Here is a 144,179-nt window from a genome sequence, read left to right on the forward strand (position 1 = left end):
ACAATCATCCATTTTTTCGGGCTCACAAGGTATGATATATAACCCCTTAACTCAAAATCCGTAATGAAAAAGCGCGATTTCGCATACACAATTTTTCTCCCAAAATCTGAGATTATAAAATAATCCTAGATAATAACGATACTTATTGACATACAACCCTGTGTTTTCTGCGTTATCGATAATTATTATTACGCATGTAAGGAGAAACATAAAAATAAAAACTAAATGAAATGAATGCCGGCAAAGAAAATAGGTCTGTAAACATAATTCTAATAAAATTTTGGTAAATATTATTAATTAGGGATTCATTTTACAGAAAAAAACGAATGTCCATAAACGTTTTGTCTTTTTATTATTTATTATAAATATCATTTTTGCAATCTCAGTAAATGTCGCAACGGATTTCCTCCAACTGTTTATTATTAGCAGTCAATTGCGCAATTAAATTAGCTACTCCTTCTCCTTGTCTTTTCTTCATATCGTTAATAATTAAACAAACCAAAAACACCGAAATATTCCACCAAAATAATTTCCATGAATTAACAACAGTATTGACAGCTGATTGTCAATTTTGCAGGTAATCTGCCATATGTGAACGGGTAGATTAATTTGGTGCATTTATAGGTGTTTAATGCATATGTGAACGTATTATAACTCGCTCAAAACACATTAATTAATTTCTTAAAATAATTGGTCTTAGGTGGTCTTGTTGAAGCATAGTGAAGAGTAGAGTCCAATTAATTTCAAATAAACTAAAAAGAAAATACTTTGATTTTTTGTTTATAATAAAAATACATTATCTATTTTATTTAACAGTATTAATGATAACCAGCACAATTTATGAATTATATTTTTTCTTCTATCCTTAAATTATATCGTCTGATTACTAAACTATTTCTAGTATATTAAATTATTTGCTATTTTATATTTTTTATGGTACTATATAAACTACAAGAATTGCATGTAATTCTACTTATTATCTGCTTCATACTTATTTTAATTTCAGGGTACAAGTATTTCAAACTCTGAACCCTTTTCAGCTTACTAAATAAGAATTCTACTAAAATGACGCCCATGAAATTTTATAATAATAATAACTATAGAACATTGACAATAATATTTCTTTCAGAAATCAAATTATTAATCTTTTTACATGTTATATAAAGAATATAAGTAGATTTTCATGTCGAAATTAGGAAACTTTGACCCAATGTACAGAACAGTGATATCTGGGCGCATTTCTGGTCTAATCAAATAATCAAAATTTGTTTTGTTGTGTTGTGTAATTATACACAATTTTTTTTTATTGTGTTTAGCACTACTGTGTATATTTACATATAATTTTTAAACAAGTCATGGAAAAATACCGTTTTTTAATTTATCCTTTAATTTTGAGAAAATGAGAACATTTTTAATAAGTATGTACATATATATGTACCTATGTATGTATAAATAGAGCGAGACTGTTTGGTGCGGTTTATGGACCGGCGGCATCAATGGGCCGTATTTTTTGCAAAATGAGGCCGGTCAGGCAGTTACTGTGAATAGTGTTCGCTATCGTGAGATGATAACGAACTTTTTATGGCCCGTATTGGAAGATATGGATGTGGACGATATGTGGTTTCAACAGGACGGTGCCACTTGTCACACAGCTAACGAAACAATGGCTCTTTTGCGCGAAAAATTTGATGGCCGAATAGTCTCACGTCGCGGCGATGTCAATTGACCGCCAAGATCATATGATTTGACAGCGTTGGACTTCTTTCTTTGAGGTTATTTGAAAGAAAAGGTGTATGTCGATAAGCCAGCAACAATTAAAGAGCTAAAGGATGGGATAATTCGGCGTAGAACCTTAAATATGCCTCAGCGTCATCGAAAATTTGGACCATCGGATGAGGTGTGCCGCGGTGGCCATTTGACCGATATTTTTTTCCATACGTAATTGAGCCATACCAATATTATCATAATAAAGAGAAATGACAATAATTTCCTAAAAAATTGTATTTTATTCAAAATCAACACCGGCTCTTGAAACTTAACCACCCTTTACATGACTGACTCTAAAATCACATGAAACTTTTTCAAGTGTTGCCAAACGCATCGTTGCAACATTTACAAAATATTGTGGACTCAATGTGCGAAACCGTAATAGAATTAGACAATTTTATAAAAGAATAGTAATGCATTGTAAATGAGCGCATGGGGAGTCTGGCTGACAATAATTGTAAATTTTGAAATTACCGGTTTGCAATTTTATACTTTATTCGTTATTTTATATATAAATAATTTATACGGCATGTTCTCAATATTTCACGTGCATAAATTCAGAGAGCCAAAATAGGAATAACACAGTTTGAAAACAGAATATTAAATAACCCATTAGTTTTATTTTTTAGTTCATAAATGTGTATGGCGGTTGCCGTAGCCGAATGGGTTGGTGCGTGGCTACCATTCGGGAGTGCGTAGGTTCGAATCTCCATGCATGAAACATCAAAATGAAGAAAAAGTTTTTTCTAATAGCGGTCGCCTCTCGGCAGGCCAAACACCTAACAAAAGTGTACTTGCCATTTATTTTTTATTTTATTTTAAAATAAAATCAAGGAATGTAAAAAATTTCGTACAGTTTGACTCCTGTAATGGCATCTCTTTTAAATTTTGTATCGATAACTACAGCGGAAGTTTTGGCATCTTCTTAGTACAACTATTATTTTCACTTCGAGTAAGAATTTCCACTTCATATGAATAATGTAAGCAACGAAATGCGCAAATCAAACACTTATTTTTGAAATTTTTTCAACTTTGACAACATTTTTACGATATTATCCGATATTGAGAATTGTTTTTAGTATACTATTATTATAGTAAATTTAATAATATAGTCAATTTTGCGTCGAATAACCTATATTTTATTGTACTATAATTGGATGAAAATTCAAAGAGTTGTGTGAATTTTAAGATTTTATATTTTTTTAATAATTTTGTACGTATAGCTGACGCTAAATGGGAATAAGGGCGCGTTTCGAAGCATGAAAATGATAACAAGTGTCATTATAAACACATAATATTTATTGGAGTATAGATATACAGTACAGTGCAGCACTGTACGGTATGGTACGGTGAGGTACGGTGCAGTACACAACGGAACTGGTTCCAAACTTAAAAATGCATTGGAAACGGCTCTTTGGAATTTAGTATGGTACGGTACAGTATAGTACGGTACACTATGGTACAGTACAGTGTAGTTCAGTATAGCGAATAAACCGAAGATAAAAGAAAATTGATTGATTTCTTTTTCAATACAAATATGAAAAAACTCCCAAGAGTACCTATGTAAGTTCACACTGTACACTGATTAACAAAAGAAGTTCGTTATTATAATTTAACCTCAGTCATAGTGAAAACACAGAAGGCAGTGGACAAATTTTCAACCAAATTTTCTTTTTATTATTCGAAAAATTATTTGAAATACGAGTCTAATTTTTTAACTGGTGATTACTAACCAAAATATCTACACGTGGTTGTAAAGTTTGTTTTTACTACTGTACCAAAAAACAGCAAAGTATTCAAGTGCATAATGACCCTCACGGGCCACAAACTTGGGGATAACAGGTTTGCCCTCTTATCTCCTACTAATCGTGCAAAACGAAAAAAAACTCAACCAAAAAACTTTTCCGAAGAGTTCCCAGAACTTCTATTAACAAAAAAAGACGATCCCAAATTTGTGGTAATTAAAACTATAGACTCAGAAAAAACTTTCTCAAGCTACTCAATTTTTGCCGTTCACAAAGCCTTGCTTATTATATGCAAAGATATAAATAAAATCATACAAAAACCTGATACTTCTACTTAAAAATCAGATTATTGCAAAAAAATTCTTGGACACGAAAATCTTACCTGGAATATGTGACATCACCGTCAGCTACGACGAAAACCTTAATAGTGTGAAGGGAACAGTATACGCACCTTTCTTGCGCAATGCATCCGAAGACGAGATCGTAGAGGGACTAAAAGAGTACAACGTGACTAATGTATACAAGTTTCAACGTGTAGTCCAAGGGAAATTACAGTACACTGGTGTTGTATTATTAACCTTCGATAGCTATACTCTTCCAGACAAAATTAATATAGCATGGATTAACGCATCTGTACGCCCTTATTATCCCAGTCCAATGAGGTGCAAAAGCTGCCAGAAGCTCGATCATACTCAGAAGCATTGTCGCAACACTCCATCATGTGTCTCATGCAACCTTCCTCCCCATGTCCCGGAAGCCTGTATAAGAACATTTTGCGCCAACTGCGCAGGCCAACACGTGGCATCGTCAAACCTATGCCCGAGATACCAGCAAGCTAAGGAAATAATAAAAATTAAAACACAAGAAAAATGCACAATGCGCGACGCTTATGAAATATAGTAATCACGGCATCCTATTCAACCCGTCACTATGTCTTTTGCCAATACGGTAAAATCAACTAAACCAACCACCATAGAAAGAAAACTCACCTCAAACATTTCAATAAAAAAAAAAAAGTAATACAAATAATCTAAACCAAAAGAGTTCAACAAACAATAACTCAACAGGAAAAACAAAAATAACAGAAACAATCACCAACAATAATTTAATACTAAAAACTTCTAAAGGCAATAACTATTCTTCGGACAATGAAAAAACCAGCACATCAGCAGATTTGATAAACGGTACTATGCGTACTCACTCTACCAACAACACCAACAGCGATACTGTAATCGACAGCACAATGGAAATAGAATCTCTCCCACAACAACAAACAACCATTGATATCAGCTATGTAAATACTATGGATATTGAAACTCTCAACAGCGAACAACACCTCAGTTCTCCGGAGCCTCAATGCCATCATTCAGCCACAGTACAAACTTTAAACGTCAAAGTTTTATTAGTTTGCTTCAATTTGTGAAAAAGAAATGTGCGATAATCGCAATAAGTTTTGTTTCATATGTGGCTTGTTGGTGGATCAAAAGCATCGTTTGAAGTTACAGAATAATAAAGCTCTGGTTGATGGCAACAACGATTTCTTTAAGCTTACATATACTACTTCTGATCGCTGATATGAACCGGAATTTGCTTGCACTGAGTGTTCATTGAAATTCAAGAGATATATGTAAATCAAAACGTTGCCCGAAAAGTCGAATTTCCTTATATTCTCCGATGATACGGCATCATCAGCCTTATCATAAACCAGATGACTGTTATTTTTGTAAAACGAACGTATGCGGTCATCATTATAAAACTCGAAAGCACATAAAGTATGCTGATGTTGCAACTGTTAAGAAACCCGTAGTCTTGGACGATATGATTGACTCAACTGCAGGTCATGAATTGAAGGAAGTTCAACTCATTGCTGATGATGATCAAATTGATAACAATGAACGTGATGATGAAGAGTCCTTTCCGTCTGGTTCTAAGTCTTCAGAACGACAAATTGTATCAAATTCAGATTTTCAGGATCTTTCTCGTAATTTACTTCTATCGATTTAAACAATGGAATTTAGTTGATGACGACTTCAGAATTACGTATTCCCGGAAAGATGATTATCGAATTTCTTACAGAGAAGTGTTCAAGGTAATACTCGAGAGATGAATCAAGGAGAGCGAGTTGTGAAAGAACTTCTCGTCGCTTATAAAGGATCTGGCCGGAACATTAGCACAGACAGATTTTTTACAACGTTACCTCTGGCTAAAAGTCTTCTTTCTTGGAACCTTACTTTCGTTGGTACATTGAAAAAAAAAAAACGCGTCTAAAGTCGGTAACGTTACCTCTCCCAGCGCTCGAACGCAAAGAATAGAGTCGTCACGGTTGACGATCTATAATATAAGAAATACTTAAATTTACGTTCTAAAAATATTTTGACATACATATTCTTAAAGAATTAATATATATTAAAATTTTATGAAAAAAAAAAATTTTTTTTTCGAAATTTTACAATTATCTTTCCCCTTAAAATAAGGAGAACACGAGCAATTTATTACAAAGATAATAAACTGCAATTGTCAAAATCATATTACTGTCAACAAAAATTCCGACTATACATTTTTCCAGTCTCATCGGCTGCATGGTTTATGCAGACGTCCAAATTCTCGATTATTTTTCATCTCACTTAAAAACCATAGGTAATGGTCATTCCCAAATTAAAGATGGTACGCTCAATTTTCCCCACGTTATTGAAACCTCAACCTACCGAGACATTGATGGACGAGATACTACCTACAGAAATCTTATATATTCTAACTTACAATACAAGGCCAAACAAGCTATGTTGTAAATCGTCGAACCTATCCGCAAATCCCAGAATAAAAATATCTTAAGATGTCTTCAGGTACGATAGGAACGTGATAGTGTTTTTCTGTGCCTCAATTCGGAGCCATCACCGAAATTAATTCAAATTATCTATGCGGAGGAAAAAAGTCTGTTACAGACGGCACGTTTGCGAAGGAGAAGGACTGCATCCCGGGCGCATAATCCAATGTTTGGGTCCAAAATATGAAGTTGGTTTAATAATTACCTAAACTTTTGAAAGATAACTCCATAAAGTTATCCAGGGATTACCATCCGATAAGACTTATTGGTCTGCTGGGGTCAAAACTGGAGTTACAAACTAATCCTACCTATATTTAATGGGTATGAAACTCGCGTGTTATGAACATGAAACGCAGACAGCGTAACAGACGTCTCAAAACTCCTTTTACTCGAGGTACTCGGTGAGCTACGCTTAAATAACATCGTTGAAATTCAGCTACTGCAAGTAGAAACGGATGAGAAATCAGCAGAATCCGCTACTCGTGACAGCCAGCCCCAACGAAGCCACCGTACAATTCTCGACAACTGAAACAAGAATTTTTCAAGTAAGTTTTTCAGGCGCTTGAGGACAATCATTTTAAGGTGAGAGGATTTAACGTAGCTAACATCCAAAACTCCTAAAATTCTTTCTCACGCTAATGCACTGAAATTGCTGACTACAAGTCTAGACACCCGACATCCCCAACCAAGGCCAAGGCATCTCACCTGCAAGTTCAACGTGACAGCGCGGCCTTTTCAGGCAAAGAATTAAGTAAAACAGAAAATTATAATAAGTCCTAACTTGAAATTTAATAAAACAACACGCTTGCTATCGTAATAAAATATTTTTTTTAATAAACTTAACTTCAGTTGGTTTAACTTATCTATATGACGATTTAATAAAACTCATCCATACTTTTTACACGTATTGCTCATAACCTCATTTAGAGCACTTTTTATTAATTAAGACTAAATTTCCGTCCGTCCGTCCGTCTGATGTTACAAGCTATAAACTCTCATTATCTGTGAGTTTATTTCAACAATACGAATGCAGGCAAGGATGATAGATTACAAGGTTTGGCTATACGAATCAAAATTGCAGGAGCAACTTCGGCTGCCTCGACATCGGGGATTCGGGAGAAGAACTCCAATCACTCGTAGTTCAGACGACAACGAGAGTAATATGATTAAAGGCTGCGTTGATTTTTTTCTTGTATGATCAGTATGTCAGTAAATTAGCTGATTCCTTCAAAATCGCTGAGAGCCAGTTAACAGTCTGATGTTGACCACACCTTCCTTACTTGTTTATTTTATTTTTTTTACAGGAGCGATTATGAGTGGGAGCTCAGAAAAGCCTTTAAGATGGGTAATATAACCCATATCACAAGGCGAAAAAAAAACAAAGAAAAACTCAAATTTAATTTAAATTTAGTAAATTAGAATAATTATTTATGTAGTACAAAAATTTGCACTTTAATATGGTAATAAATAAATAATTGGCGCGTACACTTCTGTTAGGTGTTTGGCCGAGCTCCTCCTCCTATTTGTGGTGTGCGTCTTGATGTTGTTCCACAAATGGAGGGACCTACAGTTTCAAGCCGACTCCGAACGGCAGATATTTTTATGAGGAGCTTTTTCATGGCAGAAAAACACTCGGAGGTTTGCCATTGCCTGCCGAGGGGCGACCGCTATTAGAAAAATGTTTTTTTATTAATTTTGCTTTCACCGAGATTCGAACCGACGTCTCTCTGTGAATTCCGAATGGTAATCACGCACCAACCCATTCGGCTACGGCGGCCGCCCACTTTAATATGGTAACGTGCTTTTAAAATCAAAAATGTGCCTTTTACTTTAGTAATGTCATTTAAAATGGATTTCTATATTTTTTATCAGAAACTAAATTTTGAGTCTCACTAATTGCTTAGTAGTGAAATTTTCCTCTTATGGATTACACCCATTCATTGTGCGGTTGAATTCTTTTCCACTATTACTATTTAAGTATGGTGATGAGAATTTTCCCAATATTTTCGGTAGTGTGCGGGGTTGGCCATTAAGATTTAATGTATATCATATTTTTTAAGTAATTGTCAAGAATGGTTCTCATTCACAATATTAAATAAAACAAATAACAGTTTACAAAGATGTCTTTTTACCAAAGTATGATTTAATTTTCAACTACCATTAGAGATATTTTTTCATCTATCGCTTTCTTAGAACATAATTAAATGACTATTTTTGACTATTCTGAAAAGAAATTTCACAAAAAAAAAAAAAGCAAATGGAAAATATTTGGCAAGTCGATGTTGCATGAGCGATTGAGTAGCTATAATATATTATATTTTAGCTTTTACAAAAACAAAACAAAAAATTAGAAGACAGAGATTTGTTACCGGAACAAGTGTAAAACATTTGCACAGTAGTGTTATTCAACCATTAAAACTTCTTAAATGTAGCCTTTTCTTGCAAGCCATCATAAATTAGTTGAACCTGAGGTTATTCCTGTTCGTACGATTATAATTATTGTCACTTGAATAATTAATGTTAAGAATTTTATATTTTTTTTTTATTAAATGGCTTTTGTAACGTTTGCTGTACATATTTAGCTCTTTTGTTTTTGTAGCACCTCACTCGCGACCACTTTCGATAGGATGGATCGGTCGATAGTGGAATGGTTAAAAAAATCCGAAGGTGTAGCCAACTTCAGTTTGATAACCGGCTCTAAGCGATTTTGGAGAAATTTACCAATTTGCTGACATAACAGGGCACGTGGCGGCGGTTTATTTACGACAAAACTGAGATTGTATTGTGTTGTTGTTGTCATATTTCGCATAATTTCGTACAGCTTCGTATAACTTTAGAGAACTTCAGTTTGACTACGCTTCGCATACAACTATATATAGAAGTCAGTATTTCTTAAAAAAACAATCATATTGTACTTAAAATTTTCTTACATTAATTAATATAATTATATGCTTTTTATGCAAATCTGTAAAAATATTGCTATTACTATAACTGAATTTGAAATGTCATTTAACAAAAGTTTCAGGAAAATATAAATTCAAGAGACTGCTAATTTTTCATGTCTGGTTACCGACACATTCAACAGATTTGTATCTGGCAGTTTAAAATTTATGGAAAGTTGTGCACAAGCAGACCTTAAGAATACGTTGTGCTGCCGAGCCCCCTATGACGTGGGAGCCGAAGTTTCTCCCATAATTTTGCTTTGAATGATCAAACCTTGTAATCTATCATATTTGGCTCTGTGACAGCTACAGCAGTTATTAAATATAAAGGTTAACAAAATACTAAGGAAAATAAAAAAAAAGTTGTTCATGTTCATGGTCCTACAATTATTATTATTATTACATATATATTTAATTTGCTTTCACCCTAGGCCTTCTAATCAGTGTAATATTTTATATTGTTCTAAGAAATAATAATAATTATACTAATTTGCTACAAGCCAATTTACTTTACAAAGCAAAAATTAAAATTAAAAAATATCCAACTTCGGTTTTTAGTAGTAGTAGTTTGAGGTATTTTTTTGCCAGAAGTTAAGTAGAACATCTACAACTTTCTAAAATTAGTTCGATTTCGCTGAAGAACCATATACAAATTATTAAAGTCCATTCCCAAACGGTGGGTCTGTGAAAATTATATTTTGCTAAATTTATGATACATTCGGTTATTATAAACGTCCAACAAAGCCCGGAATAAGACAGTTAACGAAAATTTTTAGCCAAATGGCTCGGCACAAAAAATAAAATCACCAATACACGTTTTTCGCGTTCGTTCACTTGAAAATATCTTTTCTGCTAGGGAAAGAACTGAAGAAGATAAAATATGCTAACATAGTTTTTCGGCTAGCATTAATGGTATGGATTAAAGTGGTGCACAAATGACTTGCTTATTACAAAGCAACAAGTCACACATTGCATGTGACACTGTTTGTGAAGACAAAAAGCAATGTAGGCACACAACTTGAACAGCAACGAAGAAAAACTGTCTTCAACAAGCAATACTACTTCGGCTCTATCGACAGTGCACGAATTGCACGACGCTGCTTATATGCTTGCATGGCAATGGTAGAAAAACAGTCTCATACAAGCTTTGCCGAAAGACATCAAGTACAATGTGTGAATTGGTGTCATATATATGTATGTACGTAGCGTATATTAGCAGGCAAAGTGTAAGTTACATTCAAATATTAATCAGAATTTAATTTTTATTCTACAAAACCATCATACCAAACATTAACTGCCTATTTGATTTTAAAATATCAGGAATTCATGTAAGTAAATAATCCACATTTGACACAATTCACTTGTTTGAATTGAATTGTTTTTCATTGCCTTTCAGTGTCATTGCTTTTCTTGCTATCTTGCCGAAATATGTGTGTTGTGATAATGCTGAGAGAGAAGCAAGTCATACAAAAGCATGATTTGGTTTTCTCTCTAGCTGCTATTGCCTGTTACTGTTAGTTGAGAACAAAACACTGCATTGTTGTGTGAATTTAGCAAATGACTTGAAAGCACATATATGTCGACTTGTGCACCACTTTAGTATGGATATTGGCGATGTGTGGTTCCAAAAAAAAAAAAACGGTGCGATGTGCCACACAATGAGCGAAACAATTAATTTAGCGCAAACGAAGTATGTGAGTAAACCAATTACAATTTAAATATTTCGCTCGAAATTGCCGAGTAGGGCCCCAATTATACCTAAATGTCACCGAAAATTTTACAAATAGAATCGACATCTGTAAACGTGAGGGCGGCGTACATTTGAGAAATATCAATTATCATTAATTGTAGGCCCTCTACTAACTATGTCAATGAATGAATTCCAAGGCGAAAGATGACACTAGACCAACGAAAAGGTTTTGTTTATTAGAATGCACCCACAAAACAAACAAAAAAATCAGAAAAGATAACTAAAAGAACGAACAAGCTTGAATAGCCGACATACAACGATGGTGAGAATGGAACGGCTTTTCGTTATTTCGGTTTATGCCGACATGTAAACGGTCAAATAAAAAAAAAAAATAAAAATAGAAAAACAAATCAGCTGAACTACTAATACCATCTTTAATAGATTCGCCTTGAAAAGTTCCCATTTGAAATCTGCTTTTCGGAATTTAATTGTTGATTTTAGATTATTTTGTTTTGGCGTGCAATTAAAGGTCGATGGCAACGACAATTAAACATTTATATCTAATTTTTTATAAATTTAATAAACAAATAAGTAATAAAAAATAAATACTTCGACCTTTAGCAGGATAATGTATGTACTATACATACATCGAAAATTGGGCCAGTGTTGGAAAATTCTAGTGTTTTGAAATATATTTCTTTAGTTAAAAGACAAATTTAATTTAATGCTACAATAGCTGAATAAGAATAGACCTCAAGGAGATAAATTGTTGTTGACTTTTCAAACTATTAATTGAAGTTTTAATACAATGTATTTAATATTGAATTTATATTATGCAATACAAACTTTTCCTAGGAAAGTATAATAGAAAGTAGCTACAAAAACTTAAATAAGTGCTTTAAATACAGGCGAACTAGCAATAAACTAGCCTTAGGCTAATATCATAATACGGCTTTAAACGAACTTAAAACCTATTAATAAATTTATTGCTTAACTAATTCAGTCAGACACACGTACACATGCATACACTCCCGAACTGATCTTTCACTATCATACCATTTTATGTGTTTACAAAATATGTTGTCGGTTCGTTCGATGATTGTTGTCTAAAAACTGATCTGTACTGTAGCACGATGATGATGTTTTAGGGAATGCTGCTGAGGTGATAGTCCTTGGTCCATTTAAATCCGCGTCATAAATAAGTTCTGTAATCAAGCAATAGACGTTATAATTTGATTCTTAGACCCATAATCGGCGATTCTGTAACATTAAAACAAGAAAAACAAGCAGTTATAAACAAGCAGAAAAGATATAACTATAAATAATTATAGTAAGATTGAAATATCATAAACATTATAAAGAGCGCTCAGTATCGTAAAATCATATTATACACATATGTACATATACGTAACGTATAACTAATAGACACGCCAAAATCAAAATCATATATTGAATAATGAAGCTGGTTTAAATTTGTAGGTTGCGGAGTTCTTTCAAACAAGTTTTATTATAATATTTTTGCACAATAGATCTCTTTTGGTCGTAGTGCGCAATAGCCTAATTATAATATTCGTAAAACAGCTTAAAATATTGCATTTAAAACTTCAAAAATATTTATTTTAATTTTACACAAATCTTCTGTGCATATCCACTCTAATACCCAATGTCTAATACCAAGGCAGAAGTGGCAAACAGCTCGAACTCTCTTGTAGCTAACTATAATGTAAAAAAACGGTAGACGAAGAAATTAACTCTTTGAGATACTTTTGGAACAATTGAAACGCATTTGCATAAATACGAGGGGGGTTCAATAAGTACCCGTGTAAGAAATGAAGACACCATTAAAATTTTTTTTTTTCATAATAGTCCCCTTTTAGAAAGATACACTTCTCATAACGCTCCGGCCCCTCCAAAAATAGGATTCGTGGAACTCCCAAAATATGCCGCTGTCTCGGCGATGACTTCCTCGTTTGAACTAAATTTTTTTCCCGTGAACCATTTCTTCGTGTTACGGAAGTAGAAAAAGTCACAGGGAGCAGATCGGGTGAATACGGGGGTGCAGCAGTAAATCATAATGCAATTCATACAGTTTGGCGGTGACAGCTCCGGACGAATGTGCTGGTACCTTATCGTGGTGAAACAGCTCCTTCTTTTTCGCCAAATGCGGCCGTGTCTCCTTCAATCTGTTATGAAAACGGTTCAATAAATCACTGTAGGATTGTCCAGGTGGCCGCCGTAGTCGAATGGGTTGGTGCGTGACTACCATTCGGAATTCACAGAGAGAACGTAGGTTCGAATCTCGGTGAAACTCCAAAATTAACCCATTCGATCCCATTGTACTCGCTTGAGTACGGAAAAAGCATCTTTTTCGAAACGACGTCAAAAGCCAACGCTTACAAATTTTTAAATGTACTCGCCACTGTATAATACAGAGCAATGTTGAAAAGGAATACACATGTTTCTCCTTCTTTTTTTTTTTGAGTCCCGTTATCCGTTATTCACTTGTCTTTGCGTGCACCTTTGCTATTTTTCTTCTTTTCATGGTTTAGTTTGCAATTAGCTCTCTGTTTGACAAAATCTAAGTTATCACGGAAAAAGTTCAGTGTTGAAATACTCATAATACATATAATTTGTATACTTTATAACAAAAATACGAAAAAAGTTGTGGAAAAGTGCATTTCGGTAGGTTTAAATTCTAGTGTACTCGCATGGGTACAGTGGGAACATTAATATATATTTTGTGTGCATATTTCATGTAGATTTGGTAATGGATGTAAAAAAAATTTTACGGGATTTTACTTCGACTTCGCTATTATACCGCCAAATACCCACTGGGACACAGATGAGGAGGACATTGAAGAGGATAATATATTGCGTGATGATATTCCATGGGATGTTCCGGGCGAAGTTGACTTATTTTTGAGCAGTGACAGTGACAGTCATGTCTTTACGTCATATGACCTTCTTAGAATTTTAAAAGAACAAGGATTTAAGGCTACTGGGACTGTTCGTGAACGGCGGTCCAAAAAATGTCCTCTGAAAACGAACAAAGAAGTACAAAAGAAGCAACGGTCTCCCCGTTTGATTTTATGTAAGTTTATCATAATGATTTATTTGAATAGTTGTTTTGTATCAAATTTTGTAGGTGTTCTGACTCAGGAATACTTTTTGTGAAGTGGAATGACAATAGCGTTGTGACAGTGGGAACAAACTTTGATAGAATTGAACCTTTACATACCGTCAAACGATGGTCAAGACAAGAGAGGCGCAAGGTGAATGCCCATCAGCCGAAGTTGATAGCGGAATACAACTCAGGAATGGGAGGAGTTGACCTCCACGACCAAGCTTTGAATACTTACTATATAAAGTTTAGAGGAAAGAAATGGTGGTGGCCTTTTTTCACCTCAATGATAAGCTCGTGCGTAGCAAACGCATGGAAGCTTTATAAAATGGCAAGTAAGAGTCAATGCGACTTGTTGCAATACCAACGTGAAATTGTGCGATTTTATTTACGCAATTATAATATCCGGGACATATCTTCAAAACGATCGACAACGGCATCAATAGCTGGTTCCTCATATAACCATTTTCCCAAAAGGATATCGAATCAGCTGAGGTGCAGGGAGTGTCACCAAAGAATTCGATGGATTTGCGAGTTATGCAATGTAGCCCTTTGCGTGGAGAGAGAATGTTTTAAAAACTTCCATACTGTTAACCGAACTAATAGCCAAGGGAGTCTTTGAAAGTGTCTTTTTATTTAATACTCCATATTTGCATATACAGGCAATGTATATACATATTATCCCATTGTACTCGATTGGGTACAGCCCAAAAAATGCATTTCTTTGATTTTTTTTCGTGTTTTTCTTTTTTAAGGAGCTTAATTACACTATTTCAATAAACGTTTTATAAACGCATTTAAAAAAAATTGTTTTATATAAGGTTGGGATTTAATGGGTTAAGAAAAACATTTTTCTAATAGCAGTCGCCCCTCAGCAGGCATATTGGCAAACCTTCGAGTGTATTTCTGCCATGAAAAAACTCGTCATAAAAATATCTACCGTTCGGAGTCGGCTTGAAATTGTAGGTCCCTCCATTTGTGGAACAACATCAAGACGCACGCCACAAATAGGAGGAGGAGCTCGGCCAAGCACCCAAAAAAGGTGTAAGCGCCAATTATATATATATAATAGGACTATGAATAAGTTCGTGCGTTTTTTTCGAAATTTGAAACTTTATTGACGTAAAATGGTTACAAATTTAATATTCAAAGTATTGCCCATCGCTTACTACTACTTTTTCCCATCTTTCTGGCAATTCACGGATTCCCTTTGTGAAAAATTCGGTCGGTTTTGCCGCAATCCACGAATCGATCCATTTTTTGACTTCATCGTAATTACGGAAGTGCTGGTCAGCCAGGCCATGTTGCATCGATCGGAAGAGATAGTAATCGGATGGCGCAAGGTCTGGACTATACGGCGGGTGGGGTAGGACATCCCATTTGAGCGTTTCTAAGTATGTTTTGACCACTTGTGCAACATGTGGCCGAGCATTGTCATGTTGCAAAATAACTTTGTCGTGTCTATCGGCGTATTGCGGCCGTTTTTCTCGCAGTGCTCGGCTCAAACGCATCAATTGTCGTCGGTAGACATCCCCCGTAATCGTTTCATTCGGTTTCAGTAGCTCATAATACACAACACCCAGCTGGTCCCACCAGATACACAGCATAACCTTCAGGCCATGAATATTCTGCGCCGACGTCGATGTTGAAGCATGGCCAGGGTATCCATACGTTGCCCGACGTTTTGGATTGTCGTAATGGACCCACTTTTCATCGCCAGTCACAATTCGATGCAAAAAACCCTTTCTTTTGTGCCGTTGAAGCAGTTGTTCGCATGCCATAAAACGGCGTTCAACGTCTCTTGGCTTCAATTCATACGGCACCCAATGGCCTACCTTTCAGATCAATCCCATGGCTTTTAAACGTTTGGAAATGGTTGATTGATCAACTCCCAAAGTTTTTGCAACCTCTTCTTGCGTTTGAGCCGGATCTTGATCGAGCAATTCCTCCAATTCGGTATCCATGAACTTTGGCGGCGCACCCTCGCGTTCTTCGTCTTCCAAGCCAAAATCACCACTTTTAAAGCGTGCAAACCACTTCTGGCACGTTCGCTCAGCTAGAGCATGCTCACCATAAACTTCCACCAAGATACGATGACTTTCGGCTGCTTTTTTCTTCATATTAAAATAATGAAGAAGAATTCCCCGCAAAAACACATTATTTGGCCCGAAATTCGACATTTTCAAGTGTGGTAAAAATATTGTTGTTTACGCTTCAAATAAAAAACTTATACTGACGTTTGTGCCTTACGACAGGAGCTCTCCAATGAATGTTTGGAAATGTGGATCGATGGAATAATAATCAAGTTACGCCATCTGTTGTAAAACCGCACGAACTTATTCATCGTCCTATTATATATATATATTGTCTAGTGATCGGTCTTTCCTTTTTCTACAAAATCCATGAGGATGACGCCGTTCGCATCCTAAAAAATCGTCGCCATGACCTTTCCAGCCGATGTGACTGTCTTCGCTTTCTTTGGAGCAGATCCACCGGGAGAAATCCATTGTTTTAATTATTGCTTAGATTCTGGTGTGTAATGATCAATCCAGGTTTCATCAACGGTGAGAACTCGACGTAAAAATTCCTTCGGATTAGCTTAAATTGAGCAAAAAAAAAAAACAAACAATCGCGGCACTCATCGGGCCGACAATTATTTCATCGCCAACTTATCATGTAAAATATTAATTGCCCTTCCGGTCGACACATTTATGACCTCCGTTACTTCGCGCACTTTCGTTCGTCGATCAGCGATACTCAAAACGTGGGCTTTGTGAATGATTTCCTCGGTAACTACGTCTGCCGGGCGTCCTGGTCGCACCTCATCAAAAACGGATGTTCGCCCATGTTTAAATTCGTTGAACCAATGTCTAACTGTGGTCTTAGATGGCAAAGCGTCTTCATAGAGCGCATCCAACTTTGCTTTTATTTCCTCGCTATTTTTTCCCATCCAAAAACAAAAAGCGAATTACCGAACGATACTGCTCTTTTTCCATCTTAACGAAAATCAGGAAACACGTCTTATTCGAATATTCCCTAAATCCAAACTAACCTATGAATCAGTCTGAAATTTGTTTTGCCGTCGTTTGATAGATGGCAGCACACGATACTCACACGAACTTATAGTGATCATCATTTTCTACAATGGCTTCACATCTTCGATTTTTGCGTTGTATCAATTTGAGCGTAAGTTATGGAGGTAATCGGCTCCAAAATATCTGCTTGGCGTAGATATTTCTTAAGTTTTGTCTAAACATTTTCAATACAGTTGGCATCAGGCAACTGTGAAGGCTAGGCCAACATTTTCATCCCATTTTGCTGTTCCTATTCAACAAACCTTCGGCTTCTATGCTTGGAATCGTTGTCTTCTTGTGAAATCCAAGGTTAGCTGGATCTTCCAAACATCTTCGCAGCTGACGGTAATAATGCTTTTTGGTTAATTTTATTCATCACAACTGCAATTAAATTGGAGGTAAACACAAATAAACGACAAAATCCTTTTTCGGAGAAGCAGTTTCAACCAAGAACCTTAACTCGATGCTAATAGTTCGTTGAAGTTGTCAATTATCAACGTCCACCAGGATCGACCTAGGCAACTATTCGCTCAAAAGAAAGGTTCATCCGTGAATATTACGTTTGCCCAATTCCGTTCTCAATTTGTCTTAGCCCATGCAAGCCTTTTTTCTATGTATGATAATGAGAACAGCGTTTTTTTACTGTGATCTCGAATTTGAGGTCTTCTGCACGTGAATGTTCTCGAATCGGGACTTTCGATAAACAGGGAAGTTGTCAACGTTTTTAATTTCGGTATATTTTTGTATACATGTATTTATGAACGTTTTCGATTTTTTCAAATATTTTTGTGCAGATGCAAAAGACATTTTTGGACCTTTATTATTTATGTAAGTACATAGGAACACTTCTTCAAATCATTTTTCATTTGTAAAACCAATATAGTTTTGTAAAAATTTCTCACGAAACTAACAAATTGCACAACGCAAATATTGCGAAAAGGACAGGCCTATTTAGCAGTATGTAAATTGTTTTTATGACAGAACTCTAAGTTTTAATTTTGCCGGTCATTCTTCCATTAGACAGACTGTACGTATGGACAGAAAGGAGTACTTCATATAGGAAGCCATACATCCAAATAAATTGAAAGAAATGTTTCATGAAACAGTTTTAGCCCAAAGTTTTTGCGTGCTTGTTTCTTATTTAATTATTTGATTCTAAAACACATCCGGTGCTTATGAAAAATAATTAATTCAATGTTTTCTTCTAAATTTATATGAAGAAACCACAAGAACTTTCGTTCTTTTTTTGCTGCATGTCCACTCAAGGGCTACGACGCCAGTGCTAACTCAGATTAGTGTCATTCGAAACTTTCCCGTAAACGCAACCAAACAAAAATTAGTGAGAAGTACGCGAAGCGTTTTAAGACGGTATTTTTATGTACGCATTCGAAAGGGCCGAAATTATCTTACGCGGCTGCAAAAGTAATTAAAAAATCAAAAAAGTTTGTTCTGGTGTGGAATCAGCGGTATAAGGTGTACAAAAATGTTGAAGACTTTTCTAAGCGCGGCTTGAAGCGAGTGACGAAAAAAAGGAGTGACAAAGTAGGATAAAGTGATCGTTCAACTTTTTAAGCGGGACCCTTCTTTGTGACTACGCCAAGCACGATCTGCTCTTGCTAAAAAAGAAATAGATGCGAGTGTCAACACCATGGAACGTCGACCGAAGGAGGCGAAAATATCCTACCGTCCCACATCATCAAAACCACTGCTCTCCGAAAAGCACATTGAGAAACAAAAAAATGGCGTCACAGTATTGGACTGACCTTCCCAGACCCCAGACGCCAACCCCATTGAAAATGTGTGGGGAACTATAAAAACGCATCTTGCCGGAAGGCCAGTCCATGATTTAAAGCAACTCGTGCGTCAAGTTCGCAAAATCTAGTCCTGCTTGTCGACGAGCTAGTTCAAAGCATGAAGAAGATGCCAGGCTATACTCGACAACGATGAAAACTACACGGCTTATTGAATAATTGCGACTCGTAGTTTTGTACACACTTTCATGTAAAAAAATTTTGAATATATATATTTTATACTTCATGAATAATCGCGGTTCCTTTTTTCTGACACAGACTGTATCTGTGAATATATGTGACAAAATAAGGCGATCTTTTATTTTTTTGAAAAATTTTAAAATGCCACTAGCTTAGTTACGTACTATGTTACATTTAAAATTACAGAAAAATCGCTTAGAATGAAGACGAGAAATTGTAAGATAACACGGTGCCACAAAATAAAAAAAAATCGAAAGAACTCTTCAGGTAATATAGTGCACGTTTAAGACCAGTACAACACAAAACTGTGTTTAGAAAATTCAAACCACCCTCAATTTTTTTATTTATTGTTAAAAAACCGATTTATGGTGTTTTTGATGAAGTAAAAATACATAACTAACCCATTTTTCGACCGATTTTTTATTTCATTGGGAAGGGGAGTGTGTGTGGTTATGAATCTATATAATTCTAAGACTGAATGATTGACGTTCAACGAAAATTTTAATAACAAGCTCTGATTTGTGCAATTTTTCCACGTTTTTTTTCAATGTGATGCAATTTTTTGGCCACTATTCTCCAACGGGCACCACAAATATATACATATTTTTAAACTCCAATAAAATGGGCTCAAAATAAGCTATTTTTCATCCTCCTACATTGAAAACTGTAAAAGTTACGATTTTTTTTTTTTAAGTTTTTTTCCACATTTTTAAAAATCCAGCTGAACCGAGACTGCGAGAGAATACCGCATGGCCGATAGTGCTTTACTGCTCATTGTGGCTAATTTTGAAAGATAGCAATAAGTTTACATAACTATGAATACATCTAACATATCAAAACTCATTATAACCCAAGCTTACCTAATCCAAACTGACCAACCGAAGCTTGCATAACACAGCAGAACCGTTTGCAATTTGCTGGTAAGCATGTACCATTTAATAAAGTGAAAAATCATCACTCTTGAATGATAAAGACCTATTAAAACTTAGCATTCTAACCTAACCTTATTTAAATTAACCTAATGTACACACAAACGTAAGACAATGAAATTAAGTGTGTTTCAGTGCCGAACGAAAATATGTAAATAAATTCACACAGCTTGTAAATCTAGCCTATACAAACCAAACAAAAGATAACCTAACCTAAACTAATAGAGCCTTACCCTGGCAACGGCTTCTTGAAGGCTAAGCGTTCGGGGCGCATTCGGCGAGCATTCGGGACGTTTGCAGAGACTTCTCAGATACACCGACAACATCTCGTTAAACTAGCAATAATTGGAAAAATTGACTGGAGTTTTTAAGTTTTGTGTTGAAAAATCAGTGGTGATTTTTGCTTAGGATGAAAAATAGAAGATATACAGATACAGGGTGGCTGATGAAAGCCGCCACCAAAAAAAAATTGAATAACTTTTTTTTTTTTAAGTTATCTGTTCCATTTTTGTTTTAATTTGCAGATTGATCTTTAACATTTATTAAAATGGATAACTGGGACACGCAAACAAGAATTTGGATAGTCCGCCGCTATCACGCACTGGAGTCCGTAGTTTTGGTACACAGAGAGTACAGGCGGATGTTTGGCGGCGATCCCCCGAGCAGATGGACCATAATGAGACTGGTGAATAATTTTGCTGAGCAAGGAACAGTCGCAAGAAGGCCTTATCATCGAAACCCACCAGTTCGGACGGAGAAAACGATCGCTGCTGTAGCTGCAGCTATACAAAGCAATCCAAGGGTTTCAACAAGAAGCTTATCTGCTCAACTTGGTGTCAGCCGACAGTCTTTGCAACCAATAATGCACAAAGATTTAGACTTATTTCCCTACAAAATTCAAATGGTTCACAAACTGAATGCAGCAGACTTGCCGATTCGCTTGGAATTTTGCCAGAAGATCCTGCAAATGGTGGAAGAAGACCAAAACATGTTAAACTGCCTTTTCATGTCTGATGACGCCCATTTCGATTTAAACGGCAATGTGAACAAACAAAATTGTCGAATATGGAGTACTTCTAACCCACAGATACTCCACGAGACGGAATTGCATCCTCTTCGCGTGACAGTGTGGTGTGCGGCTTCTTCACGCTGTATTGTCGGGCCTTATTTTTTTGAAGAAAATGGTCACACCGTTACGGTTACTGGAGACCGTTATTTGAAAATGCTGAAAGAATTTTTCTATCCAGAACTACGCCGAAAGAGAATTCCTTTCAACTCTGTGTGGTTTCAACAAGATGGGGCAACGTCTCACATAGTCCAGACTGTTCTGACAGAGTTGCGACGAAAATTTCCCAATAAACTGGAAACCAGGTCGCCTGACCTTACTGCACCTGACTTTTTCTTGTGGGGTTTATGTAAACAAGAAGTTTATAAAACAAAGCCAACAAATTTGGATGAACTAAAACAATCCATTCGGGCAACAATTGCGGCTATTCCTGTCGCAACTCTCAAAGCAGCAATGAACAACTTTTTACTAAGATGCCGCACTTGTGTCAACGAGCATGGGGCATACACTAAAAAAAAAGTTATTTGAGTTTCTTAATGTAGCAAAATTCATCAGCCACCCTGTAGAAGGACTAACATTTACTTCAACAAAACTGGAAGATTGGAAATCGGATAAAATGCAGACGAGCTACGAATTTTTAAGTGTCGGAAAACACCCAAAATCGGTTTTTTTTTAACAATAAATAAAACATTTAAGGGTGTTAAAAATTTTTTCAACACGGTTCCGCGTCGTTCTCGGCTAGATCTATAGTGCTCATCATGTCACTTCAAAAGTTCTGATTCACTGTAGCACCGTGTAATTGATGCAATGTGAGTATACAATCCACCAGCGACGTAGCAGGAAATGCGTTACTCAATACTTTACACCGGACACTCCATCGCTTAAACCTATTTGTAAGTGGTATCAAAGATTCCGAACTGCACATTTTTCTGTGAAGGATGAGCCTCGAGAAAGATTGAAAAAATCGTCGACCGACGAGATAAATGTGGCCTTGGTGAAGTGAAAAATTGGAGCCCATGGTATGGAGCCCGAAAGGAGCAAATCCACCTGTGAAAGCTAGCAAACATTTTTGCTGATAATCCGTTAGATTCTTCTCATACAGTAACTGCCAAATATACTGAAAACTGCTGACCGAAAGAGTTCAAAAATTTACTTGGAAATAGGAAAAACGAGGAACTGCACCGCTTCTATTTACACCAATGTGGAGAACTGTTTTCAACAGTAGATTTACAGATTAAATAAATTTATTGAAATTAATGGTTATTTTGTGGAGAAAATAAAAAATAATGAAGATTTAAAAAAGGACATAAAAAAATTTATATATATATATATACACCCATTTTGGCCGAACTCCTTCTCCTATTTGTGGCCTCTGTCTTGATGTTGTTCCACAAATGGAGGGACCTACAGAAAAAGGTAGAAATACACTTGGAGGTTTGCCATTGCCTGCCGAGGGGCGACCGCTATTAGAATATATTAAAAAATTTACCCTTTTTAAAATTCAATTTACCGAATTGTGTTAGTCCCTAAATATATTAATTATTTGGAATTATAAAAATTCGTAAATTTAAGAAAAAACAAGCCATTAAAAATGGTTGTAATAAGAGCCGGATCTGGGAAAATTTCAGTGGCTATCTTCACCGACAGCTTGAGACTAAATAACAGGACTACCTGACTAATAAATATGCAAAGCCCGAAGGTACGTAAAAGTAGATCTATCGATTCTTTTTAGAAATGACGCCAAATGCAATTACGCTTTTCAAAGCAACTCCTCTGAATGATTTTTTATACAGGATTCGTGATTAATAACCACAACTCTCCACCAAGGCTCTGTATGCGTTACCATTTCCAACAACGTACTTGTGCGAAACAAGATTCCCAACCTATGCCGCTACAAAAAATAAAATAACGCAATAGACGGGGATCCAGCCTGACATCAACAAGTTGATGCAAAATAAAAAGCAATTCCATACATTCCGCAAGATTCATATGTCAAATTTAACTAATATGTGAAATATAAAGCTCTATTCCATAACGAAATAAAAAAGTAGTTCTCAATATAGCTCCTTCTTCTGGTTCTCTATAAGGTAAATGGTATTTCAAAAGGCGCGCTTAGATGCTGTTTTAAAATAAAACATGGATGGGATTATTTCAAGTTTCGTTATTTTTAAGTACTAAGCCACTATATCACTTTACTCCTGTAAAAAATTAATCGAATCTGGGGATCATCATCTACATCTATAAGACTATAGATCATATACAAAGAATTGCCGGTCGTTGTATTTGTGGAGCCCTTAGAACTACACAGATGCATTATGTTAAACCTAAAGCAAGTAGGTGCCAAATAGCTCTTAGATTAAGGGAATTAAACTCAACTCATTTAGAACGACCCATAACGGTCATTGGAGCATATTAGAGAAAGTCGCCTGAATTTATTGTAAAACAGACTTTTGTAGCACCGAGAACATTAATTTAAATAAATCCTTTGCCCCAATATTTCCTTTGAACAGATGAAGGTACAGCCCAAACTATTGAATTGGCCCCCAGCCACTTGTAAATTACTTATAGAGAGAGAAACTATTAAAATAGTAAATTCAAAATGGCAAAACCTAATAACACGTGAATTAAGCAAATTGACATGACCAAAATTCAGCAGTGGTCGTTCAAATTACCCGCTAAAATTCAACAAAGAGGATACAAGAACTTTGATAGGCGTATTAACCGGTCATTGTCTAATAGGTAACCATGCTAGAAGGCTAGGAGTTCCAGGTCATAAGGACCCATCACTTCCCTTTCTGAAAACGGAACTATATGAGGGACTAGCTCTGGAAACGCTATCGATATGGGACCATTCAACCTCGTACAAAGCTGCCAAAAGTATACTAAGGACTTGGAATAGAAAAACTGCAAACTTTATTTTATCACTGTCTAGGAAAATATTGGCTGGAGTACTGGCGGGACACTGTCTCACCCCACATCACGCAGCCAAAATGGGATTAGTGCAAAGCGATGCGTGAAACACATGCAATGGGGCGAATACTAGGGCCACTTTGGAGCACCTACTTTGCCACTGCCCTGTCCTTTGTGGGACTTGACAAATGTGCCTAGGATCAACATATTTTTCATCCTTGAAGGATATTGCTGACAAAAGGCTGAATAAAACTCCCCAAGACGTGCATTATGAATTATATTATATAAAATGATATCTTCGACTCCAAAATACATAGCACAGGCAACACAATGGACCCTAGAGGTTTAAGTGAGATAGCCAGCACTATCTAACCTAACATAACTTATCATAACGGATCTACCTACCTACCTACGGCTCTTAACAATTATATGTGCCCGCAAGGGCATCTCTCACAAGGAGGTGACGGGCACGACCACCCCGCGGACCCTAGTCAAGATGTCCCTCGTTTCAGCGACTTTGTAAGAGTTAGCTAAAAAGTTAGGAGACAAAATCCAGCACATGTCTGTTCCCATATAGGGCGGTGTGTTCGTCAGTGTCTGTTCGCCATGTTAGGTGCGACTGTATGTAAAAAGCATGACCGGTATGCAACGGAGCGCACTAGGAGCCACTGAATAGGTCGTTATGACTTTCCACCTGCGACCTCAAAGGGGTGATGTGAGTTCGTTCTGCCGATGTGTTAGCTCCGGTGTATATCAGTAACCAGCCGCCTTGGACCCTGGTCAGGAAGTGTTCGTTGGGCGAAAGAGTAGTAGCTTTCGTTGAGAAAGAGGAGGGATGTTTTTAGTGGAATCACCACACACCTAGTAGCGACGGTTACAACGGTTAGGGCATTTTTAACCCAACCTCACCACAAAAACAAAAAAAAAAAAACAATTATATATGAAAAATAACATTATTTAGCAACATGGGCACATCTACAGTCAAGTCCACCAAACATTCAATTCATGAATACCTCATTGTTGAAAACGTCGAGATAGCGCTGTTGGTTGTTCAGCGGCACTTTCCGCTACAGCGCCAATATTCTTGATAGAACGTCCATTTTTTGATTTGTGACTCCTGTTCTATCATCGATAGAACCAGTTTCTTGAAGTTTTTTCACCAACCTTTGAATTGTCGACTCATTGAGACGATTATTTCCACCAATATATTACGAATTTTGCGTAAAGTTTTTCTTAAAGATCGACCATTTTTATAAAAAGTTACAATAGGTTTAACGCGTTGTTCTATCGTATTAAGTTGTACATCTGCCTACATGACAAACGTCGAAGATGATATAAAAAAGGTACCGTCTCGAAATTATTCACTACTTACATCTAGGCGTCACTTTTGAAATACCCTTTATCTCTTAAATTGAACTTTTCGATATTTTGAACATCGATAATTTAATAAGGTGAATGGCAAAACCAATCTACAATTGTGATAGTTAGAAGTTAAATTTCATTTAAAGTTTTAACCAAATTATGTAACTAATGAACATGAAAAAATTAAATAAACAATAAGGGAAATATAAATAGGAATGAAATAAATGCATTAAATAAAAAACACACAACTTTTGTAATCCATAATGCTATTCTGATAAAAATGTATTAACGTAAATTCAATTGGAATTTTTAAAGAGGTTACTACAGAAACTGCAAACATTTTCTCAGACATAACTTGAAATTGATTTCGATAGATCATACATAACATGATACATTTAGGAAGTTCACAAGTCGTGACATTTATCGTATTTCTTCTGTTGTGATATAGTACAGGGTAGGCCATTTAAAGCGGGCCCATCTGGCAACCCTATAACTTTTGACAGGAACGTCAGATCGACTAATGACATAGCGCGTTGGAAGCGTCAGTCCAAGACAATTTTTACCATGGAGCAGTACACTCCAAAAGAACGCGCTGAAATAATTCAGCTTTACATCCAAAATAACTTCTCAATTGTGAAAACTCAACGTGCGTTTAAAAAAAAAAATAAAGTTAAAAGTGCGCCATCCAAAAGCACTTTACAGCGTTTATACGCAAAATTTATTAACCACGGTAGTCTCAGCAATACCAGCCACGCATCCAGACAACGTACACGACGTTCTGCTGAAAATATCGAGGCTGTACGAGCCAGTGTTGAGGAGGCTCCGCGAACATCGAGTTATCGTCGTTCTCAGGAATTAGGCATCGCCAGGACAACACTCAGGCGCATAATTCGCATCGATTTGAAAATGTTTCCGTACAAAATTCAAATTCACGCGCTACAATCGATTTTTTGAAGCCATTGTTCCCTGGAAGGTTGATTTCGAAAAATGGTGATTTTCCGTGGCCACCGAGATCACCAGATTTGACGCCACCGGGCTTTTATTTGTGGGGTTATCTGAAATCCAAGGTATACATCAACAAGCCAAGGACTCTAACTCAACTTAAAAACAATATCCGACGCGAAATCGCCGCCATACCGGCCGAAATATTGGCCAAAACGATGGAAAACGCCGAAAAAAGGACACATTTGGCCATCAAGGCCAGAGGCAAACATTTGAAGGATATCATTTTCAAAAACTAGCTGGAACAAATCTCCTTGAATCAAAATAAATGATTTTTCATATCAACACAAAAAAAATGTTTTTTTCAATGTTTTTTTTCAGAAACAAATGGGCCCGCTTTAAATGGCCTACCCTGTATTAGGACTGCTGTAAAGTGACACGTGTGCGCACCTTGTACTACTTCATGCACTGTTCCTAAAAAACATCCTTTCAAAGTTGTATTTTGGTATTAAAATTTTACTTGTGAAACAAAAAGAACACTTTCACAAATATCCTAATGCAAGGCGGCGCAAAATTAATCATCCAATTTTATTTTTGATCAAATTTTTTACCAAACACAAAAGACTTATTTTGTGAGATGAAAATCCTTATTTTGACCTTTACGCGCTCCATTGCTTGTCTGTTCGTATACTGCAGCTGTTCACCATTGGCAAAAATTATAAATCTTCCGATAGAGAGAATGATTTTGCGCCACCTTGTACAATACAACAAATAGCACGACTTGTGAACAATAAAGGAGGTAGTTGCATTGCAATTTTTCGGTTGTCATATTAATCACCTGATATTAGTTGTGTTTTTTATACAATAGTTTGTAATTATTATACCGTTAGTAAACAAACATAAATGGTTTTTGTTCAAATTTGTGGATTTCTACAAACTCGCAGATTTTATAACAAAATAAAAACAAAAAACGGTAACATGAGCAACTTTCGCGCCCTGTACCTTGCACCCGAAGTATTCATTTAATAGTGAGTTTGAAACCAAAATCTTGATATTCACTGTTTATGAATTTCTACTCTGAGAAATATTCCTGGTGAACACTAAACGTCAGCTTTCTACTACGTCCAACCATGACGGTACTTTCAATCGAAACTTATTTACAAACAAAATATAAATACAAGCTGTTTTGTCTTTATCTGCCTCTCTTTGCTAATGATTGCAAATTTTGCGTTTTTTTATATTCTCCTCTCTGCGAGAGTATTCTGGCTTGCACTCTAGATTTTTATTGCTGGCTGATGTTAGCCAATTTTTTTTACCAATCAAACATATTTGAAAATATTAGTTCTGATATTTAAAGCTACCATATTTGCCTATTTGCCATCAAAAATAGTTCGGCTTTCTTTTGTGAAAATTTTGCCTTTTAATTGAAAATTTGAAAGGGATTAAGAGGCTGCTAATTTATCTAAGTATTTACTCCGCTCTTTAAAAATATACTGAATTCTGTCGCATAATAATCAAAAGTTTTTAATTTACCATTCTTAATGTCCATAATGAAAATGTCGGGTATTCAGAAACAAATAAATGATTTGAAGTCGAAAAATTTACTGATAATATTCTTAAAGAGAAGAACGAAACTCCTTTTATAAGCAAAATAGCAGACTCGGGTATATACGTTTCGTCGTAGCCAAATGAATTGGTGCGTGACTACCATTCGGAATTAGCAGAGAAAGTAAGTACGAGTCTTCGTGAAACACCAAAAAGAAGAAAAAGTTTTTTCTAATAACGGTCGCCCCCCGGTAGGCAATGGCAAACCTCCGAATGTATTTCTGTCATGTAGAAGCTCCTAAACAAAAAACCATTTGCCGTTCGGAGTCGGCTTAAAACTGTAGGTCCATCCATTTGTAAAAACAACATCAAGAAGCACGCCACAAAGAGGAGGAGGAGCTCGGTCAAACACCCAAAAAAATGGTGTAAGCATTTTATATATTTATTGAACCAGTACGAACGACGACGATGTACAGCGCACGATTACTTTATGCTGTTGCATACAACCGTTTTGTGAACAAGGTTAAATACCCTTGGGCACCCGAGTATAAAAAGTAGAAATGGAAATATCTTCTACATATACATACGTTGGGATATTCGCCCTTTATTGGGTCTCTGGTAGAGCTTATCTGCCACTTTATGCTGTTTTACAAATATACGGGCCTATAGTTTTAAGACGCCTGCGAACGGAAAATAGCTTTTATGGCTAGATTATTATGGTAGAAATGCTATCTGAGATTTGTCAGTGCATTCCGATGTTAGAATACTAGAAAATGGCTCTTTTATAATCTGGGATTTCGTGTCTCTACGCACGAAACGAATGATATTCACAAATAAATCCTATGGCGGCCGCAGAAATATTGACGTGATTCTCTATTTTTCAACCCTTTAATTCAAATTATGAAAATTATTAATATACTCTCACAATACTTTGTTCTTCTTCTTCAATTCTTTTAGATTTGGAAAAAAAAAGATACTTCGAAATCCTATACTCAATACGAGGCAGCTCATATGCGGCGCGCCGCTACTGAAATAGCCATACCTCAAAGACTCTCCATTATTATATTTTTTTTTAAACAATTATGAAATGTGAAGGAATAATAATAATAATATGCTCCTTAATATCTAAAAAAATTACCCAAAAAACTAAATTTTAAATAAAAAAAATGTCTGATGGTTTTTAGACAAAATTTTAAAATTTGTTACATTATATAGGGTGGTTCAATAGGTGCGCTTCAACTTTTTTCCGATAGGAAGGGCGAACGACGCAATATTTTTTATTTTTCGCTTGTCATTTGTAAACTTCATTAGTATACATTTCATCATGGAACGCTACACACTTGAGCAACGATTGCAAATCGTGCAAATTTTTTATGAAAATAATCGTTCTGTTGCTGCTACTTTAAGAGCATTACGGCCATTTTACGGTCCATTTAAAAAGCCGTCCCGTTTTGGGGTTATGTGAAGTCATTGGTCTACAGTAACAAGCCGGCGACGATTTGTGAGCTCAGAGCCAATATTGAACGCGAAATTGCTGGAATTTCGGCCGATTTATGCAAAAGAGTGGTCGAAAATTGGGTTCAACGACTGGACTTCGTAAACCGTGCACGCGGTGGTCATGCAAAAGAAATCGAATTTCATAATATACTTAAATGTATATGTTCAAACTCGATAATAAAAAAAAAAATTAGTTAAAAAAGTCAAACCGTTTGTGTTTTATTCAAAAAAGTTCAAAAGTTGAAGCGCTCTTACTGAAATACCCTATATTATATTGAACTGCGTATTTTAAGCAATAATGTCTGTGATTCCTATTGAAATCCATTTGACAGTTTCGGACTTATTAAATTTTGAAAGATCACTACACTCATGTTCTTACATGGCGTGGCTCAGGCCATTTTGAAAAACTATGAGGTTTCAAAGTATCTCACACATTACTATTATTTCACAAAGATACAAAAAATTGAAACACTACTTGCTTTTTTCTTATTTTTTTAATGAAAATTGGCTGCCTCTCACCAGACTCTCAAATCTAAAAATACAAACACAATGTTCATATTATATAATATAATGCATTTGCAGTTTCTGTAGGTCTTCGATTTTTTGTGAGCTAAAGTGAAATTTTTATCAAATGTAATAGCAATACATACATTTAAATTTTTTTGTTTAAAGTAATTGAAAATAAATAAAAAAGAAGTCAAATGAGCTACTGTGAATAGCATACATAATTTTTAGAGGTGTATTAGGTAGACGAACCGCGTTTCGCGAACAAAGCGGTAAGCAACCGAATACATAATAGTGTTAGATAGCACGTGTTGTGTGTTCTTTACCTATAAATTGATGAAGCTGATGTAGACCTTGACCAAGCAACTAACAAAGCCTCACCTCTACTGCGGTCTTTTTGCCTTTGCAGCAAAATTTTTTCACTATCATCAGGAAACAGTGAATTTTTAATAGTTATGAATAGTAGCCTGCAAGTAAAGTAGGTAGAAAAAATTTAATAACACCAGTTGCGTTAATAATGATTAGAGTAACTTACCGCGGTAAAACGGCCACCAATGCTGATATGAGTATCACGAGCCAATGTATCGTAGAGCCAAAACAACGAAATATCACCCAATAAGTAGAAGGTAATCCAAAGCAGTTAACACATGTTGAGTTGTAAATAATAGAGAAAGCGTAGAATGAACCAAGACTTATGATAATAGAGAGCGCATGTAATATGGTCTGCAATTGGTAACGTGTGTACTTCGAAATTGTTTCAATTTAAATTATATATCTTAATATACCCATGATCTTATTTCCAGTGCACCATGAACTAAATTCGTATATAAACAGGAAGCCGTTATCGTTGCCCCAAACTCCCAAATTCCAATATCCGATTCGGCATATGCACACAAAGCCATGAAAAATATCACTAAGCTTTGGTATAGTGCGTCTAAAAGTACTATCCAGAAGTCATGTGGTTTATAGGCTAGACCCAATCGACTCTTTTGAAATGATTTGAAAATTGAATTGAATTTAACTGCATTGAACGAATGTTTTAATTGAGAACTTACATGTTTGTACAAATAACAATTTCGTAATAGAAAATCTTCAGGCACACGTTTGTCATAGACGCCAATGGCAAGGGGCGGCAAAGATGTAAATATTAAATTATACAACATCAAATACATTTGATCCATCATAACAGAACCAGAAAAGCCGCAGTACAGTTGGTACCAAAATATTAAGAACACAAACGCCTTGAAAGAGTGTAAGACATTTCAAGCGTAAGAAAATGATAAAAGCGAAATTCCTAAAATATTTACAGCATTTTTGTAAAAGAAATAAAGAATCATGCGTGACAAGCGATCGTAACACCAGTAACCGTGTGTTAACAATAAGGGCTCCAAATAACGAAAGCGCGACAATGTGAAATCCGCTGCCATTACTGCCTGCATACCCTCCTGACCGGAGATACCAACGCCTACATCAGCCATCTACATAAAGAAGTCGAAAATTTCAATTAGTCCTGTTTAGAGTAGTTAAATTCACATTAGATACCTGTATCATTGAGACGTCATTTGCGCCATCACCGATTGCTAAAGTACAGAGACGTAACTCTTCTTTTACTACTTTCACCAGATAGGCTTTCTGTAGAGGCGTCGAGCGGCAACATAAAACAGATGCGCAACTGTTTGCTAGTCTCAGGAAGGGTCTAATAAGTTTTGAACTGAAAAATAAAATAAAAAGCATTTTAAACTCCTAATCTGAAAAATTATGTAGAAGGTCACAATTTTTTCTCAAATGATCATTATATTATATTACGATATGCGCTTTTTAAGAGATTTTTTGAAATGCTTCCTAAAAGCTCATAAAAGGCTATGCAAGCAAGAAAACAAAGCAAACAAACACAAAAATAAAATAAAATAAAATAAATAAAAATATATTATATAATACATTAAATACTTGGCGCTTATACGCTTTACTGGGTGTTCGATCGAGCTCCTCCTCCAATTTGTGGTGTGCGAATTGATGCGTTTTGCCAAATGGAGGGGTAGATGGTTTTTTATGAGGAGCTTTTCATGGTAGAAATACTCTCGGAGGTTTGCCATTGCCTGCCGAGAAGCGACCACTATTTTTGTATTTTTCTATTATTTGATATTTTGTTCCCGGGGTTTCGTACCTGTGCACCTCCGAATGGTAGTCGCGCACCAATCCATTCGGCTACGATGACCTGCATATTAACCCAGTATAAATTCTTCTTCTAGCAGAATGAGCTGGTGCGTGACTACCAATCGGTAGCGTCTGGGTTCGAAAGCCAATGTGAGCACGAAACACCAAAATTATAAAAAATATTTTTCTAATAACCGTCGCCAATTGGCAGGCAATGGCAAGACTCCGAAGGTATTTCCATCAAGAAAAAGATCTTCATAAAAAACCATCTGCCGTTGGTAGGCGGCGTAAGTCCTTTCATTTTGTAGAACAACATCAAGACACATACCACAAAATGGAGGAGGAGCTTTGTTATTTTATGTTAAAGCATGGATTTTTGAAGATTGTGATTGGTAAAAAGGTTTCAAATTTCAATAAACTTTTTGGACTTTCAAGCCAGTAGAAAGAGCGGGTGTATGTAGACTTTTCTAGATAACTGTATTTCTACTCATTTTCTCTAGGGCACCTTTATTTATTATGTTTTGATGTTGTTTACTTATTTTTATGAAAATGCTTCAATATCAGAAAATTTGGATTTGGATTTCAGTAAAATAATATAGTGTTACTAAACGGTGACCCTGTTTATAATACAGACGAAGGAACTCCAAATGCTGGTCAGCCGTTTCTAAGCTGCGCAGCGCCCATATGGGCGGAAGGAACTAGTAGAACATAGTGAACGTAGCACATACCTCTCATACCGCACTAAGGACTGTGACGAGATACCTTCTGCTGTCGCCTGAACACCACATTCATAGTGAGGCGTGGGTTATCCTTTAAAACAAGGGTAACACCACCAAGCGATACCAGCTGAAAAGGTATCGCAGTCTGCTGACATCCAAACCTATATTAAATAACCAACTGGACCTGAGTGAATACAGAGAGACGTTAAAGATTTTTCACCGAGAGCTGATTACCCCCCTTAAAAGCTCTGCACGCGGTAATCGGTATCCAACCTCAACTCATTGCAGACAAAGAGCTTCAACTTCCTCGGAATATCCGAACAATTACTTTCTGGATATCCTATTTATCCAGAATTGCTCATCTAACACCCCTCTTTTTTCGGTCCCAACCTCGTCAAAACTGTTCGTTTCCTGGGTCTACCGTTAGGTGATATCAACGACAATGACCGCTTTAAGCAGTATTTTGTAAGTTGCCACAGCAACAATGCATGATGCACTAAAGACATCTACCGGAAAACACTCAGAAGTTCACATAATATAATTAGCAAAATATGTAATAGAAATATTTTAGTACCAAAATAGTTTTTTTTCCTTTTTTTTTAACGGTACCATTTTCCGAACCATTTTACATTTTTTTTAATAGGGAACTGCTTAACTGAACTTTAAATTGTGTTACAAATCAGTAACTAACTAAACAATACGACCAATGGGACCGTTCCCACGACAGTCGATTTTACTTTACCGGAACGACCTGGATTATATCCGACCAAGGACTGTACTCCAGCATGTATGGGGAATGTTTATGCTGCTACAACAAAAATAAACAATTGAGAACTTATAACAGTCGCGTTTAAGTTGCCGAAAGATGTCACACCGTCAAAATTCCCTAAGAGCTTATGGAAATTTTTCACGCTATTATCGTAACAAACCATCAATTAAAAAATATAGTGAATTCCCTAATTTTTAGTTTTACCCATCCTTATAAATGATCTTTTAATAAGAGGAATTTACCGCAAATCCAGGATAAATGTAAGTGTTTTGCCGTCAACAACCAGAGCTCGTGGTTTCAATCGAGTATCATACGATGACTTGCTGTTGTCCAGCTCGGCTAAGTAGAAATTAATTGCACTTTCGGCAGCATCACGAGAACGGGCCGTCAGGCTGCATATAATGATTGAAATATGTACACACAAATTATTTTTACATCCTAGATAATTTCGGAAATGTTTCCATAGGAAGCGGAAAAAATTCTATACATACCGTATTAATTCCATCTGTTGCGTGAACAATTTTGCCGAATAAGCAACGTTTATTGCTGTTTCCGGCTTATCACCAGTTAGCACCCACAGCGATATTCCAGCTGAAAGCATAGAAGCTATCGTTTCCGGAACGCCATCTTGCAAACGATCCTCAATGCCTGTAGCACCTAACAAGGTCAGATTAGACTCTAGCTTGGCAAACGAATCTCGGATACGTCGTTCTCTATTCTCCAATGACATTTCAATTTCTTGATGTCGTGCCCACCATTCGGTGTACTCTGAGGGATTGAGTATACGCTTTGCCATCACCAATATGCGCAAGCCTTCTCGCGCGTAACGATCCAATTGTTGTTGCGCCTTTTCTCGCATTAGACCTAATGTAAAATTACAAGATTATAATATATGTATGCTCTTTGTTGTATTAAAATTCAAATACCTTCCGGAGTGTTTGGCGGGCATGGCACTAAAACAGGCATAATAGAGCTGTCGGCGCCCTTTGCATAAAGTATAATTTCTTGTGTTCCAGTGCGCCGCACAACGATTGACATGCACTTGCGACTCGAATCGAAGGGTAAAATCTTTAGCACCTCATACTCCACCATACCTGAGTTTGGAATGCTTACTAATATGTGATTCGGGCTCCGGTTGACCAAGCAACAGTCGTAGCTGTAAGCAGCATTCACCAGCGCAAGCTCATCTGGACTTTCGGCTTCATACAATGGTCTTCCATCGGCTGTTTTGAATGTTTGTCGACTCTTTGCTTGACTAATAAATAATTTTTATTGAAAACCACTTATACATAAACTTAAAGTTAATTTTATTTTGACTTACTTTATCTTGTTGGAAAATTTTTTTGCTTGTGCTTTTACATTTAGAAAAGAGGTAAGACTTGTTATTTTTGAATTGATTACAGCTTTCGCTCGGCCCGTTGGTGATATGCTATTTGAGAATGACTTAATTTTCATTGGAGGTGAATCAGAAGTAGGCGTAGTCTCTGCGGAGCTGCTTATTGGTGACAAAGATGGTATATGTATTTGTGTTGGCAAAACATAACCGACGTTCGGAGGCGGCGATGGCGTTACGGAACGTGATTCGGCTAATCGTGTGTAACGATCAGCCGGTACAGCAAGTGCTAAATTATTATTCGCTATCGATGATGAAGATGAATCTGTTTGAGTTATGTTTTGGAGGGGAATATGATTGTCTTTTCCACCTAAACAGATTTAATTGTATAAACAGCAAAACTAAAAAAGCATAAACACCTACCTTTCGAATCACTATTGCTTGCATCTTGAACTTCAATTATGCCACTAGCATTCATCAAATCATGATGCGGTGTAGCACTTACAATCACCGTATTGCAAATTGCCAACACCAAAAGAAACTCTTGAAGCCGCTGCGCATTCGGTGATAAATACTGACCCGAGTTTATTACTTCTAGCATATCACTAATTAGTGTGGAATTAGTTATAAGCGGTGGTGCAGGTGATCCTGGCTTTGAATGTAATTGTTCCAGCTCAGAAGGTGGATGATTATAGTCTATGCCATTGACAACACATCGTCGAAACAGCATTTTATTTTCAGTCAGTGTTCCTGTCTTATCTGAAAAAATATGCTGTACTTGTCCCAATTCTTCTGTGATATTCATCGCGCGGCATTCGGTTTTTTTGTTTGTATCCTGATCATACAAATCGATGTTGTTGTGTATGTGATAGACTTGAAGGATTTTGCATAGTTCAATTGTGACATACAACGACAATGGAATCATCACCTGCAATATGATAATGTACGTCCAGAAAGTCAAAAGACCTTCGTAGCTGGGATTAACGTCAAAAGGTAGATATGGTACAGGGAAATGTTCAAAAGAGCTCAACCACATTTTGCAACCAACGGCACCAATAATGCACAATATCAACAAAATTATCACACACCTGAAAGAATGGAAGAGGAGGAAAAAAGTGTAGATTACTGTAATATCGTTAAAAAATGTGGAAATAACATAAACCTTGTCATTAGACGTGGATAACCATTTCATTCAAATTTAGTTTTCATATTTGATTATTTATTTCATTGCTCACATAATTTCATTACACCGTGTTTCATTTTCAATAAAAAAATGTACTGAAAAATATGCGTGCATCTTTTAATTATAGCCGAATTAAATTAGACTTCAAATGATAAGATGGACCCCCATGCCACGTACTAAATGTGGCATCTATTTTACAGCCCATTGATCAATAGCAATAAACGCGATAAACAATTAAATAAAGAGTGATACCATGGACAAATATATATATATATATATATGTATATAATACATATGCCATTATTTAGTCTGGTCAGGGACAGCCAAGCTGTTCTAAAGGCCTTGAAAACCGTTTGCACTTCTTCAAAAATAGTCCAGGAATCTAAGTTCCATGAACTCCGTTTCAAGGTGGAATGAGTTTGAACTTGTATGAGTACCATGACACTGTGATGTTCACCTGGCCGATGAATTGCTAAACTCCAGTTCTTTGGAGAATCCAATTGGACTGGACCCAGTTTTAGGGCCAAGTATAGCGGGTATAGTCGGGTAAATCAAGTATTTCATTAATGCAGCACATGAGAACCGCTGGTGTAATATGTACACCTGCAAAATAACCGAATTTTTCTAAAAAATATTTGTAGGGTAGTAGCTACGAGCCCTGATAATACGGATTATGTACCACAATCCATGTCACATTAGGCATAATCGATAATCCACTGTTTACATCTTGTTTAGTGGATGAGGATAGTACAGAACATTTTATCCGCCGCTGACCGGGCAATATTGCCAGAGCACTTAGCAAATTTAAGCGGTCCACATTTCAATTCCATGACATTTTTTGGCCACCATTTCTGTGTTAATTAGGATTGATATCTATTTTTAGAAATGGACATGTTTCTTCACAATAAATGTTGTTACTCTGGTTAAGCTTCATTCTTCAAGCTACAAGCCAAAAATAAACTTTTTTAAGTAGTCTTGAAGTTTTTATAGATTTTAGAGTCGCAATTAGTGCATAGCATAGTTGTACCGCCAGAAAACATTGATATCGTTAGAATGGTATTAGTTGGAAAGTTAATAGTATATATTGTCTACAATATACTCTACTACTTGCAATATGCGCCCAAAGCCGGCGCTATAGCAACTAATATTAATATAATAACAGGCCCCAGCACTCTCCCTTGGTTACACTCTGATTTTCTTTTCAGCAAAAAGCTATAGTGGCCCCGTAGTCGAGTATGTTTAAACTTGACTGCAATTCGGGTTGTCCCGGGTTCGATGCTTATTGTGACATTCCGTGTGGCGGAATAAAACTTTAGTCCCTTTACTTGTGCATAAAAATCACAAAAAAAAACATGCAGTTTAGCGCAAAAAACGAAGAGCTGACCTTCAGTTATTTTAACATAAATTGATAGCCTAATTTTGGTAATAGCAATAATAATAGGGTTAAATATCCCCTAAAAATATTCCACAATGGCTTGAACCCATTTACTGCAATTAAAATGCAATTCAGAAAGTGTGCATCCGTCAGCAGCTGGTTTGTATAAAATTTGATGTACATAAATATATTTTAGTACGTAATATAATAAAAATATTTACGGTCGGGTTCACACATTTTTAATCCTGGAATCCACTGATTATCTTCGTATTAATAAATGCCAATTAACGGCAGATGGTTTTTATGAGAGGCTTTTTCATGGCAGACATATAGTCGAAGTTTTACAACGTCCCTAGTGTGGAGATCACCATTACATAAAAAAGTTTTCTGTAATTTGGTGCTGTATGCCCACAGTGGGCTTCGAATCCCTACGCACATTTGAAAACTGACTAAAATCATACGAGCATTTTAAATAGACTAAAATTACCATATAACATCAATATTCATCTGTTGTTCGACTTGAGAGCGCTTGTAACGTGGGCCACTGTTGTTCAGCATTGATTTCGTTTCGTGGCCCGCATATACCACTATGCCTTCAACGAAATCAGTATTCTGAAAATAAATCATTTTAGTTATAACTCCATTTGTACAAATATCAATTATCCAAATTAACCTTCAGACGGCTTTCTCTAAGCAGCAAATTTTCCGTGGCAATGGGTATACGCTCTCCAGATGGATGTATTAAGGCCCCATGGAATCTGTAAAGTTTTGTTGTGGGCGCATCAGCTTCGACTCGACTCACAAATTTACTAGGCGTGAATATTGTCTGTTTATCTGTAAAACCACGCACAACCTAAGAAAGAAATATTTAGCTATGTTGTATGAAAATAAATTCAAACTGATTCACTTCTCTTCGTTTAAGATTCGTTTCACCATCTAAATCACAAGTGTCAATATAACAGGCACCGTGTGAGTCGCTTGTCCGTAGAAGCAGTATGTCTGCTGGTACGGTTTCATTGTTAGATAAATGTACTAGGTCGCCAACATGAACATCTTGCCACTTAATCTTTTTGTAGCGCTCCGTTTCACTAGAATGAAATTATAGATAAATAGTTAATAATAGTGTTAATTAAATATTCTATTATTATCTTAAAAATATATGTATACAATATAAGGACATTCCGATTTTCATGCATATGAGAAGTAGTGCCACCCGGTGTTAACTGTGCTAAAGTGGTGAAATTCTCTTTTCAGATTAGTGGCACCATATCCGAATACAAGTCTGGAGCTCAAAAGAGCAAAGACGTTCCCAACATGAAAAAAATTAGATAAAATGCCAAAAAGCAGACATTTACTTGGATGAACTTATCTGAATAAAAAAAATCATTATAATCACATAAGTATCACCTCACATTTTCGCTAGAAAATGAAAAACGCTATCAGCAGATTGCAAATAATTTTAAAATCATACTATCTGTATTCAAGATGTTTCAAAATCATCAAAAAATCTTAACAAAAGGTTTGAAACTTTTCCCGCAAATTTAGATATTTCTCAATAAAAAATAAGAAAATGCAAGGTGAAGTCCAAAATAAACAAGACTGACTGTCATCGGTACAAAAATGAGTTTCAAAGAATGAGCTAATATCAAATTTTGTTTTAAAATCGTTAACGTAAAACTGTTACCGAAACATTTAAATTGATGAAAAAAGTTTATGGCGATGATTGTCTATCGCGTGCCAGAGTTTATGAATGATTTACACGTTTCAGAGATGGTTGTGAGGATATAAATGACAATGAACACACGGGTCGCCAAAAATCAGTAATCACCGAAATCGAAATCTCAATCGAAATTGTTCGTAAATTTATCAAAAGTTAACCGAAATCATCGTTGAAATTCATGGAATCGGAGTTGAATATCTCCAAAACATCGAATTATCGCATTTTAATTGATCATTTGGGCTTACGAGAGGTCTGTGCACGTTTCATTCCGCACAAGTTGACTGAGGACCAAAAATTGCTCAATGCAATTTTCTTGGCGTTTAGAAGCGTTTGTTGCATCGCATTCGTCGAATTAGCTCTAATTAGCGCGAAGGAGGAAGCTGGCGCTCATTGCATGGGAATGCACCATCTCATCGATCCACTCTTGTGACTGATTTTTTGACTAGAAATCGCATTTTGACCATCAATCACTCACCGTATTCGCCTTATATGGCTCCCTGTGACTTCTACCTATTCGGAAAATTGCGTTTCGCCATGAAAGGAAAACGTTTTGCGCCCGTAGAGGCCATTCAAATTGCTTGTACCGACATCCTGAAGGACATTCCGGTCAATGGCCTGAAACACCCTTTCGAAAAGCTTTTAGATCGCGCAAAACAGTGTATCGAATCCAAAGGCGAGTATTATGAATAAATAAACTCGAAGTTATCAGAATGAAGCTCCGGTCGTTTCTACTTTATCTCAGCCTTGTTTATTTTAGACTTCGCCATGTATGTTAAAGTAAATTTTCATACTCAAAGATATTATTTTGTAGTTTTATACTGCTACAATTGCAGCCGTGACCACGTGAAATTATTTATTACCTACTTATAAATACGTGGCCAATCTTGAGCAAACAACTCGAGAGGTTTTTGGAAAGCCACGTAAAAGGAGCTTTGAGTTTTCTGTGTAAGGCTTTATAAGGAGGAATAGCTCGAACTTTTCGGATCCTTCAATTCATTCTAAATTAGATTAAGCAGTATTCATTTGGAAGCCTTATTATCAATTCTCTATTGGTAAAATTGGACGTGTGCAAAAAAATTTTTCCCGCTAAAATTTTCTGATCCCGTCTCTTCCTATAAGTCTCGATTATTCTAATTAATCTTAAACCACTAGAAAGTAGAAGAACGAATAAATGTTATAAAAAGTTCTTAAATTCCAATAAATATAATTTCTGCATTAAATATCAGTATTTAAAAAGTTACTAGAATCTTTCAAAATGGCAACAAGAATGATGTGCGTAACTATAGACCAATTTCAAAGCTGTCCACTAGTTCCAAATATTCGAAACTATTATTAAAGAAAAATTATACTTTGCTCGAAATGTCAATTTTTTTCCAGCCAGCATGGTTTTGTAACAGGTATTCCACTGTTCCCAACCTAGCTGTTTTCAGTGAATATTGTATTCTATATATTTTCGTGTGACTTCATGTTGATCGCATCTACACTGATTTCTCTAAGGCCTATGGCACTGTGTCACATAGAATTATATTGTGCAAACTGGGTTTTCTTGGCTTTCACTCGATTTTCCTTTTATGGTTAAAATATTATCTAAGTGGAAGGAATTGTCTTGTTGCATTAAGGGGGAATCGTCTGCCCTATTCATTGCTACTTCTGGCGTACCTCAAGATAGTATTCTGATGTAGTAGATGCTTTTTATTTGCCAGGCACCTATTATATGCAGATGTCTTAAAAATCCAGACATCGTAATGAACTCGCTTCTCTCATCAGTGTCTTGAAACTGTAGGTCCCTCCATTTGTGGAACAATATCAAGACGCACGTCACAAATAGGAGAAGGAACTCGGCCAAACACCCAAAAAGGGTGTACGCACCAAATATATATATATATATTTATATATATTAAGCGATATAATCAAAGCGAATTTATTGTTCTTGTTATAAACACTTTGGTTTTCAGTTATTGGGAGTATTGAAGAAACATGCATGGCAGTGTCAGTCGTAACAACATAACACGATGAAGAAAATACAAAGCTGGTGCCATCCACAAACCGCTACTTTGTTCTTGGCAAATTTGACATTTGAGTGACGTCAGGAAAACAAACAAACATTTGTGTGCAAAGTTACTTGTTTGTGAGTCACTTAATGGATATTTTAATGTTTAGATTTAAAAAAAAAAATAATAAAAAGGTGCCGCGTATTAAACTGTGAAAGCGCAAATGATAATAAAGCCCCCAAATGCAGTTTTTTCCTTGGTTTCACTCACGATGTATTCTATCATTATTGGCTTTCCACTTACAGCAATTGATTAATCATGTATTCTATCATTATTGGCAGCATTCGAGTTAGATGGAGAAGAGGATGCGAGAACTGGTGCTGGCATATATGAAGAGAGCAGTCGGTTCTACAATACTGAAACGACATGGATTAATATTCGGCCAAGGACTGTTAAAACATTTATGGAGAATAATTATCCTGTTAAAACAACAAGAGGATGATGAGAGAGCTGTCTCAGCAGAGTTAAGAGAAAGTGAAAGCGATTGAAAATAACGCATATTCTCTTGTATATCATATACATTTATACGCACATTATTACGGAAGTCTGACTGCATTCTTTACATTATAAATGACAGCAGCAATATCGAAATCAACCAATTTGCTAGGCACTACCCGAAGTTCTTTTTTGAGAAGAATTTGTTTATCACTTTGCAGAGTTAATAAGAAAGTACATATAAGCATGTTCTCCTTCAAGAGTAAAAATTGCATCAAAAATTTACTCGAAAACTGCCTACTTCAACTCTGCAGAAATGCAATGTCAGCTAGTAACAGATAAGCACACACTAAATAAAAAGTAGAAGGACTAAAGTCAACTTTTGACAACAGGTACAAGGGATTGTAAAAAGCATGTAAATGACGTATCAAATGACTATCGCACGAATTTCAAGTTGTAGATAAGCAGGGTCTTTCAAGCTGAGTTAATATCTATAAAGGAGGCTACGTTGTGGATTAGAAACTCGTCTACTACAGCACAACCGATCATTATCTACTGTGACAGTCAAGCTGCCGTAAAATCTCTACATTGTAATAATACTCATTCCAAAGTAACAATTGAATTCCGAGCTATTCTTAATAAGCTAGCTAAGCGTTGTTTGGGTTCCTGGACACAGAGACACTCCTATAATTTTTCAAGAATAAAGTAAATCTACTCGAAATGTACCTTACAATAAGGAAGATAGTTTCATTTTGAAATTTTTGCTATAAACTGAATTAATTGACGTTCATTTTTATTTTTTAGGGGAGTTTGTGGATTTATAATACTATAAAAGAAAGACATTACAAAAAAATATTTCATTATCTATAGTGTTATATCATCCTCTAGTAGTCAGTCTAACGGTAGAAAAGAAATAATTTATAGCCAATAAAAGCTCTATGGGAAGCATAATCTTCTTTGTGATAACGCGGCCCATTTTTATCGCATATGGGGTACCGTTGAGACGACAAAATTTCAAACCCCCTTATTTTGCAACTGCCTTTTAAGTTTTCGCAATCTCTAAATATGAATGCACGTCGTACTAAATAAAGATAAACGTAAATACATTCCTTAAGTGCATTAAACAATGTAATATTTGACTTAGCATCCGGTTATATAAGTATCATATTTAATTTTAGAATACTGATTTTTTTTTTAAATTTTTTAAAATAAATTTTGCTTGAAACCCAAGCACTTGTTTACTTTTGTCAAAGAATATGGTAGCTTAATTTCAAAAGAAAAAGTCAAAAGTATAGTTTATGGCAAATTTAGGCAAAGACGGGCCAAGAAGAAGAAGTTAAACTATCTTTAAATTATTTTATCATATACCGTACATAATTGCAATCGATTACAATAAAAAATTCAGAAAATCACCACATAAAATGCTCAAAACATTTGTTTCATTTCCCAAAGGCTGCTTAGCATTTTATATATGCACACATAAATAAATTATAAAATATGCACACAGGAGTAAGAATGTGACCAAAGAATCTGGCGGGTTTTTAATATAATACGCGCACAGGAAATCTATTAAAATTATTCACTGGTCGTATTCGAGTATTCGAAACTGATTAGGTTCCTTGTAGCCGTGAACACTGTATCATCCATTTGTAGGGGAAAGATATTTCAAAAGAATTCGGCGGTAAAATTGCAAAAAGCTGATAAAAACTACATAACCAAACTTGGAAGCATCGATTTCATCCGCAACTATTTCATATGCGCTTATTGCCTCATACAATTTGTGAACGTACAAAAATTTCATAGCTAAAAATCAAACCCTTATTTTCATGCTACAAACCCAATATATTAGGTGAAAAAAGTTCTGATTGTTTTCAGCTTGGTGCTTTTGTTGAGCCATATCCCACGAAATTTCTAAAGAACAAACAAAAATTATGTGTGTTCTGGTCACTGTGGCGCATCTCGCGGTTCATACCGACATAGGTTGAATCAAGTATGATCGTTGAAAAATTCCTTCGAATCCTTGATTGATCCAACTGCTAATTTTCTAGTAAATACTTTTAAGCTAATCTCGACTTCAGTGTGTTGAAAACATCGTATAAAATCGAATATACCATTTATTTTCTAATGACTCTGTAGTTTCCAATCGATTGAATAAACAACAAATCCTGTGTTTAATTCAGTGATTAAGTTCTATTGTTGAGGTTTTGGCGGCCACAGGTTTTAAACTATGTGAATTTTCCCGTCCTTTTCAGCTGCATACGTAAGGTATATTCGATTATAATTAATTATTAATGCGACAAGTATAATAAATTATACATATAATAACAGAAATGGTCAATGTGCAGATGTAACACTGCCGATAATATTCAAATAAATATGAATTAAAAAAGTAGGCAAGGCTAAATTCCGCGAAGGTTGGTAACATTTAATTTGGACTGGGTATTAACATGAAGGACGGGCAGAAATTCCTCCCTAACATTTAAAGAGTGAGACTGGGTTTTATCCAATCTCAATCATTTTTATGTGGGATCTAAATGAGTTGGGGACGAGTTTTATTAAATCGATATCGACATACTAGTAATGGCAAGGGCGTGGAAGCGCCAAATTTTTAAATTCTTTCTTTCATCCCTTTTTTTTCTTTTTTTGGGATATCTTAATTGACGCGATAATGAACGAGTTTAACGAGCGCGCCCGTCATTTATTTCTCGCACTAATCGGCGCCAGTTGGAGATACCAAGTGAAGCAAAGTCATTATCCACCTGAAGAGGAGGCCTTCCTCTTCCTCTGCTACTCCTTTCAGAGCTGGAACATTTGTATCCACTTTTCCTAAATTTGAGAAATTTTGATTTATTTACAACAGATCTTGCGTTTTCCTCTTTTTAAAAAATGACCATTATAGTGGAAGCTTCATTGAAATATATTGCATATACAGGGTGAACGATATGAAGTGTTACCTATTCAAAACACTATAACTTTTTTGTGTGAAATTAGTTTTTATTGATTTCAAAGAAAAAATTGTTCAAAAATGATTACAATTTTAACATATATTCACTTTAGCTCGATATGTCCACCTTGTGCCTTGACTATAGCCTTCAAAAAATGAGTTGCATGCTGCATGAATGTGATCTTGAGGTATTTTGGCCCATTCTCGTATAATCGCTTTTTTCAGCGCATACGTACTGGCATATTTTTTAGTTCCCACCTTGCTCTCCAAAATGGACCAAATGGAATAGTCTATCGGATTTGTGTCTGGCGAATTCGAAAGCCATTGTGTGGACGAAATGAAGTGTGGAACATTCTTGGTTCACACGAGCTTTATGAGACGGTGCCGAGTCCTGTTGGAACGTCCATGGTCTACGACCGAAATGTTTGCGTGTCCACGGCTCTAAAGCAGCTTCTAAAACATTTTCCCGATAATAACTCGCATTCACTTTGACACCAGGCTCGATAAAAACGATTGGAGAGCGTCCATCAGCGGTGACTGCGATGGGAAATTGCTTCGAGTGGTCATTCGTTGGCTCAAATTCTCGTATGAGCGTTCGGTCAAGTAAACACGATCGTTTTGAGTGTTTATGAACTGCTCAATTGGGAATTTTTTTCATCAGAAAACACAATGTTAGGAAATTCGCAACGTTCGTGCAAGCGCAACAACTCCTTTGCTCTTTCGCGCCGTACTTTTTTTTTGCTGGGGTGAAAGATCGTGTGCTTTTTGAAACTTGTAAGCCTTAACCTTGAGCTCATTTTTCCATATGCCTCGAATGCTGTCTTGCGATATTTTCAGTTCTTTCGCCATTTTTCTTCCACTTCGACGTGGATTTCGTTCAAGTCGAGCCTTCACTTTCCGAACCATTTCTGGCGTTGTTGCGGTTTTTTTGTTTCACCTCCGCTTTGCAATGCTACCAGTATCATTGTATTTTATAGTGCGATACACAAACATTTTCTTCACTTTGAGGTGACTGAGCTCACGAACAATGGCTGGTTGTGATTTACGCAATACCTTCTGCTCAAATATGAACGAGACGTTATCATAAAACGGTCTGCGGATGACATATGGCAAAAATAAATTTTTTGTTTTTTGGTAGGACTGTTATAAGCTTACATGGCAAATTTCAGCGTGATATGTCACATAGTTTGTTTTCTGTGCTACTCTAAACAAGTCCAGCTCGAGTGTGACTTGTTTACAGTAGCACAGAAAACAAACTATGTGACATATCACGCTGAAATTTGCCATGTAAGCTTATAACAGTCCTACCAAAAAACAAAAAATTTATTTTTGCCATATGTCATCCGCAGACCGTTTTATTGATACCGTCTCGTTCATATTTGAGCAAAAGGTATAACGCAATCACACTATTACGTTTGAATTTCATCACAGAAAAAAAAATTCAACAAAACTGAGACGCAAATGCTTTTGATGGCTTATAAACAATATATTGAACTGTCATTAGAACAATTTTGACGTTGATGTCATGAGCTGTTTTATAGATACAAGCAGTGTGAAGTTGTTCACCCTGTATAATTTTTTCCTAAGTTATCATGGGCACGCACAGACGTGTAGTCATGGCTAAATCGACTCTTCTTATCATTCTGAGCATTTTGGTATTGGGTATGGGAATAAGTTTCCCTGAAACAACATCTTTTTTGCGGCTTAATTTTTTCTAAACGCAGTTTTGTTAGGTCGAAAATAGTCTTCAAATCTGAACAAGATAGTATTTTAACAACTGCAACAGCAATTATTTACAAATCTACATTATTACACCTACTTGTTATCTGCTGAATTTAGGATATGGGATCACTGCCTTATAATTTTCCCTTACACTTTTAACTGAGCTCTACTTTCTTCATCCATTTAACTTGAATCCGAACGAAAATATATTTTTGTACAAAAATCGCAACTAAGAACTAATGTCACACTTGTCCCTTCTTTTAATTTATCGATCAATTGTCGAATTCGTCTCAACACGTTAAACCAATACCGAATGTGATGTCGGCGGCGATGTCGATAACACCAACCATACTAGGGTGAACGAGATTGATATCATAATGGACAAAGATACTTTAATCACAGATTTATTTGGTAACAAGAATCATAACATCGGTATAAGACTAAATAAATTAAGATGACAAAATCATGCAATAACCCAAGAATGTCTTAAAATCGTAAATGGAGGCGCGTTCTATGTAAAGTAAAGAAAATGTATGTATATCGCTTTTACTTCGTAATGCAATGACTTGAACAAGTATCTACACTCTAAGAATGGTAGAAAAAAGCACGTAAACCCTCTTGTTTACAATTACTTGGCTCATCAAACGTATTCACTTTGGTCAATAAATCTCAAGGCCGTAATAAAAGGTAAATAAACACTGTCGTTACCCGCCCCTGTGCTAAAATAATCAGTACACGAACAAAAGTTTTAGTATCAATTAAAATGAGTGATTCAAAATGCAAATTATTGACTTATTCTAAAGCAAACCAATGACTCCTTGTCAATTTTATGTTGACGATTAAGTTGCTTATATTTACACAAATGCTTGCCAACTTATTAAAGAACTGTACCTACAGTATTTTAGTTGTCGAAGGTATTTTAAAATCGATTGAGGAATTTTTTATAAAAAAAAACTGCAGTCAGATTAAAAAATGTATGTATGGATATGTATGTATATAGATCTTTCTAAAAAAATATATTGTGGACCTTAAACGAAGGAGGTTGTACTCACCAAAACTGCTCCAGACCAGACAATTTTAATACATTTTCTTTATTATATACCTCTTCATCTACAAATTTCTCATTTTCGATTAAAAGCTTGTGCATTTTTGTATGTTATGTACTGATTTCTCAAAAGCGTTCTATAAAGTCAGTTATTCCATTTTTTTATTCATAGTTTTTATTAAAAACTAGCAAGTTCGTGTTTTCATTCAATACTTTTTATCTTGGAACCCTCATCATCGCAAATGTATATTCATTATCGACAACATGTACTCCAACGCTTTCATAGAGACGCCGGAGCTGCCCAAGACAGTATTTTAGGCCCCTTGCTATCAGTTATTTTTATCAATGACATATCGACTTGTTTTAGTAACTACGATACTAACCATCTATTCTCTATTCGAATTCAAGACCTTTTCACACATTTTAAACTCATTAGACACCATTAAGATCCAAACTGATCTGGATAATGCCTCAGCTTGCTGTCGAACCAATGGTTTACAGTTAAATCTAAGCAAGTGTTTTCACTTATCCACTTCATATTGTATCCACTCTTAACGAGATAGCTGACTTAGATGTAGTTTTTGTCAATATTTCATACTCATCTAAGTTACACCATTGCTAATATTTTCAGTGCTCGCTTTTACTCCTATTCAAAGTAGAAGCATTATTCTTTCGCTGAACTTTTTTTTTTGACAATATTAAGGGTTTCAATCAGAGGTTTTATTTTGATATTCAAAAAAAATGCTATTTTTAATATAAATGATTCGATGTTTATTTCATTATAAAGAGGAAGGTATGCCGTTAATAGAGGAAAATAACATCATGCAAATGACCACCACGACCTGTAAGGGTCGCAATATCCTTTTCATGAAATTTTCCGTAACCGAATTGCAAAGTGGCTGCCCTATGTCCTCGATAGCCTCACGAATTCCATCCTTGATGGCTGTTGGCGTAGACCTTCTCTTTCACGTGGCCCCAAAGAGAAAAGTCACAAGGTGTTAAATCACAAGATCTCGGTGGGCAATTGTGGTCACCTCTTCGAGAGATAACACGGTCCGGAAACTTTTACCGTAAAAGATCAAAGGTTTCGTTGCTTGTGTGGCACGTAGCGCCGTCTTGTTGAAAATAAACATTGTCCAGATCAATACCAGCCCTTTATATATTTAAATAACACCTGTTATTGGAAAACCCTATATTTGATTCATCATACCTCTTCCTTTCCATATTCCAAACAGTACCCACCGTCATGTTGATATTTTTTACAGAGCGGGTCCGAACTTTCTTTCTAATACTCCTATTTCTAGAGCCTTGAATAAATTTAATATTCTTTCGAATTCTGTTGCCATAGATTTTTCTATGCTTAAGTCTGAATTTAAAATGAAGAATGATTTTATCAAACATTGGGAAGGCAGGGAGTTCACACGGCACTTGGATGAACTCAAGACATAGCAAGTTAAACTGTTTATCCTTCTCTTCAGAGGCCTTACGAACTAACTCTGCTGGATACCATAAATTGCGAATTGGATTCTATGCGAATGTGCAGCTCTTACAAGACGCAGGCTCGTACATCTAGGTGGTGCGATTCTAAATCCATTAGTGATTTGGAACAAAAACCGTGAAGATTCGATCAAATTTATCAAAAGTCTCCAATTATAATTATAAGCCTGCGTTCAATAATGCAATACTAAAAGGCAAAATTTAGTAACATCACATAAAAAAGAAAACCATTAATTTTGATTTATTATTTTATATTTTTTGTCTATCCTGTAATATTTGATGTATGTGTTATTTACTTATTTTACTTAGCACTCTAAGCCGAAGATACATGCAATATATAAAATCAATTTTTGGCTGGTGTCCTGCTTGCGCATTTACTTAATTTCAACCACCTTCTCTTTATACGAATACAAAAATAATGGAATTTATAACCAACATTCTCATTGATAATACATATGTACATATATTGAAATGCCAGAACCCTAATAGCTGGTAAATCGAAATTCTATTATTTATAAAACTGTGACACTCGTATGTGAACGCACATTGGTAAATTGGATATGGAAGTAGTTTACCTAATACAATTCGAATAGCCGCCATGCATAAAGGTAAGATCAGACATGGCAAGAAAAGAGCTTTTTCACTTTAATGTAAAAAAAGTTTACGTTTTCGTATCAACGCTCGAAAAGTAGTGTAATAAGAAAGTTCGAAGATCAATTTCGAAACAGAAATCTACATTTTCTTTCTTTTTAACTTTTCCTTGACATTTTAGTGTTGTGTAATAAAAAATATTTTTATGGAGATTGCGGTCAAAATTATTCAAGTGGTGCCGATTGAATTAACATAGATTATTATCAAAATATTGTCTAAAATATCTAAGCATATGCAATATCAATAGAAATACATACATACATATCTCTCTACAGCCAAACATTGAATTTATGTGGATAGTCCCTTTTTCTTGATTTTTCCGCTGGATTTCACGTAGACACCAAAGCTGGGACCATGCTCGGTCTTGGAGACATCCATGAAAATGCGAAAACAGTGTTTGCCAGGCGCATTTCCAGAGTTTGACCACAATTGAGCCTCTGGCAGCACTGTATCTCTTTTCAAGTATGATACAACTCCTCATGACCTTTTATTTAGTTACCATTTACTTTTATTGTTGTTGTTTTTGTTTCAGTAAGGTAGCAGCATTACTGATTCCTTGATTATATCCAGGAAATTGCAATTTTTTCTAATAGCGGTCGCCCCTCGGCAGGCAATGGCAAACCTCCTAGTGCATTTCTGCCATGAAAATACTCCTCATAAAAACCATATTTATTCGAGGAAATAGAGTGTAACCGCTAATTTCTATTATTATTATAATAATTTCGCGCTCTTTTTTTTCAAAATGCCACAATTATTGATGTAGATAATTCATCCTATTCCAAAATATGTGCTAACTTAATAATGGTAATAAATAACGAAACGTCCAAACCCACAGATACAACTTAACTTCAAAAGCCAAAAAGTTATTCCAGAGAGACAACTTGCTTACTGAGAGCACATGCCATGACTTGTCTGACAGCACCTTAAGACAGATATGAGCTGGAACTGGTTACAATAGCCGTTTACACTGCACAATTAACTTGTCGCACGCAATGGCAAAAGCCACGCGTCCTTGTTAGTAATGACTCACAATATGTTGGAAAAAGAGACGCACAGTAAATAACCATATTTATTTTCCCTTAATTATTAAAGCATTTATTTTGTAATTTTATATGAACTAAGGCGAATAGTGTCCTTGAGCGTAACTTATCGACTCTTAGCCCAAGTATATGGACTTGCATGTTACTACGGGCGTACAAAATAAAACAGATATGTGCGTTTTTTTTTCTTTTAGTACTCTCAAAGTAAGGTGGGGGCCGTAGCAGAATGGAGTTCTGTGTAGACTAACGTCCGAGTTCGAAACTCACTCTGGGCATAAAACAAAAAACAAACCATCTGCCGTTTGAAGGCTGCATGCAATTATTTTCTCGATTATTTTTGTGTGAAGTAGAGGAAAATCATCAGAAAGGAAAATCAAGCACAAATGGGCACCGGCAAAGAAGAGTCGTAAGAATATTTTTAATAAAATAATTAATATATATTTTGCAATTTCTACCAACTGTGCCCAACTGTGTCATTAAATGAATTACTTAGTTTATTCTCCTTTCTTCTATGAAATTAATAACATTCATCCAAACTCGGTATCAAAGAAACAAAACGTAACCGAACTTGAAATCCAACTGTCAAGGGTGTATTTAATCTGTGGGAGAGTGTACAGTCTAAATGCTTTATGGATAAACCAGCTTCCATTGAGGCATTGGAAGCCAACATTACTAAAATTATTCAAGAGATACCGACCGAACATTTGAAAGGGTTTATCTTTGAAAAATAAATTCCATGAATGGTTCTACACAAAAATAATAAAGATTGCCCAATCAATTTGAATTTTCGTTGTTTCATTTCAATTTTAAATCCGATACCTCTAAATTAACCACTGCTTATATATGGCAGCCGCCGTAGCCGAATGGGTTGGTGCGTGATTAGCATTCGGAATTCACAGAGAGAACGTTGGTTCGAATCTCGGTGAAACACCAAAATTAAGAAAAACATATTCTAATAGCAGTCTTCCCTCGGCAGGCAATGGCAAACCTCCGAGTGTATTTCTGCCATGAAAAAGCTTCTCACAAAAAATAGCTGCCGTTCGGAGTCGGCTTGAAACTGTAGGTCCCTCCATTTTGTGGAACAACATCAAGACGCATACCACAAATAGGAGGAGGAGCTCGGCCAAACACCCAAAAAGGGGTGTACGCGCCAATTATATATATATGTATATATATATATGAGCCTACGCTTGCATGCTGTGACGACAGTATTCGTGTTGATTCTGAGCTTGTCCAAGCCTTTACTAAGCTTCCTTTATTCATCGGTATTTCGACGGAGAAAAATTAATTTTCATTCGAAATTTCAATATCGGCGGCCTCAGTGTCAACGTGTGCTTCAGTTTTTGGTTCAACGCTATACCTTCTGTTTGCATCTGACATTCCCATGAGTAGAAATGTGTTAAATTCAACAGAGGCGTCAAAAGTCTTTCACTACGACTTAAAGCTTATGGAGGAAACCTCTTAAAATAGCAAGATGGCTGTGTGTGAAACATGGAAAATGCTGAACTACCAGGGCGCATATCTTTTTCACCGTGCTATCATCGTCGGTCGCTATAGAAAAAACTGTTTGCATCAAATCCGTCAAAACCACACGAATCGAGTATACAATATTGGCAAGTGTGGTTAAAAGGCGTTAAAAGGGTCGCTAATGTTGACACGACTGCTGAATTCAGCTTAAATCCCGAATTGATAAAAAAGGCATTTGCTTTGGGTGTCCAATCGTCTGTTTTGATTGCCACATACTCCATACATTCCAAGGCAGACTGAAGTTGGCATTTTAAAGACTCCCTTCCATGGGAAGTGACACATCTCGGAGGTAAGTTTTGGATGGTAAATTAATTTCAGGGATCCATTTTTTGCATCAATGCTCGAAAAGTGTATCATTTACAATACTGCGCATTGCATGTTTGTCTATTTACATCACTAGTCTACTGTACATCACGAGTTAAAAATGCATCCAACTTCGTTGATGCAGGAATTTTCATATGTTTGAAATGTAATAGAGCTGAGCTGCTGATCGAAGCGGTTATAGACGCGTTTGACTTTGTGTGAAGCTGAAGAAAAACATTTTTATTCCATGAATCCTTCCATTGTGATTTAAATGGTTCCAGTTTCCTAACAAATTATGTTTTGCAGTGACATTAAATAAAGCTCATGTTTAACCACTTATTGAATTTTATTTAATTGACCAATCTTTTCATTCGATGGGAACATCGAAACAACATTCAAAATGTTCCAAAAAATTATTGTTTTATTATAATTACTTAATTATAGTAATATCATTAGTTTTTTATTTATAACGTTTATTGATAAACCTGTGTGAAAAAAGGTGCGGATTGCTGGTATAGTATAAACGAAACTGACAATTTTTAAAAATTATGTGAAAATATAATATTATCATACCCCGGTTACATATACATGAACTCATTACGTGAGTATATTCAATGAATGAGTATATTCATGAAAGAGCTAATATATACTATATTCATTTTTTTTCAAAAACTAGCTTAAAAGTCATATGCCAAATGTACATACTTATTTGGAGCCATCGACTTATATTTGCCTCGTACCATAAGGTGAACATTATCAGCAACCCGTTTCATTCCTTTCAATTCTCGTTGAAGAATATTCAACTGTTTCGAAAAAAATGACAGTTTTAAGAGCATTTACTGCCATATAATCGTCATACACTTTGCTTGATGCAGAGCCCCTGGGATCATGAAACTGAAGCCGCTTTTGGACCAACTTCCTAGCTACAAGAGTGACAGTTGTAGTATTTCTTTGTAGTCTTCTCTTGAATGATTTCCGTCGTTTAGGACATTTTGGATGTACTATAGGTAACCATTTTCACTTGTTTTTCTTCTAGACTATGGTGCGGTATCAAGAGATATACCGATGATATTGCCCCGTAGATCAAATCGATAAACTTCCTAAATAATAAGTTAAACCATCTATTCATCATTCAGACAAAAAAAAACAGCTGCGAAACACTATTAGATCTAGTTCTAGCCAGATGGAAAGCAGATCTCAACGGCAAAAGGAAAAATATTGCGATTTACAAAGGGTGATGCCGACTCTCGATAGGGAGATTTTATCAGATAAATTGTTGTAATACGGAGTATCCGGTCAGAGCTTTGAGGGTACCGAAACTATTTGGGCAAAAGATGTCAATGAACTAAACACTTTGGTGTTTATTATTTAAATCAACAACACGGAAAATGTTTTACAGTATTCGAAAATAGGCTTATTTCCAGATATGTAGCAGTCGACAACGAGGATGAGTTTTTTAAAAAGCTTTCGGTACGGCTTTCGAATCGTGGAGCAAAACCGTATCGTATTAACAATTCGGTGGGCTAGAGTATCATCCTTCTTGCGAACTGGTGCAATAGTGTTCCTTAGAATAAATGCATAATGAAGCATATGAATACATTCATATACACTCGTATACATTAGTTTATGGTTTATTTACTGTTTATTTATTATTTAATTTTTTTATAAAAATTCTCAAAATTAATAATAAGAAATTGCGCATAATAAGAGGAATAGCAGCAAACCAATTATTTTATTTGGGATAAATCATATATATATACCTGTATTATATTACCATGGTAAAAAGAATTCAGAGTCGTTTGGAAATCCTCCACGGTGAAAAACAAAATTGTGAGAGTAACTTCGGCTGTCACATCATCTAGGAGACGGCAGCAAAATTCTACCCGCTCACTTCACACGTACTCACATACTCGCCCAATCAACTTAGACGACAATGGAGCAACATGAGCGCAGACTGTGTTGGTTCACCAACAGAATCTTAGTTTTTTCTAAGAAAACCACTGGCCACTGATTCTTTCAAATTCCCTGAGAGCCGGTTAACGGTCTGATCTTAACCACACCTCTATAAATCTTTTCACCATGCCAGCGAAACACGCTTGGTTTGATCTTCGTTTGTGGCGCGCTAATCAATTGAATAAAACTCACCGTCTTCCTATCTCCCCCTCCTCACTTCATTGACTTCTTTACCTAAATACATTGTCAAATCGAGCAGCAATGTGAGAACTGTAAATATGGATGATAGATTGCATAAGGATGATAGATTACCAGGTTTGCTGGTATGGTGAAAAAAAAATGTAGAGGGGAACTTTGGATTCTTCACAAAATTTAGCTTGTGGTACTGACATACGATAAAAACCATACAACCATACCATTGGTTTGTTTACGAGTACGGTGAATACAAATATGAAAAGCAGCAAAATGGCGCGCGAATGCTGCTGCGTGGTTAGCCAATTGTGAAAAGTTGTGTTTTAAATTAAAGAGTTAATTAGAATACCTGGTTTGGTCGACAGCTGTGGTGAGAAAAGTAATTGAGCGAGTAACTTCTGCTGTCGCGTCACCGAGTACCCGGCAGCAGAATTGTGTCCGTTCATTTCAAGCAAACCACTGTCATGACTCTGGTTATGTCAGCCAATTAGTTGATAAAAATCTTTTCACCATGGACTCTAAAAATCTCTTTTAAAGTAAAACGTAAAAATTCAGATTCTTTCCGGTATGTGAAAAATGATATCATTTAAATGTCTACCATGAGCACGGTTGCAGGCTGTCATACGAGAACTAATAATTATTTTTAAAGACTCGCTCTCATCGCATTGAAATCTGCAATCCGAATGTTATGTTTCAGCTCTGTAATCGTTGTTGGCATATTCAAATAGGCTTTACTTAAAAAAAAAAACCCAATTGGATCTGCCAGTCCTTTTCTATCCTCGATAGAACTTGTTTCTTACGAGTTTTGCGATATGTTGTTATTAAAAATCGACCATTTTCATAATAAGTTTCAATAATTTTAAATTAAAATTGTGCATCTGTCTACTTGGCAAATTCAAAGAAGATATAAAAAAAGAAGTCATCTATGAATTATTCAATACTAATTTCTGAGAGTCGTAAAAACAAAATATTAAAAAAATAAACGAAAAATTGTTTTGAAATATGTGTATATACTTATATATATTAAACATTGACAAAAAACATGGACACTTATTTCACGTACAAAAATTTGAATAACATACATATGTAGGTACTTGGACAAAATTTCAATTTTTTCACTCGTCAAGTTTTACACTATATGTTTATGGAAACATTTAAAAAGCATTAAATATACTCGTTTCATAGTTTCTTCAAAATTCTGTACTTGATCTGATTACTTCATATTATTTACAGAGACTTTATGTAAATACTTATTGAAACGAATTTCTTCGGTGGATTGTTTCTGTGGTTGACCAATCTTCGTAAATCATAATTCTTCGCAAAAATTCCGAATAGAGCGTAACACCTACCTCCATCCTAAACCTTCCGAGATTCAAAACTTTATATGTTATTTTTGAAACTGGCAAGATTTTATTACATTTACCTCAAAATTAACTTAAGTTTTCTCCCTGGGATATCAATTCACTTTATTTGAAAGTTACATTGTTGGATGCTAACTGCTAACTACCTTTCACAAGGTGAGAGGTTTTATTCGAATAGGGCTTGAAATTAAGAATTATTCTCTTATCTCCCAGCGCGAGCTTTTTATATCTCATCATACCTATACTAAGTATCGGCATACTTAATTTTAGAAAGATTGTTAAGCGTAATTACATATATTAAAATGTATATTCATTAATACTCTATGAGTTGAGACGACATTTAATTAATTATTCCCATACATCTTTAACATTGTGTTACACTGTGCAATGAAAGATTTAACCTCGAAAATAAAACAACGGTTTTACTATAAGAAAAAACAAGACGAAGCATTCGCAAAACTTATTTAAACGTGTACAAATAGGCAAATTCCGCCTGATATGAATTTGACAAAATAGAGAAACAATGAGAGTTCAAAGAAACGAACTTGAGTAGTCCAAATTCGTAATGAAAATATGACATTGACAACAACGCGATAATACTCGAAGGTACGTACATACACATGCATATGTAGATTATCACGAACACAGCTTACAATGATAGCTCAAAACCGGTTATAACGAACCATTTTATTTCAAACTAGTACCCGAGTACCAAGCTAGTATACAAACTAACAGGCGATTTTAGGCAAACAATAAGAAAGTGAATTATTCACACTTCACACGACCAGACAGCAATGAGGTCAGAAATTGCAATTGAAATTTGATAGACATTAACACCGGTAACGACTGATACAGCACGCGGCAGCAACATATAAGAAACAATGAATTAGAATAACTCCGCTTATTCAATGACTTTCAATTATTATTGTCACATTTGCGCTACTAATGATGGTGCAAAACGTTTAACAAACCGTGAGGAAGCGTTGAATACAATTACATATATTGATATGCGTATAGAAAAAAATAAATGTACATACACATAGCAGAAAAAGTCTGCGTTCACCTATGCAAATATTCTTTGGATTAGAAAAAGTTCAAAACAATAAATATTTCAGAAATTTCTTTTAATGAGTTTTATTTAGTTCACTTAAACGTAACTATCACACATATTTCGCTACCAATAACAAAATCAAATTTAAAATGAGATCACATAAAATTAAAAAGGCCATTCAAACTAAACGGAAAAAGTTTGCGTTCACTTCAATAATAATAAAATAAAAGGCTTAAGATCATAGAAATGTTTTAAAATTAATAGCTAGTTGGATATCCACGCCTTTTTATGACTTCTAGAAGGCGTATTTTCATTGATCCAACTAGTTTGGCTATTATTTCTGGACTTATGGCTTCCCATTCCTCTTTAAGCGCGTTCTTAAGCATTTCCTTGCTAGTTATTGTACGCTCTCGTATTTTTTTTTTTCTAGAACGTCCCATAAGTGCTCAATGGGGTTAAGGTCAAGTGATTGTGGGGGTGTGCGAAGTTGTTTTGGAACATTATACAACAACCACAACCTAACAATCTCTGCTGTGTGTTTCGGGTCGTTGTCCTGTTGGAAAACAAATCTTTCACCGAGCCCCGGTTTGATTGCACTTTCTCTCAAATTCGTTTTTAAAATATCGAGATAATCATGTCTGTTCATTATCGACTCAATAAACTGTATATTTCCAACGCCCGAACTAGCCATACACCCCCATATCATGGCACCTCCTCCCCCATGCTTTACCGTAGGTACCAGATTTTGCTTTCCAAGTGCCGTTCCGTTTTTCCTCCAAATAATTTTACGACCTTTTATCCCGAAAATGCAAAACTTGCTCTCATCTGAAAAAATCACACTATTCCAAAACTCAGGTGGTTTGTTTACGTATTCCTTGGCGAAAGCCATCCGCTTAAGTCGATTTACTCGCGATATGAAGGGGTTTTTTTGGGCCACTCTGCCGTGAAATCCGATTCTTTTTAGAATTTTTCTTACTGTATCTGGATGTACTTTCTTTTGGTATTCTACTTCTATGTCTTTTGAAATTTGGCTTGCTGTTAGTCGTAGATTAGACTTCACAAGAATAGTTATGTTGCGTTCTTCTCTTTCCGTCAGTTTTTTTGGACGCCCAGAACGAGGCTTAGACTCCAAACAATTCGTTTGCTTGAAGTTGTTTATCACTCTTTGGACCGAGGAGTATTGCCTCCCAACAATTTTCGGGATTTCCCGATAGCTCTTACTATTTTGCCACAAACTTACAATGATTTGCCTTTCATCAATATCTATTTCTTTTCGCCTTTGGTCCATAGTAACAAAAAATGTATTTCTAATATAATATCAATTTTCCCCTTTTTAGATTTGTTCTTAACCGCGTCAACTACATGAATGATTTAAAATTAAATTTAACGTAATTGCCATGCAAATAATCGTCACTATTCGAAATGAACGCACACTTTTTCTGCTCAGCCTATTTAAGTAACTGTACTACAATCCCGTTATCTGAACACGACGCAGCTCAAACTCCAAAAAATTTTGTTCATACCCTCTACGAATAATTTTCTTTGAAATAAGTGAAAAGAAATAACTGAGAGTTTTAAGATAAACACGTTAAATTATTTTAATACTTTATAACAGTGGGTGAACGCAGACTTTTTCTACCATGTGTATATGGATGCTCATAAAAACATATTGATTTTCTTTTAATTCAGTTTCTCTTCTCTTAACCAATTTTCATTAAAATGAAAGATGTAGGAGTTCAGTAAAAGCTATAATATGTATGTATGTACGTTAGACATTTGCGGTGCAATGAATTTCGTCCAACATACACAACTCTTTACGCTAAAAAAAATAATTAGTTTTCGTAAAAAAATACTATGTAAAAAACAATTAATAAATCAGATAAAAATTAACACATTTAAGTATGCAAATATATAAGTGCATATATTCTAATTTTATGTTGTAAATGCGTCTGCTCCTGGGTTCTCTTTGTTTGATATTGATAAGTAAATATTTTGATCGATTTTTTTTACTTTAAACCTGAGTATATTGAAAATGAAAATTTTTTCACTATTTTCGATAGTGTGTTAATGAGTGCAAAAAAATCAACTGTAGTGACAATGGACAATAGTGACAGTGGAAAAATTTTAAACTAAAGCCCCCAGTAGAGGGTGTGAAAATATTTCAGCAAGCAGACCCTTTCCGTATCGGTAACAAAACTTTTATCACTGAAAAATTAAAACTTTTACATATACTTTTCCTTAACAAAACTGTAACTAAGAGTTGTTACCGCTAGAGAATAGATCTCTATATAGCAAACTTAAATCGACAAATCACTAACACGAACGCAATATAAACAATAAATTTCACTATGCATGACGTTCCATAATTATGTTTCTTTTTTTTCCAAGAATATGTTATTTTGACAGTAACAGCACTTTCCTCGCTAGAAATCTTAACAAAAAGTCAGTACGATATCTCCGCAAAATGAAATGAATCGCTCTACGATTGAACAACTTGAGGAATAATTGGGGAATATAGCTAATACTGCAAAATTATCTTCAAAGTCAATGTTGTGTAGCTCAAATAGCGCATTTGGCTATGTTAACAACCAAAACTGCCATATTTGGGGATCGGAAAACCGCAAGTGATCCTGGAGAAGCCAATGCATCCTTAGAGAGTGACAGTTTGGTACGGATTGTGGAGCAGTGGCATCATTGACCTATTTCTCTTAAAAAGTGCTCATGGAAACGAGATTTCGGCCAACGATGAATACTACAGTGGCATGATAAACGATTTTTTTCTATGCCATGTCACATTCGAATTTTTTGCACGTCAATTTCGGCAATCGTGTTATAAGCCGTCCCAGCGATGGCAATTGGCCGCCTCAGAGCTGCTATTTAACATCGGTAGATTTTTTTATGTGAGGTTCCGTAAAGAACCGATGTCATCCAAACAATCCATTAACGATTCAAGCCCCTAGGGCGACTACAGAGCAAACCATTCGTGAGATAGGTCCTCATGGTCTTCGAAAACAGGGTTAACAAAATGCGCTACTGCGAAGTTGCATGAATGAAACCGTGTTCCATAATATGACTTGATTTGCTCAATTTTAATTCGACCCTTTTTTGTACTCGTCGCCATTTAATTTAAAAAACATATAACTTAGAAGTAGGAATACAATTTTTTATCAAAATAAGAACGTATCTCCCAAAAGAGGATGAAGAATTTAAAATTTACCCATACAAGTATTAACTTATTACTTACCCATCATACACTCGACATGTAGTGTTATTGATTCGTTTGTCGGAGAAGCGACGTCGTCGATCTTCAAATAAGTCTTTGACTGCCGTCACGCCGAGCACGAAGAGAACCGGAATCATAGCAACCTCCTTACCGAACGCATTTATCGCCGGAAACCAATTCAGCAATACAATAAAAATAAAGTATAAATTCGCAACACGATGGAATTGTTCAAGTAAATTTTTAGGCACAAACGAGAGCAGCGTATACTTTGTGGTACGTATCTTATTACCCACAAAATCTCCATTTGGGTGATCTCGTTTCGGAGTCTTTGGAGGAATAGTGTGGTTGGGTACGACAATACGATAGCTTCGCTCCTCCAATTTCTCGGAATGACATACAGTTATACGCTTCCACCAAGGTGGCGTTTCGGAGCGACGAAGAGTGTATATGGATTCAGAGCGTGATGCCTGCCGCGAATGACCGCGTCCACCCGCTGACGATACAACAGATGGCCCGAATTCGCGTGCTTCTGATTCCTCCTTGTGACCAGGTGGTAGGATGAAATCAGTTTTCGAACCAACACGACTATGACCACGCGATGCACCAGGTGCACCTGGTGAATCTGTAATTTGACCCTGTGAGAAAGCACGCTGATGTCCTTTCATAGCTGATTTTATTGGCCGACCACTTGGCCCTACAATAGCACCGCCGCCATGACTCACAGATCGTATATGGCCGCGGGTAGCCGTTCCCACGCTGAGGCTGTGCGATGGCGCAGACACAACAGCAACACCGGGAATACCTGACACCATACTACCGATAACACTTGCTCCAAGGCTACCGCCAATATTTAGTGTTCCAGGAAATATGTAGGTACGTTCGGGTTCCTGCAAAGGAACTGTTTGCGTCGTATGAACCATCATCGATGTTGTGATGGTTGTATCTAGAGGATCGTATGCCGTAGTACTGCTGGGCGTCAACGCAAAGTTTGGCATCGGCAATGTTGGCGGGGCCGAGCGCTGTTGCTGAACAACAGTAAACTTTCGCCGCAACTCTTCGGTATTCGCTAAAGGCATATTTGCAAGACACCATGTGTGTGTGCAAGACTCTTTTCACAATTAACAGCTATTCGTATCAGCAACACAACTAAAAATATGGTTATAAATAACTTAAGTAAACTGATAGTGCCATCTGTTAGGATTCTTTTATTCAGTCACGAATTTCTGAAACGAAAAAAATGATCGATTTTTATTATTCAAACCACTTGCTTATAAAATAAAGAACTTTTATTAACTTAATAATAACTAATATACAATTCAAATACCTAGACTATTCTACATAATTTAATTTAATTTATCTCAATGAGGCTTTACACACACGTACTCTCTGTAGAATGTAGTCTGTTATTTATCCCCACCTATCCCATAGTGTTTATATTTATAATATTTCATTATTTATTATTATAAAATCGTATATATAAGAATGAATATTTATTTGTTTGTACGTATTTTAAAAGCTACCCAACCAATCATTGCAATGAAATTTCGTCAGCTTATTGCTTGCAATTGCCGAAAGGATATGGGTATGAAAAAATTAATTTAAAATAATAGGCCATGTCACCTCCATATAAATTTTACATACTGTCGGAACTATTTGTATCTTAACACTGAAATTTTGTACAGGAACATAAAATATGAATACCCCAACAATTCAGGGAAGCGGGCAGTATTGATAAAGGAGGTGTAGTAGTTCCCATATAAATCAATTCCTTATTGTATAGTTTCGATACCATCTATTCGGACAGCCAAAAAATGTATTCGTTTTTCCCAAAGGCGGCCGCCGTAACCGAATGGGTTGGTGCGTGACTACCATTCGGAATTCACAGAGAGAACGTAGTTTCGAATCTCGGTGAAACACCAAAATTAAGAAAAACATTATTCTAATTCTAGCGGTCGCCCCTCGGCAGCCAATGGCAAACCTCCGACTGTATTTCTGCCATGAAAAAGCTGCTCATAAAAATATTTGCCGTTTGGAGTCGGCTTGAAACTGTAGGTCCCTCCATTTGTGGAACAACATCAAGACGTACACCACAAATATGAGGAGGAGCTCGGCTAAGAACCCAAAACGGGTATATATATATATACTAGCTTTAACCCGCGGCCCCGCTCGCGTAGGAGTAGTTTTGAGGGATTTAGGATATGTCTATAAAAGAATTACAAACAATAATTTCATAGAAAATAATTTTTTATTAATAACCATAATATTACAATACCCGGCAACCGTTGCTACGTGTATGCCTCGTTGAATAAAATCAAAACAACCAATCAGAAAAATATCAAGCAAAATTATTTTTATTAATTTTCTATCTCAAACCGTTTTTGAACTTTGCACTTGGGTCATAGTTGAACAGCTTATGCGGATTATGAAGTCTAGAGTGTGCTATAAATAGTGGGAATTAGGAATTTAGATTAAATTTAAGCAAATATTCAATTATTAGTGACGAATGAGAGTGGTGGCGCGGCCTGGGGGCTGTGGGAAGGAAGTTTCATCATAAAAACATGCCTATAACCTTCATTGGCTGAAAACAGGAATGTATAAAAATTTTTACGTCATTTGGTGTTGTCGTTTCGTAGTGATGCAGAACGTGAGCTTCAGCTTTCTGAGGCAGATATTTTTTATGAGGAGCTTTTTCATTGCAGAAATACACTCGGAGGTTTGCCATTACCTGCCGAGGGGCGATCGATATTAGAAAAAACTTTTTCTGTCATTTGTTGTTTGATGCACAGAGATTCGAACCGGTTTGGTGTCGAAATTCTGTATGTACTAAATTCTAAAACCAAAATTCTGCTTTTTAAAAGACTGCTTTTTAAATTTCTGCTTTTTTAAAATTCTGCTTTTTTAAAATTCTGCTTTCTAAAATTCTGCTTTCAAAATTGTGTACTACAAAATTCTGTATTAAAATATAATGTTAACAATGTTAAAGAGGTAATGTTATTATTTAATTTATTATTATTATTTTTTTTTATTATTATTCGAGATATTAAATAAAAAAAAATAATAATAATTTTTTCTTTAGTTTCGATAGAATCCACAGTATTTTTGCGTAGAACTTTTTTTCGCGTGGGCGGCCTTCGGCCGCGCTTCAAAAAAATAACCCTCATCAGTTCGACTCCGGCTACGCAATCCACCGTATTTTTGCGTAGAACTTTTTTTCGCGTGGGCGGCCTTCGTCCGCGCTTCCAAAAAATAACCCTCATCAGTCCAACTCCGGCTACGCAATCCACCGTATTTTTGCGTAGAACTCCTTTTCGCGTGGGCGGCTTTCGGCCGAAGAGAAATGAATGAAGTCACACTACATATTTAAAAAGAATTCCAAAAAATATTGTAATTGGCTAAACTAAAATATTGTTATCGCTAAAACATATACATATGTATATTTATTAGGGTGGTCCAAAAATGCATGGGAAAAAATTTATATTAAAATTTTTATGCTGCCGCCCCCCATAATGGTAAAGAATGAAAAATAAAAAGACCCGTATTTTTTTTTTTTTAATCAGACCATATTTAATGATGCCGCCGGGGCTTTGAAATATCCCATGTATTTTGCATGGGAAAAAAATACTTTTTCGTCGATTTCATGTAAAAACCTGGAAAATGAATATATTTTAACCGGATACCTCAGTTTATCTTCATAATTGGTAAGGGAATAACAACCAATTATGAAATAATTAATTTTTTTGTATTAACTATTTTTTATAGAACCCCAAAAAGCCCCCATAAAACGAAAATCTAAGAAAAAATCGAAAAACAATATTTTTTATTACTTCTATGAAAATAGTTAATACAAAAAAAAATTAATTATTTCATAATTGGTTGTTATTCCCTGACCAATTATGAAGAGAAACTGAGTTATCCGGTTAAAATATATTCATTTTCCAGGTTTTTACATGAAATCTACGAAAAAGTATTTTTTTCCCATGCAAAATGCATGGGATATTTCAAAGCCCCGGCGGCACCATTAAATATGGTCTGATTAAAAAAAAAAAAATACGGGTCTTTTTATTTTTCATTCTTTACTATTTTGGGGGGCGGCAGCATACAAATTTTTTTTGGACCACCCTAATATTTATGGAATAAATGTTTATTTTGTTACTTCTTGTATGACGAAAATCACAAAACTTGAATAAAGCAGAATTTTTCGCATTAAACATGCAGAAATTTGAAAAAGCAGAATTTTAGAAAGCAGAATTTTAAAAAGCAGAATTTTAAAAAAGCATAATTTTAAAAAGCAGAATTTTTTTGGAATTTACAGAATTTTGTCACCCAGAATTTTGTAATACAGAATAATGACACCCTCCCATTCGAACCTACGCAATCACGAACGGTAGTCACACAGCAACCCATTCGGCTACAGCGGCCGAATACAGCACATAAATAAAATCTAATTAATAAATCATTAAATTTCAAAAAATAACACTTTCAATAAAATTAGTTTTTCTGCGCCAAACCTATGTATGTATTTATAATTGAGACTTTAAAACTATAAAAGAGCAAAATCAGGCAGCGACAAGATCCGACAAGGTTATAATCTGTAGGTTATAAAGCTGCATACTAAAATACATAATATAATATACAGGGTTGGGCATATTAAACTGACCCATTGAGTAACCTTATAACTTTTTACTGTAATTTGAAATCTAAGGTTTACGTCAACAAGCCAAAGACACTAGGCGCACTTAAGGCCAATATCCGACGGGAAATAGCCGCCATATCGGCCGAGACGCTGGCCAAAACTATGGAAAACGCCGAAAAACGGGCACATTACGCTATACGAGCTAAGGGCGACCACTTGCGCGATATCATATTCAAAAAGTGATGTAAACAAATCTCCTTGAACTAAATTAAATGTTTTTCACAATGAAACACAAAAAAATGTTTCTTTTTCCATATTTTTTTAATAATCACATGGGTCAGTTTAAGATGGCCAACCCTGTACATATCCAAATACGTGCTAAGGGCGACCACTTGCGCGATATCATATTCAAAAAGTGATGTAAACGAATCTCCTTGCACTAAATTAAATGTTTTTCACAATGAAACACAAAAAAATGTTTCTTTTTCCATATTTTTTTAATAATCACATGGGTCAGTTTAATATGGCCAACCCTGTATAAGAATTAATGTTTATATCTCCATTCTTCCTTTTGACATTATATATTTTGTGCAACTCACACACTTCCTCTTAAATACATTCCTCCCTGTAGGTAAGCAGCAAGTTGCCTTTTTGGTTAATAATTATTTAATTTGCCGAGCAGATTACCCCAAATGAGAGCGCCTCTTTTCAAGAGTCCCCGAGCCACAAGACTCAATAAATTTATCAAAAAGTATTTACCATATTGATGTGGTCAAATAAATAAACGAGCTCGCCCAAAATCTCAAGTATCACTCACTCAATCCTAAGCTAATCAGCCATTTATAAAGCGTTTTTGTTTCTAAACTGATTTTAGCCGAGATTGCTAAACTTTTTTGGTAAATTCGGGTGTTTTTTCTTCCCCTCCTCTTTTTAGGTAACGTCGGTTGTTTCTGTGATGTTTTCTTATAATTTTTTCAATGAAGAATTAATTAAAGGTGATGTAAGTTAGGTTAGGTTTTTGTGGCAGTCGGTTTTAAAAAAAACCAACTATCGCGGTAGAACATGTAAGTCCTTTGTGGTACCACTGTCTAATACGGTAACTTCAGTATTTATTTATCTTGGAACCATCTTATGAAGCCTAGGATAGGTTTTATCCCAACGTCGGATAGTTCCGTAAGAGAATCAAAAGAGTATTTTCCTAACATTTCCTCTACTCCTAACTAAGACTGGACAATTACAGAGGAACAGGTCTACTGTTCCTTTCCTCTTCCTCGTGTCTACAACTTCTGCAGTATTCATGAGAAAATACTCCTAGCCTAGAAGAGTGCCTACCTAACAGCCAATGACCGGTGACACAAGCCACGACCTTCAATATGTTCTCTCTTGAGAGGTTGAGCAATTCTCCTGACCTTTTCTTGCCTATTTTCAGCAAATTAGCCTGGTTGTAACACAAGTATTTTATTCTCTCGATCACCAATTGGCCTCATGGAGATTTTATTTCTTATCCTTAATTTGCCTCCTTTATGGCTAAGACTTCTGCCTGGTAGACGCTACAAGAGTCCGGAAGTCGGGCAGATAATTCCAGTCTAATTCTTTTGAAAAAATTCCATAGCCTATTTTATTTTCTAGCTTGGATTCAAATTTATTTCCCCTCCTCTTTATGGCCTTTGCATTTGCCACTCTCTTCTTGACGGGATGTTTGTCCTGAAAAGCCTGTTTGAGCCTGAGTGAGTTTAGGGAAATAGTAGTCGATTTCTTGATTATAACTATCCACCGAGTGTTCCATAGCGCCATATTATTAAATTGGAGCGCTGAGGCGGCGGCTACGTGTTTTTCTATCAAATTTCCGAGTCCCCTACTGTCTGTCCAGTTACTAAACGTGGCCATGTTAGAACGCAGAATATCCGTAACTGTGTTGGGATACTTGCCTTTAACCGCGATTGCCAAATTATCTCTATCTAGGGTGTCAGCAATTGTAGGCAACTTAATAAATCGGTGATGTCCTCTGGAAAAAGCTTTTTTCTTTAAAAAGTCTAGTGAAATTTAAACGAATTTGCATTTAGATATATACTGAAAAAGAATTGGAAAGAGCAAATGGAACGATTTGCGAAACTGCAAAAATTCAAACCCCTTGGGGTGTAGGGCAGATCACCTCTGCGCGGTGCACCCTGGGTAACGTCAAATGATCTGCGGCCTTAACGGCCTTCGCAACCTGAACGGTTTGTCTTAACAGCACGCATATGGTGAATTTCATCAGTATATTGAAGTGGTCAACGTAATAAGTCTCCGTTTGGTCATCATCCCCCTTCTTGATTCTTTTCCCCTTTCTGGTTCTTGTTCTGTTTTTCCCCTTTTCCTCTGTATTGCAGCACAATGGACGAATTTGATTATTTGGATAGCCATTTGTCCTAACCTAACCTGTGAGCCGCCGTTGCCGAGGGGGTTGGTAAGTGACTACCATTAGGTTCGAATCTCCGTGCATAAAACAGCTAATGACAGAAAAAGTTTTTTTCTAATAGCGGTACCCCTTCAGCTGGCAATGGCATAAAAAACTAAACTGTAGGTCCCTCCATTTGTGTAACAACAAGAAGTACGGCAAAAATTATTGACAATAAATATTACTACTTTACTATACATATTTATTTTATTTATTTATTTTTTATTAAGGTCAAACATGCGACCATGGGTTATTTTTACAATGATGGAGCTTAAGAATAGTTTACATAAAAGGATTAACAGTAAAATCAAAATTTAAATTAAAATTACAGCTAATGGTAAAGAAATTGAAGTTGAAGAAGGCATTAAAAAGGAAATTAAGGTAAAAATAGTAGTAGTAGGAGTAGGGATTAATTGGAATAGATTTAAATAATGTCGAACCATTTGAGTACATTCAGCAATTTTCGCCAAGGTAGCGAAGCAAGTGATAGCTGCGCGTGTCACAGAGAATGTAAAGATCCCGATACCCCACCCCAATCGTTGACGACGGAATTGTCGTTCCGCTACCCGATCATGACGAGGTGAGAATAGCGATAACGCGGCTAAAGAACAACAAATCAGCTATTCAAACATGGCGGCGAGGAGCTGATAAGGTGCATGCATAATATGGTCGGATGAAAGCATGCCTGCCGATTGGAATTTAAGTGTGCTCTGCCCAATCCATAAGAAGGGTGATCCTATAATTTGTGCCAATTACCGCGGGATTAGTCTTCTAAATATCGCCTATAAGGTTCCAGCGAACGTATTGTGTGAAAGGCTGAAGTCCACCATCAACCAACTGATTGGACCTTATCAGTGTGGCTTTAGACCTGGAAAGTCTCCATCGACCAAATATTTACAATACGCCAAATCTTGGAAAAGACCCATGAAAGGAGAATCGACACACACCATCTTTTCGTGGACTTCAAAGCTGCTTTCGACAGTACGAAAAGGAGTAATCTTTATGCCGCAATGTTTGAATTTAGTATCCCCACAAAAATAATACGGCTTTGCAAGATGACGTTGCTCAACACCAGCAGCGCCGTCAGAATTGGGACCTCTCCGAGCCGTTTGATACCAAGCGAGGTTTCAGGCAGGGCAACTCACTGTCGTGTGACTTCTTCAACCTGATGTTGGAGAGCATCGCACTCGCGTATCGGCACAAATAGTTTTTAAGCTATTTGATTTCAAAATTTGTAAAATTGACCTACAATTCTCCTATTTTGGTTATTTCAACTAGCAGAAGTCCTGCCAGACATCTAAAAAATAAACAATATAAAACACTTTTTCACACATTTTTTATTTCAAATTTTCATTATTTTAATAATATATGATATGAAGGGTTTTCTAATAAGAGGTGTTATTTTGATATTCAAAGAAAAATGCTATTTTTTAATATAAATGATCGGATGTTTATTTCATTATAAAGAGGAAGGTATGCCGTGGAAAATAACATCAGGCGAATGACCACCACGGCCACGCCACAGGACAATATCCTTTTCATGAAATTTTCCATAACCGAATTGCAAAGTGGCTGCCCTATGTCCTCGATAGCCTCACGAATTCCATCTTTGAGGTCTTGAATCGACCTTGGGCTGTTGGCGTAGACCATCTCTTTCACGTGGCCCCAAAGAGAAAAGTCACAAGGTGTTAAATCACAAGATCTCGGTGGCCAATTGTGATACCCCTTCGAGAGATAACAGGGTCCGGAAACTTTTCCCGTAAAAGATCAATGGTTTCGTTGCTTGTGTGGCACGTAGCATCGTCTTAAAAATCGTTAATCGGTCATAAAAAATCGTTAATGATCTCTCGATAGCCTTTTATATATTTAAATAACACCTGTTATTGGTAAACCCTTTACTTATATTATATATATAATCCTCTTCCTCTTTATAATGGAATACGTATATATGTATGTATATGTTTTATTTAAAAAAAGCGGCGCAGGCGAAAATTTGGAATAAAAAATCGCGCGATTTTTAATTCCAAATTTTCACTATATTATTAATATTTGATTTACTTGCTTATATATACATATATTGTATATATGTTTTATTATATTAAAAAAAATTGCGCGATTTTTTATTCTAAATTTTCACTATATTATTAATATTTGATATGTATATACACATATATGTATATATATGTTTTATTTAAGCGATGCTTTTTAGTTATTGTTAATTTGGCTGGTATATTTGGAGTTTTCAACTTAAAAATGCAATTTATGGTATATATCAATAAAAAGTGTTAGAAACGTGTGTCTATGTTACACAGTTGTAATATTGATTAAAATAAATGTGATAAGTGCACTTTTTATATCAAAATTTGGTGAAGGTAAAAGACAAATTTTACAAGCAAATAACTTAAAAACTATTATTAACTGATTAGTGTTCGTGCTCGTTTTAGCAAAATAAGCACTAAATCAACATCTCCTGTGAGTTTCATTGGAAAATTCGTAATATTTCTCACAAAACAAGCGAACGGTCAATTAGAAGGATACCTAACCGAATAAAATAAATCAAATAAACGCTACGCTAGTATCCAAAGTAATCTTTTCCTCAAACTCCGTTTCGGATAACTACGCGAATCTCTTGAGGCATAGTAACAACATACCGAGAACGCCCATGCATTATAAAGGGTTTTTCAATAAGGGCGGGTAGATGTTGAAATGGAATAAAATGGCGTTTGCAGTGTGGCACGTAGCACCGTCCTGCTCGAACCACATAACGTCTAGGTCCGTATGGTTCAATATGGACGCAATGCGCGCAACGTTTGCGTTAATGAACACTCATTTTGATAATAAGTTTTATCATTTGAACGTGCTGTTCAATCGTGTAACTGAATAATAAACAAAAGATTTGACAGATGTCACCAAAACAAAGTGGCTGCCATAGGTCGCCAAAATCGATCCGCGCCAATTGAAAAACCCTTTACATAATCCTCGACATCGCAACAAACTTGGCCTTGCCCCAAACGGAGTGATACATAATGATTTATACTACATCACCTTCGACATAAAAGCTCGCAGGAATGACACGACTGCCACCACTACAACTACTCAAACATTAACCGAAAAAATATTTAGTATGATACAACACGTTTTGAAAAAATATCATGTAACGGGGGATAGTGGTGTGTAGCCCCATCTTAAGGCTGAAAAGCGTACACTCCGGAGGCTTATAGTTTTTAAGAAATTTATTGTCAAAATTTAGTAATTTAGCGAAAAGTTGGCGTTGCCAGACACCTCACATAAGAACGAAGTTCATATGCAGAGAAGTTCACGGGAAGGATGTTTGCAAATCTGTAGTATTTTTTGTTTCAGTTTGGAATTGAGAAACATTTATGAAAATATAAACATTGTTTTTTATAGAAGAAGCGTGACAGGAAGAAATTCGGAATAAAAACCGTGCGATTATCTGGATTATGTTATACACTTAAAATATAACTCATCGAAACTTGCAAGGAATGATATAAAAGGCTTCATAAATACCTTCGGCTGTCTTTCAAAAAATAACACTCAACTCCCGGCTATGCCATCCATAACAATTAAACCTAAAATTAAAACGTCCTACGCGCGTAGCAAAGATGCACAATAACCCGCACGCCATCGCACAGTGGTCCGGCGGCCGGACAAAATTCAATTTTTCAACATTTTTGAAATAAAAATTTGATAATGCAGATGTTTTCTTAAATATTCAAGGCAGATTTTCTGAAAATATTACTTAATTTAAAAAATTTTTCATTGTAGTTTTTTGACTTTAAACATGAAATTGTATGCAAATCGTACTTCATGCAAGAGTTTCATTTTCATGTCTGCAAATAAATATTACCATTTGATTGTTAACCAAATATTGAAAAGAAAAAAGATAATTGAATATATTAACGGAAACAGTAATAATTCTCTTAAGTTGTGGTACAAAATCCAATTTTTTTTTTTGGAAATTTAAAAATTTTTCGAAAATTTTTTTTTAAATATCATTTTTTCGAGTGGTCCACACCGGTCCACTTGAAATCAACATGAGTGATGTTGCCACATATTTCAGCTATGATCTCAAACTGAAACCTGTTGCGCAAATTAAAAATAATGCAACTTTTGTGCATTTACCCACAGGCAAAACGTTACATATGGCAATTTTGTGTAAAAGACATCACAGACCCCAACAGCATTAAGAGACAACTAAAAAAAAAAAAAAATTATTAAATGCTTTGCTTTGTTCATCAGATGTAGTTATAATATCAAAAACTAAGGTTCCGAAAAACAAGCCAAAACCATTTTCAAAAAAGGTTCTTGCGCGTTTAAATTTGAAAAATGATCCAGCCTCAGAAAACAGCTCATCATAAACCGAGGATTCTGAATCATAAAAAAAAAATTAAAAACAAAAAAACAACTAAATATCCAAAAAAAAAAAATTTAAAAACTAAACAAAAAAAATTTAAAAATTAAAAATAAAAAAAAAAAACAATTTAAAATTAAAAATAAAAAAAAATTTAAGAATTAAAAAACAAAAATTATAAAAAAAAAAATAAAAAATAAAAAAAATCTAAAAACAAAAAAAAATTAGGAGAGAATAACCTTACCGTAAGCCTCCACGTGGTACTCTTTGGGGTCGTGAATAATGTAAAAATGAACTCACCAGCTAATTACGGAAGTAAAAATGTATTTATAGTATTCAATGAATTTAAAATTTGCTAAAACTAAGGTCAGATTCGTCATCACTGATCCTTAAAACCCCTAAATATATATTTTCAGCTTAATTAAATGAGTTTTTGAATTTTGTCCGCCAACGCCTTCTGGTCGGACCACTGTGCATCGTCAGCACTGAACTGAATGAACTTAATGTTTGTTTATATTTTTATTTTTATTTACATACGGCAACACTATACTGTTGTCAATTCCAATGAAGAGTGATCCTTGATTAAAATTGGAAAGTGATGATATTGATAAATGTATTCTCATAGATATATTTCGAATGCATATTATAATGTGCCAAACTATAATGAAGTGCCCGAAGGCACTTTTTGCAAAATAACGGTAAAACAAATATTTCCGGAATATTGGGAGTTAAAAAGGAACCACTTCCTATCATCTCCACCAAATTTCATTAAATAAATCATTAGATATACTTTGATTAAAATTGTCCATGGCGCATTATAATAAACCCGACCCTATACATTTATACACATAAACCGAAACGTTTAAAGGTAATTATATAGAAGAGCGGCCCTTCAGAAAATCAATATTTTTGTAAAATTTTTTCAATGATATCAATAAAATGTATTGTAAAAGAGTGTTTAAGATCGGGGGAACTATACTTTTATGTAGGATTTACTGTTAATATGGTAATTATGTAGAAGAGCGGCCCTTCAGAAAATCAATATTTTTGTAAAATTTTTTCAATGATATCAATAAAATGTATTGTAAAAGAGTGTTTAAGGAGTTCTACGCAAAAATACTGTGGATTGCGTAGCCGGAGTTGGACTGGTGAGGGTTATTTTTTTGAAGCGCGGCCGAAGGCCGCCCACGCAAAAAGGAGTTCTACGCAAAAGTACTGTGAATTGCGTAGCCGGAGTTGGACTGATGAGGGTTATTTTTTTGAAGCGCGGCCGAAGGCCGCCCACGCGAAAAGGAGTTCTACGCAAAAATACTGTGGATTGCGTAGCCGGATTTGGACTGATGAGGGTTATTTTTTTGAAGCGCGGCCGAAGGCCGCCCACGCAAAAAGGAGTTCTACGCAAAAGTACTGTGAATTGCGTAGCCGGAGTTGGACTGATGAGGGTTATTTTTTTGAAGCGCGGCCGAAGGCCGCCCACGCGAAAAGGAGTTCTACGCAAAAATACTGTGGATTGCGTAGCCGGACTTGGACAACATTTCAAAACACTTATATAATGTTCAAGCGGTAATTCTTGTTGTGTCGCCCGCCGGATTTGATATTCATATTAACAGTAAATCCTACATAAAAGTATAGTTCCCCCGATCTTAAACACTCTTTTACAATACATTTTATTGATATCATTGAAAAAATTTTACAAAAATATTGATTTTCTGAAGGGCCGCTCTTCTATATAATTACCCGTTTAAATATATATATATATATATATACGAGCATATATATATATATATATATATATATATATAAACCATAGCGTTTAGTATTTTTATTCATTTATTATATCCAATTGTGTTTTATATTGCTTGTTTTTAAGACATCTGGTAGAACTTCTTCTTGTTGAAATAACCAAAATACGAGAAATGTTGGCCAATTTTACAAATTTTGAAATCAAATAACTTAAAACATAAATTTTCTGAAGGTGGAGTTTTCACTTTTAGAATGCGTGTGACCTCCCTTATCTCTATCTTTCTTACAACTCTTTTTTTTCAAAGTATGGGCCATTAGCATAAAACCTTCCATAATGTGTGCATATTTAGCAGACTAAATAATTTATATTAAAAATTACGGAAAATTATTTCTATTATTTCTTTCACTTACACACACAAAGCGTCTGTTCTTTCGGGTATTCGTGTTGTCAACGCAAGCAAAATCGAAATTTCGCAATTAATGAAATTGTTCGAACTCCACTAATTCTACCTTTGTTCGCGTATGTGAACTTTATTAAGCTGAACTCCAATGATTTTTTCTCTGTATGCCTATTTGAAAGCAAAATACACATGCATTCACTTAAAATTATTCAAATTTCAATCAAATTACACATTTTTTCACTCTAAATAATTGCACTTCTTGGTTTACGCACGATTTTTCGTTAATTATATTTTTTGCATTGCCTGGGGTTAATTAGTATTTTAATTGAACACAAACGTCACTATATTAGCTAATGGACGGCCTCAGCGGTAAAACAATCGAACTTGTTACTTTTTTGTGTCTTAAATTGCATTCCACTGCATTTCTCCCCTTTTTAATGACAACAATATAAACATATATATAAGACACACTCCCGCATATAATATAGCAAAACGCAACACACACCATCAACATCGAAACAGCAACTGTTTTCAAACTATATTCAGCTTTAATTAATTTTAATAAATCTCTCACTTTAAAATCTACTAATAGGTAATGTAAATTTTATTTTATTATTTTACTGAATTTCACGAATACTTGTTTTGAAGATAATTTCATCGTCTTTTAAACTTCGTCTCAATAAAAAGGCACACGACCAAAACATCTCAACCAGTCAAAGAACGATAGATAAATAGATGAGGGTGGGTATCTCAATTCCTTTCACATTCGTTTATCATGAGTTTGCCAGTTTCTCACCAATTTTTTCGTCTAAATTTACCACTAACAGAGCGACTCCACCAGTAAATTCTAGCACTAATTGCAGTATATCATTTAAGACTGATTTACACAGAGGCAATTTACTAAAGAATTGAATTGAGCTTCACCGACATAAGCACTCCCGTTTAATCTATTTAAAATCATATTTTCAGGGAAATCCAAAGTGAGTCACTTGCATTGAAGTGATCGTCGTTTAAACACTTTCATCCAACTTCTTTATTTCACCTTATTATTCTGTGATCCAAACACCCTGAAATTTTGCTATACACATGAGCAAGGCGAATTGAGTATAAAGGTGGCGCCATTAAAAAACAGTTACTTTATCTTTTGCGATTTTGACAAGTCTGACATCAGCTTCCTTCGCAATACAAAACAAACAAAAGTAGGAAAAATTACATGTTTGTGAAAATTTAGTGAATGGCTTGATAGTATTGGGATTTGTGAGATTTAAGATAATCAAACTAATCAAAACGAAGTGCCGTGAGTTGAATTGTAAAAGCACAAATTAAAATAAAGCCTACAAATTCAGTTTGTTTGCGTTTTTATACGGAAGACGTCGATGTAAGAAAGCCTTTGTGTGTGTGTATAATTTTTTGTATTTGGTTAATTCCATCGTCACCATCAACGGATTCTGCCAAAATCTGAAGCAGTCATATGGGCCTATGTGAAGGAGACTGTGGAAGAGGTGAAGTATGGATCATAGAAGCTGCTGAGGAGACGACATATATAATCGTGTGAAGAACCCTAGTAAAGACGGGAAAAGGCACGAGGGTTCCAATAGGGCTACTAAATAATTTCAAGTCACCAGTTATTCTGGATAAAGGAGCTGTGATTAGGAAATGGTGGCCTGCAGAAGCCATAGTAAATTGCAACGGACCACAAGAGATAAGCGAAGAATTCCAGGAGGCAAAACAAAAAACTTCCAACTTCATAAGGACTTGTATGAAGTAAGAAGGCTAGGGAGGACGAAAGCTAAGATACTGCTAGAAAAATACGGCTACATATCCAACGGTAATTGTAGAAGGCTTGGCAGAACTGCCATCGTTAAAACATCGAATAGACACAGGAGACGCAAAGTTAATTCGTTAAGTTCCCGCCAAGTTGATAGCGGAAAGTGCGAAAAAGGAAATCATATAATCCAAGTTATGTAGCAAGTGGAGTAATTGAGCCATCAATAAGTCCGTGGAGCTCACAGGTTGTGCTGGTTGAAAAAAAAGTATAGAAGCACCAGTTTTTGTGTGAATTACAGAAAGCTGAATGAAGTCACGAACAAGGATAGTTACCCATTGCTGTGGATAGATGACATTCTCGATCCTTTATTCGGCAAAATGGTTTCCAACGCTTGATTTAAAAAGTGGTTATTGTTAGGTGGAAATTGAGGGCTCCGATCGTGAGAAGACAGCATTCAGCATAGGAGATGGGTTGTGGCATATTCCTATAATGCCATTCGGATTATGCAGCGCACCAGCTCATTTTGGGCGTCTGATGGAGCACGTGATGAGGAGAAGTTACGTATCTTTGGCATAAGGGGATAATAGAAGGCGTCAACAAAGTCGAAGAGAAAATAAAGGCAGTAAATGATTGACTACCGTCAAGAAATATGCATGAAGTGCAAAGCTTTCTAGAGCTGTGTACGTGTAATAATCGTTTTGTTCCAGGATTCGAAAATGTTGTCCTGAGTCTCCAGAATCTCATCAAGAAGAATTACGCTTTTGTATGGACAAAGAGTAAGAGAAAGCGTTCCACCAGCTGAAAGAGCGTCTTTGTACTATGCCTATATTAGCCTACTTCAAACCTAGTCACTTAGTTGTGCACAAAAACCGTAGCAACGGTTTTAGCCTTCTGGTTTGGTAGACCGTAACCTGCTGGTCATGCGACTTATGGTTTAAACAAAAGGACTTTTTCGGATTCAATCGTAATCCCGCAGCGGTAATGCGCTAAAAACTTGTAAGAGGTTGCCAGAATATTTACCCATAAATATGATGCCATATAGATATACTAAACACGTTTTCCAGAGGAATCCCCTCAGGCGCGTTGCATAATACGAATGCCATCACAAAAAACTGCCCCAACGCTAGTCCTTTTACGTGACTTTATTCAGCTTTCTGTAATCCATACAAAATCTGGTGCTTTTATCTTCGTTTTTAACCAGAACAACCTGTAGCTTCACGGGCTTATTGATTGTTCAATAAATCCATTTTGCTGCATATCTTGGATTATCTGATTTGCTTCTTCGTGCTGTGCTAGTGGAACTCGACGTACAACTTGACGAGTTGGCTTTGCATCTCCTGTGTCTATTCAATGTTTTACAATGACACTTCTTCCAAACTTTACATGGATTACGTAGCCGTATTTCTCCAGCAATCTCTTAGAGCTCTTATGAAGTAGGGTCTTTTTCTCGAACCCTCGTGCCTTTTCTTACCTTTACTACTGAAGTTTGAGTTTCCACTGCGTTGATATTTACGTCGACATTTGCGACATTGCAGCCATATCATATTCATGTCATTTTCTGGTGATGGCCGCACATTCTCTGCCTTCTCTCAAAAGGCCTCAGCTTCTATCTGGAACAAATATTAATCTACATTGACGCCCGCAGCCTCCATTTCCTCGCGTAGACGTGCTTGCAACTCTGTGTGTTTTCAGAAGTTAACAAGCCCATTATCAATTTGAATTCATATAAAAAAAAATAAATAAATAATTGGCGCGTACATTTCTGTTAGGTGTTTGGCCGAACTCCTCCTCCTATTTGTAGTGTGCGTCTTGATGTTGTTCCACCAATGGAGGGATCTACAGTTTCAAGCCGACTCCGAACGGCAGATATTTTTATGAGGAGCTTTTTCATGGCAGAATAAACTCTGAGGTTTACCATTGCCTACCGAGGGGCGACCGCTATTAGAAAAATGTTTTCATTAATTTTGCTTTCACCGATATTCGAACCAACGACCTCTTTGTGAATTCCGAATGGTAATCACGCACCAACCCATTCGGCTACGGCGGCCGCCCGTGAATTCATACATCTCATTATTAATGTGTGCATTCGAAAAACATATTTACATCTTCTCGTTATAAGCTAGCATTCTCTCATTATAAAAAAAAGGTAAACAAGATTTCACTAAGAAATTCATTTAAGCGAGTTTAACTGTTTTTTATGTTTTCCATTTATGTTCGTCGACGTTCTATAGTATAGGTGCGGCATTATTTTTATTTAAGTTTAATCAAGGCAGCTCTGGAACACGAAACGAAATATGCGTCCAGTCATTACATGTAAATAGTGATATCTCTTTCCCACTTGCAATACATTTACGAATATTCGTTGACGAGTAGAAAATTTCATTGAACGCTCGACAGTGCTGGTGACGAAAAGTGGTCTTCGGTTTTGCATTGGAATCGTTTTAGAGAAAAATTTATTTATTTAAAATACTACATATTTGTAATTAAAAAGGGTATTTATTTTTAAGATGAATGAAGAATATGATGCAATTGTGCTTGGTACCGGTTTGAAGGAATGCATTTTAAGTGGAATGCTCTCGGTGTCAGGCAAAAAGGTCTTGCATATCGACCGCAATAAGTACTATGGAGGTGAATCCGCTTCGATTACACCGCTAGAAGAATTATTTCAACGCTATGACGTTGAAGCTCCTGGTGAAAAGTATGGGCGCGGTCGGGATTGGAATGTTGATCTCATACCCAAGTTCCTTATGGCAAATGGTCAACTGGTGAAATTGCTTATCCATACGGGTGTGACCCGCTATCTTGAATTTAAATCCATTGAAGGAAGTTATGTGTACAAGGGAGGGAAAATTGCCAAGGTCCCAGTTGATCAAAAAGAGGCCCTAGCCTCAGATTTAATGGGTGAGTGGAACCATTTATAAAGCAATGTAGAAAGTTTTAAACTTAAATAATTCAAATTAATTGTTTTATTCGTCATCGTATTCTTTTTTCCATTATGCACTGTCGTTGACAATTCGTCGTGACACGTATTGTCGGCGACCATTAAAATAACGATATATATATATATTTTTTTTGGAGTGGGGAGGGGCGAACTCTTTTAGTAGGATCGCTAGGTGAAACTAATTCTACCAGAGCGCAGCAAATGATGCAAAAGAAAATATGTCGGACCTAGTTATGACTTGCAAAAAAAGTGATATTAAGGTATAGCGATAGATAAAACGGCGATCACCCATAACATATTATTTAATGTTTATATTAATAAATATACATTTCCTCAATCACCGGCAGGTACATAAATTGCTTTAAAGATTAGAGATGACGATAAACCGATAAAATCTACAAAAATTTGGCATTAAGTAAATGAAAATGCATGCTTAATATCACATATTACCTACACAATGTAATCAGAGCTGCAAACTAAATATGTGTGGCATAAAGCATTGGTGCATATTCAAAAAAAATTGAGTTTTCATTGAGATGCTACTATGGGTGGATAAAAAATTGACTTTCTTGTAGGAAAATTTTAAAGTTATAATATCGTAATCTTATATTTTCTTTACATGTTGTAATTTTCCTTACCGTGCACAAAGTTATAACCTGGCTAACAAAAGCATCTACTTCGTTAGTCATGATTCATAAGTAAATTTTTTATCTTTGGCATTCGAGCTGAGAGCGAAGCACCAAAGCGAATTTATTCAAGGTAGTGGGACTAGAGCAGCGTATTTTGTGTTTTGATTGCAAAAGGGACCTGGTTCTTATTTGCTGCTTTGTTCAGTTATTAATATCCTTATGGGAATTTTGACATTCAGTACACTAAATTGAAAAAAAAAAAAACATATATGTGATTGCTTCAGTTGGTCTAGTGCCACCAAATTTGTAGATTTACCTAGCAAATAACATAAAGACAAGAATATGCAGTTCCCGTTTCGCTAACAAATTCTAGAAAAACAAATGTTCGAAAATTCTCCACCCTAACCCCAATTGGAACTCGTTAGAATCAGCTACGGTTCCAATTGCTTTTGAGTGATGCATTTTTCAGCCGTGTTTTGTAAGCGTAACGGGTTATCGTGTTAATATAGAAACCATATATAGCTAACATATTTTACGCCGACCTGTTCTCTTGGATATGTTTTGGGATATTTCAAATTGATAAGTAAAAAATAGATAAATAAAAAATTATAAAAGGAAAATGGCTGCTAATATCTCCATTAGAGCTCTTTACTAGTAAATATTAGACAGTAATTAAATTTCTGGGATTTTGTAGCATTCATTCTCTAAAAAAAAAAGAAAAAACCCCGAAACTTGTAAACCGTGCAATTAAAAGTTAAAAAATGGAAAATTGTTAATTATGTTATATATTCTGCTAAAAAGGCTATTATTTGATTTTCCCCTGCGTATATTTCCTGAGTCACCTTCTTTGTTTATTGTATACAAATATATATTCGTTTAAACGCATAACTGCTTTTAATCATTTTGATGTGGAAAAACGAAAATACTTAAATATAAGAAGTTTAAGTTAATATATGATAATTTCGCAATCCAATGATTTGATTCAATGAATTAACTTGATTTAAAAGCAATGATACTCGCTTAAACGCATTTAGGAAAAGTAAATAGTTTATTGATTTATTTTTTCATCAAATCAATTATTCTTTTCGGCATCAAATTTACTATGTTTTAAAGCATTACTGGACCAATATGAGCGAATTCAAGGCAAATTGATTCCTATGTGGTATTGTTAAAGCGAAGGTTTATAAGTGGCTACCTCCATTTAATGCAAGGAAAGACATGATTTTTTTTTACACTGACAGATTACGGTTCCTCTATATCGTAACATTGAATTTATTTTTAGTTGCCTCGTATCTAATCGTCTGATTAAACCTCTTTGACAATTTTTACCAAGACAACAGTTCAAAATTAGCTTAATTCATCAACTTAATTTCCGCGGTTGTTGTTGTTGTTGTTTTAACAGTAATGGTGGTGGTCGTCGTAACCGAATGGTTTGATGCGTGACTACCATTCGGAATTCGGAGAACGTAGGTTTGAGTCTCCGTGAAATACCAAAATGAAGAAACAGTTTTTTCTAATAGCGGTCGCCACTCTGTAGGCAATGGCAAACCACCGAGTATATTTCTGCCATGAAAAAGCTCTTCGAAAAAAATCTACCGTTCGGAGTCGGTTTAAAACGATAGGTCCCTCCATTTGTGGAACAACATAAGACGCACGCCACAAATAGGAAGAGGAGCTCTGCCACACAAATAGAAAGGGTGTAAGCGTATATAAAGGTATATATACAGTCCTGTGCAAAACAAACCGGACAGTCTGAAAACTCCATTTTTTGAAGTAGTATGGATTTTATCAAATATGTTTGAATGTGGTTATATTCCATTGTGTTTTTAATACAAAAGTATGAAATAAAATCAATAAATTTCATACGTGTTTTTAATATTTTCATACTTTATTTGTTTTAGCATAATCAATAACGAATGTTTTATTATTAGTTTATCCTTATTATATAATCTTACAGCTAATTAATTCAAAACAAAATTAATTATTTCATTATAAATGTTATAATTTGAAGTTTTAATACTTGGTCGCACCGCCTTTCGCCTTAATTACCGCTTTAATACGTCTCGGCATTGGTGTAACTAGGGTTTGCAACAATTCCTCTGAAATTTCGTTGTGCCAAGTGTCCATTATAATGTTATCCAGGTCAGTTTTGTTCTTCGGCTTTTTTTCAGCTGCCTGCTTCTTTACAATGGCCCAGAGGTTCTCAATTGGGTTTAGGTCGGGACTGTTACCGGGCCATTCCAATTGGACAATTCCGTTTTTTCCCATAAATTCATTTACCTGCAACAAATAAGGAATAAATCATTGGTTTTTTGATTCGACATTAAAACAACAAAACTCGGAAGATTTAACAAAAATCATAACTTACTTTGTGAGATCGGTTCCATGGCGCAGAATCATCCTGAAATATAACGTCCGTTCTTAGAGAATACTGCTCCTCAATGACAGGTATTAAATGCCTATTTAAAATTGAAATGTAAGCATCTCCGTTCACCCGACCATCAATAAGAGTCAGTGCTTTCGTTCCGTCATAGCTGAAGTAGCCCCATACCATTCTACCAACTGACTGTCTTACAGTAGGCAGTATGCATCCAGTTTTATATCCTTCGCCAGATCTGCGCCTCACATGGTGGATACCATCCGATCCAAAGAGGTTAAACTTGAATTCATCCGAAAAAATCACATTCTTCCATTGCTCGACAGTCCAGTTTTCATGAGTTTTGGCCCATCGGTATCGTTTTTGACGCATTTTTTCGTTCAAAAACGGCTTTTTTGCGGGATGTCTTCCTACAAAACCGACATTTATCAATCTCCTACGCACAGTAGATGAATCTATTTCGACGCCAGTTGCATCCAAGAACTCCTTCCTGATGTCTGCCGAAGATTTGAAACGGTCCTGGATACACATCCGCTTAATCATCCGGTCTTCAGCAGGCGACGTCTTTTTTCGTCGTCCAGATCCTTTCTTTCGCTCCGTTGAAGCCGTTTCTGCAAATTTCTTTAAAAAATCGGCAACAGATGATTTGCTGAAGCCTACTTTAGCAGCAATTTGACGGTACGGATAATTTTTGCTGTGATAGTGCAATAATTCGCCCCTTAACGACAGCTCCCATTTGCTTCGATCTTGGCATATTTTTGATATTAACACTTGCCACGTATCAACTATTTCACTTATTGGTTAAATTATGATACAAAATTAATTCAAAACTGTTCTATTTATACACAAATAAAGCTACTTATCGCCAAGAAGCTTTATACTCAAGCTATAGAAATTTAAATAGGGTAAATTAGCTGTGCGGTTTTTTTTGCACAGGACTGTATATATATTTATGTGTACATATATATATTTATATATACCTAAATATATAGTTGTTTTCGATTCACCAACCTCCTAGCGAGTAGTGAGTAAGACACAATATTTCTTTTGAATCCAAAGTTGCATACGATTTGGCGGTAGTGCATTACGTTCTTTTTGACTTGCTGTTGTATAATTCCATTGGTTCTCAAAGGATCCCGCCTGAAAGTACGCTAAATAAAATTTAAAGCAATATTCTTATTCTTAGAAATACTGCCCTAAGCGGGTAAAAACGAAGTCGCATGAACAACGTAAAACTGTTTAACTTTCACATACATTGAAAACACTTTAAATTAAGTAAAAGCCCATATGAGAATTACGAAACTCACTAGGGAGATTCTCTATGTCTTATATAATTTTAGAATGCAATAAATACTGTACTATAAAACGGCTACCCCGTTTGCAGAATTTTAACAACCTTAAAACAAACAATAAACAGCTAGCACAGAGCCGTATTTGTTCTCCAACACTGTGTTGCAGGGAAATATGCAACATTGTAAATATTTTCTTGCATGTGTTTTGTTGCTTCGTCATTGCACGTATTACAAGCTTTGCAATTCTTGCGAACAATTTTTATGATTTGAATAGCATAAATAAAGATTATATTTGGAACAAAAATATTATGTCTATCACGAGTGTCCTGTAAAGCCCTATTCTAAAATATGCAAGGGTATGAGAAAATTACTGTTGCTGCTTAGAAAACCATCTTCGCAGTCTGCAATGGCCTGTGAGAATGTCGTAAGCTTCTTAGTGATGTGTTGTCCCATAGCAAGGAAGGGCTCGGGTCTTATCAGTGGTGAGGCCGCAGCCTCTCTCGCCTATGCTTCTGCTATTTCGTTTCCAATTATACCCCCGTGGCTTGGGACCCAAATTAGCCAGATACGATTGTGCGTTCCTAGTAGATTCAGTTTATCTATACACTCAAGGACCAGTGACAACTTAATCTCACAGGATGATAGAGCCTTGAGTGCCGCCTGACTGTCGCTCAGAATGGCAATACATTCCTCTTCCTCTCACTTTTCCTCTCCCGAAGGCTTTCCTGGTAATATTCAACAGGGTATGCTTGGCTGATTGCTAAATAACTATATGGAGCGGTGTCAGCTCAAATATCATCGCAATCGCAGCTGTAAGTCGCTCAAGCGAAAGCTCCATATGTTATCGTTGGTCTTATTATCATGATGTACATCTATTATATCTCAGGATTCTTGGGCTACATCCCCAGGATTTTCCTGCTAGACGTTTGCAGATCATGATGGCTCGGCAGTAATCTGCGTAAGAAATCAAGAGAATTCCCGTTTTACGTTGCAGGAACGACCCGTATTTTTATCCGGCCAAGGATTGAACTCCAGGAGCATTTACATGGACTTATGCCGTTAAAAATGAAACTCCCTCTGGTGGTGTGAAATATAGAAGTTCAACAGTAAGGGGAAAAGGAGACCACCCTATGGGCACCCCTGTAGTTTTAAGCACACAGGAATAAATATGTATGCCCGTATTAAACTTTGTTTTGATAGAGATATCGTATTAAACATCTTTGGGATTCTCTTTGTTTGCCCAAAACAATTAAAGGGGATTGGCAAAGGTTTTTAAAAAATATTCCGTCTGTATATTTATTTGTACCTGGTCTTAGCTTAGGTTTTTTTTTAATAGTACTTCAATTATATTATAATATTTTAGAAGAACGATTTTATCGTAAATATTTCTCAAAGCTGATTTTTACAAATTTTCTTAAATATTACAATACAAGGTAACTTAACAATAAAAATAAAATATTACTCAAATATTAGGAAAAGAAAAACAGAATAAAAAATAATCAGCAGATAAAGGATGAATCAATTTTAAACTAATTATAGATTTGTGTCTTGTAGTTGAATTTGTTTAGTCCAGTCCTTACGGTGCGAAGTAATGGGGTGTAGACTCGAACCGTGTTGATGAAATATACTCTAGATGATGTTGGGTAATTAAATTCTGGAACAACAAAACTATTGTGTCCTCCGCGGCCTTACTGGTACAAATACTGGCATACTGGCGTAAACGTGGCAGAGACTGTTAGCTTTTGTAGGCTTTTGTTTGTGGTATTAACAAACAGGTTGATGGTGGGTGTGGTGTTTTCACGATCGAGGTAAAAAGAGATATAAGGCGATATGGCTCCCTTTCGTTGGCTTCTATAGTCACCCTTTTTTTTGTATACATGTGTTTAGAAATCCAGGAATTGTAAGAGTCCTTTGATTAAAGTCTCGATTTTTACCCAGAATTTTACAATAATATTAAAGTTTAATTCATTTTTTTAATTTTAATAATATTTTTTATTTTATATATTATAGGTATGTTTGAAAAACGTCGATTCCGCAACTTCTTAGTTTATGTGCAGGACTTCAAAGAAGACGATCCAAAGACTTGGAAAGACTTCGATCCAACAAAATCAAACATGCAAGCTCTATACGACAAATTTGGCTTGGATAAGAATACACAAGATTTTACTGGTCATGCGTTAGCACTTTTCCGAGATGACGAGTATTTGAATGAGCCGGCAGCGAATACCATTCGTCGTATTAAGCTTTACTCAGACTCTTTGGCACGGTATGGAAAGTCACCGTACTTGTACCCCATGTATGGTCTCGGAGAATTACCCCAAGGTTTCGCACGTTTATCAGCTATTTATGGCGGGACTTATATGCTAGATAAGCCCATTGACGAAATCCTTCTGGGTGAAGGTGGTAAAGTAGTGGGTGTACGCTCCGGAGATGAAGTCGCTAAATGCAAGCAGGTCTATTGTGACCCCAGCTACGTGCCTGATCGGGTAAAAATTACACAGTGTATATTTAGATCAGGGGCCTAGGGATGTTATCGCTTTTGTGCTGAGATCAACGAATATGGGCAATTATGCTATTTATGACATATTTATCTCATATTTAAAAAAAATCTAATAATTTGGTTTTTAGGCTCCCTGATTTAAACCTCACGAACCCCAGAAACATTTCTAATTATATATTGTCTTTATATAGGTACGCAAGAAGGGCAAAGTAATTCGTTGCATATGCATTTTGGACCACCCAGTTGCGAACACCAAGGACGCCTTGTCTACCCAAATAATCATTCCACAAAAACAAGTCTCACGTAAATCAGACATTTATGTATCTCTCGTCAGCTATACTCATCAGGTAGCAGCCAAGGGCTGGTTTGTTGGCATGGTGTCGACTACTGTCGAAACTGATCAACCAGAAAATGAGATAAAACCAGGTTTAGACTTACTTGAACCCATTGCACAAAAGTTCATTACAATCTCTGATTATTTGGAGCCAATCGACGATGGCATTGATTCGCAGATATTCATTTCCGAATCGTATGATGCTACTACGCACTTCGAGACAACATGTTTGGACGTTTTGGATATCTTTAAGAGAGGTACGGGCGAAGACTTCGATTTTTCAAAAATTAAACACGAGCTCGGCGATGAGGATCAGTAAGTGCGTTTCACCAACATTTTTACTAGAGACAGAATCTGTTGTCCTCGATGATATAGTCGCAGAAAAGTTATGTCCTGATGAAAGAAGATGAATCAAAATTGCGCATGATATAAAAATATAATCACATTACTATATTACTATAAATGCTTAAATCAGCCAAACTGTTACAGCGAAATATTAATAAAAGGTGAAAAAAATATGGAAGCTTGACACATATATTGCGCCTATTATAAAACATCTTTGCTAATTCATTATAAACCAAAAAATATCACAAGAGAAAATAATGCACATTCACCATATTTGTGTGAACGCAATAGCTCCTTTTAAATTTAGTTTCCAATAAGATTATTTTCATTCCATTATAGATAAAGTTTCATTTTAACGTATTATCAATATTTTCTTTTCTAAAACTGTAACCGCCGTATGTCAACGTGTTTCCATATTTTTTTTTTTTTTGCACAGAAACAAATATTTTATCATTTGAATATAACCATCCACATTGAATTTTGAATGCAATTAAAAAACAAACAAAAACAGGCGATTGTGAAGATTTGATCCACTAATATAATACGAGTATAATAAGCGCAGGGCACGAGTAACCGACATTCGAAAATCTTATGTTTTCACAAATGGAGTATTGAATTTGCAGTGGGTCTCAAGTAACAATAATAAACCAAACAAACTTTTCAACTGAAAATTTGTTGTAAGAATTGAGAATATATGTATATCACAATTTTGCTTGAAGTGCATCAGAGATTTCCAAAAATTATATAAATATATGATTATGGGAATCGCTGCAACATTATTAAATCATGTTTTACTTATGGAAGTTTGTGACATCAGATCGAACACATGTATGTATATGCAAACACGGTATTTAAAATAAAGGTTGGCATTTTAAAAATAAATGGATTTATTTAAAAAGTGTTAACGTGTTTTTCTTTCATAATACACAGGACACCCTGTGGCAAAATTTGATGACGAATAAAAGTTCGCTGGTATCACCATGCTCTTTCTGGTCATCTTCCTGAAACCATGTGTGTATACTGAAGGGAGGATGTTCTCTCATTATTGGTAAAAAATATTCTTTTAGCATTAGCTGCTTAGAGACACCGTACACAGAAATTGCTTGCTCTTGACGGCTTTCAAACAAGTATGGTTCAATTATTCCACTGCCTGACGATACACACCAAACTGTCACTTTGGGACTGTGAATCGATCGTTGGTGTATTAATAGTGGCTTCTGTCCTTTAGGTGACTAATAACGGCAATTTTGTTTACTTTAAATGAAAATAGGCTTCATCAGTCTAAAAGCTAGTGTTTACCATAAGAAATCGTTACAATATTGTCTCGCAGAAATTTTTACGCAAATTGTAATCGTTAGGCTTAAGCACTTGCACGATGTGAATTTTGAAGGGGTGAAATCTAAAATCCTTCCTCAATATTTTGCAATAGTTTTTGGAAGTCCTAGGGTAGTCGCACTATGCAAACGGACGGACACGGATTATCGTGCAAACTTTTTGCGAGGAATTCAATATTATCATTTGTTGTTGTTGTAACAGTTTAGTAAGCTGGCAGAGCGAAGTAGTTACCGTCTTGGTCTAATTCAACTAACGGTAAACCCAAGAAACTTGGAGAGCAAGGGCTACCGCAACAGTAACATGAACAAACTCTACGAAAAGTATCATAGTTGCATTCGAGTCTTTGGCCTTGAAATATGTACGCTCTGATTGCGAACGCACTGCGACATCGTGACTAAATAACGGCTAACAGCGGTTAGGCAGAATCTTTAACACATTGACTGCCATGTCGGCCATATATGTGTGACACTGTACTATGCGGTTTACGCCACGTCGGACACATATGTCCGACACGAATATTATTCTCTCTCGCCATGTCACACAGCAACGATTGACGATAAATATGATTTTATTGCAATAATAAAATATATGGCTTCCCATGAAATTCCGGTTATAGTGGCTCAAAAGAAAATTTTCTTTTCGACATTCCGTAACACAAATATTATCAACCAATATAACGCGATCTAGTCTTCTTGTTTACTGAGCATGTAATAAGCTTTGACTTGTTTCTGTTTGCAAAAATAACGGATTCAAACATCAAAATACATTGTCGTCATATAACGTTGTTTGGTGTTTGTTTGCAAAAACAACATACTCCCAATTGTTTTGTTTTTGCAAAACGAATGAGAGCTTGTATGACGACGATGTATTTTGATGTTTAGCCCATGTTTTTGTCGTGCATATATGTCCGCCATGGCCCTGAGTTAAAAAAAGTCGGTAGGCGCCACGTCGAACATATGTGTGTGACATACTAATTAGTTAAAAACTGCCTGTTTCTAAGCAGAAAATATTACCAGCACTACCCTAAATTCCAATTTTGACGTCTCTGATGAGATTTAAAAAAAAAATGCTGTGGCCCCAGAGCATCTTATTTGCTGAAAGTGCCTTGGCAGTCAATGTGTTAAAGTCAAAAGCTAATTCTTCCACCGGAGCAATCAGTTCCGCTGTAATTGTATAAAGCAGACCCAAAGACTGTCACACGGCCAGCAGGCATTTGATGCCTCAACGGCTGAAACAACTAGTATTGTGAATAGTAAAAGGAGCAATAGATTTTAAGGTTGAAGTGTTTACCTATATTTTCATATATTCGAAATAGGAAATCTAATAAAACACGATTGAAATATAATATTGTTATATAAATATAAATATATTTGATATTTTGATGTCGGAATTTCTTTTTAAACAAATCATTTTACATATCAAGTAATGTTCCTCTCGCTTTCTTTATCGGAGGAACTTCATCTGTCTTGCGGGCTGACGCCATGTCCGTAAGTTTACCACCTTTGCGCTGTAGTTGTTTCTCGATAATTTTTGCATTATTGGCATAACTATCTGCGATTTCACGCTATGTAAAAAAAAAATAAATTATTTCAAAACTTTTCCAAATTTGTATTTGAAATATATTTACTTACTGCTTCGATTTCATCTTCTTCCTCATCAATGGTTGAGACGGTCACCGAACTAAATTTTCCCATGTGCTTTGTATGCCGCGTTACCATAATTTTTTCGCTTGCACCAAAACCCACCCCTTCAATGCATGAATCTGCGGTCGTAACTTCTTCCGATTCTAACGCATTATCCATCTTCTTGCGAACTAACGACCCTCGAATGATGAATGTGACATCGGAATCAGCTTCATGCCGGTAGTACAAAGGCAGGTTACAATATTTACACTATAGAAATATGAAAAAACATAAATAAATAATAGTACTTAAATCTGCTTTGTACGCGATTTCCAATCTTGGCATAACTCAGAAGACCATAATTTTGAAAAAAAAAAAAACATTTCTCCGGCTAAAAAGTCGCAGTCACCAGAACAATTGCTCCGAATACTATTGGTATGCGCCGGAAATCCGGAATCAAAGGTAAATATAATTGGCAATTCAACTATCGATTGTGTAAATACTTTTTGAATGCCACAAGTCAATAATTCGAGCCGCTCATTTGAGCAGTCACGAAAATATTGGGGGACAGCCCAGCGCCGGCATATTTTTGTATTGTAAACCATTCCATGTTATGTAGGGAATACAGTTTCAAACCAAGTAAACTGTAAGGTTGTTCTTTCCAGTTCACTAGACCCTGCCAGTGCGATGTAGTCACCGGACACCATCGTCTAACTCATCTAACGCTAGGACCAGGAAACATGGTGTTTCGACAGAGTCCAGAGGGAGAGGCGTATAAGGTGATTGGATTTAAGAAAGCAAGAGTATAGGTTGTTACTGTCTTGTGTGCCTTCACATGCCGGACAGATATTGAGTACGTTGGGGTCGATTCTTGATAGATAGGAGTTTAACGTGCTACAATATCCATACCGTAATTGAGCCAAAGTTGCGTGGCAGCTGAATCTCTTCGTCTGCATTCGGTGGTGGTTGGAACCCGATAACGACATTTGGGGGTCGAGAGTTTAGGAAGATGGTGAGAGTCTCCCGATGAATGTTGTTTAATGTGTGTCTATATACAGAATTGCAGACGAGACCTCGTTGGTGTAGTCGAAGAGATGCCTCCTGACTCGCCTGGGAGTTGGTTGAGACGCCACCAAATATCTGCACGTACCACTCTAGCAGGAATTGCTTGTTGGACATTTTACTGTGCTCCTTGACCAGGAGTATAGAAGCGCTTTAGTAAAGTAGTAGCAGGGGAGACATCATGAGGCATCCCGTTGATATCCTGATAGCAGAATTTTGACATAAATAATAAAAAAGCTTTTAAACAAAGTGGCGATCCTTTAACACCATGCTCCCGTGTAACAAAATTGGCCATAAAGGAAAGCCAACCCTTCTTTTCTACCGAAACAAGCGACTTTTCTACTAATACTTATCCCTTAATTAAAGGTTTTGGTTAAAAATATAATTACATTGAGGCGATATTGCCGTTCGTAACCTTTGTCACGTTTTATGTAAAGGCCTTGACCTTCCTGGAAAGCAAGTTTATGTGCATGTTTCTTGCCGTCAATTACACGCGCTCCATCCGTTGGCCGAAGTGGCAAGATATCAATTGTACAATCTAGAAATATGTAATATAATCGATTGGCAACTTTAAGAAAATTAGATTTACCGAGTATTAGAGTCAATTTCCCACAAAGGCAATAATAGATATTTAATGGCTTTTCTTCGTTGTATTCTTCCTGATCCTTGGAATCAGAACAAACAATACTGCGAGATACCACCTTAGGCATTTTTGGAACTTTCCTACGATTATTAAATTAACAGCACTTTAAAACCCTTTTTTTTTTGTTCTACAATCTTTCAGAAAAGTTCGACTTATTTGGCAAGCTTGTGAGCTGAAACACCAACACAAATTATGATTTTTTTTTCTAGGTCAAACTTTTATTTGTAAATCTTTAGGAAAGTTAGTGATGGTCATAGTAACCGACTGAAACAAGTCGGTAATCTCCACTATTTCACTATTCAGACATATCGATAGTTCTCGATGTTTTCTCTCCTAGACGTATTGCCAGTTATGAATGATAATGCTTAATAATACGTTCACATAATTACCAATAAACCCACAAAATTAATCTACTCGTTCACATATTGCAGATTACCTACAAAATTGACAATCAGCTGTCAATACTGCTTTGAGAGGTTTTTCTTCATAGAAATTATTTTGGTGGAATATTTCGGTGTTTTTGGTTTCTTTAATTATTATTAACGTAAGCTAATTCAGAAGGAGAAGGAATAGCTAATTTAATTGCGCAATTGGCTGCTAATAATAAACAGTAAAAATTATGGCAGCAATGAGCATGGGATATTCTATATTATATTTTGTAATAAGTAATAAGAGGACAAAACGTTTATAGACACACACTTTTTTCTGTAAAATGAATCCCTATTTAATAATATTTAACAAAAACAAACAACAAACAAACCTGCTTTCTTTGCCGGCATCCATTTCCTTTAATTTTTCTTTTGATGTTTCTCCCTACATTCGCAATAATAATTATCGATAACACAGAAAACACAGGGTTGTATGTCAATAAGTATCGTTATTATCTAGGATTATTTTATAATCTTAGATTTTGGGAGACAAATTTTGTATGGGAAATCGCGCTTTTTAATTTCGGATTTTGAGTTAAGCGCGAAAGAGTAGATTGTCTACTTATATGTGAACGTATTATTAGGAACAACCTTTATAGCTCCAAATTATTCCGGAAATAATAGTTTGGTAATTATTTGCCTTCAAAGTGCCCTCGAGAACTTCACTATTGTTTGGCACATTATAATATATATTTTTCTAAACTTCAATTAAATTCATAAAATATACATTCACACGCGTATTTTTACTTATTCTTTAAATTGTATTCGAAATATTTCAATGAAGATTAAACGCAAATGCGTTTACCCATGTCATCACTTTCTAATTTTAAACGCGAATAAGAATTAATTGGAATTGACAGCAGTTAGTGTTGCCGGATCCCTGCAAATGAAAATAAAAATATGAACAAAAAATAAGTATTTCATTTCAGTGTTTATCCCCGGTTTATTGTGTCTCCTTACTATAAACGCGCATATCCCGTTCTAAATTTAGGTTCAATGGTTTTAACGAGGAAAGGAGTTCCATGCAAAAATACTGTGGATGGCATAGTTGGAGTTGGATTAATGAGGGCTAGTTTCTTGAAGCGCGGCCAAAGGCTGCCCACGTAAAAAAAAGTGCGTGTAGCGTAGTACACATAACAGAAACTTTCAAGGCAGGCAAAGAAAGAGGGAGAGATCCGAGAGAGAATGAGAGAGAGAGAAAGAATATATATCTAAATAAATTCAAAACATTTGCAGAGAATACAAATAGACAAAATTAACAAAAAACGGAGAAGGGTCGACCGGTGCAGGTAAACGCTGGACACAAACCGTGGCAACAACGCGCACTACTCCGAGCGTTTATCACCGGCACAAGCGCAGCGATTCCAGGACCGCAGCAACGACACAAATTACCGCAAGGCAATATCAATAAATCCGACGCCGGAATGGATAACACTTTATAGTACGCACAAGCACTAGTCAGGAAACGGAAATAAGCGCCAAAAAGTAGGCACAACAAAAAAACGCCAAAAGAAATGGGAGCAAAAAACGCCCCAAACAGTAGGCAACAAAACTTATATATCCTACAAGTTTGCACCAACAAACAAGCGCCAAAAAGGAGGCAGTGTTATTTCTCACAAAAAATTAGCAACCACAAGGAAAAACTCAGAAAAAATAGCCTAAAGTGTATCTAAGATATACATAAGGTATTGCTCTCTCTCTCCTTTTCCTCTACGTTATATCTTTTTTCTCTCTCGCGGAGCGAAAATGCCCAAAACGTTGCATGGCCTTGAAATTTTACTCTCCATTATTGCTCGTCCATCGACGCTTAAGAAGTTTCACAAAATTCCAAGCAAAAATTGTACAAATTTACTAGAACCCTTCTAGTCGACGCTGCTGTAAAATTCAATTTTATATGTTTATATTTTCGAAAATGTTTCTCAATTTTAAACTAAAGCCAAAAATACTGCAGATTTACAAACTGAACGTGTCTGCATGCGAACTTCGTTCTTATTTTAGCTATCTGGCAACACGAACTTTTCGCAAAATTACACATCTTTAACAATAAATTACTTAAACACTACTTTGCCTCTCCGAGAAGGAGCCATCACACTTCCTAGGTGACCCGAGCTTTGCAGTTGGGTCCCTTTTCAGGATCCTAGCCTTCTACTGACTCCTCAATCTTCCCTATCTTCCAATTATGTGTTGACAGGTCACCGTTGTATGATCTAAAGATCCAGCTTGGCTGGGATCTATACTCGAGCTCTTGTTCTGCTTGGAATTTCTTCCTCGCTGACTGTTTTGCAGACTTCAGCAATAGCTTCCTCAATCCACCTCCATTTCTCCTTGGGGATAGTTCCTTCCTCCTTCGCTCTGTCAACGATGGCCAGAACCTCACCGCCACCCTTAACTACTTCGCTAAACAACGGGCACTTATGACCACCTACCTGTTTTTTCGTTTTTTGGCGACCCCTTCTCCCGTGTGCTTAGCCGATCTTTGTCTTTTTGGAGCAGTATCCGTCGGTTTTTCCAAGCTGAGTACCGCCCCCTTTCAACAGACCTGTCCTGTTCCTCTATTAATGGATTCGTTGGTAGATCTCTTAACTTAGAGTATACCCTCATGGGCGCTTTCTTTTCATAACAGGCCTGCTTTGAAGGACGGACGTGCCTAGGAAGTCCCTCTTTGCCTCATCCCTCCGCGGGTAAACCTTAAAGCAGGTGCCATCTCCTGCCCTTTGACTAGTGTTGGGGTGGAATGGGATCTGTTTGCCCTAGGCGGAGTTAACCCCACAACACCCACCGTAAAAGAATTTTTAAATGGAGATTCAGGTTGAACTTCGGCACGGGTCGTATTGCACCTTGTTCCAACCTAAAGCTTTTTCAAGAGGTTTGCTCCTCCGATTGGCAGAATTTGGTCATCGTTCAAAAATGGAATGGAATGCACTCGCTCAATACTGGAATGTACGTAAACGGGCTCACTACCACCCTTTGATAAGGTCTGCTTATTGATTCGACTAAGCACCGCACCACTACAATGTGCGTACCTTCGCGGAGTATTGAGATTCTTAGTGCAAGAAATATTTAGCATTTAGTTGCATTCAGGTAAAGAATTTTGTATGGATAAAAATACAATTAGAGTTGCATTAAGATCAATGCTGTATGGTTATGATACCGGACATTCGTTCGGCGAACACGAAAAGTGTTTGCTTGAAGTACTAAACAACGTTAAGAGTGCAGTAAATACAGACGCTTTTTATTTTTTGTCCCACTACCGCAAAGCTAATAATAATGAAATAAAATTAATTCTGTTGCTATTTTTCAGAGAAAAAATTTCAAAAATTAAAAAAAAAAGTTTTTTAAGTATACATATTTTTTGTGTTCGGCGAACTTCTGCTATCGACTCTTGGTTCTCCTGGACTCTTCCATTTGGACGATTAGATTTTGGTTTCGATGCCATAAAATCGCAGAACAAGCAAAACATTTGTCTTATTTATGCTCTCACAAACAAACTAAACATGCTATATTGCTAAAACCGTGAACATATCTTCGAGACGCGTGTACCAACATAAAAAAATAATAATAATCGAAAGTCGAATGTACGTAGCCCGCGAAATTTGAAAATTTACCTCATTTTGTTAACATACCTCGTATATAGTATATATATTTATAACAGAAATACGGGCTCTACTGAATGGTAGACATACGCAAACCATTCGGCTACAGCGACCACCAAGAGCATATATTGCTAACCATATATGCTGCTTTATAAATATATATGTTTATATATATATGTATAAATGCATATATTTTTTATGTATATAAATTTAATTTTTGAAGCTTTTATGAAGATATTTTTATTTCAAATAATGAATACATATATAATTTTAAAAAATTTAAAAGACCTTTTTAGGCTGAGTAATTTTACAATAAGCGTTTTTAGAATACAAATGTGGATATGATATTTACAGTTGTTTTTATTTTTATAAATTTATAGTTTGATTATGCATTTAGATTTGTTGTATGTAGGTTGTATATTCATGTTTTACGTTCTCTTATTCAAAACTCGAATTCTCTTAGGTTAGTTTATTCAATATCCACAGCTACTTATTTCCTCCATGCGGCTTTTTTGTATTAAACAATGATCTCATTTGTCAGTACTTTACATACATATCTATATAAATAAATTAATGAATGTTTTTATACTTAATATTAAAACGGTGAGTTTTTAATTTTTCAATCTTCTAGTTGGAAGCAAGTATATTGAAAGTAACTGTTCTATATAACTTATAGAACAGGAAAATACCAACAATTTTTTAAATCACATAGCCCTTTGGAATGATTACAATCGATTGTTTTGACAACCATCTTTCGAAAAAATGTTTGAATTAATTTTTAATTCGTAAATTATTAGGTGCGCTTAGACATTTGGTAAACAAACTGCTTCGACACATTAGTAATTTTGTTTTGGTATCATATACTTTTGGTTTTGTGAAAATGCCTGATTTTGGGCCGAATAATCGTCATTCGCGGGAAGTGTTGATTTTCCTCTTTCATTCGAAAAAAACGGCGGCTGAAGCGCATCGAGAGCTACAAAAAGTTTATGGAGATGCTGCTTTAAGTGAAACAACGTGCCGAGATTGGTTCCATCGCTTCAAAGACGGTGATTTTAATGTTGACGACCGTCTGCGTGAAGGAAGGTCAAAAACCTTCGAAGACGCTGAATTGGAGGCATTGTTCAATGAGGATCCATGTCAAACGCAAGAAGAGCCGCAACTGCTCCAGCGGCAAAAAAAGGAAGGATTTTCTTCATCGCATCGTTACGGGTGATGAAAAATGGATTAATTACAGCAATTCAAAGAAAAGAAAGTCATGGGGACTGCCCAGTCATGCTTCTACGTGTTCGTCTCGGCCGAATATTCACGTTGCGAAGGTTATGCTATCTATTTGGTGGGACCAAGTGGGTGTTATTTATTATGAACTGTTAAAACCAAGCGAAACCATCACTGGGGATCGGTATCGACTTCAATTAATGTGATTGAGCCGAGCACTGCGCGAGAAGCGGCCGCAATACGCGGAGAGGTATGAAAAAGTGATTCTACAGCATGACAACGCTCGGCCTCACGTTGCCAAACCCGTTAAAACTTACCTGGAAACACTGAAATGGGAAACCCCACCCGCCATATTTTCCAGATATTGCGCCGTCCGATTATCACCTGTTCCGATCGATGTCACATGGTCTAGCTGACCAGCAGTTCCATTCATATGAAGACATCAAAAAATGGCTTGATCCGTGGATAGCCTCAAAAGATAAACAGTTTTACCGCGACGGTATACGAGATCTACCAGAAAGATGGGAAAAATTAGTAGCCAGCGATGGGCAATACTTTCAATGATTCACTTGTAACCATCTTCAGTCAGTAAAGTTGTATTTTCATCCCGAGAGCTTAGTTGCGCACCTAATATAATTATTTAATTATCTCACAAGAAGGCAATAGTTTTCATATTCAACAGTTTTTAATAAAAACAGAGAGAAATTTCTAAATGAAAAACTTTCTTTGAACAATTTAGAACTTTCTCACCATTATGCTTTAGCAAAAATTTATGAAATTCTTAGTATATAAGTAGAACGAGTATATGTATAAATGCACTAAATACCTATTTTATAAAAAAAAGGTGGATAATAAGTACTCAGGGAATGTGTATGCATGTGTTACATATTTGTAAGGAAACACAAACAGATAAACATAAAATAAAAAAAAACGGGGAGTTCAAAAAGATGACACAGTTATTAACGTTGAGAGAGAGATGATTATCTGTTTACTGTTGCAGAACAGTAGCAAATATTTATTTAAAAACATTTTTTTTTAATTTGTTGACACTCGTCGACTATAATAATTCTGCAAATTACGTTACTTTTGGCAAATCGACACATTAGCAAACAATGTAAAATACAGGGTGGTCCTATAGTGTTTGGCTTTTGAGTTATGGATTTTTTGACAGTGACAGCTAAAATAAACTCTTTAATTCATTTTATGTTATGTAGGTATATATATATTTTTTATGCTTTTATTTCTATATAGAAACAAACTTGGAATATTTTCAAAACATACGAAAATTGATTAATCAACCGAAACGGTGGAGTTAATTGGCTGCCTAGAAGCTGGAATTTGGCTCCATTATATAATTTTTTATATTTTATTAATATCTAAAAATGGACGTTGAAAACTATTTTTGTGCATATTATTTATAGCTGGATTTAATTATACTCCAAACGCTGGTTGGATCCCCACGTAGCTTTAGTAATTTCCGGTTTTTTAATTTAACATTTCAATCCATATTTTATTTCCAACAGAGCTTATCAAAACCGTCAATAAATAACGTCATTAAATTTTAGGAGTGTATAACTGAGAAATTCACTCCCAGTGAAGGCAATTCGAACGTTTCTATACAAATCGATGTTAAAAATTAGTATTATACTCGCATTTGAGGTGTCCACAGTTCGTTAAAAATGTTCACGTCAAGATTTTGTCTCCAAAATAACTGTGACGTGTTTGTATGTTATCCCATACAAAATTGTATTATCACGCTGTGAACTTTTTGCAACACTCGCAAGTTTGCTTTCAACGTGATAATTTTGTAACATCATGGTAGAGTTGCATTGTGGCAATACCAATTAGAATATGTCTTTTATTTTTTTGGAGACGTTTTCAGAATAATAATTTTATGTGAGCACAATGCCTGATGAGAACCAACATAACAGCTAAAGAGGGAAATAATTTAATATAATTGCTAATTAACTTAAAAAGTTGCAATTTTTCGAACTGATACATTCTCTCCCTTTGAACCGAATCCGAGGAGAACAATCTATACTCCCGTGGAATTTGTTGAACACTCATTTTGTTTGAAAAGACTTTGCCATCCTTGGTGAGAGGTAAGATGTAGTTGAAGTCAAAGTTGAAGTCATGAAAGATCACGCATAAACGAAACCATGTATTTGTAACTGGTTTTGAGAAAAAAATACCACCAAAGCGATTCGTCAGCTGTTTTCGTTTACATTTTGCGATTAGTTCATTATAAAAAACGGTTTATGTTCGATTGTGTTTCGAATAAAAGAAAAAATGTGAGTGAAAGTTATTATAGAATGAAGTGTGGATGTGGAAATAAGTTTTGTGAAATGATTTTTTTATTTTATGTCGCAAAATCGGCACCACTTGCTCATGCTGGACTTTAACATAAACCAAACAAAGGTAATTTAAAGATGACACTATTTGACCCTATTTTTCACTTCCAGTTATCGCAAGAAGAGCTAATCTCAGACAACACGTTTTTCAATATACATACATATATAATGAATGCAAAAATTTAAAAAAATACGCTCTTGGACTGTTTACTTTTCTGTTTGAATTTTTGTGAAAAAATACGTGGAATGCCATTTATTTATGAATAAAATTAAAAATGCTTAAGTCAAGTTGCACAATTGTTGTTGTTTCATAACAATTGCCGATAAGTGTTATTTCGTAACGTTTGTAATTAACGTCGCCTGACAACTAAAATGTAGGAGAAATATTTTTTTCATTGCAGCTGTTCTGTGTGTAAGAAGAAGGCCCGACAAAAAGATACATATATATAAAAAATGTTAATAAAGTATTGTTTTAATAATAAAAAACATGCTATCACTTTTAAAGTGAGTATTTTTTCTAATTTTCACACAGAAATTGCTTAGGTATTGAAATATTAAACTTTTCTGATCGTTGTCATGGAACTTAATTCATAACAATTATACATACTACCGATGACGGAGCAGTCGAACTTACTCTCACAATTTTGCTTCGGATGGACAAACTGGCCTACTGTAACATCTTTGACATATCTGTTATTTGTACCAATTTTCTTTTAGAATATCTTTTAATGACATCTGTTAACTGAATGTTAAATATCTCACGGAAATCGCGCCCCACAATAGCTGGTACAATCATACATCTATCTGTCTGCTATAATATTCAGTTCAATTTAATGGTTTTAATTCAAAAATTCTATTCAACAAATTATTTTATTTACTTCAATATTGGATCCGATAAACATTTTGTACTTAGTAACTGTCAAGTGAGCATGAAACACCAAAATGACAGAAAATATATTATATATTTTTTTTTTTTTCGAATAGCTGCCCTCGACAGGTAATGGCAAGCTTCCGAGTGTATTTCTGTCATGAAAAAGCTCCTCAGATATGAGGTCTATATATAAACTGACAATTTTACACAGTTTGAAAGGAAAATTCGATGCAATTCGACACTACTATGTACGTACAGTAACATTTGAACCTTAGCCCCTTAAGCGAAAAATTTCAGCAAATAATTTTGTTATATATTTAATATTTATTATATGAATGTTATATTTGGCAATATAGTTCAAAACATTGTTGGCAACCTCTAACAGAATGTAAATAATTTCCGCCAAAAATTTTCTTTTTACAAAGTGAGGTACAATTATATCAACTTCAACAGCAACCTCAGAAGACGATTTTAAAAAACATCTGAGTATGATTAAAAAACGTATATGACTAAACAGATAAAGAGTTTCAAAATGCTTTTATTAAAAACGTTTTCACTATAGAGCGGAAAGGGCGATTTAAAACTGATAAAGTTTTTAAATTTCTAAAAATGTCAGTTTACTAACAACACAAGTAAACATCGAACGTCTATTTACATCCTTAAAAATTGGCATTAGCGATTTAAGACGGTCTCTGTAAAATGATTTAATATCTGGCATTTTACTTATCAGACAAAATAGGTATTATATACACATATTATATATATGTAAGGCTATGAAAATATATTTTTTATTACGAGCGGGAGCCGAGCTCAGAGCGAAATAAATAAAAAAAAAAACCTCTTTTTTCGAAGCCCAGGTAAATTCATAAGTAGCTGTTACAACAAATCGCTGGCTGATAGAAAGTAAATGCCTGTTTTATAATAAGGGTATGTAGTGCAGTACAAATTAGCACACAGAATCCCATCCCTGTGACAAAAACTTTGTCGATTTTATGTACTATTCATTGTACTTATAAGTAGCTTCAATTCACAATTCTGAATATACATTTATTTATAATTTAGTTTGATGTATGTCTCTGAGAAAGTATATTTTAACTGTCACACTGGTAATTTTATCATCGAATTAATCTAATTATATATATAAAATTCAAATTATGTATGTATCTATAGATCGACTTGCGTCCTAAACGCATAAACTGATCGTAACCAAATTTGAAACACGAACTGGATACCTTACCGGGATGGTCATAGGCTAAAAAATATTTTGATATATATAAGGGGCGTGGCACCTCCCATACAAATAGAGTTTTCAACAGTCCGTATTTCTGAAAGTATTTACGTTAGACCACGGAAATTTGGTAAGGGGTTATATGACATTAATCCTTACCACATCCACAAAAACTCTGTATAACGAAAAAGGGGGTGTGGCACCTCCCATACAACTGGAATTTTTAACAGTCCGTATTTCTGGAAGTATTTACCTTAGACTACTGAAATTTGGTAAGGGGTTATATGACATTAATCCTTACCACATCCAGAAAAACTGCGTATAACGAAAAAGGGGGCGTGGCACCTCCCATACAACTGGAATTTTTTATATAGATCGACTTGCGTCCTAAACGCATAAACCGATCGTAACCAAATTTGAAACACGAACTGGATACCTTACCGGGATGGTCATGGGCTAAAAAATATTTTGATATATATAGGGGGCGTGGCACCTCCCATACAAATGGAATTTTTAACAGTCCGTATTTCTGGAAGTATTTACGTTAGGCTACTGAAATTTGGTAAGGGGTTATATGACATTAATTCTTACCACATCCAGAAAAACTGCGTATAACGAAAAAGAGGGCGTGGCACCTCCCATACAACTGGAATTTTTTATAGTCCATATCTCTGGAAGTATTTAGGCTAGGCCAATGAAATTTGGGAAGGGGTTATATGAGGTTAATCCCTAACACCTCCAAGAAAACTGAGAAAAACGATAAAGGGGGCTTAGCACCTCCCATATAAATGCAATTTTTCATCGTCCATATCTCCGGAAGTATTTGGGCTAGACAACTGAAATTTGGTAAGAGATTATATAAGGTTAATACCTAACACCTGCATGAAAACTGGTGATAGCTAGAATTGGGGCGTGACACCTCCTATACAAATGGGATTTTTCATGCTGTATATCACTGGACGCATTTATGGTAGAATACCAAAAATTGGTAAAAAGTTTAATGAAGTTAGTATTTAGTACTCCTAGAAAAAATATGAGCTTAGAGAAAAATGGGGGTTAGACCATTTGATATAGAAAAGAATTTATATTATCAACGATAGAGGTATTGCTGAATTGAATGCATTCTCTTATTGGTAAAGCTTTATCGGTAAGTAAACAGTGTAGCAATCTAACCAACTCATGGCCAATTATATGTAGCCTGCTCCAGAGTTGGCGCACCGAAAAACCTTTTTATTTATACTCAAAATAATATAACACAAAATGTCGTATATCCGATCGTTTTAAATAATACCTAAACTGACTTAAAAAAGTTAAAGTTGTTTTATTTACATAGCATACTTTTTGATAGAAATGTGGGGTGAAACCCACGGGTATAAGCTAGTTCACTATAAATTTATTTTTCAGCCGAAATGGCAGACGACGAGGCAAGGAAAAAAATTACGACAGACATTCACCGTGATTCCGAAGGTGATGCAGATGACAGGGATACTTCTTACACGCCACAGACCGCGCTCAACTCATTATGAGTGATGAGGCACATTTAACTCTCAGCGGAGAGGTAAATAAACCAATCGTTCATGAACAACCTCTGCATGATGTTAAAGCCACTGTTTGGTGTGGTGCGCTACGAACATTATTTGGTGAATGCCAAATGAAAATGTTATGCAAAACGCAGAGAGGAGCTTAAATGTGCGCTGCTGGTAATGGTGACCACCATAAAATGTACATTATCAATCTCTTTCGCTCTCACTGACCGCGTACGAGAGTACCAACATCTGCTTGTTGCGCGCTCTCTTTTCCCCGATGTGCGGTATATGTGTGTGCTCTCAAATTCCAAATGTTGGCATCATCTGGCAAGTGTTAAGTCCATCGAAAATGTCTGCAATAGGTGTGTTGAATTCGTAACTTTTTTATATTTAATTTTAAAAAATTCAAGTGGAATAAAGAAGTTCGAAAATTTATATTATTTGTTTGTATTTTTGGGAAATCCATTATATTTATCATTATTATAATTTTGTTAATGAAACTTTTTGAATGATATCCCACACAAATTAATCGAAATAATTTCGGATTTCATTAATTTCTGAACGACTAATTAATTATGACAAGTAACCCCGCTCCATGCTGCCAGACGATTGTTTTCGACCACTGGAAATAAAAGTGCATTGCATAAAAACCCCAATGACGCTTGCTAATCCCCATTCACCTTATGCGCATGTGGCCATATTCAGAATGCTGCTCCCATCATCGAAATAAGAAAGCAGATATCGACCTACAGCATCGTTATAGAGGCGTAACTACCTATTTTACTGTTAGTAAAACTGATAGATGTCGCAAATCGCGAACAAAAACAAAAGTTGATGTTATCATTACCAACTGAGAAATCAAGCTTTTCGCGTAAACTGTGCTTAATTAAGGTTCACTAGGATTTATCAACAACGTTTCCATGAGTAATGTTGGCGATGAGTCTCTCCGGATTGCGCATAGTAATAACACAACCAATCTAACTTAAGTAGGAAAAGCGTGAAAATAGGGAATCAATTAGTGTTAGAAAATATAATGACTTTGGAACTCAATAGTGGAAATGTCTTTCGAAACGAAGCAGAGTTATAGTCGTATAGCATTTCTATATTATTATACATTATTTTTTCAATTTAATATTGAAAATATGTACAATATATTAATTTGTGTAAGGATATTTAAAGATTTCCGCTTATTTTGCAAAAGAACCATATTTCATATAAAAGGACATATGTATAAAGGCTATCAGATTGGTAAATGTTGAAAATTGGTAACGCTAACCAAAAATAAAAAAATAGTAGCCTATAAGAACAGATGCACTGTTTCAATAACCGGAAAAAATGCACATTTTTTTATAAACGTCCCAGCGTAAGCTTTCATTTGTATATTGAAGTATGTGTGAGTGTCATTGTTAAATACAAAGTTTTTCATAATTGTCAAATTCAGGACAAAATAATTTCCATTTGATCATAGTTATTCCGTCCCAATATGCTTACTAGCAGATACAAGCGTAAAAAAAATGGGATAAACGAAATGTCGAGCTCAAATAAAAATAGTTTAATATTTGATTTTTAAAAATGGATTTTCACTTATTCATAGAGTTATGTCCGAATCTCTCAACTCACTCTCTACGTTAATACTTATTCATACATATACACCTGTAGGAATTTAGACGAACTTTCACATCCTTATTGCTAATGCGTAATAAAATTTTAAATATTCCTACAGTACAATTTTATAGATTAGAAACATAAGTTACAGTAAATGATATACATTAATATCTTATTTAAAAAAAATGAACATATGTATGTATGTGTATATAAATATTTTCATATAAACTGCATGACGTATACAATATTTGTTTTCAAAAATATTTTCTTAGACTGCAGAATTTTCGACATGAATTACAATAAAACGAACGAATAGAAAATTATATAAATGAGAGAATGTCGTACTATATTTAGTTATTCTAGATTCATGGTTCAATCTCATTTGAATGACTTAGTTGGTGTTCACTCGTTCTTCCTTTGTTCTTTTCAAATTTTAAGAATATATCCTCCAGTGTTGTTTCATTTACTGAATAATCTTCAACAAAGTGCGCCCATTCACTACTGAAGGCTTCCGTATTAATGAAAATATCCGACCACTTAAGATCATTAATGTTCTTAATAAAATATGTAACAATGCCAGCATGATTTTCTCTCAACTGGCAATCAGTGAATATTTTACTCAACTCCTCTGTTACGTCATTAACCACATGTTCTTCTTCAGACTTTAATTTGATTTTAATTGTAAAACCACTCCCAAAACGCTTTTTCAAGTCTGGTACGAATCCAGAGCATTTAAATTTTCCACCAGTCATTATTGCCAGTCTATTGCACAGTTGTTCACATTCATCCATACTGAAATGTCATACAAAATATATAAACTATTAATCCAAAACTAAATCAGTAGACAAATATGCTTATTGGTAAATGTTTCCTTAGTAAAGGGTCTTTCAAAAAATGCACTAGATGTTGTTTTAAAATAAAACATGTTAAAATTTACACTTATTTATTGGCTGTGGGAAACCCGAATATTTTCTTAGTAGGATGGCACCAATATGGAATTCTACAGTCTCACGTGGACGAGGAAGACTCAATGGTTCTTAGCATAATCTATTCAATCTAAGTTCCAAGTAGTGCACAGCGCTCTAACATGAATTCAGCTGAAAACTTTAGCGAGAAATCCACAACAATGGAAATCGTTTATTAGAAATATGCGCCCTCGAAGGGCGTAAAAGCAATAACTAATAATAATAATCTACAAATTTAGATTCTTTCAGGTTTCATTATTTTTATTCAAAATACGAATCTTAACAATTATATGTCGCTTCATAAATGCCTAATTGTTGGGAACGTCGAGATATCAATATTGGAGGTTGTCAGCAATGCTTTGCGCTACAGTGGCAATGTTTTCAACAGAACGTAGTTTCCGCTCTCCCAGTCCTTTTTCTATTCTCGACAGAAAGTACTCTCCTGACTTTCACAATAGCCTCTTTTTTACTTTGCAACACTGTTAATCAAGCCGCATATAGTTAAGCGTTTCCAACTCAAACTCTACATAATTTGCTAAATTTTCTAGTGTTCGCAAAGACTGCAGCTGTTGATTACTTTATAACATGAATAATCTCCGAAAACTCTTAACACGTAAAAAACAGTGCTTTATTCTCAATAGACAAATGCTTCAACTTCAAATTTTTACTAGGTTGGAAAAATCTTTAAAGAACTAATGCTCTTATCCCATTAATCATGAGAGTTACAGATCAGTTTCAATTTAACACGTATTTTGTTTAAATTATATGCTCAATTTTGTGATGCATAAATGTAAAGGCGGCCGTCCTAACCGAATGGGTTAGTGCGTGACTACCATTCGGAATTCACAGAGAGAACGTAGGTTCGAATCTCGGTGAAACACCAAATTAAAAAAAATATTTTTCTAATAGCGGTCGCCCCTCCGCAGGCAATGGCAAGCCTCTGAGTGTATTTCTGCCGTTCGGAGTCGGCTTGAAACTGTAGGCCCTCCATTTGTGGAACAACATCAAGACGCACGCCACAAATATGAGGAGGTGCTCGGCAAAATACCCAAAAAGCGCCAATTATATATATATATAATATGAGACGGTAATTGATAAATTTTCGACACTGTTCTAGTAACCATTAAACAACTTATCACCGCAAACTAAGACTTCTCAGCATGTTAACTACTTGACTTCCAGGATCTTTTAGCAGAATTTTCGAGGTCGAAAAATCTTTAAACATAAATTGAACGATATGCACATCAATAAGCATGAGCTCTTTAGTTATACAATATACATCCGATTTTGTTTCTAAATAACTTTTTGACTAGACAAAACAAATATTTTGAGTGATGGAAATCTTTATTTGGACCTTTAAATTTTAAGCGGAAAATATGATATCAGTTAAGTGGCTTCCATGAAAAAGCTCCTCATGAAAAACCATTTGCCATTCGGAGTCGACTTAAAACCGTAGGTGTCGCTCCATTTGAGGAACAACATCAAGACACACCACACAAATACGAAGAGGAGTTCGATCAAACATCCAATATATATATATATATATATATGTATAATATATTGTTCCACATTAGACTTATCATTTGCCTTTTCAAATTTGTACCATTGTTCCCAAAAAATAACAGAGCAAATGTTGCATATAAATCTACACTTTTCACTAGCACTGTAAAATTCGTTAATAAAATTCTCAGGTTTGTGACCCATTTTAACGCACTCGATATTAATGAAAAGCTAGTGCGTAAATTAACTTAAGAAAAATGCAACGGCAAAAGTATTTTTTCAATAACAACTTCTACAACTCCTATCACCTTGAAAAGAACAAAGAAAACAAGTGCTTCGTTTTTGCCTAGATCTTTGCAATCACGACGAAGTTAAAATACATTGGATAAAGAAGGTTCCGTTTTGCTGGAAAATTACCTAGTGCTCGAATCAAAAACCAACTTATATCCATATTAAAGTGGTGCACAAGTCGACATATATGTGCTTTCAAGTCATTTGCTAAATTCACACAACAATGCAGTGTTTTGTTCTCAACTAACAGTAACAGGCAATAGCAGCTAGAGAGAAAACCAACACATATATTTCGGCAAGATAGCAAGAAAAGCAATGACACTGAAAGGCAATGAAAAACAATTCAATTCAAACAAGTGAATTGTGTCAAATGTGGATTATTTACTTACATGAATTCCTGATATTTTAAAATCAAATAGGCAGTTAATGTTTGGTATGATGGTTTTGTAGAATAAAAATTAAATTCTGATTAATATTTGAATATAACTCACACTTTGCCTGCAAATATTCTTCTGCGCACTTTATTGGATTTTAAGTTTACTAAAAGCTGTCTTATTTCATAACTTCAATAGCTTTAAAAATTATTCATCGAAAGTTTACCGTTATTTATTAATATTCTCCCCTTAATACGCAAAAGTGCGCGGGGAACGAAGAAATGTGTATGTTTGCAATTTTCATACATCTCGAAGGTGTGCTAATACACACTACGCACATACATACATATGACACCAATTCACACATTGTACTTGATGTCTTTCGGCAAAGCTTGTATGAGAATGTTTTTCTACCATTGCCATGCAAGCATATAAGCAGCGTCGTGCAATTCGTGCACTGTCGATAGAGCCGAAGTAGTATTGCTTGTTGAAGACAGTTTTTCTTCGTTGCTGTTCAAGTTGTGTGCCTACATTGCTTTTTGTCTTCACAAACAGTGTCACATGCAATGTGTGACTTGTTGCTTTGTAATAAGCAAGTCATTTGTGCACCACTTTAATCCATATATTGGGTTGGGGAAAAAGTAATGTCGTATTTTGTCAATTGAGCGCGACATTTAAACATATCTTGCGTTGTACTTATTGCATCGGGTCACACTAAATGGCGATTTGAAGACGACAATCTGTACTACAAGTGTCTTTTTGACAGTGTTGTGATCATATGTTTCAGTCCCCAAACTGGTAGGCCAATGGTCGTAGAGACTGTAAAAATCGTTGAAATTATCCAAAGAGACCGGCATGTGAGCATTCGCTCGATTAGTCAGGAACTCGGTGTAGACCACAAAACCGTTTGGAACCATTTGCAGAAGATTGGATTCCAAAAAAAGCTGGATGTTTGCGTGCCACACGTGTTGACGCAAAAAAAATCTCTTGGACCGAATCAACGCTTGCGATTCTCTGCTAAAACGGAACAAACTTGACCCATTTTTGAAGCGGATGGTGACTGGCGATGAAAAGTGGATTATAAAGGAGGGATAATGAAGTTGCCTTCTAAATGGCAACAAGTTTGCGAACAAAACGGGGCATATTTGACTTGAATCGGATAATTCTAGGTACGTTAAATAAAGCGTCAAATTTCGATCACAAATACGACATTTCTTTTTCCCCAACCCAATATTTGAGACTTGAAAATGAGACTTGTTTTTAAAACATTTTCGGTTTACTAAGCAAACCAAACTTTTTTGGGTTATAATAAATAATTCGTTGATTTGACAACTTATAGGGATGTATTAAGATCTAGCGAACATAAAAACCAAAAATTGGAAAACAAAAGTTATGACCAGCAGGACAAAAAGTTGTATTGTATCGTAAATAGCACTTATAGAAGAGTAATGGTGCTCACACTCACCAACGTATCGTAGTCCCTTTCCGTTGACCGTAGGATACACAAAATTGAGCAAAACTTATCCCGGAGAAAACAACTACGTTTAGTTACATATTTATACAATACATCGGTTTGTGTGTGTTTGTGTTTGGTTGTATCGATGCACTTTTACACACATCCGCGTTATCAGTTACAATTTTTCATTGTATAAAATGCCAAAGTCAAAAACCACTAAATGCAAATAATTCATTTATCTATAATTAACAATATTTTGAAGTTATTTTAATAAATAATAATAAATAACTTAAATTTTTCTAAATTTATTTTGAAAATTATTTCGAAATGTACTGTTTGGCAACACCGTCTGGTGAGAGAGCAATCAGCTGACACGTTTTCTACGGAAATAATACAAAATCACACGTCAACGATCTACGATACTACGGAATGGTGGTGAGAATTCATTTACATGGGACTCTGATTAGTGTCATCGTGTCAGCTGATACGGGTGTACGCTTACTTTGGCGAGTGTGAGCACCAGAAAACTTATTTCGAATTGAAAATGATATAAAGGGACAAAATTTGCTCTCTACAATATAGCAAATGTGGAAAAATTCCGACACCGAGCACTCCACGAATACTTGGTTTTCAAATAAGAGCTGTGATAAATCAGGATTTAAATGGGCGAATCTGTAAATATTTTAGTTACCTGTGAGATGTAAGTACAACAGTTTTGCCTCTGTGTTGATAGTCCTTTATACATTTCCACAGAAAACGACGAGATTCCGGATCCACTCCTGTTGTTGGTTCATCCAACAATACAAGCGAAGGACTGCCAATCTAAATTTGTATTTTATTAAAACCGATTAATGAGCATACGCTTATTATATTACCATAGCTAATGCCGCGTTTAATTTGCGTTTAGTTCCGCCAGAATACTGACGCACTTCTACGTTTTTATATTTTCGAAGATCTAACTGCTGCAACCAATATAAGACTTCATCATTTGCTTTCGATGAATCTGAAATGCCACGCAACTTTGCCATGTAGAACAAAGTTTGATACGCTGTCATGAATTCGTTTAGGCAATCGGTTTGCGGGCAATAACCAAAACAATAACGATATTTTGACTCGCTTTCTATGATGTCGATGCCATTTATTTTAATGGTGCCCCCAGTAATAGTCCTATTTGCAGCAATCATTTGAAAAGTTGAGGTTTTGCCGGCACCGTTGACGCCGAGTAAGCCGAAACACTCTTGTTTTTTTACAACAAAATTTATACCACATACTGCCACTTTACGTTCGTAGAATTTATATAAATTATTGACGAGCAAGGGATATCTGTATTCAGTTTTCTCTTTAGAAAAGTAAAAATTTTATAAGACTAATATCAAAAAGCATAAACTAAAAAATATGTACCACTCAAAATTTCAGCGACCATAATTTTTTCATTTGTTGCAAGTTCTTCATCCACATCGAGATTCTCGCTGTTATTAACAGTAATTTGCCGACATTGATAGCATTTAAATAGGCCCTTAATTTGCTCACATTTATATTTGTCCTCTAGAACGCCCACAAACAGTGTCTGCAGTTTTCATAATTCTATGTATGTTAAATTATAAAAAGTGGCTTTTATTTTGCTTACGTACCATTACGATAATTGAAACTACAATAGCTTCAAAAAAGAAAGTTTCAACATTAAGAACTGTTGGTAATCCAGATGTAGCTGTCAGTTCATTTCGGCGGGTAAGTAAAAACCGTTCATTCAAAATACGCATTTGATGATTGAAATTGAAATCTGGCAGCAGCATCAGTATAAAAATTTTTCCTTCGTGATACTCCATAGCACGCACGTTGCCGGATGTTATTAAGGGTACAATAGCTATTAAATGGTATAATCGAAATAACGTTTTATAAGAATTTGATGCTTATTCATATCATATCATCATTATTCACCTGACACAATAAGCATAAAAAGCATATACGTTGAAATGGTAGATATCGAACGGAAAGCATTTGCCAAGCTGTATAAAATTGGAAGGTAACTACATCCGTAGAAAAATATAGACGCAATGATGATAAGTTGCTCGGATAAACTATACAATTCGTTCGGCATCAATAGTGCTTGTAATAGGCACAAAAATAGGCAGACGAAAAAGTGCAGTGTAGCATCAAAAGCAAAAGTGGAAAGCCAAAAAACTGATCGCGGTATTGCTTGTAATTGTTTGAAACCACTTGCATGCTCATGAAAGGGCAATGCTACATAAAAGAATATGCTGAAAAACAGTCCTACAGAAAATAATACAGATTGATAAAAACAAATCAATGACAAGCTTCATTTAAAACTGTATTAATTTTTTGAATCACTTACCTATGGGTATTATGACCGCAAAGTATTCCAACCGCGTCGGGCTTACATCCGTAATGTATCTGGAGCAAGATAATTTTTTGAAGTAAATGAATCACAATTAGTTTAAGTAATTTTTAGTTACAAATTAAAATAATACCTTCTAATAGGCGCATAGGTTGTTTCGATACCTGCATTTTGGCCCATTTTCCAACGCGCAATAGTATCGTCAACTAAGTTCATTAAAATTACCGAACTATGGTAAATATTGCCCGAAAAATATATGTTGAATTTCAAATTGCCATTGTCTTCACTATCTAAATCAATTACACCAATATAGTTTTCCAAAAAATATGCCAGATTTTCAGTCTGCAGATTTATCAACACTAAGAAAGAATAAAGTGGGTATACCATATATGTATATATATACTTTTTTCACTTATTCCATATACATACAATCTGTTACATTGTCGCCTCTTTTATCAGCTAGATGTTCCACCTGAATGCCATCATACTTCTTAATTTCCGTTTTTAACATATCTACGATTTCGGCATTGGAACCATCGATCAAAATAATGCCTCGTTGGATATGTGTTAGATTCAAGGTCAACTTGTCTTCATTAGTTACCAGCGACATGGAATGCATTAGGGCCAATGCAATAACGAGACTCAACATTGGAAGTAACACCTATTTAATATTATATAAAAATATAAATAACAATACATTAAATTTAAATTCATAAACCTTTCACATTTGCATAATTTATTTATTTTTGAACAATATTGTTTAGGCTCCTTCTTAGGTTAAGCAGATAGCGTTTAAGCAGTATTCATAGTATATTTGTATGCCTGCGCACTTGTGCCCAATTATATTATAATTGTGTTCATATAACGGTTATATGTAACAACATCGAAGGCTGCAATTTTTATTTCTGGTATCGGACACTTCTAGCTTTGTCAGGCGCCAACTAACGTTTCCATTGAAAAGTTCGACATATTTTAACATAAACCCAATCAGAACGTTTTAATGTGTGAGCCATATTATTGATTATATTAGTGATTATTTTCGACAATTTTCGACGTGAATCCACAAGACTGCATCGATGAACTAAAATCTGCATAGGGCTAGGACGTACCATCCTTTTGTTGTTGTTGTTATTGTTGTAGCATAAACACTCCCCATACATATGTATGTATATGGGGAATGCTGCTGAAGTGACAGTCCTTGGCCGGATATAAATCTGGATCGTTCCGGTAACGTAGAACCGACTGTCGTGGGAACGGCAATATCCTTTTTATACCATTTGCTTGATGTTTGGTTGCTCTGCTCCTATTTGTGTTGTGCGCCACGATGAATTAAGGGACCTACAGTTTTACGCCGACTCCAAACGGCAAATCGTTTTTTATGAGGAGATTTTTCCTGGCAGAAATGCATTTAAAGGCTTGTCATTGCCGGCCGCTATTAGAAATAACTGTTTCTATCATCTGCTGTTTCATGCCCAGACTTTCGAATCCTTGGAATACCGAATGGTAGTCACGCACCTACCCATCTAATACAATGAATTTACTCGAGATCGCTATTCGCTCACCGGTGAATTCCGGGCAGGTCGTCCAAATATGTTGTTGTGATAGAAAATACCGTTGCTATGTGCGATATGGTCGAGGCATACTGAGATTGAGGCATTAGGGCATTAGAATGACGAGCATCAATAAGATTTTGCATGATCACTTTGTGGCAAAAAAGCTGTGCTCGCGTTAGATCCCTCACACTCCCTAGAAACGCGACTGGGCAAAATGCTTCTAATTTTGGTACAAAGGAGAAGGTCAATTTGATACAAAGAAAAGGTCATCATGGAGAATATTTTGAAAAACAATAAAACCATTTTCACCTACAAATGATGTTCATTTTTCCATTGTTAGGCCAGAAATACAAATAGCAACCCTCGTATATACACAAATAAGTCGATTTAGTCATGCCCGTCCGTGATATCTTTATTATGTGGTACAAATGATGAACCTAAGTATAGAAATAAGAAAATGGGCGGTGCCATGATCCTGAGATCTACTAGGGGCCTCCGGCTCATTAATTGATATGAATAATTTTTTTTTTACATTTGTTGTGCAGATAGGAAATTTACCACTTTACGAAAGTTTTTTCCCCGTGTAGATTTAGATTTTGGTTTTGTCAATGCCTATTTTTTGACACTTGTTTGTACTGATTATGCGGCCAAGGTTTGCAAGAAGTGTGTTTGAACTTCGTACAGAAGTAAATAACTAGAAATTGGGTTTTACTTTAATTGCACCGTTGGATGAAGATGCCTTTGTTTTGTTATTTCCTTTGTCTAGACTGGCGTATCTATTTTCACTTAGATTTGAAATGCTTAGCATAACAGTTGCGTTACTTTTTTTTAGAGATATTTGAAATTTTAAGTTGACTTGATTCACACTTGATTGTTAACTTTGTTTACCTTTGCCTAAAAAACTTGTTTTGAAGTGTAATGTAACCTTTAGATTGCCGTATATTATGCGCCGATGTAATGTACACATCGTGAAGTATGACTCTCTAAAGACATCTAGTGAAAAACATTCCGAACTTTTTTATTCACCTAATACTGAGAATATGCTATAACTCTTACATATACTACATACATATATATGTGCCCATAATTATGAAAGTGGCCTATTTCAAAATTTTTTTATAAAAATGAGTTTATCATTTATTTCACATCCACACTATCTTAAACTATATGTATTTAATGTAATTTTCACGATATCGATATCCACTTTTGATAGTGGATGTAATTTCAACGTTATACGGAATTCATTTCGTGCTAATATGAAAGTGGTCTAAGTCAAAAATGTGAAGAAATTACATACAATGAGCATAACTTGAAAATAAATGATAGCGAAAACGCGAAATGTGAATATATTAATTATTATTCGGATAATATTATTATGATGTGATCTGCAGATATTATACGACCACGTAATACTGCCAAGAAATGGAAAGGAGTAAGACAATTATCATCTTCAAATGAATCATACAAATACTTCACTGTTAATTTAAAATACATTTTCGATAACACGAAATCACTAGAAGAGTAAAAAATACCGCGGGTGAATCTGTCTCTTGACTGCAAATACAATGGATGAGATTCTTCAAAAATTAATCTTGTGAATTTTCTATAAAACTTCTTTGGATGATTTTAAATTCTACTTTTTGGTTTTTTCACCTAAAAGAGGAAGACCAAAAATATACGAAAATATTAAATTAATTCCATTATACACCACCCATAGACCAGCAACGGAAGAAAAACATAAAGATATTACGCGTTTACTACCATACATCCCTCCAGTTTATCATGAACATTTTAAGAATCTTAAAAACTTGAAAAATTTATAAAAATGGATTCATTTTTAAAAATCATTAATAAATGTTCATGCATTATTTCATTAAAGTTAGTGTTTCAAATAAAACTCATAGTTCTTTATTGCATTAAGTTATTTATAGGGCATTCAATAAATTTTGAAAATAGTCTAAGTCAATTAGAGCTTTAAAAACAATATTTTCGTACGAAATTCATACAAAATTTCCTTATGATAATAAATTTTCATTAATCAAGACAAAGAAAGTTATAAATTAAAATGTCGCATAATATAAAAATATTTTTTAACTCGTTCAAACGCAACTCATTAAATATCTCGAAACAAGAATTATATGACTTAGACCACTTCATAATTATGGGTACATATATATATATATATATATATATATAGTAATATGGAGCATACATACTACATATGTACATAATTTGTGGTGCGCGTCTTGCATATTATCTCACAAATAGAGGAACTTACAGTTTTATACCGTGTCTGAACAGCACATAGTTTTTATAGGAAGCTTTGCAATGTCAAAACATACTCAGAGGTTCGCTATTGCCTGCGGGAAGCTCAACCGCTATTTAAAAAAAAAAAAAGTATTTTATTATTTTATGTTTCATGCCTACTGTGGGTGGCGAACTCGCGACAATCGAATGGTAGTCACGCACATTTCACTTTGGTGCGGCTACTCTCTCTTACTTTTACATTTTTTGGACCGAAATAGAGAATTATAAATAAATGCCTACACATTGAATAACACATCGCAAAGGAAGCCGAAGTAAAATATTGTCCATAAGAAACTTACCATTAGCAATGTATAAGCCCACTGATTTTTAATAAATATAAACTTCTTATAAAATATCGCTCGAAATTGTTCTTTCCAGTTTACCGAAGGTTCGCGAGTTTCAAAGGGAATATACAAAGGTGTCTCTTCTTCCATTCCCATACCATCCACAACGTCAATTTCGTATAAACAACTTTAAGGAAATAAATTTTTAATTACAATTTCTAATATCTTTACGAAAATCACTTACTTAAGGAAAACGTCCTCCAACGAAGCATCAGATAAAGAAATTGAGTCAATGCCCAGTTCCTCTTGTCTAGTCTCTAATTGATGCAATACTTGACTGTATTCACTCTTGTTTTCGTATGGTAAACTTATGTGCATTGCAGGTGGCACTATAGTCTGAATCAATATAGAGCATTTGCATACATTTCCTTACGACAAACTTGGAATATATTATGTATATAATTACCAAAATTTTTGCAGTAGGTATGTCATGTTGTATTATTTGTAAAATCGCTTGTTCATTCTGATGGTTGCTTATGCACAGTTTTAGTACATATCCCCGTCCGATCTTACGTTTTAATTCTAACGGTGATCCTGAGCAATGAACACGTCCATTAGCTAGTATAGCAATTGTGTCACCTAACACTTCCGCTTCTTCCATGTGATGTGTAGTGATTAATACAGCTTTTATTTTCCGCAACTTAAGTAATATGTCCCATAGCTCACGTCGTGACTCAATATCTAAACCAGAAGACGGTTCATCTAGTATTACGACTCTGAAAGTGTGCGTTAAAAAATTGACAGTAACATGAAAAGTCGAAAATTTGAACATTGTAGGTCACATCTAATAAACATATTCGAGTCTGATTTGAGTAGTAAAACTCTTTTTTCTGCTCTAGCTCTACTTTTCGAGTTATTAGCGTTTTAAAATTTCACCCAAAAACGCCCATTTTAAGTTTTTTGAGAAGTTGTTGTTGAAGAATTTGGATTGTGACAAAATAACATAGTTGTGAGTCCATTCGTAATAGGCGAAAAGTTTTGCTACCGCCGCACTACGGAGTATAGCACAGTCTGTCTAATGAAAGCGCGGCCGCCATAACTCAGAAACTATTTAACCAATTCGATTCTACTCAATATATTCCATAAAAAGTATAGTCATCACCATTAGCTATAATGACTTCAGATCTTCGAGCCATACTTTGTGTTCTATATTTGTTTTGCTTCGAGTTTCTGCTTAACTATTGCCCAAATACTTTAATAGGGTTGACTACAGGGTACTAAGAAGGCCAATCTAATATTTCAATCCCATTTTGCTGTTTCAACTCTACACACCTCCGGCTTTGATGCTTGGGATCGTTGTCTTCTTTTAAAATCCAAGGTTGGCTAGTTCTTCCAATCATCTTGGGAGCTGACAGTAATAATACTTCTGTATACATTTTATTCTAAAAAGCTGCATTCAAGTTGGCGGTAAACATAAATAAATGGCCAAATCCTTTTTCGGAGAAGCAACTCTAAACATTAACCTTAACTGGATGCTTAACAGTTCTTTGAAGTTGCCGACTATCAGAAGTATACCAGGATCAACGTATGCGACTATTCGCTCAAAAGAAAGGTTCATTCGTGAATATTACGTCCGCCCAATTTCCGTGAATTTGCCTTAGCCCATGCAGGTCTTTTTTCAATGTGTGACAATGAGAGCAACGGTTTTTTTAATGCACTCCGGAATTTGAAGTCTTATGCACGTAAACGTCCTCGTGCATTTGGATACATTAGCATCACTTTTTCTTAAAATTGTTGCAGCTTCACGCAACAATAAGTTTCGGTTTTTGTTGTTTGGCCCTCGTCCGACTTTCCCGGACTTAACTTCAGTATACCGTTAAAGACCAAAATGAAAAAAAGTTGTTTCTAATAGCGGTCGCCGCTCGGTAGGCAATGGTAAACATCCGAGTGTAATTTTGCCATGAAAAAGCTCCTCATAAAAAATATCTGCCGTTCGGAGTTGGCTTGAAACTGTAGGTCCCTCCATTTGTGGAACAACATCAAGACGCACGCCACAGATAGGAGGAGGAGCTCGGCCAAACACCCAGAAAGGGTTTACGCGCCAATTATATAAATATGTACATATACATATATACACCGTTATATATATATATATACCGTTGCACAACGTCTTCGGCTTCTTATATTTTGCTGCAGATACACGTGACATTTTTGGGCATATAGAGTGTGTAAATAGGAACCTTCAAATAGTTTTTCATACGCGGAACTCATTTTGTAAAAACAACAAATTTATTCATTCATTAAAAAGCCAATAAATTTCTCACAAAACTATCAAATTGCTCAACGCGTATTGCAGCGTTTAAATTTGTTTTAACGGAACTCTAAGTTTGAATTTTGCCGGTCACGCTTCCATTAAACAGACTTTATAAGGCATCTGTAACTTTTTTTGTTTTCAAAGTTATGAACTTAACCTGTTTAGTGTAAATATAGTGATATCCATGTTTATGCAGATATATCTAAAAAAGAATCGGTGTACGTTTTGGAAAACTTAAAGAACCCATGCTTCAATTAATTTTTTATTTATTTTTTTATTATAAATATAATTATGAATAATTATATTACTAATTATGAATAATTATATTACACTACGAAAGGCACTAGTAGCTAAGACTATCCCCCTTGATGGGTCTCTTTGTTCCACCGCTATACACGCAGCAGACCATCATTATTATATTTTCATGCGTTCAAAATTATGGAAAAAAATTTCAATCGGCATAAAGTAGTTTTACTTTTTAATTTATTTTACAAGTTCGCCTGTTCAGCTGACGTATTTCCCCCCTCTACGGCGCAGCTGACTATTTTTTTTTTATTCTATATTACTAAATGCCAACAATACACAAAAAAAATTTCAGCCGGTATTAAATGAGTTGGTAGAAATTTTTGCTTCGACACGTTTCATACCCTCCCACAATCACACCCATCGCAGGTGCGCCAGCTGACGTTCACTTTCGTTATTCATGAAAGCTAAATCACAAGTATAGTAAAGAATTTAACAAAATCGACCCCTAGCTCCCGGACTATAACAAACAATTTTTTTCCGATACATTATTGATTTACTCGAAAGAGCAAACATCCCTATTATTTGCGGAACACCATTTCATTCATGTGTCTCAGCATTCTCTGCAGTAGCGCATCCTGTTATCCTAGTTTTTCCAATTTGTGGCGGCCCTTGGTTCTGCCTATTTCTCACGAATGGATTGCGCGAAATTCGCCTTAAGGGCCCGGATAGATTGTTCGCATAACATAAGGCTTTCACGGCACTCCTGTCTAACGGGGTCAAATTGCAGCTTCTAGGTGGCCAACTGACATTGCCGGGATGGCCGATTACCAAACTTGGCGCGAAAAAGATCCATTGTGTCATGGACTGTGTGGCATGGCGCCATCCTGCTGAAACCAAAGATCGTCCAAGTCCATGTCTTCAATTTCCGGTCGCGAAAAATTATCATCGCCTGTAGCGCTCACCGTCGTCCCAAATGGCGTTTCCAGCAAAATCCGCACCAAACTGTCTTTGTCACTCTCTGAGTCACTCTCACCTGAATCAGACACTGCTGACTTTTACAACAGAAGCAACAGATAGAAATTTTTTAGAAGAAACAAAATTTCCTTCATCGCACATTTTCATAATATTTGGAGGGAAGACGCAATATTTTATTCGTAGTTAAACCGAACATTGTTAACGATATTAACTGCGTTGAGTGCGCTAAATTGAGCACAATAAAATGCTAAACAAATTAAGCGAACGAAATTGTGACAAATTGTGGAATATGTTCAAAGGCTAAGTAGGAGTACAGCCGACATCCGAATTAACAATTAATCGGCAAAACTCAAATTCCTTTATTTATTTACACATTGACATATTTTCAACGGACAAAAAGTACTTTCTGAAATATAAATAAATAAATTTTGTGAACTTGCAATAGTTCAATCGTCACCATCTCACACAATAACAGATGTGCATAACCTCAAGATTGCATAGCACCTTGCTGAAAATTGCAACACGGTTGACCTAATACTACTCGCAGCATTATAGTATGATAGGGTCGTCCTCAGGCGAGTTCAATGATGGGCAAATAAAAAATAACGTTCAAAAGGTTAAGAGAATTTCCGTTTTTCTAAAAATCTAAACGCTACTTGCATATTGAATTTTTATTGCGGGTAAATGTCGAATAAATGGTTGAAATGTAACCATAGGCATTTTTGGTAATATTTTCAAACGCAAATAATAACTCAAAAACTAGAGCCCAATCAAAAAACAGGCATTAGTTATGGAAATTACTTACTTTGTATTACCAGCAATCGCAATTCCCAGGGACAACCTTCGCTTCATACCACCTGATAGACAGTTGCCGAACTCATTTTCTTTGTCTTGTAAGTTAAGCCTAATTAATAATTCATCCGTAATTTTGCAAGCTTCTTGTTCCGACATGCCTCGCACCTAAAAATTAAAGACGAAATTAAGCTTGAATATAAATTCGGTTAACACCGAAATTTTTATAATCGATACATATATTTACGGGCAACTGAGTGACACTAAAAGTAAACAATTGATATAAATATTGAACCATGAAACAGATAAATTAGAAGTGGTAACGAAAAGATAAAGTATGAAAAAATGAAAGTGAAAAGTGAATGAAAGTAGTGTGAAAGAGAATTAGATTTTAAGTAGAAAGATTTGGGTATGAAGGAAAGATTAGCCAAGTATGCGATAAATAACAAATCGCACTTGTTACGTTAAAGCGTAACAACTCAAAATTTCCAAATTTTAGTTTTTTGCAAGAAAACAATGTACAGTGGTCATCTCTACACACTGTAAAAATCGTTCAGTGGTTTGTCTAGTCTTTCGTTAAAAAAACCGTTATGACTCTCTTTTTGTTTTCAGAATGACTTTTTTGTCTCAACTAAAGAGTTACATTTTTAGTTGTCTCCAAGTGTTTGAACAAATTTGTGTCACATAAACTGTAACATTTTGAATTGTGCCTGTTTACAACCAAACGGTTTGTTTAAAATATACCACTAAGTGTATAAAAAAATTTCAGGAAAAGAGTAACAACTCAAAAATGTGTTATTTTAGCGCGAAGAACGAATAACCGAACGAAACAACCGTTATATTCTTTTCAATGATATTTTCGTGCAATTACATATTTTTTTCCTTGTAATATATTATTAATATTTACGGAAACAGTTTTTCGTCTCTACTGAAAATGTTCAGATTTTGAGTTGTTACGCTTTAACGTAACAAGTGCGAAATATCAAAAATAAATAATTGTTAAAATTAGATTTTGCTGACAATGAAATATTTACCTATATCCTAATATACTATATTAAATACTTTTGTATATATAAGCATCATCTATGTATTTCTTCAACTGCAATATACCTTCGATTCACTTGATGAAAAATATTTATGTGAAAGCAACCATACAGTTATCGGGCAAGATTGATGGCTAGAGAGTATGGTTATACCTCGTAAAACTGGTATAACTCCATGTATTCAGTGCTGCCAACTATCTTTTCTGATACTAGGCACATTTTATTAGACCGCGTTCATACAGGGAAACGTTCATCTCAGCTACGAAAAAGTATACATTTTCAAAATTCCAACTTTTTGTTCTATATGTATATAAAAAACCTCTTTTCCCTTTTAACTATGTACTTTCTTATTAAATATTACCACAAAAGGGAAAAACTTCCTCGTTTTGGCATCACTGGTTTAGATAGGCCACTGGTAGAATTTTTTCGGCTGTTTCTTCAGAAGATAACCATTGCCTTAGGAATGGTGGCAACGACTATCAGTAGGCACGCAGCAAGGAGCACCCCTTTGTCCCCTACTTCGGAATCTTACTGTAAATACGATAGTCTTAAAATGTTATGTCACACCTTATGGGGGCGGTATTAACTGCCCCAGAGAGGCATCTCCAAGTTTTGAGCGAACTTTTACAAAACTCACAAGGAGAGTGACTAAATGTCAATCCCACAAAGACCGAATTTGTGCACAAACAAATAGAAAATACCTGCTTTCAAGGCCTCTCACTAAATAATGAAGCACCTAGGGATTATTCTAGACCGTAACTTCAACTGGAACCGAAAAATCGAAGACAAGGAAAGTGGGCATTGCCCTATATTCAAGCAAAACAGCTTAAGGTTAAAGATGATATATAAAGCTGCACATACATTGGTTGTACATTACCGTTGCATGGCCTCTTCTACGGAGTCACTATTTGGTGACCGACGTTGGAAAAGATGATATCCAGGAGCAAAATGGAAACGGTATAAAGGACATGTATACTGTTTATTACAGGAGTGATGCCTTTCATAATATTTTTTATTTATTGTAGCAACTACCATAACCTAACTTAATACTGCTCTACGAAATATAGATACTTAGATGTAGCAGACTGGTCGCTGAGCTCCACATTTTTCTTGAATGAGCCGTTTCGGAGACGTCTTATCTCGAATGTGCAAAAAGCACTATTTTTATTATTCAAGAAACTCTATAATCTCTTTTAAAATTATTAATAAAAATATTTATAATTTTTTTTTATTGCATAAATTGATTTTTTTGAGTAAAATTGACACATCAGGGACTGGTTTGTTATTTGTTGCCAGAAGCGGATGCGTGCTAACAATGGACTTGAAATATAATTGAAATTCACTCAGTTAGAAATTAGGCTTCACTAAAATATTTGTGATAGTGATATTTAGTTCACTATCCCTTAATGTTTAGTGATAATGCAATTTTTTCTATCGCCGAATGTTTACTGATATCATTCTAAACTTGCTTAATTTTTAGTTTCAAGTCTGTTACTGTCATAATGCCTTGGTTTTAGCCATGATTTGGGTAAAATTTGAAAATTATGCACCCCAAAAGCTCTCTATTGGTTTTAGATTGGAACTGTAAGCCGGCCACTCCTCTTACTAGGATCTCTAAGTGACGTATTTAATCCGATACTAATATATTTTTACATTTCGTTTTTTACATATCGTTTTGTCTAAAATAGATGCAGGCTCAAAATCAGCGTACGATCGAAACAAGATTTTGGAAAATTACCTGCAGAGGAAGATTGTTTTAAAGTACACAACCGACATAATCAATATATTGAAAGTTGCCCCAAGAGTGCAAACCATCAAACAATACATCGGGATAACAAATTCACTGGAAAACGAACCGTTCATCAACGTAAAGTCAAGTTGCCCTCATTGCAAGCAGATAATCTTAGAAGCTGTTTAACGTTCCTAACGCTACCACCTTCCAAATACTTCGAGTTCGTCAAATAATCTGGTAGTTGTATTAACTGTTTGTGCTAGGGACATCAAAGTGTCCACCGAAGACTCATTGCCGTATATGTCATCAGACTCACCATTGCAGGCTCGTGCCAAAATGTTGATAGGAATAAAACGTTCTACTGACTTAAAGTGGTAAGGCACACCATTTGCCGTCAGAACCGGAAATAATGTTGATTACTCTGCGATGATAGGTTATACTCGTATTCATGTATAATTAGCATACAATTCTAATTCTGAAACGTGGGTTACGGCAGTGCATTGTTGAAATATAAGGTTATCACGCATTTTATCCGCCATAAACGCAATATGTTTATCTTCTAAGAGTTCGTTATAAATAAGGTTGTGGAACAACACAACATTGATTTACCAACGGTTGAAAATGCTGGCCCATATTTGTGCTCTTTCTTTAAGGAATATCGAAAAACTTTTTCTGAAGGATCAATCTTAAGTGAACGAACTCCTTGATCACAAAGAAATTTTATTTCGCCTTCTTTCGCGGTGATATCCTTTTGACATCAAAGCTATTGAGTTGGTTGATTACAATACAGTAAACATGATTTTCCCACTTTGAATACAAAATAATATTTTCCTCCCAATAATTTTTAATGACTTTGAAGAAGGTTTGGAAGAGCAAAAAGCTCAATGCATTTCCTTTTTTAAATTGTAACTAGAAGTAATACTGAATGTTATTTTTAAATGGCGAATTGTATGTAATAAATGAGGTAAAAAAAATACAGGAAAGTTCACCAGTGTTGATGAAGTTTTCTGAATATTTGCGTAAACGGACCCAAATCAAGTGCTTAGTTTCTAAGTTTTTTAGTGTTTATTTATACGGCTATTACCACCCTAAGGAAGCTTACGAAATTATGCACGGAGTATAAATACAATAAATATATAAAGAGATTACAACGTACCTGAGCAAAAAAATTCAAATGTTCAGCACAAGTCATGTAAGGCATAAAAACACTATGTTGGGGACAATATCCAATCAAATGGCGATAGGAGCCAACCTCGCCCTCTCCACAAACCGTTATTTTCCCCGAATCTTGCTGTTCGGAACCTTAAAATAACATAAAATAAAGTTTATATGATTAGTACTGATAATTTAATTTTGTTTTACTAAACTCAAGTGAACGCAATTTATAAGGCAGTCTTTGTCAATCGCACCAAATTACATCTAACCTTTATATGTGTCAAAAAAAAAGTTAAAACTCCTAACTGCTTTGGCCAAGTGAGCATACGTTTACTCAGGCAAAAATATAATTTTTACATTGATACGACTACTATTATATAAATTATAAATTATTTCCCACTTTAGGTGTTTGTCTCGCTTGTGTATCAGTGCTGAGCACGACGCCAGCATATGCGTGGCGGTTTTATCTTCCTCTCTACAGAACCTGCAAGTTCCATTAGATATATTTCCAGGTTAATAAGATGATGATTCATTCTACAATCCACTTTTAGAATTTCTTTGAGGTTTCTAAAATTATTTTTATTTACATCCATACAATCCTTATATCGATTTAAGTTACAGCTGCCAATCATTGATTGCGTCAGTATGATCTTCTTTGTCTTTATTCCACTTCATGAATAAAAGAGAAATTACATTTTCCTAAGCCAAAAAATATATATGGACCTATAAATAGGGATGCCGCACCTTTCTTGGCTAATTTATCTACCATTTCGTTCTCAGTAATTCCTTTGTTCAATGGAACCCGTAGAATACATACCAAATTGTTCTGTCCTGACCAGTTTTGGTTTAACCTGAAAAGAGTGGAGGACCTTGATTGCTGCCTGGCTATCAGTAAGGATACTTCTGTTTCTATAGTTGTGTTCAAGATTAAAGTGAACACATCTCTCTACTGCGTATGCTTTCACTTGTATTCTTGCGCTATACTTGTATTCTTTCGTAGCGCTTCCGAGTATCTTTTTCCCGGTTCGCAGACACCTGCCTTGCACCTTCCTCGGTATCCCTCCGTGTACCATGGTATTATTTTCTAGTTTACCTTGTAGGTTTTAGTTAACTCTTCCCACATCTTTTTATTGCAGTCTTGAAACGTTTAACAAAACTGAGCATTAGTAATATCATGTCCCATTACATTCAGATCTCAGGGATTAGCTCAACAAGAATATCGAACATGAGATTTTGATGATCGCCAATCATAGTTTTGGTTGTTCTTAGAATAGCCCTCCTCGTTTGGAATTGGATATGAATGTGAAGTGTGAGTTTCAGAAGAACCTCAATTGGTGCCGTGGGGCATGTACGCATGGCTCCTTTTATGCGTACACGTAAAAGTCCTTGTAACCTTGTTAGTGTGTTTAATACTATTAATTAGTCGCTATGGGCCAAATACGGTGGATGCTCCAACAATTCGAGGATTTTTGCCATTTTCAAAATGCCCTTGTGATACGGTGCATTGTCCTGATGAAAAATAACTTTTTGTCTAACTGACTTAACGCCAGCCACAATTACTTCTACTCGGAAATTTTCTCTGCACATTTCATTTAAGAATTTTCAACCGACTTCCTAGAATTCGTGTATTCAACCTATGCTGCACCAGCTAAAAATGAAATTTCAAAATTCGCACAAGCCTCCAAAACTTGCCGAACTTGCGCTGTTCACTTCACGTTTCCGCCACGCAACTACCTCTCCAACCAACACCGTCCGCGGGAGTTACTCAGCAACTACCGCACATGATCTGTTTACAACTTTTTATACTTTTTACTTTTTCGCTATACTAGCGCACATAGGTATAATATAATACAACGTATGAGATAGAATCCACTTTTGACACGAGTATTGTCAACCAACTTCGCGTGATGACTTCAACGTTCAGCTCGAACTTCGGCATTCAAGCTTATCAAACGACACAATAGTTTAAAATGGTGGCCTGTGCTTTCAGTAGCATCATCCGATCCGGTAACTAAAGTCCAAAGCATACTTAAATTATGAAGGGAACACTTCGCCTAAATGCTGAATGGTAATAGTAGTGGGGGTCATGAGAAGATGAAGTCATCGATCCTCCAAACGTTTACAACGAAACTTTCGTTCCGTTACCTGACCACAACGAAGCGCTTAGGAACAAACGAAAACCAAAGGACTGCTGACTGAACTATTCAAATATGGTGTCGAAGAGCTGGTAAGGAGCATGTACGCCCGACGTTTCCATTTTGGAAACTAAATTTGGTGCATACTAGGTGGTGGTAGTAGAATAATTGATTTAATTATTTTGACACTCAAAGCAACAAATTGCAAAAACAAAATACGTACATATAAAATACATGCAAATTTGGGTTTTGTACTACTGCTATCACCTTGTATGGATCTACTTTCAATAAAACGATATGTTCAAGTTAAAAGAGAAAAAATGGAGCCACTCTAAGTAAATGTAAAACATAACCGATTTCGAGTGTTTTTTGCCTGTCCGATGTAGTAAAGGTTGAGTGTTACATACACGACACCAACATGCTAGCACGTTCATCACGTAACGTCATTCTTATTGCTATTGTATAAATAGGAAATCAAAAAGCAATAAAAAGAAAAAAGTATGTGTGAATGCAGAGTGACAAACACACATAAAACATACGGCGTATTTACTTCAATACTGGAATAATTCAAAAAACAAAAATGTCGAAAAAATCGGCTTCAAAGAGCTTCAATTTACTATGTTCTCCTAAATAAAAGTAAGATATGTCTTTACTCATCTTTTCATCTAATGAGATACTATTAATTGATATCGCATGAATCGCAGCACAACAGAAGAGCGTGTCTTGGGATACGGTACACTAGACAGGGCTATTTTACTGGGGCGGCAGCCGTTGGTCGAGGAAAAACCCGAGTCATTCCGGTAACGTAGAACCGTGGCTGCCATGGGAATGTTTTTTTTTTGTAAGAGTTTAAAACTCCTCGGGAGTGTGATCGTAACTCGGGGGTGAGGAACGCGTGGTGTTGTCTGCGTTGGTCCTGCTGTGCGTTCCGCAAGAGTTGTTCGCACAATTATGTTCTGGATATTGTAGCAGGTTAAACGCCTACTTATCCAGAATCGACCCCGACATACTAAACATATGTCCAGCATGTGAAGGCACCCCGCACGACACTAACCACCTTTTCACATGCCCCATTGAACCCACTCATCTAACACCCCTCTCCCTCTGGACCCAACCCGTCGAAACAGCTAGTTTCCTGGGCTGAGCTAGACGAAGACGACCAGTGATTACGCTACACTGACAGGGCAAAGGTACTGCTACAACAACAACAGCGTGTGGACTTCTAAAAATTTTTTTGTTAGAATATGACACTCTTGTTGTAAATCAGCGATATGTACATGATCAATCCGCTGCACTATCAAGATTTTGTTCCACAAATGGCATGACCTACAGTTTTATGCCGCCTCCTTTTTATGAGGAGTTTTTTTCATGCAGAGATACACTCCGAGGTTTGCCATTACCTAAAAGAGCCGACCGCTATTAGAAAGATCGTTTAGTATTTCATGTCCACAGGTGCTACCGAATGGTCACGCACGAACACATTCGGTCACGGCAGCCACCTATGTATTATGTATTATTAAAGAGTGACCTTTTACCAGTAATATTTGTCTGAGCATTGTTGTATTTGTGGAGACTTACAGCTATATGAAATATCACTTTGTCTAAAGCTTTTAATAAAAATAAAACTTACCCATAATCATGTTCAGCGTAGTAGTTTTTCCCACTCCGTTATGCCCAAGGAGAACAGTAATTTGTTTGTTCTTAATTACCATATTCAGATCATCCGATATGACGCGCCTTGGTTTTTTAAAAACTTTCTTAAGGTTTTGAATTATAATTGCATCTGTGCCTATTTTACTAGTTGTATATTCAGTGCTTGGTTTATTTCTCTTCCACAATGACTAATAGTAAAGAAATAAAAATTAATTGGGATATTAAAAAAACCAAAAATTATTTCTTTACCATAATGGGAAAAAGGTACGATCTTTTCAGACTTCCGGGGCCAGGGAAAATGTATGACAAGTAGTTATATAGTAGGGCGTATATTAAACACTGGCCAATTAAAATGCTATAAACCGCCATTACTGTAAATGAGGATTCCGTGATGTTTATATTAAGCACACTTGGACCAACTTCGCGATCTAAAAAAGCAAGTAGTTAACATCGTGCAAAGACCGTTTAGTGCCCAAAAATATTTACACTTGTTCGTGAAGATTTGAAAATTTTTTATTCCTTCCATAAAAGTTTTTGTGCTAAAAATGTTCGCCAGAGTAGAAAATCCTCCTTTTGAGAAATATAGAATATATGGCATAACCAGAAGGAAGAGTCCGCCAACTTTTGCATGAAATACTATAATAATTGAATGAAAATAAATATTCTTTCAAGTGCATTTCTGAGCAAACTTACCTGAGTGGAAAAATACTGATATGAGATATGTGTAAGACATCGCAGAAAGTATGTATAGAGTGAATAAGATTATGATGTATACAATAGGAACAATAGGACTAAAAGCCTGATAAAGCCCTCCGGCAATTAGGACTACCGCTGTAAACACTCCGTACATCAATAATCTGATCACGAAAAAGCTAACTCCATTTAAGAAATTCATAGGTGTTGCTATGGCCAAAAATTCCTTACAAAAAAATTTATTTGTGGAATATGAAAAAGGTCTAAATTTAATAAAATGCAGTTCCTACCTTGATTCCATTTTGTTTTTCTTCGACGAGAGGTACAAGAAATGTGCTGAGCAATAATACATTAAATATAATTGAATACAACGAACCAACCCAAATAATACGCTGAGACTCTATTGTCTTTTGGGCAATCGTAGGCATTGAAGCGATTTCGAAGTCAAAATTAATGGTGTTGCTCGGGTTGTGAATTGTTATAAACATTTTATCGATTACGTGTTGCAAGGTCATAAAACCAGATCGAATATAGTCATCATCATCTAAAAGAATAGCAAAACATTAATGAAGAATTTAACTTTTTGAATATTTTTAATATTCAAGTATAAATATTTAATTATATTGTACCAGCTAATTACCGGCATGTGTTGCTACATTTCAATAAATAAAGTAAAAATAAAACTAATTGGAAAAATATTAAAAAAAATTTGTGTTATATAAAGGGTGTTTTTTTTAGAGGTTAGGTTTGCAAGTTGGCACTACTTTTTTCGTAGATGGTCTTTTGTCTTTCTGTCACTTGATTTATGCTCAGTTTGGTTTGCCATTTCATAATGAATAGACTTACACCTGAACAACGTTTGCAAATCGTGCAAATTTGGGCCCAAAACGAGATGGCCACCGATCCCGATTTTCACAAGAAAATTTTGTTCAGCGATGAAGCTCACTTTTGGTTGAATGGGTATGTCAATAAGCAAAATTGTCGCATTTGGAGTGAACATAATCCACAAGCCATTGCTGAGACGCCGATACATCCTCAAAAAGTCACTGTTTGGTGTGCTCTATGGGCAGAGGGAATCATTGGTCCATATTTCTTTAAAAATGAAGCCGGCCATAATGTTACAGTCAATGGAGAGCGCTATAGAGCCATGATTAATGACTTTTTCGTGCCTGAATTGAACGATGTTGATGTGGACGACCTTTGGTTCCAACAAGACGGCGCTACATGCCATACAGCCAACGCAACAATCGATTTATTGAAGGAAACTTTTGGTGAGCGCATTATCTCGCGCCGTGGACCTGTGGCGTGGCCTCCAAGATCGTGCGATATAACACCGCTGGACTATTTCTTGTGGGGCTATGTGAAGTCGCTTGTCTACGCAGATAAGCCCGAGACGATTGACGTCTTGGAAGAGAATATTCGGCGCGTAATTGCTGACATACGGCCCCAATTGCTGCAAAAAGTGGTCGAAAATTGGGCCTCTCGGCTGGAATTTATTCGAGCCAGCCGCGGCAGCCACTTGCCCGAAATCATTTTTAAAACATAATGGCAAACCCTTATCTTTATAATAAAGCTAAATTCTTGGCCATAACATTAAATTATATACGTTTTATTTCATCTTGAAAACCTAACCTCTAAAAAAACACCCTTTAATATTAACGGATTAACATATTTTTGGTCTTCCCATTTAGATCATAAATTAACAATCTATACGAAGAGCTAAGTCTGGAGCCAGCTACATATAAAATATATTGATTTGCCGGGTTTAATTCAGCAACATTTTAAGTTGTTCTTGGCATTTTTTTTTTGTAATTGCAAATGCAAGCTGCTCTAGAAGCTGTTGTTGCTTTAAATTAAGGGGGCCTCTTATCGGTGGCTTCAAAAAAGATGTTTTTTCTCAATTTCTCAATTTCGAGGCGAAAAAAGCGACACACAGCATTTATTGAAGAGTAATAAACAATTTTTTAACATAAATAAAAAAACAAAATGACGGACTTATAAGGGGTCTCGCACAGCTTCTCGTTGCGCGCTAATATAACGGCGTGTAAGATTGCGGTCGTAGTTTTCACCTGAAACACAAAAGAAAAATATTATCTTATTCAGAAGGCTTTCCCGCATATAATAAACTACTCTTGTATAAAAATATGAAAAAATGAAGACACAATTAATTATTGAAAAAAGTGCTTTTTTCGCTATTTTTAACATTAACATTAAAAAATGATTTTTTTTTTTTGTATTTTGTTAGTTAATTAGTTGCGCATTTTAATTATCTTTATATAGATTATCGGTTTGAAACGATAACTTTCGTCGTTTTTTTTAAATCTTACACGCCATTTTCAAAAACATGGTTTTGAGAAAACGTGTTTCAAAGTTTTCAGAAGGTAGGAACGAGCAAGTGTATTTCTTTCAAATCCGTCAAATTTAAATAGGTTGTAGCGGTTATTTTAAAATCAGAAAAAATGAATGCTCAAATACGCAAATTTTTTGCGCTTGCAATATGCGTGGTGTACTGTGTATGCCCTAACTGAAGTTAAGATAAGAAACTGGTTGATTCAACAATAATAAGTGCTCATCAACAACTTTTTAAACAGTTTTGTATAAGAGTTTATTTATCATTTTCGTTTGGCAAACATTTCATAATTATCTAATTACATCTAAAAACTCTAAATATCAACTAGATCATCTATTTTTTTCGAGCTTAACTTAGCGGATTGCGAAATTACCCATACAAAATTTCTCTCCCAAAATCTGAGATAAAATAATCTTAGATTATAAGATACGTTCTTCAGTACAACCCTGTGTTTTCTGTGTTATAGATAATTAATTTGACGAATGTAAGGAAAAACGTCAAAGTGGAAACAAAATAACATAGATGCCAACAAAGAAAAGTGGTATTTAGACATAATTCTAATAAGATTTTTGTTAGATATTATTAACTATGCATTCATATTATAGAAAAAAGCGTGTACCTATAGTCGCTTTGGCCCGTCATTGCTTATTATAAAATGTAATAACGAGTTTATAAGCCTTATACTCCAGTAGGAGGTAAAGTAAAGAAATAACATAATAATATGTATAAAATTTCGCATGCGAATCCCTGCCATAATTTTTTGCAACTTCACTAGACGTCGTTCACGGATTTCCTCCAACTGTCTATTACTAGCATCGAATTGCGCAATTAAAGTAACTATTGTTTCCGAGGTACGGTACACTAGACAGGGCCAGTTTATTGCGGCGGCAGCCCTTGGCCCTGAAAAAACCGAGTAATTCCGGTAACGTTTTTGTTGTTGTTTTAACAGTAATAGACAGTGTAGGGTATATCACCGGTCGTCCTCGTCTGGTTCATCTAAGGGTAGGCCCAGGAAAAATGCTGTTTCGACAGGTTGGTTCCAGAGGGAGAGGGGTGTTAGACGAGTAGGTTTTAGAGGGTTCTACGTTACGGGAATGACTCGAGTTTTTCCCGACCAAGGGCTGCCGCACCAGTAAACTAGCCTTGTCTAGTGAACAGTATTCCGGTAACGTAGAACCGGCTGCTACTTCTCTTTGCCTTTTCTTCACATCGTTAATAATAATAAAACAAACCAAATACACTAAAATACTTCACCAAATCAATTTCTATGAAAAAAAAAACTTTCAAAAAAGCCTTGATAGCTAATTGTCAATTTTGCAACGAATCTACCATATGTGGACGGGTGAAATACTTTTTCTGCATTTATTGCTAATCTCTGTAATACCTTACTTACTGTACTTTTAATATATAAAGACAGGGCATCCCAAGGAAAAATGTCCGGAACAAAGTGATTTTGAACACTTTTCGATAATATGATGTAAATTCTCATTTATTTTTTATGAATATTCGCCTTTTTTAATAACTATCAGTACTATCAGTAGAGCAGCTGATTTGATATATTTATATTTATTTGGTCTCGAAATTGTCAAATTTTATTTAAATCACTCTAAACTGTAAATTTTTGATTATAGATTTTGGCATTTTAAGGGCCAAAAGCAAAAACGAAATATATTGTTCCTGTTGTTTTTGCTGTATTGCAAAATGTGCATGTTTAATTCGATATGAAAAATCATATTTTTATCTATATATCAGGAACCGTTAGAGATACACAAATAAAATATAGTAACGTACCTTTTATGTATATATACCCATTATGGTATTATGCCCAAATATTAAAAAAATCGGACAATCGGAGTGTAGGCAACTCTATATAAAAATATGTCTGAGTTAGCACCTCTTTGAATAGCCTTCCTAATGGAAACCCCGGGTCTAGCAGGATCTAAGTTCCATAAGCTCCAAGATGATGAAAATTGAAATTGAAATTTGAAAAGGTCGAGCCAAGGAGCACCAGGAGATTTGGTAAAACGTTTCCACGACAGTCGGTTCTACGTTACCGAAACGACCCGGATTTATAACCGGCCAAGGACTGTCACTCCAGCAGCATTCCCCGTATGTAAGTATGGGGAATGTTTATGCTGCTACAACAACAACAACAACAACAACAACAACAACAGGAGATTTGGTGGCTTCAGGCTCAGGCTAAAAAGCCCATTGTATTTAAAGCTTTGGAAAGGGGGTAGATAGTCAAGGAGGGAAGGAGAAAAGTATCAGAGAAAGAGATAGGAAAGATAGAGATAGTTAGTCCAGATTCTTTGAAAAATCTGTAAATCTGTAAATATCCAGTTTTAGAGAACGAATATTACCCATTCTCACGACATCGCAACCCAAAACTCGTAGCCGTGCTCTAGCAAAGGCAGGACACTCACAGAGAAAGTGCTCAGTGCTATCCACCTCCTCCAAGCACGACAGGCACATTGGGTCCTCAATGATTCCTCGTAAGCAAGACTATGGTTATATGTCCCATGCACGAGTCTTCGATTTTGTCCAGAATTCTCTGCACTTTCGTGCAAAGCCTCCTTAGGGATTTATCCGATGTTAGCACACAGACATCGTCCGCATATGCTTGGACATGAAAACCGAGTTCCTGCATCTCCGCTAGTAGAGAATCTACGACCAAGCACCACAGCAGCGGAGAAAGAACACCCCCTTTGGGACATCCTTGCTTGGCCCTGACGGTGATTAGTTCGTCACTGTTCTCACCAGCGGTTAACAGCCTCTCAGAGAGCATGGAATATATCCACTTTACAATGGTTTGATTAACTCCATCTCGTTCAGCAGAAGAACACATTGAGTAGAAACTGCCATTATCAAAAGCGCCCTCAATGAGCACGAACACGCCCGTTGTGTATTCGTCAGCTTCCAGCTCGGCTTCAATCTTGCTAACAAGATCGTGTAAGGCTAATTCACATGATTTTCCACTCTAGTAAGCGTGTTGATTTCTACTAAGTGGACTTCTCGGCAACTAAGATGTTAATAACTTCCCAAAAAAGTGTGGCGGGACTTAAAAAGCCGCGCCAGCATCTCAGAACGGAACTGGCGAAGGCAACAGATTACTGTAAACATACATATAAATGAGAAATTCTAGAGGACTGCTTTTAGTGCTCGCCCGATCACTAACAATTCCAACTGTAAGTGTAGGTTTTATCAAATTTCAATTGAACTATACAATGTGATAAAATATATGACTTATATTCATGCCCTTATAGCGATTTATAAAAAATTGTACGATTTTGAAATTTCATTTAAGTCATTTATTTATGTAAGGTGTCACTCCCTCTTTTCCAATACCTAATGCATTTTGCGTGAAATACGGTATTAACAATTTACGTAGCTGTATGAAATTGGGTTGGCGCGTGACTATTAATCGGAATTCAGAGAGAACGTAGGTTCGAATCTTGGTGAAGCACCAAAAATAAAGAAAAAGTTTTTTTAATAGCGGTCGCCCCTCGGCAGGCAATGGCAAACCTCAGAGTGTATTTCTGCCATGAAAAAGCTCTTCATAAATAATATCTGCCGTTCGGAGTCGGCTTGAAATTGTAGGTCCCTCCATTTGTGGAGCAACATCAACACGCACGCCACAAATAGGAGGAACTCAGCCAAACACCCAAAAAGGGTGTACGCGTAAATTATATATATGCATATATATATGAAATTTGAGTACTTTACCATAGGCGGTTCCAGAGAAAAGCTATATGAAGGTATTGGCAATTTGTGTAACTGTATAAAATTTCATTATCTTAGCTTTTGTATTTCCGCAGGAGAGCATGCCACTAAAGGCAGTTATTTCCTTCAAATCGATGCCTGCTTTATTGAAATCGGGCGAACGGTACACTTAAGAAAGCGGTTTAAATACTTTAGTGTGGCGTATTTATATAATGGTGTATTTACCTTTGATTCCAGCAACCTCCTCGTCGTTAACATAACGTTTCTTAGGCGATATTCGTATAATCGTCGATCTTATTGAATACTGTAACTTTTCGTACCCTACATTCAAGGGATAATGAAGAAAATGTACAGCATAGCAATTTCCTTTACAGCTGCGTTCCATTTCCTGAACCATTCCAGCAGAATCGTTAAAGACCTTTATCCCTTTATGATATATTAAGCAATAAATATCCACTTGAAGTTGTTAAATTTATAGTTACCATCCACTGGATACTGAAGTTCTTGACGTACAGCTTCCATTAGTAAATCTGTTTGGGAAGTGCTTGGAGCATAGAAAATCCGATCAACTTCATTGGTAGGAAAATCCGACTTAAGATCGTACTATAAAATAATCAAATTTATTAGCAAAATTGTCCATAGTCTTATGAATGTAAATATTTACAGAGTCTCGTCTATAGTAGGTTGTTTGGGGCGTTGTCAAAAGCGTATTTGTTGAAATTAAGTAAACAATGAAAATACCAGAGCATCCGACAAATATTGAAAACAGAGATACCCATGAGTATCGAATTTGTCGCCAATTCTTCCAAATGAAAATGCGGAAAAGACGTATGCTCTCCCTCATTTTTTCTTAGTATTCAATTCACAGATCTTCCACTATAAACATAGAAAAGTCTTATTTAGTAATTGTCAAAAAGGATGATAATGTAATCATCGTTAACACAAAATCCCGTTAACCAAATTTCCTCTATACCAAAAAATATAAAAGTTCGAACGTGTAATAAAAGTTATTCATGGATTTCTGCCGCTTGGGAAATTTAAAGCAGCGAATGATTTTCACTACTAATAGTTGGTCTTACAAAACGTTTATTATTTGTATATTACAATACGCATCACAAGTTACAATAAAATGTTGTTTACACGTAACGATACACAAATCGATTATTATAGCCCATTTACATGATCGAATTATCAGTCTAATGCTATGCTTTCACGCTACGTAATTCGCATAACCACAGCACATCTCTACCGCCGTCTTCGTCTAGCCCCATACAAAATTTCTCTCTCAAAATCTGAGATTATAAAATAATCCTAGATAATGCCATAATTTTTGACATACAACCCTGTGTTTTTTGTGTAATAGATCATTATTTTTACGCGTGCTAAGAAAAACGTCAAAGTAAAAACTAAATAATATGGATGCCGGCAGAGAAAACAGTTTGTTTGGTATTATTAACAATGCAAAAAAGGGTGTGTCCATAAACGAGTGTCCTCTTATTACATCTTATAAAATGTAATATCGAATTTCGAATGCGTATTACTGTCATACTTTTTTGAAACCTCAGTAATCGTCGTTTACGGATTTCCTCCAACTATTTATTATTAGCAGCCAATTGCGCAATTAATTTACCTTTTTCTTTTCATTGCCTTTTTTTAATATCGTTAAAAATAATTAAACAAACCAAAAACAGCGAAATATTCCACCAAAACAATTTTTATGAAGCAAAACCTTTCACAACAGTAATGACAGGTGATTGCCAATTTTGCAGGTAATCTGCTATATGTGAACGGGTAGATTAATTTTGTGGATTTATTGGTAATTAGTGCATGTAAAGAAAAACGTCAAAATAAAAACTAAAGAAAATGGACGCTGGCAAAGAAAACAGGTTTGTAGACATAATCTTAATAAAATATTTGAATTTTTGAATATTATTAATTATGCACTCAAATTATAAAAAAAAGTATGTGTTTTTTTTGGTCTGTTGTTGCTTATTACAAAATTTAATTACGAATTCCGCATGCGTATTGCTGCCACAATTTTTTATAGTTTTGTAATTTGTCAGTAGACGTCGATTACGGATTTCCTCCAACTGTTTATTACTAGCAGTCAATTAATTTATCTATTCCTTTTCCTTGTGTTTTTTTATATCGTTAATAATAATTAAACAAATCATCGTCTGGCATGTCAGATTTCTTGTTTCATCAATCAACAATTTGCGATCGTACGTTTAGTGAAAGTGACAGTACGTTGTCATCATTGTTCTTCTGTTGTGTTTCAATATCATTTAATATTAAAAAAATTAAATTCTACTAAGTATAATCGATTGTTTTGGCATCGAACTGGGTAAATGCTAGTTGTCAACAAAGTCTTGTCTAGAAATTGGTGAAGATGACGACATTTTATAAATTGGATATAAATCGGACTGAATGGGAGATTCCAGATATATACCAGCAGCTTCAAGCTGTTGGCTCCGGGGCCTATGGACAAGTATGCAAGGCAATTGTCCGAAATACTGGTATGAAGGTGGCTATAAAAAAATTGGCACGACCCTTTCAGTCGGCTGTTCATGCAAAAAGAACGTATCGTGAATTACGATTACTTAAACATATGGAACATGAAAATGTAATTGGCTTGTTAGATGTTTTTCATCCAGGCCAACCAGCAGATTCTTTGGAGAATTTTCAACAGGTCTATTTGGTGACGCACTTAATGGACGCTGATCTCAACAATATTATTCGAACACAAAAACTTTCTGATGACCATGTTCAATTTTTGGTTTACCAAATTTTGCGTGGCCTAAAATACATACATAGTGCCGGCATTATACATCGCGATTTAAAGCCTTCAAATATTGCTGTGAATGAAGATTGTGAGTTGAGAATACTTGACTTTGGTTTGGCAAGACCCGCGGAAAGCGAAATGACTGGTTACGTGGCTACTCGATGGTATCGAGCCCCAGAAATAATGCTCAACTGGATGCATTACAATCAGACAGTAGATATTTGGTCTGTTGGTTGTATTATGGCTGAACTTCTAACCGGGCGTACATTGTTTCCTGGAACCGATCACATACATCAACTTAATCTAATTATGGAAATACTCGGCACTCCCCCTGAAGACTTTATGCAAAAAATATCATCAGAAAGTGCTCGGACTTATATAAGAGCCTTACCAAAATTAACACGAAGAAACTTTCGAGATGTTTTTCGATTTGCTAATCCTTCAGCTATAGATTTGCTTGAAAAGATGTTAGAACTGGATGCAGAAAAACGTATTACGGCGGAGCAAGCTTTGGCCCACCCATATATGGAGAAGTATCATGACCCAAGTGACGAGCAAACATCACCACTATATGATCAAAGTTTTGAAGATATGGATTTGCCTGTTGAGAAGTGGAAAGAGCTTGTGTTCACAGAAGTTTTAAGCTTTAAGCCACCGCCAGCTTACGCAACGGTCTTACAAAAATGCAAATAAAAAACTTAAAAAGTAAGACGTAATTTTATTAATATGTACTTAATCAATTGACTAAGTTTAAAAAATTAGAATCAACACAATAAATGCCTTAGATAAAACCAGATATAAAAATGAATACATTCTTGAGTTTAACTCGTTTTCTTATCTATTGAAAAGGTTACTGTACTAAATATGTAAACATAAGTGTATGCTCTAATCGCTTCTGTAGATGTAGAACGTTCGCTTTCTATGTACATATAAGAGCTTTTTAAGACCAGACCGTGAAAGCTTAATGTTTGCTAAATTAAAATTGTTTCATTGTGTTTGTAATGCTCGATTATTTTTAGTGCATTTCTTAAATATATATCTGTAAATTGACAGTACATAATTCATGCACATACTATATTTTTAATTTTTATTATCATTGCACGGGTGGGACTAGACAGTTCTTGCAGTTCGTGAACCTTTCTAATTAAAATAATAAATTGGAAGAATTTTCCAACTAAATTAACTGCAAAAAGTTTTAAATTATATAAGATCAGCATGTCCAAATAGTGTACACCACATATTGGCAACTTTTGGCTATTTATTTGTTTTTAAAACTACAGTTCATACTACAACAAAAACCGAACTTTGAATTTTCATCAAAATTTCAAACCTTTTAAACAGAATTTCTGAGTATGTAGCTTTGTAGTCCATTAAATTTTGTTGAAGCAAAGTGTAAGTTTAAGCAGCTCAAAAATTACGTTGAGTTTTGACAATTTTTCTTGCTGACGGTGTTCAGTGTTTTCTCCATATAAAAATAATAATTAAAATTAAAAAATAAATAGTCAAAACTTGTCAATGTGTGGTGTACACTTTTTTTGGACGCAAACTGTAGATATCGGTTGAATAGAATAAGAAAAGAAAGAAAATCCTAAAGTAAATATGTAAAATTTAATTGTTATAAATATACATAAATATGCACATGTTGGACATCTGAATTATATATGGGTAATCCGTTTATCGCAGATGCAAAATTTAGACGCAAGTAAAGTTTCATAATAATAATGCGTGCATAGCCACTTTTGCTTCGTTTATAAGAATTCAAAGTAGGTATATTTAATTAGTCAGGAAGGAGATTTAAAGTGTTATCTCGGCCCAGGCACTTTAGATTATGATACACAAATTGAAGTTTTAATTGTGAAAAATTTATTATGTCATACCTTTATATTTCGTAATGCGTTAGATTAATAAAATAAAGGAAAATAAACTCTGGATAATTCATTCTGAAGGGGTTATATACCTTGTGAGCGCGAAAAATGGACGATTGTCATACTTTTTTTTTAATATGTTTTAGAACTTTTATTCAAATGAGGCATATATCATAACTCTCGAAGAATACATTTTGGTGTTTTTATTTTAAAAAATATTATTATTTATTGTTGATATCGCTCCTCCCTCGAAACGTGGTTTTTTAGAAGAGGCTTGCAGTGATCACGGTAGCGCATGAGCAGCTCAACTGAAATCAAAAAAATTAAATGATTATTGTGGAAAAATGTTTTTTAGTGAATTTGAACGGTTTATTTACCCAAAAAAATATTTTCTCGATATGAAAACCGCTTTGCACTAAAAAAACGATTTTTGAGGGGTTGAAAAATTAAAAAAAAAAAAATTAATTCCAGCGAACTATAAAAAAGTTTAAGATGATGTACTTTTAGAAAATGCCATAAAAAAATTTCGGTTTTTTAGTCCAACACAAGGTACATATGTATATAACCCCTTAAAGCAATTCGTCTGGAACGAATTTTGAGATGAAACCAAGGCTAACAGAAAGTTACGACAAGCGGTGACGCTACTGAACCAACATCGTCATACTGTAGGCGAACTTCAACGTTTTCATAAACAAAAAACGTTATATTTTTATATTTACGCTTTCTTTTGAAGCCATTACTATTAACTCTATTTAGATATCTAATTTAGATTACACTCGTTCGCTCAGCAAAAGTTAATCTTTGCAAATCTCAGGAAATGTATGTTTGATCCTAATAGTATATCGTGTTCGAGCTGTAATAATTGTAACAGTGCTACTTTTTATCAGCATTCCGTTCGTTTCCACGACAGTCGGTTCTACGTTACCGAAATGACCCGGATTTATATCCGGCCAAGGACTGTCACTTCAGCAGCATTCCCCGTATGTAAGTATGGGGAATGTTTATGCTGTTACAACAACAACATCAGCATTCCGTTCTGTCCCATAATTTCTGCAACAATTAATAATTCCTCCGGCATCACTAGCAGAATTGAAATAGTAGAGTTAAAGTAAGTTTTTATTTAATAAATACTACTTTGAAGATTAATATTGTTTATTTATTGTGTCAGCGCAAAATTAAATTCAAATTGTCCATAATTTTTAGCAGCATGTTCCGTGCGAAATAATAATACAGCAGCTAACCAGTGAGTATCTGCAGACAGGCCATATTTTATTTTGATAGTAACAGCTCTTTCCTGCAGGAAATCTTGACAAACTTTCTGCGAAACCATTTGAAGTAGCCACATGAACGTAATCGTATTTTATAAACGATGGTAATGTTCGCTCTTTGATATTTCGTAACTGTTAGAATTTTTGAAAGGAACCCTGTATACGTTTACAAATTATTATACATGACATGCGTTATTAAAGTTGCTGCATATAAACATTTTCATTTAAAATGAATAATTATTTTAAATATTTATTAAATTAATTAATCATTTTTAAATCGGAAAGTACAAGGTATTACTAATTGCTTACAACTGCATTACCAGTTTATGACTTTTGGTAATTAATATTTAGTAACAAATTTATGAGATTTGTAACAACTTAGATGTCAGTTCAGACAAACTTTATTACTACTATTATTATTTTAACAGATTTTGCCAATTTTAATTTCTTAAATTTTTAATCCATGTCATTTCTCGTTGATATTATTTTAAACTGTTTTCTGAGGAAAAGTGGAAAGTATATTGCAAAATCTAGTTCCTTCCATAGCTCTCTTACAGTTTTCGTGCTGAGGACTACACACTTCATACTATATTCCCCTAATTTTGTCTCTTATGATCATTTGCAAACTTCAGCATCATGACAAATCTGTAAAATTTACATTCACTCCGTTTCGAGTGAGCTTTTTATGTGTAGTAGTTTTCTCCTTCCGTACTTTATAACAATCGTAAATTAACTGTATCTTCAAAGGGTTCTAGTAAATTGGAGTGCTGAGGACTGCATACTTCATACTATATTCCCCTAATTTTATCTCTTATGATCATTTGCACACCTCAGCATCATGACAAATCTGTAAAATTTACATTCACTCCGTTTCGAGTGAGCTTTTTATGTGTAGGAGTTTTCTCCTTCCGTACTTTATAACAATCGTAAATTAACTGTATCTTCAAAGGGTTTTAGTAAATTGGAGCTCGAAAAGATCTACTTAAATATAATATTTGAATTCAGTTAGAGCTTTCAGAAACGTGGTAGGCGTTGAAAATTTCTTTTCAATACATACATGTTCATTTTCAGGTCGCGATTATTTTTCAGCCGACAAGAACTGACTCCCAAACCGACAATTTCTTTGCATACGCCGAACTACAAAATGTTAGCAGTGTATTTTGATGCTAATCAGCATTAAAGCTAGTGTTTTAAAAATTACAATTTTCGAAAGTTGTGTTTATTATATTGGGAGTATTCATATAATATCTGTGTATCAGGGCACATGAACAATATAAACTTTTTATTGTAATATGTAATTCTAAACATAACTTGGCAAAATACTTATCGCCGAATTATCCATAGTTCAGTTGGTATGAATGCTGCTTTAATTGTCGGCAATAAAATAGGCTATTTTCTTGAAAAGAAACATTGTATCTGTATTATACGTGTATTATGTATTAAATTCGATCTAACATGATTTCTTTGCATTCCTGCACTTAATAAATGTTTACTTTTTGCGCTATTTTTATTCCTACTCAAACGTGAATACAAACAAAGCAGTTCATATGAACAAGAACTATATAAATGCTAAATTATAACAGAAGGTCTTCTAAATAACGTTCAAAGTCAGTTTCACGGGAAGTTTGTTCTATTTCTGCGTCAGGTTTCCGTTCCCATATATTATCCTGGTTTTCTTGAGTTTCATTTGGAGCAGATTCTGGTACCGCGTCTACTACTACATCTTCAGTCACATGTGGATGCTTCTCATTTATTTTATTTTCGAGTTTTCGATTAACAGACTTTTTTAAGCGCTTAATTTCTCGTTTTCGAGAAGTGTAGTTTAATTGCTCTGAATGAGTAGGACATAAACGAAGTTTGACCAACGCATTTTTGCGCTCTCCTTGTTCTCGATAGGAAAAATTCACCTCCCAGCTGCGCAAGTTATCTCTTTGTTCACATTTACTACTTCCACACTGAAATTGACCTTTTCCTGTTACGACTTCGTCCTTAGTACGCCAGCGCAGAGCAACCTTGTTATCTTTGTGACGAGTTAAGTCTGCTATGCAATATTCCTTGAAAGTAAGAGGGTCATATATTAGACATACATATATTTACTAATATTGGCAGAGCTGTGGGTTCATAAAAAAAACTTATTAATATTGATATTTTTGCGGTCGGTAATCGACGCTTTAGAATTTTATTTTAGATTTTGAACATTACCTTAAATAATTTGTCATAGTAACGTTTAGCCAAGCGTACTTCCCATGAATCTTCTTCCGTTTTATCATTTTCGTCCCATAAGAATCGATGTTTTTCTTTTATAATATCGATGTCATGATAGTGCTTATCCCTTCCAGACGATTTACCACAGAGAATAAAATTTTGGAAAATGTAATCATGTCGCTCTTGATAGCTTAACGATTTCATTGAATGGGTGTTCATACGATGGGTAATTATTTAGTTTACGGCTCAAGTGACAAAATTTGTTTGAAAATAGTCGATATGGACAGAGATTATTTTAACTGCTCAAAGGTTATTAAGAAAAACAATTCTGTAAAACTTGTATTCTTTTTTTTCAGTATTTACCGATTTGTCGGTTTCGCGTTATTTATTTCACTATTTTAACAACTCAAATGTAAACACAAAAAACAAACTTTGACAAATAATGTCTGGCATTGCCACTTATTGCACTTTTCTTTACCGGTTTTATAAAGTGTCTGGACATTCTATAATATTTAGATCATGGACTTTTAGGGTGTAAACATTTTCACTATACCTATATTAAAATGTTGCTTTATACAGGGTGGCTGATGAATTTTGCTACATTAAGAAACTCAAATAACTTTTTTTTTAGTGTATGGAATTCATTTATTTTTTTTCAAGTCGAAAGTCATTAAATTTTATTAAAAGTAGCTTAACTAGTTTTAAAAATAATTGAATTTAAATGCCCCCCATGCTCGTGGACACAAGTGCGGCATCTTAGTAAAAAGTTGTTCATTGCTGCTTTGAGAGTTGCGACAGGAATAGCCGCAATTGTTGCCCGAATGGATTGTTTTAGTTCATCCAAATTTGTTGGCTTTGTTTTATAAACTTCTTGTTTACATAAACCCCACAAGAAAAAGTCAGGTGCAGTAAGGTCAGGCGACCTGGGGGGCCAACAAAATTCGGAGTTTCTTGAAATCAGTTTATTGGGAAATTTTCGTCGCAACTCTGTCATAACAGTCTGGGCTATGTGAGACGTTGCCTCATCTTGTTGAAACCACACAGAGTTGAAAGGAATTCTCTTTCGGTGTAGTTCTGGATAGAAAAATTCTTTCAGCATTTTCAAATAACGGTCTCCAGTAACCGTAACGGTGCGACCATTTTCTTCAAAAAAATAAGGCCCGACAATACAGCGTGAAGAAACCGCACACCACACTGTCACGCGAAGAGGATGCAATTCCGTCTCGTGGAGTATCTGTGGGTTAGAAGTACTCCATATTCGACAATTTTGTTTGTTCACATTGCCGTTTAAATCGAAATGGGCCTCATCAGACATGAAAAGGCAGTTTAACATGTTTTGGTCTTCTTCCACCATTTGCAGGATCTTCTGGCAAAATTCCAAGCGAACCGGCAAGTCTGCTGCATTCAGTTTGTTAACCATTTGAATTTTGTAGGGAAATAAGTCTAAATCTTTGTGCATTATTGTTTGCAAAGACTGTCGGCTGACACCAAGTTGAGCAGATAAGCTTCTTGTTGAAACCCTTGGATTGCTTTGTATAGCTGCAGCTACAGCAGCGATCGTTTCCTCCGTCCGAACTGGTGGGTTTCGATGATAAGGCCTTCTTGCGACTGTTCCTTGCTCAGCAAAATTATTCACCAGTCTCATTATGGTCCATCTGCTCGGGGGATCGCCGCCAAACATCCGCCTGTACTCTCTCTGTACCAAAACTACGGACTCCAGTGCGTGATAGCGGCGGACTATCCAAATTCTTGTTTGAGTGTCCCAGTTATCCATTTTAATAAATTTTAAAGATCAATCTGCAAAAAAAACAAAAATGGAACAGATAACTTAAAAAGAAAAAAAGTTATTCCATTTTTTTTTGGTAGCGGCTTTCATCTGCCACCCTGTATAAGAAACAAGAAAAAAGGGGTGAAATTACATGTTTGTGAGAATTCATTGAATAGCGCAAACTTGTCATCCTGTAATTTGCTTAATAACTATCGTAATTTCTTTGATTCAAATTGAGCCAATATCTCCAGGTGAACTATGTTGTCTTTCCCCTGTCCAGTATTGCATTGTATACGATACACCACATCATTGAATCTTTAAATCAACTTGTATTTCTTTCTTTGCGGATTATAAAGAAGTACTTAATTAACTTCACTGAATACTTCGGAGTTCACATTACGGTCAAATTGATCTCTCATCTCGTTACTCATTACTGGGTATGTTGCCCCTTATGGGGGTGTACTTCATCCGTATCCCCCTGCAGTGTTTCCCAATGACTACGATCGTCCATTGAAGGAGCAGCATCTCCACCGAATGTTAGTAGTTTAATGCACTGCTGAGCGAAAGTCCAACAAGAACATTTGGATGTGTTTGTGCCAATTTCGTTGGCACTCTCCACCTACCTTTTGCAAGTGTTCCTTCCTTCCTGTTCCTCAGCAGTTCTATTAGCCACACTTGACCTGTCCCACAGCTTCCTTCCACATTAGCTCATATGCCGGCTTCCGATTTTGACGGAATCCATTGACGGTGACTTAGAGTTACCTTTCTGGATTGTACACTGTGCTCATACCCGGTGCTCACAGTTCTCTATGTATTCTGACACAATAAAAACTTGTTATCAAAATCCAATGTAAATGCGTCCAATTTTTACTTTATCCATGATTTCAGCCATTAAAAATATGTGAAGTACAGACATAGCTCCAATAACTACCTCCCAAACTGGATTTCCGAAAATTGTCGCTTTCCCCTATGTAGCTGTCTGAAGT

The 144,179-nt window shown here is 35.5% G+C and overlaps 6 protein-coding genes across 11 annotated transcripts; 2 read left to right on the forward strand and 4 right to left on the reverse strand.

The window, feature by feature from the left end:
* Window positions 1–11,760: 11,760 nt before the first annotated feature.
* On the reverse strand, window positions 11,761–74,448 carry LOC129248254 (phospholipid-transporting ATPase VB). 4 transcript variants are annotated; one of them, XM_054887734.1, is made up of 18 exons: window positions 74,249–74,448; window positions 73,754–73,911; window positions 60,179–61,380; window positions 38,350–38,530; window positions 38,116–38,295; window positions 37,930–38,054; window positions 35,308–35,972; window positions 34,873–35,254; window positions 34,478–34,806; window positions 34,043–34,415; window positions 33,794–33,943; window positions 31,452–31,620; window positions 31,217–31,387; window positions 30,965–31,150; window positions 30,695–30,895; window positions 30,445–30,632; window positions 30,236–30,376; window positions 11,761–12,228 (listed from the first exon to the last, which is right to left on the reverse strand). In XM_054887734.1, exons 3-18 carry the CDS (start codon window positions 61,231–61,233, stop codon window positions 12,180–12,182), a joined length of 4,545 nt encoding a protein of 1,514 aa, XP_054743709.1. In that variant the 5' UTR covers window positions 61,234–61,380; window positions 73,754–73,911; window positions 74,249–74,448; the 3' UTR covers window positions 11,761–12,179. The 4 variants fall into 4 exon arrangements, with proteins under 4 accessions (XP_054743709.1, XP_054743711.1, XP_054743708.1 ...); XM_054887736.1 differs by having other exon boundaries at window positions 30,291–30,376; window positions 73,754–74,448; XM_054887733.1 differs by having other exon boundaries at window positions 73,754–74,448.
* Window positions 74,449–77,885: 3,437 nt separating this feature from the next.
* On the forward strand, window positions 77,886–86,828 carry LOC129248256 (rab GDP dissociation inhibitor alpha). Its single transcript, XM_054887737.1, has 3 exons — window positions 77,886–78,412; window positions 84,761–85,236; window positions 85,442–86,828. The coding sequence occupies exons 1-3, from the start codon at window positions 78,019–78,021 to the stop codon at window positions 85,901–85,903; spliced, it is 1,332 nt and encodes a 443-aa protein (XP_054743712.1). The 5' UTR covers window positions 77,886–78,018; the 3' UTR covers window positions 85,904–86,828.
* A 1,776-nt stretch (window positions 86,829–88,604) lies between these two features.
* Window positions 88,605–90,869, reverse strand: LOC129248257 (STING ER exit protein). The gene is made up of 4 exons (XM_054887738.1): window positions 90,538–90,869; window positions 90,338–90,486; window positions 88,896–89,156; window positions 88,605–88,828 (listed from the first exon to the last, which is right to left on the reverse strand). The coding sequence occupies exons 1-4, from the start codon at window positions 90,656–90,658 to the stop codon at window positions 88,676–88,678; spliced, it is 684 nt and encodes a 227-aa protein (XP_054743713.1). The 5' UTR covers window positions 90,659–90,869; the 3' UTR covers window positions 88,605–88,675.
* Window positions 90,870–103,334: 12,465 nt separating this feature from the next.
* Window positions 103,335–134,452, reverse strand: LOC129247250 (ATP-binding cassette sub-family A member 2). 3 transcript variants are annotated; one of them, XM_054886302.1, is made up of 23 exons: window positions 134,385–134,452; window positions 133,970–134,181; window positions 133,788–133,908; window positions 133,531–133,731; window positions 127,523–127,776; window positions 127,233–127,458; window positions 127,026–127,175; window positions 126,789–126,967; window positions 126,517–126,727; window positions 122,753–122,898; window positions 118,835–118,989; window positions 114,961–115,270; window positions 114,739–114,890; window positions 114,510–114,681; window positions 110,780–111,011; window positions 110,484–110,709; window positions 110,348–110,406; window positions 109,933–110,265; window positions 109,626–109,858; window positions 109,396–109,561; window positions 108,870–109,333; window positions 108,686–108,816; window positions 103,335–104,200 (listed from the first exon to the last, which is right to left on the reverse strand). In XM_054886302.1, the coding sequence occupies exons 2-23, from the start codon at window positions 134,147–134,149 to the stop codon at window positions 103,774–103,776; spliced, it is 4,728 nt and encodes a 1,575-aa protein (XP_054742277.1). In that variant the 5' UTR covers window positions 134,150–134,181; window positions 134,385–134,452; the 3' UTR covers window positions 103,335–103,773. The 3 variants fall into 3 exon arrangements, with proteins under 3 accessions (XP_054742277.1, XP_054742276.1, XP_054742275.1); XM_054886301.1 differs by having other exon boundaries at window positions 134,279–134,441; XM_054886300.1 differs by having other exon boundaries at window positions 134,247–134,441.
* A 1,164-nt stretch (window positions 134,453–135,616) lies between these two features.
* Window positions 135,617–137,155, forward strand: LOC129248462 (mitogen-activated protein kinase p38b). The gene has a single exon (XM_054888015.1). The coding sequence runs from the start codon at window positions 135,695–135,697 to the stop codon at window positions 136,778–136,780; it is 1,086 nt and encodes a 361-aa protein (XP_054743990.1). The 5' UTR covers window positions 135,617–135,694; the 3' UTR covers window positions 136,781–137,155.
* A 3,278-nt stretch (window positions 137,156–140,433) lies between these two features.
* LOC129248581 (protein FRA10AC1 homolog) lies at window positions 140,434–141,847 on the reverse strand. Its single transcript, XM_054888194.1, has 2 exons — window positions 141,423–141,847; window positions 140,434–141,274 (listed from the first exon to the last, which is right to left on the reverse strand). Exons 1-2 carry the CDS (start codon window positions 141,642–141,644, stop codon window positions 140,795–140,797), a joined length of 702 nt encoding a protein of 233 aa, XP_054744169.1. The 5' UTR covers window positions 141,645–141,847; the 3' UTR covers window positions 140,434–140,794.
* Window positions 141,848–144,179: the final 2,332 nt, after the last annotated feature.

This window comes from Anastrepha obliqua, chromosome 5 (genome assembly GCF_027943255.1).
Source record: "Anastrepha obliqua isolate idAnaObli1 chromosome 5, idAnaObli1_1.0, whole genome shotgun sequence".
Classification (NCBI taxonomy): Eukaryota; Metazoa; Arthropoda; class Insecta; order Diptera; family Tephritidae; genus Anastrepha; species Anastrepha obliqua.

Bases quoted from the DNA above. Each gene is read 5' to 3' on its own strand.
- LOC129248254 (XM_054887734.1), bottom strand. From the start codon at position 61,233: ATGCCTTTAGCGAATACCGAAGAGTTGCGGCGAAAGTTTACTGTTGTT. The intron at 31,388-31,451 runs GTATCTAATGTG...TTCTTTATGTAG, and splicing joins ATGACGTCTCAATGATACAG to ATGGCTGATGTAGGCGTTGG. The intron at 12,229-30,235 runs GTAAAGAACACA...TTAATGTTACAG, and splicing joins TCAGCTTCATCAATTTATAG to AATCGCCGATTATGGGTCTA.
- LOC129248256 (XM_054887737.1), top strand. From the start codon at position 78,019: ATGAATGAAGAATATGATGCAATTGTGCTTGGTACCGGTTTGAAGGAA. The intron at 78,413-84,760 runs GTGAGTGGAACC...TATATATTATAG, and splicing joins CCTAGCCTCAGATTTAATGG to GTATGTTTGAAAAACGTCGA. The intron at 85,237-85,441 runs GTAAAAATTACA...GTCTTTATATAG, and splicing joins CCAGCTACGTGCCTGATCGG to GTACGCAAGAAGGGCAAAGT.
- LOC129248257 (XM_054887738.1), bottom strand. From the start codon at position 90,658: ATGCCTAAGGTGGTATCTCGCAGTATTGTTTGTTCTGATTCCAAGGAT. The intron at 90,487-90,537 runs GTAAATCTAATT...ACATATTTCTAG, and splicing joins GAAATTGACTCTAATACTCG to ATTGTACAATTGATATCTTG. The intron at 88,829-88,895 runs GTAAGTAAATAT...TTTTTTACATAG, and splicing joins AAGAAGATGAAATCGAAGCA to CGTGAAATCGCAGATAGTTA.
- LOC129247250 (XM_054886302.1), bottom strand. From the start codon at position 134,149: ATGAGGGAGAGCATACGTCTTTTCCGCATTTTCATTTGGAAGAATTGG. The intron at 127,176-127,232 runs GTAAGTTTGCTC...CAATTATTATAG, and splicing joins ATCAGTATTTTTCCACTCAG to TATTTCATGCAAAAGTTGGC. The intron at 110,407-110,483 runs GTATTATTTTAA...ATCTTGCTCCAG, and splicing joins ACCTATGCGCCTATTAGAAG to ATACATTACGGATGTAAGCC.
- LOC129248462 (XM_054888015.1), top strand. From the start codon at position 135,695: ATGACGACATTTTATAAATTGGATATAAATCGGACTGAATGGGAGATT.
- LOC129248581 (XM_054888194.1), bottom strand. From the start codon at position 141,644: ATGAACACCCATTCAATGAAATCGTTAAGCTATCAAGAGCGACATGAT. The intron at 141,275-141,422 runs GTAATGTTCAAA...CTTACTTTCAAG, and splicing joins ACTATGACAAATTATTTAAG to GAATATTGCATAGCAGACTT.